Raw genomic sequence first — 114,157 nt, 5'->3', positions numbered from 1 at the left:
CCGGTACTTGCTTTTGTGTGAAGTAAAGACTGTTTGATAAAGAGGAGAAAGTAAAACATGAAAGTCTGCAGATGCTGTATTGAAGTAAAAACACAATGCTGGAGAAACTCAGCAGGTCAGTGTTCTTTATACAGGTGCTCCCCTACTTGCGATGGTCTGACATGATTTTTCAAAGTTACGATGGTTCGAATCCATTCTTTCAATTTCGAATTCCGATCGGTTCCCGCGCTTGTGATATGCTACTCTCTCACAAATGCTGGCCGATAGCAGCATCACGCCTGAGTATCGTACAGCATAGTCTCTGGCGATGCAGTGCGTTCTTTGAGCTGTTCTCGAGCATCACCAGAAGAGAGTGAAATGGATGACCCTGTTGCTTTAGCATCCCCACTGTCCAGCAATTAATTTTCATTCAATGCTTCAAACATTCTTCATGCCCAGGGTGCTTTCACCTGTGTACGTTAATGTTTTTTTCAGTGTGAAGCAAAGACATTCAAAATTTAATTGTAAAAAATGACAGATGCTGTATTCTTTGTAGACTTACAATTGTTTTTTTTAAACTTGCAAAGCGTTTGCAGAACGTAACCCCATAGTGAGTTGAGTATCTGTCTAGCAGAGCCCACCTCACTGACAAAAGGCAAAGGAGGAAAAACCCAACACCCAACCCCAACCCACCAATTTTCCCCTGCAACCGTTGCAACCGTGTCTGCCTGTCCCGCATCGGACTTGTCAGCCACAAACGAGCCTGCAGCTGACGTGGACTTTTTACCCCCTCCATAAATCTTCGTCCGTGAAGCCAAGCCAAAGAAAATCTGTCTAGCAAAGTTGAAGACGCATAACCAATGTTTCGGACTTGAGCCCTTCCTCAAGGTATGAACAAAATGTGGGCAGGCTTAAGCCCGGGTTGGTTATGTATCTTTATATATGAAGTAAACTGTTTACCCTGCTGAGTTTCTCCAGCATGGTGCTTAATAAAGAGAGCTGTTTTCCTTGAAGGAGTGAGACCAATAAGTGCCTGGGGCTTTGAGCACTGAGCTGCCCCTGAGCATCTCTAACACTGAGGTGTCAATCTGAGGCAGATGCACCCTCCAGCCACAGGTCAGAAATACCAGAAGCAGGAAGTCAGAGAGCTTCTGTTCCTCTCCTATGTTGAGATTTACCAACTCCCAATATCCTGTCATCATTCAGTTCAAGATTGGGCAGGGATTTGACAGAGTGTGACCTTGCTGTGCAGAATTCCCCATGGCACAACTCCTGGGGAACTGGGTTCTAATCTCCCTTGAGAGTTCTCAGTGTGGAGTTCGCACGTTTAACCTGTGTCCAAGAAATGAAGAACAGCAGGAGGCCATTTATCCCCTCCCACCCATAAACAAAGGGAGTCCAGAACAAAATCATTGCCAGAATTCAAAAACAAGAATATGGTTAAAATCACGGACTTCTCTAAAAATTCTTCCCATTTAAATTCATTTGATCTTTACACCATAATCTATGCTGGGCGATCCCATCACTCCAGCCAGTGAACATGGAACAGTGTCTGTTGTTGAGATGAACTTAAAGGTAGCAACGTGGCATTGCCATTCCGTGTGTAGTTTTTTTTAGTTGTTCCTGAATGTCCAGTTCTCTGGCAGCTCCCTGGTGCTCCAACGGACATGCCTTCAGCATTGATGAGGATAGTTCACAAGGCAGGTGACTACTATGGTGTCACGTGGAAGGTGGTGAGGCCGCTGAGAGCCACAGAGACATTCCACCCCATGTCAGACCTGTGGCCACTGCCTTCCTTGGCTTTGGACTTTGCCCAATGTCCTTGCCTCAGTGAATAAATTAGAAAACTGAAAACTACACTGGATTGGGGCAAAGCAATGTCCATACAGCAAGATAGAGCGAAAATCGTCCAACACTCAGGTGATCAGAAACCCGACCACACTGATTCTCAGCTGGGGTGACCTAAAAGGAAGCAATCGAGTCGATTACAAGGAGCTGAAACCAAAGGTGAAGTTGGAGTGTTCTGGGAACCCTCCATCCATCAGGAGACAGAGATTGACAGGCAAGATAAGCCCACCTACCACGGAAATCTCAAAGAAAGAGATGAGCAAGACCCATCCGGGTGCAGCATTGACATCAATGTGTGGCTGAGGGACAGATCAAAACTCTATTGTGAGTGGCATTTATAAATATCCATGTTTTTGAGTGAGTGAAGTTGTTTGAATGCCCTATTTGTGTAGAGTAAACTCCCACATGCTAATTTCCAGAGAATCATTCATAAGAAATAGGAGCAGGAATTTGGCCACCTGGCCTATCAAGCCTGCTCCACCATTCAATGAGGTCATGGCTGATCTGATGATCTCCACCTACCTGCCTTTTCACCCTATCCCTTAATTCCCCATATCTGTAAAAATCTATCCAACCTTGTCTTAAATATATTTACTGAGGTGGCCTCCACTGCTTCAATGGGCAACAAATTCCATAGATTCACCACCCTCTAGGAAAAGCAGTTCCTCCTCATCTCCATCCTAAATCTCCCCTGAATGTTGAAGCTATGTTGAATGAGGAATAAATATCCCTGGAATTGTGGCAAAACTTCATCCTCTTCTTGATTGTGGCTGACAATACTTTTCCATCCAGCAGATCTGAGAGAATGTTCCATTCAATTGAACGCCCCTGACTGCAGCACTGGACTGCACAGTGATAAACTGCCTTCCCTCAGGGCTGAAAGTAGAGATCCACAGAGACATGCATAGCCTAGTGTAGGGCTACACACATAGGACAGTCACACGTACACTGTACAGGCCCCATGCATATCATAGGACAGGCCACATGTATGTCATTGAGGGGTAACACGTGATATAGTGCAGGGCCACATGCCAAGTGTCACTATGAGCCACACGCATACCAGTGAAGGCTCACCCACTATATAGTGCGTGAACACACACAATAAAGTGCGGGTTACATGTGTCACAGGGCATGATTAATTGCATGATGTAGGATAGGATTGCGCACATGTCACAGTATGGGCCACACGTGATAAAGTGCAGGTCAGACATGACACAGGGTCACATGTATGATGAGATGCAGGGTCATGTCAACTTTTTTTTCCAACATTCCGAGAGCAGAGGAGGAGAGGGTCCCCATATTCACGGACTAGGAAGTTTGATACCTGGCCTTGTGTCCCACCAGGGAATTCTGAGAGTTAGAATGTTGAGGAAGGTTAAGAGTTGATTCAAGAACCTGATGGAGTATGTCAGATGCAGGTAGCTGGGATCAGGTGGATCCCTTGCAGAGTGTAAGGAGTACACTTGGAGGAAATCAGGAGGCCAAAAAAAAGACATGAGACAGCTCTGACAGATAGAGGAGAATGTCAATAATTCTACAATATATGAATAACAAAAGAGTAAATTGGAGAATAGGTCCCTTTATGGATCATGTCATCTATGTGTGGACCACAGGAGATGGGTGATCAATATTTCTCACCTGTATTGACTATGGAGATTGTGGAAGCCAGGGAGTTCATTTCCTCACCCATGAATGTCCTCCAATGAGACAAAGTCTAACCGCCAGCCTTGACAGTCAATACCATTACCATTGCTGATTTCCCCATCACCGACATCCTGGGTTCACCGTTGACTAGATAGAACCAATAGGAATACTGAGGCTATGAGAGCAAGTCAGAGGCTGGGATTCTGTGAATGACTCACCTCTTGATGCCCCATGAATTCTCCACCATGCACAAGGCAGGTCATAGGCGGGATGAAACATTCTCCAATCGCATGGACAAGTGCATCTTCTTCCAGAGCAAAGCAGTTTCTTGATGTGCTCAGCATCACTCCCCTAAACATTCCTTCCAAACTGGCACACAGTGACTGCATTGGATTGTGTCTACAGACTCTGTCAGCTCCTCTCCCATTATAGACAAGGACAGCAGGTGTTTGGCAACACCACAGCCAGGAGGTTTCCCTCCATATCATCCAACATCCTGACTTGGAAATATATCACCAACCAGCACCCTCATCTTGTCAGGTGGTTACATTCTGGCAATACAGTGTGCACCTTTGTTGTAGAACATGAGATCAGAGGCCAATCCACAGGACCAGAAGAGTGGAGGGGAGGATCACTGGGATCTTCCGCCCCCCCCCCCCCCCATAAACATGATCTACCAGGACAGTATCTGGAGAGGGCTCGCAAAATAGTTAAGGACCCCTAACAGCCCGCACACTGCATCTTCCAGCTGCTCCTGTCGGGAAAGAGATACAGGAGGATCAGGCTCAGCAGGCTGAGAAACAGCTTCTTCCCACAGCTGATGAACCTGCTCCTACAATCTGTCCGAAACTACTATTATTTAATAACATATATTTATTTTTCTATGTGTACAGCATATTGTAAATCGCTTGTAAATATGTGTTATGTCTATATACGTGTTTGCATGGTTTTACACCAAGGACTGGAGAATGCCGTTTGTACTTTACAATTAATTATATGATAATGACAAAAGGCAAAGGAGGAAAAACCCAACACCCAACCCCAACCAACCAATTTTCCCTTGCAACCGCTGCAATCGTGTCTGCCTGTCCCGCATCGGACTTGTCAGCCACAAACGAGCCTGCAGCTGACATGGACTTTTTACCCCCTCCATAAATCTTCGTCCGCGAAGCCAAGCCAAAGAAGAATATGATAATAATAAACTTGAACTTAAATACAGGCCTTTCCAGCAATGGCCAAACCTCAGAAATATGAAATAAAAAGGCAAACTAGTTCTCCAGGAGGGTGACGTGCTGCTTCACTCATGCTCTGTGTGACCAGCCCATAAGAGATCCATGCTGACCTCTCAGGCTCCAGGTAAGTATTCAGCCTCCCTGTCGCTCAATGACAGCTCCCTCCTCCACCTCATGAGACATGAACCAGAGCAGTGAAGTGATAGAGACACCTCACAGTCAGCATAGGAACAGCCTACAAAGTCTGCTGGCAACCATGGCCAAATTTAAATGCACCCCTACACACTTGATTTATATCCCTCCATTCCTTGCTCGTGTGCTGTCCAAATGGTTTTTTAAAAAATGTTGGTATTGGATCAGCTTCCACGCTCCCTGTGGCAGCTCCAGCCACCCATCACTGTCAGTCTCAAAAAACCTGTCTCATAAACCTCTTTTAAACCTTCTCACCTTAAAGTTACATCCTCTAGGATTTGACATTTCCAGCCTAGGAAAAAATTGAAGGTCCACCCTATTTAGAGTTAAATTTTGAACATACAGCACAGTAACAGGGTATTTTGGCCCATGAGTCCTTGCCACCCAATTTACATTCAATTAACCTACACCCTCAGAACATTGCGAACAGTGGGAGGAAACTGGAGCCCCCAGAGGAAACCCACACAAACATGGGGAGAATGTACCAACCCCTTACAGAAAGCGTGAGATTTGAACCCTGGTCCCAATTGCTGGCGCTGTAACAGCATTGCGCTAACCGCTACACTGACTGAGCCACCTTCGTAATTTTATCAACTTCTACCTGCTCACCCCTGAGCCTCCAGCACTCAAGAAAATAATTCAAGTTTGTCCAACCTCTTGGAGGATCTTCCCTGGTCCCAGCACACCAATGGCATCGTGAAGAAAGCATGTCAGCGCCTCGACTTCCTCAGGAATTTGCGGAGGTTTGGAATGACACCAGAAACCCTGGCAAATTTCTACAGAGGTGTGGTGGAAAGTGTGCTGACCGGCTGCATCACGGTCTAGTATGGGGGGCACCAATACCCCTGACCATAAAGTCCTCCAAAAGTTAGTGGACACAGCCTAGAACAACACAGGCAAAACCCTCCCCACCGTCGAGAACATCTACGGGGAATGCTTCTGTTTGAGGATGGCAGCAATCATCAAGGATCCACACACTCTGTTCTCACTGCTAACACCAGGAAAGAGGTAGAGGTGCCACAAGACTCACACCACCAGGTTCAGGAACAGCTGCTACCCCTCCACTACCAGACCCCTCAACAACAAACTCAGTCAGGGACTCATTTAAGGACTCTTGTGCATTTTACTGATTTATTTTCTCTCGGCATCGCACAGTTTATTTACATTTCTTTATTTGTTTACATGTTTACGCTGTATACAATTGATTTGCACTACCAATTAGTGGTAATTCTGCTGCGCCCGCAGGAAAAAGGAATGTCGGGGTTGTATGTGATGTCATGTATGTACTCTGACAATAAATCTGAACTCTGAAAAATCTCTCCTTGTAGTTTATATCCCGAAATCCAGGCAAGGTACCCTCTCCAAACTTTCCTGTAATTGGTGACCAGAACCACACATAATGCTCCAAATGAGGCCCAACCAAAGTTTTGTACAGCTGCAATGTGACTTTCCAGCATTTGTACTCGACAGCCACACCGATCAAAGGAATCACAATGGTTTCTCATGCCACACTCCAATGCCCTGCTTCACATGAATGCATTAGTTTTGTTTCTGTACCTGCTGGAACATCCAGTGCTTCGTGAAGCAAGTTTAAGCCCTTTCTCAACTGGCAGTTTGGATATTGAGCTTATTTTTAATCAGATGTCTCCATGTACTTTGTGTGTATTCATGCAGCTGGAGGCAAGAGTCACTCAGCACAGCCCTCACATGACCCCCCCATGACTTGGTTCTCTGAAGAGAGAAAACAGTCAAACAATCCACAAAGCAGACCAAGAGTGGGGACTACACCGTCTGACGGATCACAAGCCCCTTTGTTGGGACCTGCTCACTTCTGACGAGAGCTGCCACTCCACCTGGCTACCTCTGGGGTGGCGTGACCAAGAGTGAGATGGGGGACAGGACCATGCTCAGTTGGATTTGCTGCTCATACTGTGATAGGGATGAACCTGAAGAGAAAGCTCCAATCATCAGGTACATATTACCGGTATAGTTGGGGGGCTCAGGCACCTGGCTGGAGTTCCAGGACTGAAAGGAGACTAAGATCGAGGGGTGTTTCTCGGAGAGAGGGCAGTGTGCATTGTGGGGGTGACTAGAGATCATGAGGGACAGAGGGATGGAGATGGGGGAGGGGTTGGTTGAATTGGTGGGATTGAGTCAGGGACTGGGAGGTAGTTGGTGGTGGTTGTAAGTGAGTGACCTACAGATGCAAAGGGGGCCTTTGGCAGGGATACAGGGAAGGAGGCATCGATTTCCTTTCTAGGAGCTGGCACTAACCCAGTGCTCAGTACGAGCAGTGATCTCCTGATTGCCCCCTTCCTTCGTCTGATGGAACTTCATCAGGGGCCCACAGTGTTCACTCATACAGGCACAACAGTCAATCCTTCCTATAACTGATCTCACAGTGCTGTCTCAAATTCACGTACGTTTACCCTTTGATTGATTCGATACATTTACAGAAACATGAACGCTCCAAATCAAATCAAGGTTCTGTCCATCAGTTAGCCCCTGGTGTTGTCTAGACTATTTTTTCCCATTTAGCCTATCACTGCCTCACCTTGAACATTTTAAAACCAAAAATAGACTTTATTCACGATAAATTATTTACAAAAGGAAAGCCAAAATCTCCTCGTACCCTTAGTTCCGTATCCATATATTCCCTTCACTCTACATCATTACATTAATTTCTGTTTACCACCACTGTGGCAGCTTGTCATAACTCCCACCCCTATCCACTCTGTTGTCTGAGGAACTTACCCTTAGTCTAAGCTCCTCAATACCTGGTAACAGAAGGTCTCTACACTGTGCTCCTTCCCCAAAGCGCCCTCATGTTGGCGGCACCAAGCCTCAGGGAGTCCCTCAGCATTCTCGGACTGACATTTCCGTGTGCTGAAAGACTAAGAGGTTTTGGGCCGACCAAAGTGCATCTTTCACCGAGTTGATGGTCTTCCTGCAGTTCTGGATGCTGGACTCTTGTATGCGTCCCTGGGAATAGCCCGTAGATCAGAGTTCTTTGACATGCTGCTGAGGATGAGCCATGACAAGGACCCTTGCACCGTTTTCCAAACATTCTTGGCAAATCTGCATTCTGCAAAGAGAAGGGCGACAGTCTTCACTCCACTGCAGTTATCTCGGGGGTCAACGTGCGTTGTGGGTGATTTTCTGGTTGTACACCACCAGCACGCTTGTTTGTGTGCACTGGCGATGAGGCATTCCGCCAGATGACCTGGATGGTCTGCTCAGGGAACCACCCCACTGTGTCGATCGAGTCCTCATCTCTCAGTTTCTGCAGGTGCTGACCACTGATCTCGTGGTCAAAGATGTTTGTCTGGAAAAACATTTCCATGAAGGCTAGCAGGTGTGGAAAATTCCAGCTGACTGGGACGTTCTTCACAAAATCTGGGACAGGTTGAACCTTAGCACATAGTAGCACTTAGTGCTGCCGTACTCTGGTTCCATGCGCAGCCTGATGACTCCACACATGAAGGTGGTCATTAGGATGAGGGCCTTGTTGGCTACCCTCTTACTCCCCCTCCCCCCCCATGACCAATGACGATCATGGTGACCGTTTGGATCTTTTCCATCTTGGATCCCCATATGAACTGGAAGACTGCCAAGGCGGAGGTGCGGGGGATGGACCACACCTGCACCACATACAGAGAGCACCTCACACCTGATCACCAGGTTCTACCCATTATTGAGAGGAAGCGCAGCACCCACAGAACCAATCACTCCAACTAACTTGTTTCATGCCTCAGTTCCTCCAGATCAGATCCACAACTCCTTCAAGTAGTCAGATCTGACTGTGAAGGGGATGGTGGACCAGTCAGACCGGTCACCGAAGAGCATTGCCTTGCTCTTCTTCCAGTTTATACTGGTGCCTGGTTTATCAGTCTGAAGACCAGTATATCTGAACAGAAGACATCCCCGTGGTCCATGTACAGGGAGGCTTGGACCCGAGTCCCTCCGCAGCCCGGCAACATCCCTCCTCTTATGCCCTTGTCCTTCCTGATGAATTCAGCAAAGGGATCTATTCAGTGGACAGATAAGACTGGAGAGTGTGGGCCTGACTCCAGAATTGACAGAGAAGATATCGGTTTCCAACCCACTGATTTGGACTGGACTACGGATGTCCTTTTGGAGCAGTTTAATTCAATGTGGGATTTCTTCTCCAAAGCCCATTTTGGAGAGTATGTTTACATCTGCAATATCTGGACAAAAGCCTTCTCCTGGTCAATACTGACACCAAGACCATTCTGTCCCTCTACACAGAATGTCACCCATCACCTTACACCCACTCTGACCTCGACAATTTCTCCACCCCCCCTCCCTCACTCTCCCTCCCCTCCCATCCAAACCTCTGATACATTGACTAAGCTGAAGTTGTGCTTCCAGTCTCAGAGACTATGTTGACCATTTGAATACCATGCAACAGGGTTTAACTGAGCTCTGGTTACATTGCCCAGCAACTGTAGTCTTTCCCCCCTCCCAGTAAGGTGAACTATCCAGAGAAAAACAAACCTTTGCAGGTGCTGCGGAACGGAAATGAGAACAGAACACAGAGGGTCAGGCAGCACCTGTGGGGGAGAAATGTTTCTGCTCTATCAGTGATGGTACCTTGTCTCGTTGACAGCGAGACCTTGCTGTACTTTTCCCAGGAAGCTCAGCGGAGGCGATCTGAGCAAACGAACCTGTGGAGTGAGCCCCACGACACTTCGCACACAGAGAGGGACGACGACCGGGAACTTTACAACCTGCTGCAGAAACGGTCCAGGGTTCGCAGAGGCTCCCAGGTCTGAACCTTCCAACATTTTGGTGCAATTGGGGAAATGAGGTCTGAAATCTGATCAATTCCAAGGCCTCAAAAATGCCAAGAGTTGTGGAGTCGGTGGCCACTCAGATGGTGATGCATCTTCCAAAGTTCGGCAGGTCCCAGTTCCTGCAGGAGTGAGAGAGAGAGAGAGAGAGAGGGGGGAGGAGGGAGAGAGAAAACAGGGAATTCAGGCTGACATTAGAAAATTTAGAATCAATCTTGCAGGATGTGATATTGATTTCCAATAGATTCTATTGGGAACAAGAGGTTATTAGGGAAAGAGTGGGTCCCTTTAGAGACCAAACAGGTAATGGCTGAGGGGAGCCAGGTGATGTAGCTGAGGTACTGAATGAATATTCACCAAAGAAAATGAAGTGGAAGATAGGATTTCAGGGAGGGATGCGGGAATAATCAGGAGCAGGTCAGAACTTTGTGCTTGGTCATTGGTCAACCATTGGTTTCAGGGGCTGGAATGCACAAGGTAACTTTGAGGCCACATTTGGAGAATTGTGTGCAGTTCTGGTCACCCTGAAATTTAACTGGAAAGGGTGAAAAAAGAGTTTTGCAGACGTTAACAGTTCAGGAGGGCTTGAGTTGTGAGAAGAGGCCGGGAATGTTTTCTCTTGGAGCAAGGGAGGCTGAGGGGTTCTCTAATAGGTGGACTCCAACAGGTCTAGTAAGCAGGACCTTGTGAAATGCTTCGCTAAAGTCCATGTAGACAATGTCTCCTTCCCTACCTCCTTGATACCCTCTACAACCTCAGTGAGCGCACAGAGCCATACTGAGATCATCCTTGATCAAGCATCCACCTCCCCCAGAAATCCTATATTTTGGATGTTCCCTCAGAATTCCCCACTCATTAATTATTTGGCCTTGAACAGCAGATCACACAGACACTAAGAACAGAACAGGCTGAAGGGGCTGAAGGTGACTCCTAGCCCGAATCCTGATGCTACATTCCGAGATTTCCCACCTGCTCTTGGTGTGGAGGAAGGGTTTACCCAGTGCTCATTGAGTTCTTCTGCCACAGGACAAGCAGTCAGTGGGGACAGATGTGGGCAAAGATTCAAGGGTGCAGACCAGACAAGTGGAAGAAGGGTTCAGGTGGTAACCCCATGGATCAGGGTTCAAATGGTGACCTCCACTGGTCAGAGTTTAAGCGGTGACCCCATGGGTCAGAATTCAGGCGATGACCACATGGGTCAGAATTCAGGCTGTGATCCTGCAGGTCAAAGATCAGGTGGTGACCCTGTGGGTTAGAATTCAAACAGTGACTCCGCGTGTTACTTGTAATCATTGTCTCCTCTGCCTAAGGGTTACCGTCGCCTCAGCCTTGACATTCAAGCAGTTCGGCAAGAGCGCCGGGATGTGCTGGGAAAATGGAAGATAATTCTAGAAAGTCTGGGTAGGAAATGAAAAGACCCCATGCATTCCCTCCTCCTCTCCCTCTCTCCTCTCTCTCTCCTGCCCCATTCCCCAACTCAATCACCCCTCTCTACCAACTTCCTGTCCCACACCTTCCATCCCTCTCCTTGCACTTTCTCATCCCCTCTCTCCTGCTCCTCCTCTTCCCATATCTCCTGTCCCCTCTATCTCTTCTCCTCCTTTCCCTATCACTACTTTCCTCACTCACCTCCTCTGCCCCTCTCTCCTCCTCCCTTTCCCTCACTGCCACCTCTCTCCGTTCATCACGACTGATTTCCTGTCATATTTTAAGCCATCTGGTATATTGCCCACAAAGCAAGCTGTTTTGGTCATTCCATGCATGTCTGACCATGCACTCCGTGCAGGTGCTATGCAACTATCTTAGGCCTGGTCATGCTTAGTCAGGATAGATGAAGACAGGTAATAACCTCTCTACGCACCACACTTTCACCCCCTGCTCTTTCCACCCCTCCTCCCCCCCCCAACATTCCTGCCTGCACTGCCCGGGACATTATGCTGAGCCGGTGTGGTTGTGCAGGGTTTGTGTCCGAGGCCGACTCACTGTTGAATGTCACCTCCGCCACCTCCTACAACAGCATGAGCAACGCTCCCCAGGCCAAGGGGCTGCTCCACACCCTGGCCCAGGAGACCAGCATATTCGACAACAAGATGCCTGCCGAGAGGTACATCTATGTCCTGGTGAGTGGGAGGGTCAGAGACAGGGGACAGAGGGAGGGGGCCAGATGGAGGTCGGGGAGAGGACTGAGGGAGAGGACAGGGCCACAGAGCAAGTGAGGAAGCAAGGGGGGAATAGAGGAGGGAATGGAGAGAAGGAGAATGAAAAGAAGGGAAAAGGGGCTTCAGGAAGAGGGAGGAGGGAACAGGAGGGGAGAAGGAGGATGGAGAGAAGGGATAGAGGAGAGATGGAGACCACAGAGAGGATGGAGAGAGGTGACCAAGGAAATAAGGGAGGGGACAGAGGGGGGGGAAGGGAAGGCTTGGAGGTGCTGGACTGGTGTAGAGGTGGGGGTGGGTTGTGCTGGTCGACTGGAGGTCGAGTGATGGATCGGTGGTGTTCGCAGGACCGTCTGATCATGCTGGATGCCGCACAGGATTTTGTGTCAAAGGCCAAGATTTACTTCCCCCGTGAGTGCAGCTCGGAGACAGAGGCTCAGCCGGAAGTAGCAGCTGTGCTCTTGAAGAAAACCACTGAAATCAGCTCGTTTACAGATGAGGAGCTGGAGGAAGTGGATGAGGAGGCTCCACTGTCCCTGTCCCTGGAACTCTGAGTGAAGCCTGATTGGAATTGCTGCAATGACAATGAAGGTTTTGCTTCCTGGACACCTTTGGGTGAATTTTATGGATTTTGGGCAGCTGGTCATGAAAATCACCTTAAAATGTTTCTGTGGCATAACATTTTTAAGATATAACCTATTTTTGTGATTTCCTGTCATATTTTAAGGCATCTGGTATATTGCCCACAAAGCAAGCTGTTTTGGTCATTCCATGCATGTCTGACCATGCACTCCGTGCAGGTGCTATGCAACTATCTTAGGCCTGGTCATGCTTAGTCAGGATAGATGAAGACAGGTAATAAAAGCCTGTGCATTACCCATTGATTATAGATTGAACGCATGTTGATGAACGTGTTCTTCAGGCAATAGCCTGGTGAGTTTACTGAACAATAGCATTTATTGTCATCAGGAAGATTCAATACAGCAGAAATATCTTGTCGATGTAGCAGCAGCTGCGATCCATCCTGTAACATTAGTTGCGAGTAGATGCTTAACACTAAACTCAATAAAAGCTAATTTAATGTTTCTCCAACTTCCTACAGGATATAGAAAATCTGAAATAATCTTTGTGTTCAGCTTGAAGTTGCCTACCATAATCCCCAACCTTGAAAGTAAAATTGTTGTCCAGTGAACATTTGTGAGAGAACCTTTGGAGAGTGTTCACACCATGCAGTGCTGCAGGACAGAGTAAAGAGAGCCCTTCATGGTCCAGATGTGGCATCATCAAAGCCCTGAACAACTGCAACAACGGAACATGACCTTCGATCTGAATAACATTCCTATATTTAAACAGCAAACCATTGCAGTAGCCAACATCACCACTGCCTTCTTACCTACTTGTTGGGCCACCGGTCACCTATCAAAGGTTGATGTTCAGGACAATGTAGGAGATGAGGATTAAATTGCTTCCATCAAAGAGCTAGTGCTGGGCAAACTAGTGGGTCTAAAGGTAGACAAAGCCCCTAGTTCAGATGGAGCACATCCAAGGGTACTGAAGGAAATGGTGGAAGTTTAAGTGGATGCATTTGTAATAATTTACCAAATTCTCTAGACCCGAGTGCCTGGAAAGACAGAAAATGTCACACCATTGTTTAGAAAAGGATAGAACGTTACAGCACAGCATAGGTCCTTCGGCCCTCAATGTTGTGCCAACCCAAATATTCCTACCTCATAACCCTCTAATTTTCTTCCATCCATGTGCCTAAGAGAGTATTAAATGCCCTTAATGTTTCATCTACCATCACCACTCCTGGCAGGCATTCCAGGCACCCACAACTCTCTGATGCCTCCCCTAAACTTCCCTCCCTTCACTTTGTATAGATATGCTCTGCTGTTTGCTATTCCGGCCCGGGAAAAAGGTTCTGACTGTCCACTTTAACTATGCCTCAGAATATTGTGGACTTCACAGCAGTACAGGCCTTTCAGCTCATGATGTTGTGCTGACCTATATACATATACCTACCAAAAAAAATACTAAACCCTCCCTACCACGTAATTTTTCTTACATTCATGTGCCTGGCTAAGAGTTTAGTAAATACGTTCCAAACTCCACCACAGCCCCTGGCAAAGCATTTCAGACACCCACAACTCTCTGTGTAAAATATTTACCCTTGATATCTCCCTTAAACTTTTGTCCCTTCACTCTGATATTTGCAAGTCCTATCCTGGGAGAAAGGAGCTGCCTGTTTTCCTTATCTATGTCTCTCATAATCCTGTAGACCTCAATTAGGTCACCTCTCATCCTTCTTTGCTCCAAAAATAAAAGGCTTAGTTCTGCTAACCTTGCCTCATAAGACACATTTTCCAAACCAGGCCACATCCCGGTGAATCTCCTCTGCACCCTCTCCATAACGGCCACATCCTTCCTATAATGAGGTGACCAGAAATGAACACAATGTTCTAAGTCTGGTCTCACCAGAGATTTTCTGAGCTACAACATGACCTCTCGATTCTTGAACTCAATCCCTGACTAATGGAAACCAACATCCCATAGGTCTTCATAACTATCCTATCAACCTGCATTGCAAATCTAGGAGATGTATAGATGTAAGTCATCTCTCATCCTTCTTCACTCCAGAGTGAAAAGTCCCAGCTGTGCTAACGTTGCCTCGTAAGACTTATTTTCCATTCCAGTCAACATCCTGGTAAATCTCCTCTGCATCCTCTCCATAGCTTCTAGATTCTGTCAATAATGAAGTGACCAGAGCTGAATGCAATACTCTGTGTGGTCTCACCAGAGATTTGTTGATGTAGGCAAAAGACAGGTAATTATAGATGTTATCTTAATGCCTGTAGTCAGGAGAAATGCTCAAAGCTACAAGAATTAAGGAAGAATTAGAGAGACATCTAGATAGAAATTGTTCCAAGGCATTTCTGGGACGTCATGTTTAATTCATTTCCTGGAGTTCTTCGGGGATATAATAGCTGTAGTTGGTAGAGGGGGGCAGGAGGATGTGGTATATTTAGATTTCCAGAAGGCGTCTGAGAAAATGCTGAAGTTGGGGGTTAATTGGCATGGTTAGAGGAGTGGTTAACCAATAGAATGCAGAGATTTGGGATCATTGGGATTTGCACTGGGTGGCGATCAGTGGTGAATGGAGTGCCACAACTGCTTATGGTATAGATAAATAATCAGGAGGAGGGGATCATGTGTAGTGTGGCTAAGTTTGCTGAGGACACAAAAATGAGTGGAAAAGCACAGAGCGACAGCAGGGAGATTGTAGACAGGCTGAGTGAGTGAGCAAGGGTCTAGCAGATGGTTTCTTTGGCTTGGCTTCGCGGACGAAGATTTATGGAGGGGGTAAAGAGTCCACGTCAGCTGCAGGCTCGTTTGTGGCTGACAAGTCCGATGCGGGACAGGCAGACACGGTTGCAGCGGTTGCAGGGGAAAATTGGTGGGTTGGGGTTGGGTGTTGGGTTTTTCCTCCTTTGCCTTTTGTCAGTGAGGTGGGCTCTGCGGTCTTCTTCAAAGGAGGTTGCTGCCCGCCAAACTGTGAGGCGCCAAGATGCACGGTTTGAGGCGTTATCAGCCCACTGGCGGTGGTCAATGTGGCAGGCACCAAGAGATTTCTTTAGGCAGTCCTTGAACCTTTTCTTTGGTGCACCTCTGTCACGGTGGCCAGTGGAGAGCTCGCCATATAACACGATCTTGGGAAGGCGATGGTCCTCCATTCTGGAGACGTGACCCATCCAGCGGAGCTGGATCTTCAGCAGCGTGGACTCGATGGAATAAAATGCTGGTAAATGTGAGGTCATGCGCTTTGGAAAGGAAATCTGCCTATTATTTAAACCATTAAAGACTGCAACATGCAGAGGGACCTTGGGAGTGCTCCTGCATGAATAACAAAAGATTGGTTGCAGGTTGCAACAAGTGATCAAGAAGGCAATTGGGATGTTGGCCTTCATTGCTGGAGGGATTGAACTTAAGAGCAGGGAGGTTCTGCTACAACTGTGCAAGGGAGTAGTGAGACCACTGCTGGAGCACTGTGTGGAGCCCTGGCCTCTAGAGATGAGGGGGGATTAGCCTGAGGAGATTTCTTGGTCTGCATGGATGAGGGGTAGGAGGCTCTGTTCTGTGTGGTTCAATTTGAGATCTCTCTATGATTCTCTAAAATATTTTTATTGAGTTTAATAGAAAAAACCCTTTTAATTAATAACATAAATCAAATCACATTATATACATATCATATGTAAATTGTAAATCAGTGTAACCATTATTTACTTAACATATCCCATTCAAAACATCAAATTCTATGATTATATTGAGTTAACAGTTAATTCATTCCTCATAATATATCCTAAATTAATGTTAAACAGAAAATAAATAAGATATAATTAAGATTCCCTTATAAATAAAAGGAATTGTATACTTCTCAGGTATTTTTGTCTAATCCTGGATCAATATTAATGATCACAGTTAAACCCATCTTTACCTAGTTTATATCGATAGGGATCGAATAACGACTTTCAGATACCAGACAGGGAAGCCTCTGGAGCATCCATACACCTTAAATCTTCAAGTTAGTTATGACAATAATCCGTGAATGGGCCCTACATCTTATCAAATTCAGACTTTATCATCTTTGATGCTATATTGGCTGTCAGTGATGGTTTTTCAACTGCAGGCATGTAATGGCGCAATCAAAGAATTTTGCTTCTACAAGGAATGTGTAGTAATTTTGAGTCAATTCCTGCACCGCGATTTATCCTGCAGGATAAACTTTTTGGAGGAAGCCTGCAGTGTGAATCGTACAGGAAAAATTCATCGTCTGTCATCCACTCTACTGCACGTCCAACCACTGGGACTGTTGCACTCAGGTACTTGCAGTCTACAAAGGCGCCCAGTGTGAACAACCAGACGGGCAGAAATTATGTTAATTTTTTCAGCGATTTCCCTGACATTGCAGTATTAAAAGCCATATATGACTCAAGGAGAGACTGAAGTTTAGAAGTTTATAAATTTAGACATACAACACAGTAACTCCTCATCTCTGTTGCATTCTGGGGTTCACGTGCATCGGCAACAGCTTTCACCTTGGCATCAGCTGGGTTCAGTCCTTCCCGTGTAAACCTGTGTCCCATGAAGTCCATCTCTGAGACACCGAACTGGCACTTGTCTCCATTCACAGTAAGGCCTGCCCCCTGAAGTCTGGATTGCACAAGCCTCAACCTTCTCTCATGCTCTTCCTGTGTAGCCGCATGGACAATGATGTCATCAGAAATGTTGGTGACTCCAGGAATGCCTTGAATCACTCGATGGATTTCATACTGGTAGATCTCAGGAGCTGCATTGATGCCAAACGATAGCCTCTTTTACCGGTACAATCCACAGTGAGTCACAAATGTTGTCACGTCCCTGGATTCTGGGTCCAGCTCTAGTTGATGATAGCCCCATTTTAAATCGATTTTTGAGAACACCTGACTGGTTGTTAACTCCTGGAGTACTACTTCTACTGTTGGTATGGGGTGTCGTTCTCGAATTATAGCTTCATTGGCCATCCTCATATCAACACACAATCTCATGTCACCATTTGGTTTGGGCACGATCACTACTTGGCTGACCCATTGCGTTGAATGTTCTACAGGTTCAATAATGTCTTGCTCAATCAACTCTTTGATTTTGGCCTCAACTTTCCCACGAAGTCCAAAAGGGGTTCTGCGCACTGGTTGCGCCTTGGGTTTAACCGTTTTGTCCACTGCTAGCTTTAGTTGTCGACCTTTCATCTTTCCTACTCCCTGGAAAACGGCGGGGAATTCTTGCTTCATATCCTCGTATGACTGAAATGAATTGACACGAGCTCCAATATGAAGTATTGCCAGATCTTTCTTTCTTTTCCAATCTTTTTATTATTATTATAATTTATAAACTCATACAGTTCAAAGAGATATGAAAAATACATAGTAAATAACGAATTAATACAGAGATATTAAACAATAATATTGCAGAATAAAAATATATCATAAAAAAATTTTTTAGATCAGTTTAGAGTATGAACTATCTCTAAAAAAAATGATATAATTAATAAAAATATATAAAAAAGGAGAGAAAAAAAAACCCCAAAAAGGAAGAAAAAACAAATGTGAATTAAAAACTTAGAAAAAACAAACCTACCGATATAGCTAAATCACGCCGATCACTCCGATCTCATCTAACAGCCCAATTATCATACATAATCATAAAAAGAAAACAGAGCCAGATCAACTCACCACAAATGAAAATATTGAATAAATGGTCACCAGGTTAACTCAAACTTAGAAGGAGATTCATAGACAGAGTTTCTAATTTTCTCTAAATTTAAACATAGTATAGTTTGGGTAAACCATTGGAAAACAGTGGGAGGATTAACCTCTTTCCAATTCAATAGTATAGATCTTCTAGCCATTAGTGTAAGAAAAGCAATCATACGATCCGCAGGAATAGATAAATAAGTCAAATCTATCATAGGTAATCCAAAAATTGCAGTAATGGGATGTGGTTGTAAATCAATATTCAAAATGGTAGATATAATGGAAAAAATTTCCTTCCAATAATTCTGTAAAGAGGGACAGGACCAAAACATATGTGTAAGGGAAGCTATTTCCAATTGACATTTATCACATATAGGATCGATATGAAAATAAAAACGATGGAGTTTATCTTTAGACATATGAGCTCTATGAACAACTTTAAACTGTATCAGTGAATGTTTTGCACATAGAGAAGAGGAGTTTACCAGTCGCAGAATTTTATTCCAATTTTCATTGGAAATATGAAGGTTGAGTTCTCTTTCCCAATCATTTTTAAACTTTCCAAAAATCCCAGAATTTATTTTTGTAATTATATTATATAATTTAGATATCACACCTTTTGGAGGGAATTTTGAATATAGTATATCCTCTAAAACAGTCGTAGTCTCCCGATTGGGAAAAGAGGGTAAAGTCGAAACTAAGAAACTCCTAATCTGCAAATATCGAAAGAAATGAGATCTAGGTAAATCATATTTCATGGATAATTGTTCAAATGACATGAAAGAGTTATCCAAGAATAAATCCGAAAAGCATGTTATACCTTTAACTTTCCAGAGTAAATAAGCTTGATCAATTAGAGAGGGATGAAAAAAGAAATTTAGTACAATAGGGGTTTCCAAGATAAAATGACTTAGGCCAAAAAATCTCCGGAATTGAAACCATATATGTAGTGTATGTTTAGCCATTGGATTATCAATTTGTTTATATAATTTAGTAAGAGTAAAAGGGAGAGCAGCTCCCAAAATAGAGCTAATTGAAAAATTTTGTATCGGTTTAATTTCTAAATTTACCCAATGGGGATTTAGAGATAATTCTGAATAATTCAACCAATACCTTAAGTAACTAATATTAATTGCCCAATAATAAATTCTTAAGTTGGGTAATGCCAACCCTCCCTCTAGTTTAGATTTCTGTAAATATTTTTTTCCCAATCTAGGATTCTTGTTTTGCCAGATATATGAAGACAATTTAGAATCGACCTTATCAAAAAAAGATTTAGGAACAAAAATAGGTATAGCTTGGAATATATATAAAAATTTAGGTAAGATCGTCATCTTAATAGCATTAATTCGGCCTATCATAGATAGGGATAATGGTGACCAATTGGTAAGTAAACTACCGATCAGGTCCAATAGAGGGAAAAAATTAGTCCTAAACAAATCTTTATGTTTTTTAGTAATCTTAATCCCTAAATATATAAAATAGTCTCTAGCTATTTTGAAAGGCAAACTATCATAAAAAGGAAGAAGTATTGCCAGATCTTGCGCCGTGTGTCTACTCAGCAATGGTTCTCCCCTCTCGTCTATGACAACAAACTCTGCTTCGGTGTGCTTGTCACCAGCTCCAACAGTCGCAGTGAAACATCCAATGGTCTGCAATGGCTTAGTTGCTGTGTATGGATACAGTTTATTTGAACACTTCTTTGACGTACAAATGATATATTTTTTTCAATTTCTCCTATAAGTGTCGGTCAATTACATTACTGTCACTGCCTGAGTCTACAATGACCGGAACTGTCACACCACCAATTATCACTGAGACTTTCTCATGATGGTCATCATTCAATGTAAACTGATAGTATTTCTGCCCATCCTGGTTGTCGACATCATTGTCACTTTCTGGGTCACCTTCTATATGGCGAATAGTGCCTTTCTTTCCAGGAGACTTTCCTTTCCCCCAAGCTTTGCCCTTAGAAGCTGTACTCTTCCCATTCTGGTTTGCATTTGACTTGCTTTTGCACTTCTTTGCAAAATGGTCTTTACCTCCACAATTTCTACAAACTTTGCCTTTTGCTGGGCAGCATGGGTCTTTTCCAAAATGACCTTTGTCTCCACATCTGTAACACTCCAAGTCACGTGTCGGCATATTTCTTGGCTGGCTATGGCTATGTGAGAGCCTATTTACTTGTTGACCAACTTTGTCTTTACTGGGCTGGCTTGAGTTGTCTTTCAATTTCATGGTATGAAATTGCCCCTCAACAGCCTCTAATGCAGCAGCAATTGCTAAAGCATTGGTAAGTTTCAACTCACCCCCTTTTTCCAGCAATCGCCTTCTGAGTTTGTCTAATCTGCAGTGCTGCGCGACTTGATCCAATAACTGGTTGTCCAAATCAGCTGCCACGTAATTGCATCCAACAGCCAGTTGTCGCAATCTCGTCATGTACTGGGCGACCGTTTCCCCATCTTCCTGTATTGTTTTGCAAAACAAATGGTGTTGAAACGTGGCATTCGGCGTCACCACATAGTGTGCATTCAATGCATCTACAGCTTTCTGGTATTCCTCCTTCCTTCCAGTATTTGAAAGCGTCTTAAAAGTTTCCCAAACTGCAGGTCCTGCGGTGAAGAGAAGTAACGCCCTCCGCTGCGCTTTCTGCTCCGCCGTGCTCCCATCAAGAAATAGGCCATGACTGTCGGCGTAAGCGTCGAACTCTTCAAGCCATGCCTTCCACTTCACACTCACAGTGCTTGCATCGCCCGTTGGGTCAAAATGAGGAACACTGCGAAGTGCTAGAAATTCAGCTCCAGTGACTGCCATGATGAAACATTACAGCTCAAAGCCACGGATTCAAAATCCAAAATGTTTCTCGTCATCGCCAATGTCACATTTGTGACCCGAATGTGAAATTGATAGCACATCAACACATGATTTACCCGTTGAACATCGGCGTGTATTTATTTCTCTGCTTCCATTATTCCTCCATTCCGTGCCTGCATACATCACGCGCATGCCTTCTGACCTCCGGTCAGGTTAATAGCTCAACCTCTATCTACATACATCTCATGCATATTCATTATCATGACAATACCCAATTAACCTACAACCCCGGTACGCTTTGAAGGGTGGTTGGAAACCAGATCTCCCAGAGGAAAACCACGCAGACACGCAGAGAATGTGCAAACTCCTTACAGACAGCGTGGAATTTGAACCCTGATCACCAGTGCTGTAACTGCGTTGCTTTAACCGCTACGCCAACCATGCCCCCTGGATAATGGGGGGATTTTAGTGAAACGTAAAATGATGGAAGTAGATCAAATCAAGGCAGGAAAGTAGGTGAGACTAGAACTAGGAGATGTAGCCTCAATATTTACTGAGTAGTTTTAGGATGGAGATGAGGAGGAACTGCTGCTCCCAGAGAGTGGTGACTCGTCAAGGAAGTAGAGGAGGCTGTCACATTGAATGTACATAAGATTTTCGAAAAATCAGGAAATTGAGGGTTATAGGGAACAAAGAAGCCCTGATCTCACTGAAGGGCGAGCAGGCTCGATGGGCTGAATGGACTTCTATTCTTGATGTGGTTATTGTTATGCCATCAGCAGCCAGGACAAATCACACCTGCCCCTTCCTGCGGGTCATTAAAGTCTGACCCCCCTAGTTCCACTCTTCAATCCAGCCCTGTGTTCTGTGCCATAACCCCAAGTTGCCACACCTTCCAATAACATAGCCCTGCTAATGCGCGACGCTCTCTCACCGCTGCCCTCCCAGCAATGCGACGCTCCCTCAGTATTGCTTACCTTCGACGATGCCGTTCCCACAGAGGTCCCCTACCCCAATGCGGCGCTCCCTCGCGCTGCCCCTCCAACAGGGCGATGCTCCCCAGAGCTCCTGCACCTTGGCACTGCTTCCCTGTCGGCGCGCCCTCTGCTACCTCGTTGCTCCCTCAGCCAGGCACTCCCCCCTGTGTCACCCCTCCTCTGACTCGGCGTCCCAGCGGCTCTGCCCCTCTGCCAGCGCGGCGCTCCCTCAGCCAGACGCTCCCCCAGTGTCGCCTCTCCCCCAGCCCAGCGCTTCCTCAGAGGCGCTCCCCGAGTGTCGCCCCTCCCCTGGCTCGGCGTTCCAGCGGCCCTGCCCCTCTGCGGTCAGGCGTTCCCTCTGCCGACGCGGCGCTCCCTCGGTGCTCTCGTGGCACCCCTATCTGTGCCCAGCCGGTGCCAAGGATCCGCCGCTGACGGCCGGAATGTGTCGGATTCGTCACCAATTCCAATGGGAGTTGTCAGTGGGTTTTATCGGTGATAACACAGGCCGAAAATAGAGGCTGCGGCGCTACATAAAGGAGCCGCCACCGCCGGCGCTCAGACACACGGTCACCGACCCCGAGCGCACGGCAGTACCGCACACGAAGGATGAAACTGTCACCTGAAGCCACCCTCTCCGCCTCCGTAAGCGAGGAGGACGTGCGGAGGAGAGAGTTTTACTCGGCAGAGTGGGAGGACTTGATCCTGAGGACACAGCAGCAAGATCGGTGAGTTCACCCCAAAACAGTGAGGGGAAAGACAGACGGGGGAGCGACCGAGAGAGAGAGGGAGAGAGAGATGGGGAGGAGGAGAGGGAGAGAAAGGGGGGGAGAGAGAGAGGGGGGAAGGGAGAGAGAGGGGAGAGAGAGAAGGGGAGAGGGGGAGAGAGAGAAGGGGAGAGGGGGAGAGAGAAGGGGGAGAGAGAAGGGGGAGAGAGAAGGGGGGAGAGAGAGAAGGGGGGAGAGAGAGAAGGGGGAGAGAGAGAAGGGGGAGAGAGAGAAGGGGGAGAGAGAGAAGGGGGAGAGAGAGAAGGGGGAGAGAGAGAAGGGGGAGAGAGAGAAGGGGGAGAGAGAGAAGGGGGAGAGAGAGAAGGGGAGAGATGGGGAGGGGAGAGATGGGGAGGGGGAGAGGAGAGCGGGAGAGAGGGAAGGAGATAGAATTAGGAGACAGAAAGAAAGGAAAGGAAAAGAGAGACACGGGAGGGAGAAAGTTGGAGAGAGGGAAGGAGGGAGAAATGAAAAGGAGAGGGTGATGGGGAGGAGAGAAAGGGGAGTGGATGGAGAGTGGGAGAAGGAAAATGGAGAAAGAGGGGGGAAAAAGCGGAGCGGACAGGAAGAGGAGCACAGTAGATGGAGAGGGAGGGAAACATTTCACGTCCGGTAGGTGAACTGTCGCCCCGGCGCTGATCTCCTCTCCTTGCCCCAGGTGCGCGCTGAGCGAGGTGAATGACTCTCGGCGGGAGAGCTACAACAGGAGGCAGAGGATCAGCTTCCTGGTGCAGCGAGGCCCGGACCAGCGGATGAGGATGGGTCTCCTCGGGCGGGAGCTGAACGAATACCACTTGCCCCTCGCCATCTTTAGCCCCAGGAAGGTCAGGGATGCGGCGGAGCGGTCCGAGCCCGAGCTGGAGCGGGCGCCGAGTCCGGCCGGAGTGTGCCCCGACAAGAGAGACATCTCGGCCATCACCAAGGACCTGCCACCCCTCATGCAGCCGCTCAACATGGGCGGAAAGAAGCCGGAGAGGTCCCTGTCCAGATCCATGTCCCAGGAGGCTCAGAGGGGCTGAGCGGCCGGGACGTGCCCCAGGAGAACGTTTGCAAGGACTGGGTTTGTGGTCGAAAGAGCGGCGGGATGTTGGTTGGCGGTGGAGGCGGATTTGTGGGAAGAAACTGCAGGTGTATCTAACTGGCTTTGGGATGTAAGGGGCAATGTGAATTTGAGTTTATTTAAGTAGATTATCCATGATTTATTTTTGTAATCAGTTGTGCGCACGTGTTTCATTTCTAATAAATTTTAGTGAATTTGGATGGTACCTTGTCCCGTGAATATTCGCAGAAAACGCTGGGAACACACAGTGGGTCGGGCAGCAGCGAACGAGGGCGAAGCCGTCAATGTTTCACGTCTTTGTCGACGTGATGACGAGACACAGATAAGGCAGACAACCAGCACCTTTCCCCCTCCCCGCCCCCCAGGCCAGGAGCAGAAAACATCAGGGGACATTTCCGATACACACACATCACATATAACCCTGAGATTCTTGTTCCTGGGGGCCCGACAGAATTACCCCTTATTGGTCGTGCAAAAAAACCAATCTGTACACGGCGTGAACATGTAAACAAATAAAGGAATAGAAACTGTGCAATACAGAGAGGGAAAGAATCAATAAAGTGCAAAAATGCAAAGTGAAGGAAATTTTGGGCAAGGTTGTTTTTAAACAGAGTTTTGTGGGTGCATCGAATGCCTTAATGGGGTGGTGGTGATGGTGCAGGCTGGGACATTGGGGCGTTTAAGAGACCCTCATATAGGGAAATGGATGAAAAAGAGAGGGTTTCGTTTTATATAGAAGTCGGCACATCGAAGGCCTATACTGTGTTGGTAATGTTTGTATTACTGGTGGGAAAGGCAAGCGAGAATATGATGGTGGTCATTCGCTCTGCCAGTTGCATTCCCACCGCCGGCTCTCTCGTGCTACCTTCGGCCCAGATCTAACCTCCTCCCCCTTCCAGGAACCGCGGCCGGGCAGCACAACTCGCGCCTCCTGTCCAAGAAACGGCCCGTGTCCCTGGTTCCTCGGTCAATCGCCTTCGGCCCGAGCATCTACAGTGGAATCACCGCTGCGCCGCAAACTCCTCACCATTCCGCCGGCAGACAACATTTGTGTATAATCCGTCACCCACCCTTCCTGTCTCTCGCCCCCAATTCCCCCGAGCGAGGAGCTGTGTTCGGAGGGCGCTGGCGGCGACCATCACTGACCCTCTGTCTGTAGCAAGTCAGCGAACGCCTACGAATTTGAACGAGTGCTGCCTGTGTGGAGTTTGCACGCTCTCCTCTGCTGTTCTGCCGCTGAGATTTGGCTCCAGAATGACGAGAATAACGGCTGAGGTATAGAAGGTGAGTGGGACATGGTTACGGCCCGAACGCCAGCACGGATTCAATGGGCTGAATAGCCTTTCTATGTCGGGAATACGAATAAACGGTCTCGCCACCTTGAACGTTTGGTTCACAACCAGTTATCGTTCCCACTCTGGCCCTTCCCTGTTCTGGCCGATGCTTCACCCCGGCGCCTGCCTCGGTTCCCCCAGCCTTTCCATGACAATATCTCTGACGGGGGGTGGGAGTCCTTGTCCTGACCTTGGAGCCAGTTAGCGAGGCCGGGGATGGAATCGGAGACCGCTTGGGACGGGACCAGAACACTCATGCCGCTTGCTCCAAGGAATTCACTCCTTTGGGGCGAGCAGGGTCGGGGCAGCGCTGTGGACGCTGCTACCCTCCCAGACCGTCGTCTCGGGCCGAGCCACGCCCCCCCCCCCCCCATATTTTACCCTACCACTCTCTGACCGCGATTCTCCCGGTCTGGAACCTGCAGGAGAAGGGGGTATGGGCATTGGCAGAGAGTGGAGACCTTCCAGCGTTGTCTGGGCACCCATGAGCGCACTCACTCACCTCCGTCATTCCGGCAGGCACCGTGCCTTCAGCAGAGGTGTGGCCAACTCGTTTGCTTGCTGCAGTGCAGAGAGGGTCGACGACTGGCTGAAGGCGTGGGAGGTGAGGGAATGGTAAGCACTGCTGTTCCCTCGAAGAGAGGACCCTGGCGTGTGAGATGGAGCTCTGTGAACCCCACCCCTCCTGCCATTGCAAATGACAGATGGAAAAGCACAGTGTGCGGAGGATATTGAGAGTCTGCAGAGAGATAAACTGAGTGGGCAAGGGTCTGGCAGATGGAGTACAATGTTGGTAAATGTGAGGTTTTCCCATTTGGAAGGGAAACTGGAAGATGAGAGTATTATTTAAATGGCATGCTGCTGTGGAGAAGGTGTTGGGACTGCCAAAGGTTGGTTTGCAGGTGAAAGTGATGGAATTTAGGAGCAGGGAGGTCCTGGTGAGGCCGCAGCTGGAGCACTGCATGTAGTTCTGGTCTCCGCACTGGAGGAAGGATAGACTGGCTTTGGAGGTGGTGCAGAGGAAATTCACCAGGTTGATCCCAGAGATGAGGGGGTTGGCCTATGAGGAGTGATTGAATCACCTGGGACTGAACTGGCTGGAATTTAGGAGAATAAGAGGGGATCTTAAAGAAACATATATAATTATGAAAGGCAAGGATTAGATAGAGGTAGGCATCGGTGAGGGAGACCAGAACTAGGGGATATAGCCTCAAGATCCAGGGTAATAGATTTAGGTCAGAGATGAGGAGGAACTGGTTTTCCCAGAGGATGGTAAATCTGTGGAATTCTCTGCCCCTTGGAACAGTGGAGGCAGCCTCAGTAAATATATTTAAGGTTGGATAGATTTTTACACAGAAGGGAAATTAAGGGATTTGGAGAAAAGGCAGATAGGTGGAGATGAGCCGATCATCAGATCAGCCATGATCTGATTGATTGGTGGAGCAGACTCAATGGGCCTGTTGGCTGACTCCTGCTCTTAGTTTTACAGCACGGTAACAGGCCATTTTGGCCCCTGGAGAAAACCCACATAGACATAGGGAGAACATATAAACTCCCAACAGAGCGCAGGATTTGGACCCCAGTTCGGTCCTGATTGCTGGCACTGTAAAGTCATTACACTAACTGCTACACCCACCATGCAGACTACTTATCTAGTCCTCCTAGGTGTGAGAGATGGAGTTCAGTGACCCCTGCCCCCTACCATTTCAAGGACAGGATCTCTGGTCCCATTCCTCTTCGATGGAGGAGTGATGGTGGAGTATGTTGTCCTCATTTCTCCTCCACTCCATCACTGCACCCTTATGGTGAATAAAAGTTGAAGTACATCATTAATGTTACATCATTAATGTTACATTTCCATCTATCTATTTTTTCCCCAAAATATATTTATCGAGCATCAAAAACTACTTGGTCCACATTATACAGATGTACACTGTGCTCCTGTTTTTTTAATAGAAAAACCGACACACAAATGTCCACATATACTCTGATACAAGCCCGGACTCCCCACTCCCTGACCACTTTGGAGTCTTTGCTATCAGTATTATTGGTGTATAATCGATTATACCGGTACAACCATCCCACAGTTCGTCTTTTACTCCGACAACATTCAATTCAGAGAAATAATGCATAAAGGGTTTCCATTTATAGGCACATTTTCCCTGTGGCCCTTCTTAATGTGTATTTGATTTTCTCCAGTTTAATAAAGATATCCTTAATCCATTGTGTAGTAGAAGGACCCCCGTCAGACTTCCAGTGTAGCATGATTAGGCGCTTGGCTAATAGGGATGTAAATGCTATCGCGTCTTTCTGCAGGGAATTTAGGGAGTTGTTGGAGATTCCAAATATTCCAGTCAACCGACAGGGTTGCAACTTGATTTTAAATATTTTGGATAGTGTGCTAAAAATTCCACTCCAGAACCCTTGTATTTTGGGCACTGATAAAACATGTGACTGGAGTGGAAAGGGGAGTCATTACACCCATTGCATTTGTCCTCTATTTCAGGATATCTGGATTTAGAAACGTGAACCCTGTGCAACACCTTGAACTGAATACGTCCCAGGCGAGCGCAGGAAGTGGTAGAACGAATTCTCTCAATAGCCTCACACGGTGTCTCCTCAATTTCCATTTCCAATTCTTGCTCCCGTTCTGCCTTTATTTTGGAAAGTGAATGACTTTTAAGTGACAGAATAGAGCTATACGTTTCTGAAACTGTCCCTCTCACTTCTGGATTAGCCGATGCTAGACCTTCCCAGGGTTGCTTGGCAGGTAACTGAGGGAAGTTTGGGAGAAGACTTCGAAATAAAATGACGAATCTGAAAGCAGCGAAAAAAGTGTGATGCAGGTGAGCTGTATGTGTGTGACAGAAAGATGAAGCTGCTAAATACATAAAGATCTTGAAGACATTTGATGCCTTTAGTTGGCCATGTATTAAAAAAAGGGATCAGTGACTGAAAGTGAAAATACTTCATTGTTATTTAAGGGACCCTGAACAGATGCCACTGCCCACTTAAAGTACCAAATTTTTACTGTATTGAGCAGCACTGGGTTGTCAAATGTGGTTAGAGGGTTTAGTGGGCAATGAAGAAGATATGGTGGCTAAAGACGACAATTTACAAAAAGACTCTTCCAGTTTACACCAGGAGAATTCAGGGGATGCACCCAGTAATTTAGCGGATGTAAATGTGCTGCCCAGTAGTAGAATCGGAAATTGGGAAGAGCGGGCCCTTCACTAACCTTAGTTTTGCAATAATGCTTTTCGAACCCTTGGAGATTTCCAGATCCAAATAAATTAGAAAATTATTTTATCCAGAGAGGTGAAAAAATATTTTGGAAGAAATAAAGGAATAGTTTTAAACAAGTAAAGAAATCTTGGTGATATATTAATTTTGACTACATTTATTCTGCCCATTAGTGAAATGGGCAAATTACTCCATCTCTGAAAAGCTGATTTCTACTAGTCAATAAGTAAAATTTTTTATTGGGAGATTGGAGAATGGTCATGTGATGTTTACACCTAGGTACTTGACACCTGTCTGACTAAACCGAAAAGGAAGGCCTGATAATCTGATTAAGTTGCAGAGCTGCTCCATTGACGAGGTAACACTCACTCATTTGAAGCTTTAATTCATAATCTGAAGAACTCAACTCCTCCAGAATGAATAGAACAGAGGGAGCGCTTCTCTGCAGGTCTGTTACAAACAGCAGCAAATCATAATGAAACTAATTTCCCAGTTCATTTTGCCATAAATGCCTTTAAAGGTATGGGAAGACTGTAGCATAATTGATAATGAATTGAATGCAATTGCAAAAATACGAGGAGATAGGGGACACCCTTGTCAGCTACGCTAAATAATCAGAGTGAGTGTTGCGTTGAAGGCAAATCCAGGAGATAAACTTGTTACCAAATACAAATTTATTTAATACTGCAAAAAATACTTCCAGTCTATCCTATCAAAAACTTTTTCAACAGCTAATGAAATTACAACTTCCAGACACTTTGTCAAGTGCTTAGAGTAAATAAAGTTGAAGAGAGTACAGATGTTAAATGAAGAGTGACATCGTTTTATGAAACAGTTCTGCTCTTGGATCTGATACTTGGTTATAGTCCTTCCAGTCGCTAATACTTTGACATCAACATTAAGCAGAGATAACGAGCTATAGGAGCCACATGATGTGAGATGCTTGTCCTTCTTCAGAAGGAAAATTATGGATGCTTGGGGAGTAGTTGGTAAAACTCCTCGCTCCAGAGCTTCTTTAAACACTGACAATAATAATGGAGCTAATTTATCGTTAAACTTTTTATAAAACTCCATTGGATTTAATCGATAGTGTAATCGCATGCTTTAATCGATAGTGTAATTGCATCCAAAGTGAGTGAGGCATCCAGTTCCTTAACCAGGGTTGGGGTCAATGACATGAGTTGTAAGATTGTTAAGAAACTGGTTCTTTTTGGTGTTATCCGAAGTGTATTTGGATTTGTAGAGTGATGAGCAGAAAGATTTAAAGGCAGCATTAATTTCTGTAGGATCAGATGTTATGTTTTCGGAGGAGTCTCTAATTTGGGGTATCAACCTCGATGCCGCCTGACGTTTCAGTCGGTGGGCCAATAGGCAGTTTGCCTTTTCCCTGTGTTCATAATAGCTGCTCTCTTTCTATGTAGTTGAGATAAGATCAAATTCCACTTGTAAATCAAGTCACTGCTTGTATAATTCTGGGGATGGACAAACTGTGTAAAGTTGACCCATTTCACTAATAGCTGATCCTGGCAGTGCATTTCTTTATTTAATGAGGTTGAGTATAAATTAGTTGACCCCTAAAATAACACAAATGACTCCCAGAGTAGGGAATAGGAAGTGACTCATTTTGATTATGAGAGAGGAAATCACTGATAGGGTCTGATATATGTTTCCAAAATTTTTCATCTGCCAGAAGAAGAGAAATAAGTCTTCAGTGCAGTGGGTTAACAGGATGATTGGGTAGTTAAGGTCTAATAATAATGATGGTGCGTGATTGGAGATCAAAATACTGGAATAATCCGAGAAGTCTATGCATGGATCGAGAGAGCCATCCAAAAAGAAATAATCTAACCTACAGTATGAATTGTGAACTTTGGAAAAGAAAGAAAATGTTTTAATTGAGGGATTTAAAAATCTCCATGGGTCAATCAACCTTAAAGTCATAAAGTAACATAAAGTCGGAAAAAGACCTGGCCGTGGTAGATTGGGAAGGGCTGCAGGGGTTAGATTGGTCTCGTACCAGATACATAACACAATTTAAACCCTTGCCAAAAAATTACCCATGTGGGTATCTAACGAGGGGAGCCTATTAATAGCGTGTCAGCAAATGGGACGTCAGCGAAGTTGGGTGCAGAAACATTGAGCAGTAGCACCTGTTTCTGCAAACATTTACCTGCCACTGTGATATATCGACCATTTCTGTCTGCTATCACATGGATGGTTTTATTTATTAAGATAGCTATACCCCTCATGATTTAGAGTTGAAACTGGAATTAAAAACCTGACTTACCCATGGACCTCGTAGACTTAAGTTGTCTTTAATGCAAACGTGAGTCTCCTGCAAAAATACTATGTCAGGCTTTAACCGGTTCAGATAGGAGAAAATCTTTGATTTTTTGATAGGGCTTTCCATTCTTCTGATATTCCAACTGAGAAATCTGACAGGCATCTCCCCACCAGGAGTGCTTGGATTCATTGGATTATACATTTAGATTTTAAGAGCCAAGGTGGTCCCCCCAAACCACACCCTCCCCTACACAAACAAAACAGCATACACACTCACACTCGTTCCCATATTAATTCTAAGCCATGGGACAACACTTTATATTCACGTGGTACAAATGTCCTTGCCCCTAAATGTCAAGGACTTGGAGAGTGATCTTAAGTAGAAAAGAAACAACCGAATTCTGAATTAGATTTACAGGCAATCGCAAAGCACTTTGGTCAGCTCTACGTCATTCAACACAATAAGCCCATGTATAAATTTATTATATAATTGTATTATACAAATCCTGGAATTCCACCTTAACAGGTTTGTTAACTGCAGATTATGACAACGATGCCCAAAAAGTGGCACTGCCTTCTCGCACATTAATCAGTTGTTTTCAACGTCTTGACATATATTCTTGCTTCTTCAGCCAAGAGGGTCCTTCATTTCGTTACTGTAAGTGATCTGTAGTTGGGTTGGGTAGATTAACTCATATCAGACCCCCTCTAGGGTATGAAATTCCTGTCGGACGTTGTTGAATGCCACCCAGGCTTGGCCACTTTCACAGTAAGATTGGGGAAAACTGAGATAGTCATCCCCTTCAGTTATAACCTTGCGGCGACTCTGGTACGGTGTAGGACTTCCATGCCATCACTGTAATAGTGAAGTCTGGCCACTATGGCCCCCGGGGAGGCCCTGGTTTTGGCTGTAGGGTGCTGTGTGTCCGGTACTCTGGTGGCTCTTTATTCAGGCCAAATGCCTCTTTTAATAAAGCTGATACTGCGTTTGTACTTGAGCTGTTGGTTCCTTCGGATGTATTTCTCCAGGAGCTCACCTCCAAATCCTCACATCTATTTTCTAGCTTCATCATATGGGCAGTGGTAGTTTTAATTTTCTTTTGCATGGAGTAGATGTCATCGGTACACCCAGATGTTGATCATTCTATCTCCCCAACGGCATCTTAAGTTTCTCTCAGTCCGGTGTCTATGGACAGCCGTGAGTTGAGATTTTACAGTCTGTAGGCCTTACATAAGGCCTTCCAGATTTCCCATGTATGCTCTTATCTCCATTTTAATAATCTCTACAATGTCCTTACGAAGTGCAGTCAGCACCTCTAGCTTTAACTACTCAAAGTCAGTCACCTTTTCTTCCTGGTCTGCCCAGTAAAACAGGATCAGGTGAGACTGAGGCTTCACTCTGTGGGGTAGGTCTCAGGGACTGCTGCATAATGACTTACCCTTCTTTTTAGGCATTTTAACATTTCAAAATCCAGCCCCATTACTTCCACATATTGCCAACTGCAAAAGGATGGCAGAACACTTTCTGGATTGCTGTTAAATAGTACTTTATAAATACAATTTGCAGGAGCTCTGTCGGCGGTGACCGACTTCATTAACCACTCTCTCGATATTACATATTTATGTATTATTAAGTGAGAATAAAAGGAACCCTTGAACTGTGACGGCCGCACAGCTCCGAACTGGCGACCTCAGACCTGACCACAGCTGGCTTGCTCCTGTTGGATTTAAAAGGGCCCATCGTGAGCCATGTATTATACACTGTTAAAATGGAGTGTGGTTGCCGACCTGCCCAGAGTGGTCAACGAAGGAGGTTTCACGGCAATGAAATGGGAGAATTTGCCCTGATAATCTCACTGGCTGATATTCAGCAACTGACACTGATATCAGGTGTCAAGATGTGGGGGGATGTAATGTTCCAGAGACATGTTGGCATAATGTCATCAACACAAAGTCTCCCTGCCAAAGGATCGGTGCTGGGATAATTAAAACATTCCAGACACCGTCCAAGTTTCCAGTGATAATGTAGCCAGACACTTAATCATGTTCTGGAAGCATGTGTTTATTGACAGAGCGAAGTGGCTCAGTGGGGATTGTGATTTACCGCTGGGTTTGTTTCAGCTCCAGGGACTGTGCTTCAGGTCAAGACTAACAGAGATGAGTCCAAGTGGAGCACGATCAGGATGGGGGCTGTGGGGTTGGGGTAAGTGATGGTTCAGGGTTCTAACTGCTGTTGTTAGTCCGAGGCTAAGGTGCAGCACTTAATGATGTCGACATTGATACAGATTCTCATTCAAAAATGAGTCAGTTTGAATTCTATATCTTTACAGAAATGTCACTTATAGCAATTTTTCACCTGCTGTAAAACAACAAATTTTGTGACATGTTCATGATAATAAATTCTGAAAGAGGTCATTCAGTCCATCGAGCTCTCATAGTGATTCCTTTGATCCCCCTTCTCTCACATTTCCCTACAACCTATTCCTTTGGACACATCTACGAAAATCCTCTCCATTCCATTACACTAGAATTAATTTAGCCCACTGACCCGCAAGTCTTTGGGAAGCTGGAGCACCAAGAGGAACCCACATGGCCAGAGGGTGAGCATGCAAACTCCACCCAGACAGCATCAGAAGTTAGAATTGAACTAGGGCCTAATGCACCACTGGGCCTCCCAGTAAATAAGTGGACTGTCATCTTTATCTTAGTTGCAATGCCTCTCTGGCCTCCTCTGCTAAAGTTTCATGGCCTGTCCCCGTTCTAGTTTTTGGTTCTCTCTGCCTGCTTCTCTGCTTGAACCCCTTTCTTTCCATCTGTTCAATGTCTGTCTATCTCACTGATGACATTTACTTGGGCAGTTGGGACAATCAGCAAGATGACCTGGAGCCCTGCTGATGGAAGCAGTAGTGGGAATAGTAGTGAGGAGGGACTGTTTCCACTGACAGAAGGTCAGTATCACGGGATGACGTGTCCAACCAATCATCCATCAAAAATAGGGACTTACATTTCTGTCATTCTGAATCCTAAGCTCAGCACATCTTGAGTGCCTTCGAGTATGAGAGGCGTGTAACGTGGAGAAGGGTTTATAGTGACTCATGACCTTGGAATCTGCTGCAATGATGTTGACAGAGGATAAATATCGGACGTAACCATGGTGAGTTCCCTGCTGCACCGCGTCGTGTGGCTGGAGGAGCTCTCTAGTTGCGGAAGTAAAACTGAATAAAGTGAACAAAGTAAACAAGAACCATGGAGATGTAACATCACACACGGGGAGGACACCTGGGGTGTAAGAGCCAGGCTCTGGGGATGACGACGATAGTTTATTGTCATTAAACAAGGACAGATACGTGCAGACACTCTAAAACTCTTACTTGCCGCAGTCACACAGGTACACATGATACGATGGTATTAAATATAAGATATACAACCGACGGTTCGGGCTTGAGACCTTCATCTAAGCTCATACCTCAAGCCCGAGACACTGGTTTTGTATTTTTATCGTTGCATAAAGTACACTGTTTGGCCTGTTGAGTTTGTCCAACATTGTGTTTTTACTTAGTTGTAGTAAGGATGAGGCCATTGCAGGGAAGTTCAAAAGCCTCATTGCTGTTGGGGGTGGGGGAAAGTTCGTGAACCCAGAGGTGCCGGGGACTTCTGCACAGGGGGCCGGAGCCTGTGACAGACTTGGCTATATTTGCCGCTTTCCGCAGCCTTCTGCTTTCCTGGGCTCTCAAGTTCCCAAACTAGGCTGTGCTGCAGTGCTCCCCCTAAGCTGTGTGCTTGCAGACTTGCACAAAATAGGCTGTGCACACCTCGGTCCCGTTTGTGCATGCATATGTGCGCACAGCTTAGAGGGAACAACTGGCTGCCACCAGTCTGTGTACTTTCCATAATGCAACTGTCGAAGTTCTATTGAACAGCATGACAAATCCCTCAGATTTCTTAAGGGAGTAAAGGCATTAGCATGCCTTCTACATGGTTGCCTTGGTTTGCTAGCGCCTGGAGAGGTCCTCAGATAGGTGGACTCCCAGGAACTGCACGGTACTCATGAGGGTTAGGGTCAGGTGTGTGTTCCCTCAGCCTCCCCTTCCTAAAGTCCACAATGACCTCCTTTGTTTTGGTGACGTTGAAAGCAAGATAGATGTTCTGACACCAACCAATCAGATTCCTGATCTTCATCCTGTCCTCTGACTCATCATTTCCAGTCATTTGGACAACAGTCTTGTCATCAACAAATTTAGATTGTGTTGGAGCCAAACTTAGCTACACAGTTGTGAGTGCAGAAGGAATAGAGCAGGGAACTCAGCCTGTCCCTGTGTTGATGGTCAGAGAGGAGAAAATGGTGTTGCCGATCCGCACGGATTGGGGTCTGCCCATGAGAAAAGTTGAAGATCCAGTTGCAGAGGGACAGAGTGCCAGATCCCTGAGCTTGGTCGTGGGGCTTGCAGGCATGATGGTTTTGAATGCTGAGGTGTAGTCAATGGACAGAGGTGTTCCTTGGTCCAGGTGATCTAGCACAGAATAGTGGGCCAGTGAGAAGTCACCTGCTGTTGACCTGTTGTGATGATTGATGAAGTGAAGTGAGGTGGGTCCAAGTCTTTCCAAAGACAGGAGTTGATTCACTTCATAACCAGCTCTCAAAGTTAGTCTTCACAGTAGATGTCAGTGCCACCGGCCAATAGTTGTTGAGGCAGGTGAACTTGCTCTTCTGGGGCACTGGTACAATAGATGCCTTTTTGAAGCAGGTGGGGATCTCTAATGCAGCGAGAGGTCAAAATGTCCACAAAAACTCCAGCCAGTTGGTGCAGGTTTTAAGCACACGATCAGGAACACCATCAGGACCGGAGGCTCGCTGAGAAATCACCCACCCTTATGGCAGCCTCAGAACCGTTAGCATAGCGGTTTGCGCAACAGTATTACAGCGCCAGCGACCAAGGTTTCAATCCAGTGATGACCGTAAGGAGTTTGTACATTCTCCCCAGGTCATGTTTCCTCCCACCCTCCAAAACATATGGGATTGGCAGGGATCTTTGGGTATAATTGGACGCCATGTGTTTCATGAGCCGGAATCGCCTTCTACCGTGTGGTATTGTTAAAATTAAATTAAACTGGGGGCTGTGGGACTCTCGAGGTTGCATCTTTCAAAGTGAGTATGGATGGCATTGAACCCATCTGAAGAGGTGCAGCTGATGACATCTTCTTGTTTTGTCTACAAGATGCGATGGTGTGCTGGCCCTGCCACAGATGCCGAGCATCCGACTGAGCCTCCAGCATGATCCAGATTTGTCTCTTTGCTCATGGCCTTCCGAAGATTGTACCTGCATTTCCTGGGTGTCTCTGAATCGCCTGGTCTGAATGCCACAGATTGGATCTTCAACAGGTCCTGGTCTCTCGATTCACCCATAGCCTCTGGTTAGGGTTCATTACTCATTTATCAGTGTGACGCTAACTTGCTCAGTCAGATCACGAGAAACACCCCACCACATCAGTAACAGCAGTGGTGCAAGGAGACATGCCGAGCCCTGAATCTCAATAAAGACAAGTCTGTATACAACAGCTGCCATTCTATGTTTAGTCAGGGTGGGAATGTTATCTCTGTCATTTCAGCCTTCCTCCCAGATTTGACTTCACCCCTGTGAGCTTTAAAAACTGTTCATTCATTCACAGCATCTGGCTGTTACAACAAATCAAGAGGTCCATCCCTAACTGCCCTTCTAGAAGGTGAGGTGAATGGTCTTCCTCAGCTGCTGAGTCCTTCTGGTGCTGGTGGGGACGGTGTTGGTGCGGATGGTACTGGTGGGGATGGTGATGGTGGGGGGGGCTTTGCTTGTGGGGACGATGCTAGCAGGGACAGCGCTGGTGGGGACGGTTCCCACGGTGCTGGTGGGGTTGGTGTTGGCGGGGACGGTGCTGGGGGATATGTGTACACTGACTGGTGTCTCTCTCTCAGGGGTATATCAGTACACTGACTGGTGTCTCTCTCTCAGGGGTATATCAGTACACTGACTGGTGTCTCTCTGTCTGTCTGTCTCTTTCTCTCTCAGAGTATATCGGTACACTGACTGGTGTGTTTCCATTCCTCTCTTTCAAGGGGATATCTACACAGAATAATGGCTCCTGTTTTAATATCACAGTGACAAGGCATTATGCCTGGCTAAAGATCATACAAATTACTAAATCCCTGACCTTTCCCATTCCCAGTATCATCGAGTCCACCTGTTTTAGCATTAGATGCATCGTGACATCGCTGCTTAAAATCTTACAATCAATCTTGAGTCTATTCTGAGTCATACTGCAAATGCAACAGGAGTGTTGATGTTGTTCCCTGTACTCAGTGCCCTGACCAACGAAGGCAAAAGAAGCATGAGTCTCCACCCCGTGCACTTCACCACTTCCCTGAAACATTGTACCAGCACTCCTCGGTCCCTGCTCTCTGACACTCTACAGGGCCCTACCATTCATTCTGTAAGCTCTGTTCTGGTTTACACATACCAATGTTCAGCACCTCACACTTGTCCGAGTTAAATTCCATCTGCCCACTCCCCTGGTTTATCTAGATCTTGTTGCTATCTTCAGTGATCACTGGACCATGAATTTGTTATCATCCGCAAACTTATCACCCGTGTCAATTGCCTCTCATCCAAGTCATAACTTTTGTATCATCTGAAGACTTACTGATCAACCAACATTCTTATCAAAATTCCTGTGGTGCACTTCTGGTTACAGACTTCCATTTATATAAACATCCTTTGACTACCATCTTCTGATCCAACCCGACAACTGTGGATCTAGTGTGCCAACAAACTTGATGATGACTCACTTTATTGACCTTGAACTAGTACCAGCCAATGAAATATAACCAGCATTAACTAGAAGTTTAAAAAATAATGCTATATAAATTACAATTCAACGTGTGCAATTAAAACCAACAACACTATTCTACAATGAACTGTTAAAAAGTCCTGATTTTACAATGTGAGTGCAGTATCACTCAGTGCCGTGATTCAGTGTTCAACATAGTCACAGCTTCATTAAAAAAAAGCTCTCCTTGAGCCTACTAAGTGTGTGATTGAAGGCTTCTGAAGTGTCTGCCCGATGGGAGAAGAGTGGATAGTCTGTGATTTGGGTGTGTTGCATTTTTGATAATGTTTCAACAAATTACCTGGCCAGGTACTGCCCAGTACCTGTTGTTGTTTTCGACGGTAGGCAACTGGATTCCAATAATCCATTGGGCAATTTTCACAACCCGCTGGAGTGCCTTGCGATCTTGTGCAAGACAAATCCCGTATCACACCAAAATACCATATGTTAGCATGCTTTCAATTGTGCATCTCTAGAAATCCAACCCCTATCCTGGGGCAGAGGTGGATCTCCCCATGGTCCTCAAAAATAAAGATGCTGTTGTGCCTTTTTAAATCAGAATTGAAGGGCCAAGTGAGGTCTTCAGAAATATGGACGCCAAGGAATTTAAAGCTCCACCATTGATGTAAATCGGGACGTGAGTGTGGTTTCTGACATGCCTGAAGACCACAATGATCTCCTTGATCTTCTGAGTGTTGAGTGTCAAGTTGTGATCAGCACACCACAAGGCCAGGTGCTGAACCCTATAGGCCATTTCATCATCCCCTTTAATCAGGCCTACCACCGTGGTGTCATCTGCAAACTTGATTATTAAATTTGTACTATACATAGGAATACAGTTGGAGGTAAAGAGGGAGTACAAAAGAAGGCTCAACGCACAACCCTGGGGCCTGCCGATACTCAAGCTAAGAACTGTTTGAAGTTTGTTCGTGAGGAAGTCCAAAATCTAATTACAAAGGGATGGGCTGATCCCATGCAGATGAAGTTTGGTTATCAGCTTAGAGGGGACAACAGTGTTGAAAGTTGAGCTATAGTCGATGAATAGCATTCTAACGTAGGAGTTAGAGCTGTCCAAATGAGACAACGCAGAGTGAAGCACTGTTGAAATGGCATCCTCAGCTGACCTGTTAGTGCAGTAGGTGAACTGCTGAGAATCCATAATGGCCGGCAAACAGGATTTCAGATGAGATAAGACCAACCTCTCAAAACACTTTGTGAGTGCAACTGTACGGTCGTCATTTAGACTCATGGTGGTAGAGTCCTTTGACACAGGCACAATGGTAGCAGACTCTATCACTCAGCCCCTGCCTTCTTTACTCTGCCTCCATCGGGAAGGAGGTACAGGAGCACTCAGGGGCACAAGGACAGCTTCTTCCACTCCGCCATCAGATTCTGAATGGATAATGAACCAGATACTACCTCATTTTTCTCTTCTTTTCCACGAACTTATTTATTTTTTAAAATGTAATCTATAGCAATTTTTGCACCGATAATGCTGTCACAAAACAACGAATTTCATGACATGGTCATGACAATAAATTCTGAATCTGATGCCTGTCCAAGTCTGTTACAAGTGGTGATGCTCTGGCCTCTGGATGTGAACTCCATGTTTCCCCATTCCTTTAATATCTGAAGATCTATCGATCTGATTGACAGGGTTCTTTTTATCTTGGTCGTGAAGGCCCACCCCATATGTGGGTCTGTGACTCTTGAGTCAAGACCACCCTGGCGGAGGAACATAAACCCCACACCTACTCTGTCAAGCCTGCAGGAATTTTGCACGTTTCACTGAGATTGCCTCTCATTACGATGACCCAGTTTCTCAATTTCTCATATGCCAAACCGACAGCTCAAGAACCAGTCTTGATGGACTTCTGCTACTGTCCTTTAGGGTAAGTATATCCTTCCTTTGGAGTTGTCCACAACATTCCAGGTGTGCTATACAAATAGCATTAGTCACTGGCAAGTTGTTCTGTATAACACAGGGACCACATCAAATCTATGTGGGTCGCACCTCCACCACAGTCAATATAATTGGAGAGAAACATTAAAGTCTACAGATGCCGTGATTGTAGTAAAAACACAGAAACGCTGTGAGGACTCAGCCGGTCTCACAGCATCCATAGGAGGTAAAGATATATTACTGACGTTTCCGGCCTGAGCCCTTCTTCAAGGTATGGGTAATTTTAGTGCCTGCCTTCTTTTTAAAACACCCTGAGCAAGGGCTCAGGGCCAAAACGTTGGTTGTATATCTTTAACTCCTTCAGATGTTGCGAGACCTGCCGAGTTCCTCTAGCATTTCTGTGTTTTCAGTATAATTGGAGAAAGTCGTCTTCAATCATATCTTTAAATCATCTTTTAATAAAGGCCAACCAATCATCTGTCATTTCCTCCACCTGAACCTGTGATGGTTTATATATATCAGGAGCCTCCAAGCCCCCACAGATGTTGACAAAACACATCAACACATGATAAAGCAATAGTGACATTTTATCAAAAGGAATTGTATCGGTAGACCCGGATTTGGATGAAGATTCACCAAGAGTAGGACATCAGGAATTGGGAGGTAGATCAGGGCTGGAATTAAGAGCTCGATCCTATCGTATCTCACCTGGTGCGGTCACTGAAAAGATAAATACTGCCCTGTCAACTGTTCCAACTGCACCACATTTACAGCACAATTACACCAATTTGCGCTCAGCCTGCAGGGTGCTAGTGATATCCATCACTGATAACACTGTTTACCAAACTCCTTAACCTCCCTAATGAAATCAGTCTAAGGCATTGGTGTATGAAGGGGACACTGCTCGGAGACACACACTTTAGAACACACTGTACTGGGATCATACCTCGAAAGACAGCTTAGGCCTCCCATGGAGGCCGTGAGACCTGCTGAGTTCCTCCAACATTTACTGTGTGTTTACACTGCACTGGGGGGGAGGGGGCACACATTAGAGGACACTGCATTAGGACCACTGCACAGGGGAACACCGCAGTGGGGGACATTGCACCAGGGAATGCAGCTGCGCTGGGTGGGTCACGTCTCCAGAATGGAGGACCATCGCCTTCCCAAGATCGTGTTATATGGCGAGCTCTCCACTGGCCACCGTGACAGAGGTGCACCAAAGAAAAGGTACAAGGACTGCCTAAAGAAATCTCTTGATGCCTGCCAGTGGGCTGATCTCGCCTCAAACCGTGCATCTTGGCGCCTCACAATTTGGCGGGCAGCAACCTCCTTTGAAGAAGACCGCAGAGCCCACCTCACTGACAAAAGGCAAAGGAGGAAAAACCCAAGACCCAACCCCAACCAACCAATTTTCTGCTGCAACCGTGTCTGCCTGTCCCGCATCGGACTTGTCAGCCTCAAATGAGCCTGCAGCTGACGTGGACTTTTACCCCCTCCATAAATCTTCGTCCGCGAAGCCAAGCCAAAGAAACACTGCACTGGGGGGGGGGGGGGGGGGGAAGAGGGGGCACATATTAGAGGATACTGCATTAGGACCACTGCACAGGGGAACACCGCAGTGGGGGACATTGCACCAGGGAATGCTGCATGGAGGAAGGGCCACATTGAGCACATGCACCTCTGGAGGAGTGCTGCACTGTAGATAGTGGTGGCTACTACATTGGTGGAGTGAGATGGCACTGGCAAGAGTTCTGCTTTGATGGTGCACCACCTGATTCATGGAGTGCACTTACTCGAAACACCTGTTTAATCACAAAGCTGTGCTTTATTGGCAATCTAATCATGGAGATATGTGTAGAATATGTTTGACTTGTTATAGACAGTGATAGATTTCAAAGCTTGCCCGTCTGGGCAACATCTCTCAGAAATGGTAGCAGTCCCTCCTCCAAATCAGACAGCACACTTCCACTTTTGACAACGTCCTTATCTATAAAATACTCTAACTGTATTAGTTCCCATCTCTGCTTCCTGGGATGTCCAATCAGATTGAGATGTGTTGGTGTACAAATGGTCGAGGCAAGTGTTGTGTAACCACGTTACCTGCTCCTGAATGGCTCCTTTTACTGCTCTCGACCTCTCTCCTTTATTAAATCTTCCCATTAGAACAGGGCAACCTGTTGAAAACCACGTCTAGTCATTGCTGTATTAAATTGATAAAACGACGTGATAAGATCCTGCCAGAGGTCAGGCTGAACATGAGCCGAGAGAGCTCAGTATCACTGTTTCAACCAACAGCTTGGGGCACTAGGGCTCTGACCCAGGACACATTGACTCAGGACACAAGGGCAGTAACATTTCACTGATGAGACATCCACTCAATCCGATAACAACAGGTAAAATATTGTCCTTGAATATGGTGGTGTGTGTTTTCCAACTCATCCTTTGCCTGACGGGGTGGGAGGGGGGGTAGGGGGAGGAAGGAATGCGACCAGGGTGGGATGTGTCCTTCAATAGTTGCTGATTTCCTGAGGCAGCAGAATGTGTAACTGGGGTCGTGGGAGGGGGGGGGGGGGGGGGGGGGGGGAGCCGGGTGGTGTGATGGCCTGAGCTGCATTCACAACTCAATTCAGTTTCTTGTGGTCTTGGACAGAGCAGCTCCTGCCCTACGCAGAGGTTGGTGAGAGACGCCAGGAAATGTTGTGAAGTGAAGGTCTTGATGTGCCTTCTTGGCCACAGAGTCAACATGGATGTATCAGATTTGTTGGTCAGTAAATTTGTAGATGATACAAAGATTGGGAGAGTTGTGGACAGTGTAGAGGGCTGTCAAAGAATACAAGAGAATATAGATCAGTTACAGATATGGGCAGAGAAATGGCAGATGGAGTTTAAACCGGACCAGCGCGAGGTGTTGCACTTTGTGAGGGCAAATTTAAAGGGAATGTATGCAGTCAATATTGACATGGAGAGAAATCTAAGCATCCAGCTCCTTGGAAACAGCCACGCAAATAGACAAGGTGGTAAAGAAGGCATATGGTGTGCTTGCCTTCAGTGGACAGGGCATCGAGTGGACAGGGCAGCGACAGAAAACTTTGGTTAGGCTGCACTTGGAATATTGCTGTAATTCTAGTTGCCCCATTACAGAAAGAACATGGAAGACATGGAAAGGATACAGAAAAGGTTTACCAGGATGTTGCCTGGATTGGAGATGAGATATAATGAGAGGTTGGGTCATTTTCTTGGAGTGTTGGAGGCTGAGGGGAGATAATAGAAGTTTCTATAATTGTGAGCATTGATAGGGTACACCAGCTATTCTCAATGGGGGCTGTACGCCGTCCCCTCTGGTGGGTGGGGTATTTAAGGGGGCCACAGACTGAAATCATAAATTTTTTAAACCACATATACACATGTAATAATTAATACTGTGTAAAGGTCAGCCCCTCTCAATTTTTGGTCCTGGCTGCCCGCCCTTCTGAGCTCACGATACCTCGACCATTGAATCTCACCTAGGCCCCGGCTACCCACCCACCTGTGCTCCTGACCCCCTGAATGAATCTTGCCTAGGCCCCGGCTGCCTACCTATCTGAGCTCCAGATGCCCCAAATGCAGACTTGCCTCCCAGCCCCAGTTGCTCGCCTGCCCATCTGAGTTCCCAATGCCTCGAATGACGCAGGTACTTACTGAAGTCAAAAGGAATATGCGTGTAATAGATGACCCCCTAAATTTAACCATAAAAATTGGTCCACAAAATTCAACTAATTCATGTGTATATACGATGTTTTTTTATGTAGCCAGTAGGAAAGAAGTACAGAAGAAACTGACTAAACTTGACTCCTTCACAGAGAAGGGGGCCCATAAACTTTGAGCAGAATCCTAAGGGGTCCATAGGCATTAAAGGTTGAGAATGGCTGGGGTAGACAGTCAGAATCTTTTCCCTAGGGTAATGTCACAGACTAGAGGACATGCATTTAATGTGGGTGTTGGGGGCAAGTTTTTATACACAGAAAGGGAGGGTAGATTCCTGGATCGTGGTGGAAAGTAGATACAATTCTAGTGTTTAAAAGGCATCTAAAGACATTGGAACATGCAGGGAATAGAGGGATATGGATCGTGTACAATTAGCAGAGTTTTGGCTCAGACATGTGGGCCTGTTCCTATGCTGTACTGTTCTCTGGATCGGGAGAAGGTCCAGGAATGAGGTAGTTTCCTGTTCAAATGGTAATTTTCTGCAGTTTATCTTTCCTGACATTTTCCAAAGAGGCAGGATTGGGTCAGTAAAGACAGGGTGGAGAGCCAGCACCTTTTCCCCAGGGCAGCAATCACTAATACCAGAGGACATCTGTTTAAGGTGAGGAGAGGTGTCAGGGTCCATTTTTTGCACAGAGTAGTGGGGGCCTGAAATGCAGTGCAGGAGGCTGGTACAATTTAGACCTACAGCACAGTAACAGGCCCTTTCGCCCCACGAGCCCATGCCACCCAATTACATCTAATTAACCTACAACCCCGGTACGTTTTGAATGGTGAGAGGAAACTGGAGCCCCTGGGTTAAACCCTCGCAGACACGGGGAGAACGTACAAACTTCTTAGAGAGAGAGCTGGATTCAAACCCCGGACCTGATCGCTGGTGTGTTAATTGTGCTGCCCTTTTAAAAAAAGACTTGGGCATATGGATGAAAAAAATAGAGGGTTATGTGTGTGAAGGAGGGAAGGTTCAGATTGTTGAGTATGTTTATAAAGGTTGGCATAACATTGTGGGCTGAAGGGCCTCTACTGTTCTATGTTCTCCATCATTGCTTCTCCAATGCTTTTTCTTGCAGTGTCTGCTTCACAAAATCCTAATCACTGAACAGATAAATACTGCCCTGTCAACTGCTCCAACTGCACCACATTTACAGCACAATTACACCAATTTGTGCTCAGCCTGCAGGGTGCTAGTGATCTCTATCACTGATAACACTGTTTACCAAACTCCTTAATCTCGCTAATGAAATCATTCTGAAGCCTGCCCTGAGCTGTGATTCTCAGAGGTATAAATGCCCCAACATCAGCTACAGACATCACTCTGCAGAGCCCTGTGGAGAATCCAGCAGCTACCAGTGTGGCTCTGGGCAGAGTGATCAGTCCCTGCAGACTCACTTGACAGTGACTGGTCACTGCAGACTTGCTGGGCAGTGCCTGGTCACTGTGGATTTGCTGGGCAGTGATTGGTCACTGCACTCACCAGACAGTGTGATTGGCCGTTCCATCACCAGATAGTGGAGACTGTGTGTAGCACTAACATGACCAACAGCGGTACCACAGGAAGGATGTCACATTGTGCAGATAGGTACCAGCTCTTCAACCCTCGCGCTTATCTGCAGAACAACTACACCAGTCCCAGAGCCAACTTCGACAGAGAGGACAGCGTGGTCCCATGGAAGCTCCGCTGCTTCGCAGCCTCCTTCTCCACAGGTCAGAGGCAGATTGGGGGTGACCAGATGGTGGGGAGAGGGGATGATTGTCCAGAGTCCACGAGGGGTCAGGCACCTCGATGTGGGTGGGTGGGGCAACGACCTCTTGGCATGGGTGGGTGGGATCAGCAACCCCTCACTATGGGTGGGTGGGGATCAGTGTGGGTGGATGTACAGGGACAGATATAGGGGATGGGGGAATACGGACAGATGTAGCAGGAGTGGGGGATACGGACAGGTGTAAGGGGTGTGGGACACAGACAGGTGTGGGAGGTGTGGGGGATACAGACGTGTAGGGGGTGTGGGGTTACAGACCTGTAAGAGCAGACATTAGGGGTACCTGTTCCCCTCTCCATCCAGCCTCTCACCCACAGAGGTGGCTGTATCCAGGCTGGTGTTTTGTCTGCAGGTGAGATCAGAGGCCAAACCCTCCTGGACATCGGCTCTGGGCCCACCCTCTACCAGGTGATTAGTGCCTGTGACTACTTCACCACCATCATCATGTCAGACTATCTGGAGGCCAATCGGCAGGAGCTGGGCAAGTGGCTGCGGGCAGAGCCTGGTGCTTTCGACTGGAGCCCCTTCATCAAGTATGTGTGCAGCCTGGAGGGCAAGAGGTGAGTTCTCTTGGAGGGGGGGTGGGGGTGGTGAGGTGGTGGTGGTGCTCAATGTGAAGGGGTTATGTGAATGGCCAATGGGTTTATGATGGATTTGTGCAGTCAGATTAAGTGTCTACGTTGATCAGTGTAGGGGAGAGGGGTGGTCAGGGTTAGTGGTTGAAGACAGTTGAAGGGAGATTCAGTGTGGGGTCAAGTTCAGAATTATACCGGGTATCTGGACACAGGCTGCAGTGGTGAGACCACAGGGAGGGTACTATGTACAGTGTTAATCTCCTCATTTAAGGAAGGACATTAAATTTAGACATACAACATGGTAACAGGCCCTTCCAGCTCAAATATTCCAATGTACCCCTGTAAATTTTGTAAGTAGTTCAAAGAAAGTGGAATGGGTGGATGGGCTGGGATTACATCCACTGAAGTTTAGAAAATTGAGAGGAGGGATTATAAAAACACCAAGAGCCCAAGGGGTCTGGTTAGAGTGGAGATATGGAAGATGCTTCCTCTTCTGGGAGAACCTAGAACCCAACGATATTTTAAAAATTACTGTCATCTACTTATTAACTCAGGGGTAAGGTGAAAATGTCCTCTCAGAGGGTGGCGAGTCTTTGTGAAAGAGGGTGGGGAGGATGGAAGCACAATGTTTTAAGTATTTTTAAGGCTAAGGTTTTATTGTAGAATTTTGAAAAGTAAGCAGATAGAAGGTTACGCGAGGTACAGGGTTGAGGTCATCAGTCATCCAACACAGAGCAGAGATGTGGAGGAATTTTTTTCCAGCCAGATAGGTAGTAAATCTGTGGAATTTGTTGCCACGGGTGGTCGTGGAGCCCAGGCCATTGGATGTATTTAAGGGAAAGATTGATAGATTCTTAATTAGCCAGGGCATCAAAAGTTATGGGAAGAAGGCCAGGCAATGGGGCTGAGTGGGAAAATAATCAGTTCATGATTGGAGGGAGGGAAAGATTTGATGGGCATTTAAACTGCTGGCATCTGGGCCCGTTCCATGTGTCTCCATTTGATTCATATCCTTTGAAACATCTCCTGTCAATGCATCTGTCCAAAGGTCTTTTGAATGATGTCATTGTACAATTTCTGTAGGTTCCGCTGGTAGCTCATTCCAGATACGGTCCGCCCTCTGTGTGATGAAGTTGCTCCTTGGGTCTGTCTTAAATCTCTCCCCTCTCACCTTAAACCAGTGGTTCTCAGTGTTTTGTTCCCCCCCCCCCCCCCCCCCCACTCACATACCAGTTTAAATAATCCCTTGCTAACCACAGAGTGCCTATGTGCTTAAGTTCGAAACATTGGGTTATGTAACTTTATCTTTGCTATATAAAGTACATTGTTTGACCTGCTGAGTTACTCCAGCATTGTATTTTTACTTCTTCACGTGGGTTGTCATTTTCAGGGAACAATACACCTGTTTGCCAAGTCTCTGTTCTCAAGCCCCACTATGTACAAGGCCTGCCCTGGTTGACTGACCAAAGTGCAACACCTCACACTTCTCAGAGATACATTCCATTTGTATCTCCTTCCCAACTGATCTAGATCCTGTTGTAAATTTAGATATCTTTCCTCACTGAGCATTACACCACCACCACAATCATGTTAAACACACTGCCATCCAAATCCTTAATGTGGATAACAGTGGATCCAGTAATGGATCCCAACAGCTCACCAATCTGAAATTCAATGGGACAGCTTCCTTTACATCCCATGTGATTTAACCTGCCAGGCCAAACCTTGTCAGAAGCCTTGCTCAAATCCACATATACACCGCCCACCACCCTACCTTCATTAATCCTCTTGGTCACCTCTTCAAAACTCTGTCACCAGTTTCATGGGATACGCTCACTCACACAAAGAACCATGCCGACAACTTCCAATCAGTCCATTCCTATCCAAATGCTGATAGGCCCTGTCCCTCACAATCCCCTCCAGCAACCTTCCACATCTGACGTCAGCCTCAGTGGCCTGTAGTTCCCTGGCTTGTCCATGTTGTCTGATTTAAACACCGGCTCATTAGCCACTTCCATTCTGGGGCAGCATGGTTAGTGCAACACTGTTACAGCGCCAGTGAACCAGGTTCAAATCTGCCACAGTCTGTAAGGAGTTTCTTTCATGGTTGGAGAAGTAGTTAGCACAACGCCTTTACAGCGTCAGCAATCAGGATCGGACCAGGGTTTGAACCCCTTGTGGAGTTTGTACGTTCTCCCCATTTCCTCTGGGCATTCTCTTTTCCATCTTCAAAAATGTACGGGGTTTGTAGGTAAATTGGGTGGCATGGGCTCGTGGGCCAGAAGGGCCTGTTACCATGGTCTATGTCTAAATCTAAAAAATTCTGCCGACACTTCATGAGAGGCCATAGATAATGTCAATATGGTAGAGCAGCTTTTGCCTGCTGGTGAGAGGTGGGAAGTGATTGATGGGGGAACCATCAGTAATGTCATGAGCTTCTGTGCAGTGACCAGTGGCAGGCAAAGGAGCAGAGAATGCGGGAGACCATCAAGGACGTCTGTCACTGTGACATCATGAAGCCAGACCCTGTGCACCCACGGGTGCTGGAGCTGGTTGACGCCATCAGCACTACCTTCTGCCTGGAGTCGGTGTGCCCTGATAAGCAATCGCTGGAACGTGCTCTGAGCAACATCACTTCACTGCTGAGACCTGGTGGTTTCCTCCTGATGATTGGTGCCTTGGGCGAGTCCTATTACCTGGCTGGAGAGGTGAAACTCGCTGTCGTTCCCATCGATGAAGATTACGTGAAGGAGGCAGTCAGCAAGTCTGGCTACAGAATTTGTGTCTTTAAAACATACACCATGCCACCAGAGTTAAAAATTGGGGTCGATGATGTGAGTGGAGTATTTTATCTCCAAGCCCAAAAGATCTGATCTGGGTGTGCTTAGTTTTTTGCAAGTGATCTCACATTTTACACCACAAATGCAGTAAAACTGACTATTTGCTTATCTTATAAACATAGGAGGCCATTCTATCCATCTCGTCTCGAACAGTTTTTCCTCTCCTAATTCCCCATAAAACTTCAACTTACTCTCTCCAATTCCACATTGATTAGGTCAGTCCTAGAAGGGCCTGGGGTCAGTTCATTGTCCCAGTCACTCTACATCAAGAACAAGTTATTTTAGTCACTCCTTCAATTACTCTGTGAGACGTTGGTCAGAGAACCACTCAACGCAAACTCAGTGCAACTCGTGTCAGAGACCTGTCCCTTTCCGGGATAGAGATTCACATCCCGTCTTAGACCCGTTGCTTCCCAGGATCAAAGACTCACATCCCATGTCAAACCCGTTCCTTCCCAGGACAGAAACATGAATCCCGTGTCAGAGCTTGGGGCTCTTATGGCTCGTTTCTGGGACCACAGACTCGCATTCCTTGTCAGACTTGTTCCTTCCCGGGACAGAGATCACATGCTGTGTAAGACCCATTCCTTCCCAGGACTGTGACTTACATCCAGTGTGAGACCTGTTCCTTCTCAGGACCACAGACTCACATTCCATTTCAGACCCATTCCTTCCTGGGACAGAAACTCATATCCTGTGTCAGACCTGTTCCTTCCCGAGACCAAAGACTCACAGCCTGTGTTAGACACCTACCTGTTCCATCTCAGGACCTCCTATCACATGTAAATTCAGAGGCAGGAAAAATCTTAGTATTCCCTTTATTACCGATAGAAGTGAGTTCTAACTCCACATCACAGCTTCAATAGTGCAAGGGTACCTTTTTCCACCCTCCACTTTCCCACCTGGAAAGGAGTAAATGCTCAAACCACTGCTGATCGATTATTCCACCCACTGGGTCCAATTCCCATGCCATTGAGGATGGAACACTACAGCGTAGCGCAAACTAAAGATTTGCAACAGCACAGGTCCAAACCAACAGTGCACAACTATTCTGCGTGGCTGTCACCAGCATCTAAACAAGCAACATACTGGCCCAGCAGCATCTAAACAGGCAACATACTGGCCCAGCTCAGAGGCCTGCTTGACCACTCCTTTCCACACACCAACTCTGGGCACCAAAAAATACAGCCCTCCAACCAGTGTCAGCCTTGAGATGCCCGGTAGTGACCCTTCCTGGATACACCAAACACATGTAGGAAATTTGTTTCTTTCATTAATTTGTTCAATTCCCTTTGAAAAGTTACCACTGAGTCCACAGAATAGGAAACCTATTATATATCCTGAATGTGCTAACACACTTCAGGTAAAGAATTAGCCTCTGAATGGTCTAATCCTCTGCTATTCCTTAACTGTGCATTATATACCGAGTCTGTCGGCACTGGGGCAGTGGTTCTCAACCTATTTATTCCACTCACATACTACCTTAAGTAATCCCTTTTCAATCACAGAGCAACTATGGTTCCCTTTGGTTCTGCTGTCATATTCCCAGAGGATGTGATCATCTGCTCACCCTGACAGTCCAAGTAATGATCCCAGGCTTTTCCAAGATCTCCTTATAGCTCTAAAACTTCTGTAGTCCACCGCTCCATCTAACTACTAGATATTTGCTGCAGACGTGTGGAATTAAAACATGCTCCAGCTTCGTGCAATGACTGACTGAATCCAGAGGTAGGCAGACTAATTCAATAGTTATGTAATGTATTATTTTACACAGCACACTTGCAAAGCTTTGGCCATGTCCCTTTTGTGTGTGAACAACATTACTGTGAAATGGTCTAGAATAAATCCAAAGTCAAACACCAGATTGTTTTGGAAACTACTTCCAGGAGTTGGGCACTTTGAAAATCAAATTACAAAAGGCTGAAAAACGGGATTGTCTCAGTTACACGGGTTTAGAATTGGGAATCACAGCTGGGATTAATGTCCTCCCCTCACCTGCACGTAGAGGGAGCAGCTATTCCCAGCAACTGCAGAGATCTGGCGGGGAGAAGATGCTCACAGCTTGGGTTGGAAGGCAAAAATTCTGACTCAGCAACAATTATACAATTAAAAATTACCAGAATTTATTCAATGGGTTATTCAAAATATTTTTCTTACATTCAATGAGTGCAGTTTACCATTCAGGACTTAGACAGTTCAGGGTCACTGGAAACTCCAAGAGGGAAGGTGGATGACAATGGCAGGTGGGAGAAACAGAGCTGGAGGTGGGGGAAAATGAGGATTTACGGGAGGCAAACATAATGCAGGGGATGTGCTGCTGGCATTCAGAAGCAGATGGCCCAGAGGGTGAAAAAAAGGTTAAGACAGATGAGAGCCATTTCCTGGGCTGACCCTGAAGCATTGAATGTGACACTACAGAATATAAAGAATCCAGTCTGGCACAGATGAACACTGGGGCGCAGAAGGCAGCTTAGGGCTTCAGTGAATTTTTTGGGATTGAGAAGGTGCCACACAATGGGATAGGCCACGGGGAGAGGGGACAAGCGGCGGCCCTTGGGGTTCCTCATGTCTGCTCGTAAACTAATGGTGGCAGCAAAGTCAAGACATCTGGTGCCACTCAGTGGCAGAGATCGGGACTGCACACACTTTAACCCCAAGTTAAATTTCATCGCGGATCTTCACACCTTGAATCAAACTCTTCACCAAAAATTACCTTCATTTTTGATGCCGGATTACTCCTTCGGTTCCAACCTTACCCGAAGGCTCACACACCAGGAAGGATTCGATATAAGCAGTGTCACATTTAGTCTCATTCCCTTCAATGGTCGTGACCACCACCAGATCACTCCTCCTTCCGATAATCGGCCATCGCAGTGATAAGATGGAGACTGTCATCAACCAGAAAGCTGAGAGGGGACAAGGGAGGGGAAGGTGCAGTGAGAAAGAGAGCTCCTGTTAATATATTATCCAATTGGTGTAGCTGCTACAGAAAAACAATGTGATATTAAATAAAGCCTTTCCCCCTGAAGAACAGCCACCCAACATAACTGTGGCTGAAGTGAGGATCCTATTCAGGGTGAACCCACACAAAGCAGCAGGTCCAGACAACACACGTGGTCAGGTGCTGAAAGACCATGCAGCCCAGCTGACAGAGGTCGAAATGGACATCTGCAACATCTCATTGCAGCAGTTCACTGTTCCCACAGGATTCAAGACAGCCACAGTGCCCAAAGGAAAAATGTTATGTGGCCTAAATGAGTGGCACTGACCTCTACGAACACGAAGTGCTTTGAGCAACTGGTAATGGAATGCACCAAATTGTACCTTCCAGTGATGTTGGTGGGCCCATTCCAGAAAGCCTACCATCCAAACCAGTCTACAGATGTTATAGCCTTGACTCCCCCGCCCCTTTCTGTCCTGACCCACCTAGAGAACGATGCCTCATATGCCATGTTTTTGTTCATTGACTTCAGCTCGACATTCAACAAGATCATACCTGAGAAACTGATGGATAAACTGTCACCCCTCTTTGCAACTGGATTCTGGACTTCTTGACAGAAAGACCACAATCTGTCCAGGTTGCAGCAAAACCTTTAGACTCATCATGTTAAGCACCTCAGGGCTGCATGCTCAGCCCGCTACTGTTCATATTGCTGCCTTGATGTTCTAACAGAATCATCAACTTTATGGATGATCCAACGCTAGTTGGGCTCATTGGTAATAATGATGTACAGGTTTAAAATTCATTGGTGTGAATATAAAGGATGACCTATCCTGGACCCATATCGCCTCTTCATTAGTCAGGAAGGCGCAGCACTTCCTAAGGAGGCTGAGGAGGGTAAAGCTACCAGCCCTCATCTTGATAATCTTTTATAGGAACACAATTGAGAGTGTACTGTTTGGCTGCATCATTGTGTGAAATGGTAAGCTGCAAAGCATTGGACTGGAAGTTAATAAAGAGGAACATCAAAACAGCTGAGAGATCACTGGGGTCTCTCTTTCCTCTATTGACATTTTCTGGGAGTGTTGGTTAAATAGGGCTCATAATTATAGAGGACCTTTTCCATTGAGCACACAGCATCTTTGACCCACCACCATCAAGAAGGAAGTACAGAAGCATCAAAATCAGGACTGCAGGCTCTTAGGCTGATATGATAAAGTATATTATGTACAGTGTATTGTGTATGCACTATGGTCTTGAGAAATGCTGTTTCATCGGATTGTAATGTACAGTCACGTCTCCAGAATGGAGGACCATGGCCTTCCCAAGATCGTGTTATATGGTGAGCTCTCCACTAGCCACTGAGACAGAGGTGCACCAAAGAAGAGGTACAAGGACTGCTTAAAGAAATCTCTTGGTGCCTGCCACATTGACCACCGCCAGTGGGCTGATATCGCCTCCAACCGTGCATCTTGGCGCCTCACAGTTCGGCGGGCAGCAACCTCCTTTGAAGAAGACCGCAGAGCCCACCTCACTGACAAAAGACAAAGGAGGAAAAACCCAACACCCAACCCCAACCAACCAATTTTCCCCTGCAACCGCGCCTGCCTGTCCCGCATCGGACTTGTCAGTCACCAATGAGCCTGCAGCAGACCTGGACATACCCCTCCATAAATCTTCGTCCACGAAGCCAAGCCAAAGAAAGAAAGAAAAGAAAGAAGAAGAAGAATGTACAGTCAGATAATCATCGAACTTGCTGCTCACTATTACAACCCAAATCATCCTCCCCTTAAGATTCCATCATTTGTTGCTGTAACATCAGAACCTCCAGAGATGCAGGAGTTAGTGTTAAGACTCCAGACATGGATCTGGAGCCTCAGCAGGTAGCGTGTTTGGACATGTGACGACTGACTACACTGTCAGGAACTGGAATCAAATTCCCAGACGCTGTGATTTGATGTGGACTGGTTTCAAGGGGTCAGAATGAAGGAATCGGGATGCTATGTTTACATCTCCTTTATTCAAACAGCAGCTCAGACATTGGACTGTTTCTATCTGAACACAACTGGAGGGCACTGGGGAACCTCAGTTACCAGAGGAAGCAAAGGCTAGGGTTGTTCTTCAGAAGATTGAGGAGCTTGGATTCAGCTGTTCAAAAATTGCAGTGACTTTAAAGCTAGAGGGCAGAGGCCTATGGTGAGATGGAAGAAATGTAAAGATTTGAAAGGTGAGTTTTTCCACACAAGGGTGGTGGGTGAATAAAATGAGCTGCCAGAGAAGACAGATACAATAAGAATGATTAAAAGGCATTTACACAGATACTTGGAGCATATAATGCATCTGTGTGGACAAACTGGGATGAGCGTAGTTAACCAGTGAAGGTGACATTGTTGAGGTAGACCTGGAAGCCCTGCTTTACTATTTCATGAAAGAAATATATGAAAGATTGTTCTGAGAGGCAGTACTGTGACAAGAGGAGACAGCTCAGGAACAATTGGAAGTATCAGAGGCCAGGGGAAGAAGGTTTATTTTATGCAGGCCCCTTCCTACCTTCAAAGGAAGTTAGCAAGAATGAGGGTGGAAGGGGGGGAAGGGAGGGAGAAATACAAGAGAAAATATGCAGGGAACATAATCACTGGCTGTAAAGGCTGCTATAGACGTGAAAAGAAAAAAAAAGGTAGATGTTTTCAGAGTCAGGGATGCATAAATTACCATAGGAAACCAAGAAATAGTGAATGAACATGTCCTTTAGTTCTGTCTGTGCAGACGACACAAATAACCATCTCGATATGCTGGTGTACCAAGGGTCTGAAGAAAGGGGGAAACTAGTAAAGTATAGGAACATCGAGGTACTCGAGATGGCAGAGGTCGACAGCATCGAGTCCACGCTGCTGAAGATCCAGCTGCGCTGGATGGGTCACGTCTCCAGAATGGAGGACCATCGCCTTCCCAAGATCGTATTATATGGCGAGCTCTCCACTGGCCACCGTGACAGAGGTGCACCAAAGAAAAGGTACAAGGACTGCCTAAAGAAATCTCTTGGTGCCTGCCACATTGACCACCGCCAGTGGGCTGATAACGCCTCAAACCGTGCATCTTGGCGCCTCACAGTTTGGCGGGCAGCAGCCTCCTTTGAAGAAGACCGCAGAGCCCACCTCACTGACAAAAGGCAAAGGAGGAAAAACCCAACACCCAACCCCAACCAACCAATTTTCCCCTGCAGCCGCTGCAACCGTGTCTGCCTGTCCCGCATCGGACTGGTCAGCCACAAACGAGCCTGCAGCTGACGTGGACTTTTTACCCCCTCCATAAATCTTCGTCCGCGAAGCCAAGCCAAAGAAAAGAATAGGAACATGTCGAACAGCCCACTTGTCTGTACAGAACACTATGCCCACATAAAACTAAACAACCCTGAACAAAAGACAGTTATTAGTAAACAAACTGCTCAGGAATTAATGAAGCTGAAGGACAACAACTTCGAGAGGAACCATGACATGCATTCCAGAGTGGTAAAGGAAGTGCCCTGGGGCACTCCCAGAATTCTTCACTCTCCAAATTCTCTATTCTTTTTATGTAATCACACTAATTTAAAACAAAGAGGAGAGGAAAAGCTGGGCCTCTTAGACAAGAGGCTAACATCATCAGTGGAGAAAAAGCAGGCAGCTGGAATTTGGATTATACCCTCAGGACACCTTGAGGCACCAATGAGATTAGACAGTCACCATGGATGTATGAAGGAAAGGTTTAACAAATCAGGGCGCAGGGGCAGAGGGAGTTGGGGGGGGGGGGGGAGACAACTGGCTAATACTGAAAGGTGGAAGCCCACACCTGTGTATATTTTCCACATCTCTTTGAGCAGTGCGTGAGGTCTTGGATGTTTTGTGTGGGACCACTGCTGCTGAGGCAGAATACAGCAGCTCATATGCTTTGCACACACACAAGATGGGTAAGGACCATAGTACTGGGAGAACAGGATGAGTGCGAGACAGCGAAGGGGTCAGGAAAGAGTAATACAAGTAGCAGCTTATCAGATGGGGACTGTTGGAAGGATGGATTTGGTTGAACCTGGAGTCGACCATCGAACCTGCTCCACCTGCTTCAAATGAGATCATGGCTGATCATGGATGATAAGATCATCTCCACCTACCTGCTTTCCCCATGTCCCTTAATTTCCCTACTATGTAAAAATCGATCCAACCTTGTCTTAGATTTACTGAGTTGGCTGCCACTGCTTCAATGGACAGCCAGTTCATCAGATTCACCACCCTCTGGGAAAAGCAGTTCCTCCTCATCATTCTAAATCTACTACTCTGAATCTTGAGGCTATGTCCCTTAGTTTTGGTCTTCCCTACCAATAGAAACAACTTACCTGCCTCTATCTTATCTATATCCTTAATTTCTTTAAAAAATTCCATCTCATTATTCTAAATTCCAGTAAGTACAGCCCCAGACGACTCAATCTCTCCTCATAGGCTAACACCCTAATCTCTAGAATCAACCTGGTGAACCTCCTCTGCACCACCTCCAAAGCCAGTACATCCTTCCTTGAGTAAGGAGACCAGAACTGTACACGATTCTCCAGATGCAGCCTCACCAGTACCATGTACAATTGCAGAATAACCTCCCTGCTCCTAAATTCAATCCTTCCAGCAACGAAGGCCAACATTCCATTTGCCTTCTTGACAGCCGGCTGCACCTGAAATCCAACCTTTTGCGATTCATGCACAAGCACTCCTAAGTCCTTCTGCAGAGCAGCATGGTGCAATCACTTGCCATTTAAATAATAATCTGATCTTCCATTTCTCCTTTCAAAGTGGATACATTTACCAACATTATATTCCATCTGCCAGACATTTGTCCATTCACTTAACCTAACTACTGTATATCTCTCTACAGATTCTCTGTATCCTTTGCAAATTTGCTTTTGCACTCAATTTAGTGTCATCAGTGAACGTAGATACACAACACTGTGTCCCCTCTCCAGATCATTACTGTAGATCGTGAACAGTGGTGGGCCCAGCACCAACCCCTGTGGCTCCTTGCTCACCACTGACTGCCAACCAGAAAAACACACCTGTATTCCAACTCTCTGCTTTCTATTAGTTAACCTATCCTCCATCATGTTAATACATCACCCCCAACTCTATGCACCCTTATTGTTTGTACAAGTCTTTTTACCTTATTGAAAGCTTTCTGGAAATCCAGGTACACGGCGCCCATCTGCTCCCCTCTATCTATTGCCCTCATCCTATCCTCAAACAAATCCAGTTTGTCAAATATGACCTACCTTTGCTGACTCCATGCTGCGTCTGCCTGATGGATCCATTTCATTCCAGATGCCTCGCTATTTCTTCTTTAATGACAGCTTCAAGCATTTTCCCAACTCAGATGTTAAACCAGTGGTTTTCAAACTACCCCCTAAACTCACATTCCACCTTAAGTAATCCCTATGCCATAGGTGCTCTATAATTAGTAAGGGATTACTTAAGGTAGTATATGAGTGGAAAGAAAGTTTGAAAACCACTCTTAATAGTACTTAATTGACTCATTATGTTCAGGATCATAACTCCAAAGGAAATAGGCCAATGACAATTTTTCTCAAGCAAAATATTTCAGTAACAATTGGGTCTAGAGCAGTGGTTCTCAACCTTCCCTTCCCACTCACATACCACCTTAAGCAATCCCTTACCAATCACATAATGTTTAAGGCATCGGGTTTGCTTTAGGTGAAATGTGAGTTTAGTGGGGCAGTTTAAAAACCTGTGTTAAACTAACTGGACTATATAGTTCCCTGCTTTTTGTCTACATCCCTTTTTGAATATTGATTTGACATTCGCTGTCTTCCAATCCACTGGGACCTGTCCAGAGAATTTTGGCAAATTATCACCAAAGCCTCGACTAGAACATCTGCTATTTCTTTTAGTATCCTGGGATGCATTCCATCAGGACTAGGGGATTTATCTATCTTTAGATCCACAGTTTTGCTCAGTATGACCTCTTTAGTAATAGCTATTGCATCCAGGGCCCCACCTCCCATCACATCCAAAACATCTGTCTTTGGCATGATAGATGTGTCCTCCACCGTGAAGACCGACATTCAAAGCCTCAGCCATTTTCTCATTATTCAACATTATCTCCCTTCTCATCCTCCAAGGGCCCAACCTTCATTTTAACTACTCTTCTGTTTAATATAATTATAAAAACCTTTACTCTCCATTTTTATATTTTGTGCTAATCTTTTTTTCATAATCTACCTTCCCTCTCCTCATTGCTCGCTTCATGGTTCTTTGTTGCATTTAAAAGTTTTCCCAATCTTCTAGTTTCCCACTGCTCTTGGCAACTTTGTATGCACGAGCTTTTAGTTTGATGCCCTCCTTTATTTCCTTCATTATCCAAGGCTGTCTTTGTTTATAACAGGAATACACTTTTATTGAGCCCTGAGAAAAATCTCTTTGAAAGTCCTCTACTGTTTCTCAACTGTCTGACCATATTGCCTGTGTTCCCAGTCTACTCTAGCCAACTCCTCTCTCATCTCCTTGTAGTTTCCCTTGTTTAGGTATAACACACTGGCTGTACCCTCCATTTGTATCATACTGTGATCGTTCTTTCCAAGAGGATCCCTAACTACAATCGCTAATTTTACCTGACTCATTGCACAGGATCAGATCCAACATGTTGCCTTGTCGGTTCAGTAACATTCTATTCAAGAAAGCTATCACAGATGCATTCTGTGAAGTCCTCCTCAAGGTTGCCTCGACCAACCTGATTCACCCCGTCTATGTGCATGTTAAAGTTCCCCCTGATAATTGCTGTTCTATCTTTATCTCAGATATTTCTTGATTTATTGCCTGTGCCACTGTAATATTATTATTGAGTGGCCCATAGACAACTCCAGCCAGTGATTTTTTTCCCCCCCCTTTGCTATTCCTAATCTCTATCCAAACATTTTGCTCCTTAGATCTTACATCATCTCTCATTGACCAAGAGTGCTATCCCACCTCACTTTCCTGGCTGTACTTCCATAATACCTGATATCATTGAATATTTAATTCTCAATCCTCTCCACCCTCCAAGCATGTTTCTGTAATGGCCACTAAATCATACTCCTTTCTACTAATTTGTGCCACTTTGTTTCGAATACTAAACTGTCCTTATTCTCATTGTGCTTTTAAAATTTGGCCATCCTCGCCTCTTTCGCATTTGACTTTTATCCTCTCTACTCTTACATCTTTCTTTTTTAACTTTTGCTTTTACTTTATCCATCCCTCTCCAATCTGTTGAACCCACTGCCCTACTATTTAGTAAAGCATTCCACAAGCTGCCTCGGGGCTAGCGAGCCCAGTACTTGTTCGTGCTGAGAGTTAGGAGAGGCTGTTTGATCACTGACCTATAGAACAGGAACGGCACGGGGATGGTGCTGAAATGCCAGATGGCATGGGCATCAAACACCCACAGCAGTGGGGGGAAGTCCAGCAGCTCGAGGAGAGTCAGTCCATGCAGCATCACCATAACCACCGCACACTTCCATACGTAGGGCAGTCGGGTGCGGTTTCGCAGGCACCAGCCCAGCCACCACAGTACATTCATCAGTCCTGAAAACACACAGCAAGTAGCAGCAGAACATCAGGACCCAAACATTTCATCAAGGAACCGGAGGCTCAGCATTCTGCAGAAACTCCACTTGCCCGCCTGTGCCTCGTACCCAAGGGACCTCAGAACCAATCTCGTGCTTGTCCCTACGTAATCATTTGAATCCACATTGAAAACATCACAGATTTATTACCCCTCAAGTCAATGAATGTACCACCTTGGTTTTGAAAGCAACTTCATACAAGTGTGGATGGGTCTCAACAGCTTCATGTCCAGGGGCAACTAGGAAGAAATAAATGATGGCATCACCAGCAATGTTCTCGTGACTTGAGCAAGTAAATACTTCTCCTCAGTCTGAATCCTGCAGATGAGGGGGTGAACACAAAGTATCGTGCCACACACAGTCCCAGAGTACGGACAGTTTAGAGGAGATGGCCAGCACCTGGTGCAGAGGGAGGTTAATGTTGTTGCTGCTTTAAATAAAATCATTTTAAAAATAAAAAACAAATAAACAACAAAAAAAATATGCACAGGCTGACACAGAGTAAACTTTAGCCACATGCAACTAAGTTTCTTCTGCACTACCTGATCATACTCCCTGGACAGGAACAGCACAGGTTATAAAAACACAACGCTGTGCTTCATGTAGCAAAGATAAAGATACATAACCGACGTTTCAGGTGTGAGCCCTTCATCAAGGGCGCCTACTTACATTTTGCTCAAACCTTGATGAAGGGCTCACACCTGAAACGTCGGTTATGTATCTTTATCTTTGCTACATGAAGTACACGGTTTAACCAGCTGAGTTTCTCCAGCATTGAGTTTTAACTTCAACCATGGTGTGTGCAGACTTTCATATTTTACTACAACACTGGTTGTGATTGAGTAATGCTCCTATTCACTGCAGAGTTTGTAAACACAGGAAAGAAGCATTTATAGTTAATGAACAGGTTGGATTCTATGTCGTCTCTCTCACCTATTAAAACATTGGCAGCCATGTTGTAGCCATAATCAAACTGCACGTAGGTAAGGTACCAGATATGACAGGTGAATAACACAATTAGCAGTGTCCCAAAGAGATTGGCCATCCTGGGATGGAGCAGACCCACAGTCCTAGAGAGGAAACACATGGAGATGACCAGCAAGATTCCAGTAGCGTGTGCCAGGCAAATCCTATGAGACTGTTCCAGTCTCCTGCTCTTCAGAAGAGGGGCCCTCGAGAAGAGCTTCTATAGGTGGGGTACTAAGGGCATGAGGCTCATTATGCTCTGTTAGTCAGAGAGTTGGATCAACCTGGAGTATAAAGATAGATTATGAGGCAAGGTTAACTGAGCGAGGGCTTTTCTCTTTGGAGTGAAGAAGGGTGCATGGTGCCTTAATAGAGGTCACAAGTCACAAGATATAGAACAGAAGTAGGCCCATTGAGTCTGCCCCACCATTCTAACCATGAGCTGATCCATCCTCCCACTCAGCTCCACTCCCCAGCTTTCTCCCTGTAACCCTTGATGCCCTGACTAATCAAACACCTGTCAATCTCTGCCTTAATTACACCCAACAGCCTCACTTCTACAGCAGACTGTGGCTATGTGCCACAGAATCATGACCCTCTGACTAAAGTATTGTTTCTGCACCTGTTTTAAATTGATGCCCTTTTATCCTGAAGTTATGCTCTCTTGTCCTAGACTCCCCTCCCATGGGAAACAACCTTGCCACATCTACTCTATCCAGGCCTTTCAGCATTCAAAATGCCTCTATGAAGTCCCCACTCATCCTCTGTACTACTACAAGTTCAGTCCAAGAACCAACAATTGTTTACTCATATACTAACCCTTTCATTCCTGGTACAATTCTAGTAAATCTTCTCTGAACCCTCTCTAATGCCAGTATGTCTTTTCTCAAATAAGGTACCCAAACTGTACAGAGTACTCCCAGTGAGGTCTCACCAGTGCTTTGTAGAGTCTCAACATTATATCACTTCTCTTGTATGCTCTTCCTCCAGAAATGAATTCTAACATTGTATTTTCCTTCTTCACCACCGACTCAACCTAGAGGTTAACCTTTAGGGTATCCTGCTCGAGGACTCCCAAGTCCCTTTGCACCTCGGAATTTGAATCCCCCCCCATCTAAATAATACTCTGCCCATCTATTTCTTCTAGCATTTATGACTGTACACTTCCTAACATAGTATTTCATTGCCCATTCTCCCTATCTATCCAAGTCTCTCTGCAGCCTTTCAGTATCCTCAGCAGCACCCACTCGATCTCCTATTTCCCTATCCTTCGCAAATTTAGCCATGAAGTCATCTATAATTTCTATACAAGGTAAAAAGAAGCGGCCCCAACACCGACCTCTGTGGAACAAAATTGGTAACCAGTAGCAACCAGAATAGGATCCCTTTATTCCTACTGCCAACCAGCCAATGCTCTACCCCTGCGAGTATCTTTCTTATAATTCCATGGGATCTCATCATGTTTAGCAGCCTATGTATGGCAACTTGTCAAAGGGTCTTTTAAAAGTCCAAATACCCAACATCCATTGCATCTCCCCTGTCTATCCTACTTGTGATAATATTTGCCAACTTTTATTTAACAACGGATCCTCAGGACTACAAGATTATGAGATGCATAGATAGGTGGACAGCCAGCACCTTTTCCTGGTGAGACAGTAGTAAATACTGTTTAAGATGAGGGAAGTAAAGTTTAGGGAGATGTCAGGGGTATGTTTCTTTTTACCCACTGGGAGTGGTGGGTTCCTGAAATGCATTGACATGGGTGGAGGTGGAGGAAGGTACAATCAGGACATTTAAAAGACTCTTAGATAGGCACATGATGCAAGAAAAATAGAGGGTGTGAGGCAGGGAAGGTTTAGATTGTTGAGTAGGTTTATATCGGTCGGCACAACATCGTGGATCGAATGACCTGTACGGTAATGTTCTATGTTCTGAACATTTGGGCCCTGGTTACAGTAACAATTGAACAGTATGGGTCAGCAAACACCATAAGGAAATTATCCACAGCTTTTAGCCCTGGCTGACCTATCAAACATCCTAATGCCTCTGTATGGCTCAGAGCTATTCCTTCAAATCACCTTCAAGCAGATTCCAAAACAGCTCACCCACCTTGCATCTCTCCCCTGCCCTCTCCTCTTTCATTTCTCGCTCCATGTTGATGATGGTGGAGTGTGTTGTGGAAATGTAGTACAAGGTTCTGGTAGCATAATACATGGGATCCTGATGTTAGATACTCACCGCACACAGCACAGGTAAATGGAATAAAGCACCACGGCTGAGGCACAGAAGTAATCCAGTTTCTGCAAGATTAAAATGAAGATAAATCACAAACATTTTGAAAGGTCAGAACAAGGTCAAAGTACCTGGGACATGACTACTCACTTCTGTTAGAGCAGTGTCGCGTATGTGGAACACGGTGGACCAAATCCAGGCATTGAGGGTGACCTGCAAGAACAGAGAGGATACCCCTTCACTTCAAACAGTAATTGGAACAAGGTCCCAGCTACACTCAGTGAAGCACAAAAGTCTGCAGATGCTATGATTGTAGTAAAAAGTCAAAGATGCTGGCGCAACTCAGATCTCGCTATATAAGCGATTATGGGCATGAACCCTTCTTCAAGGAACACAGTTATTGGGGAATGTTGCTGATGTGACTGAAGTCCCTTCTCATGATCTTTTTTTTGTATAATTTTTTTATTTTGCACACTTTGAACCAGATCAACCAAAGTATATACAAACATTTGTCATTAAATATATACAAAGGCATTTTCTCCCTTTTCCCCCCCTCAAAAACCAATAAATATTCAACATATACAATACAATAAAACCATAAAACAATGTCTTCACACAATGAAAAATAAACAAGAAAAATGTGTCATCTACTTTTATACACTAAATCAAGTCGTTTTGTCTTCTTATCATTTTAGGGGATGGAGGTCCGAGGCAAGCCCTCTCTGTTATGTTCCATGTATGGTTCCCAAATTTGTTCAAATAATGTGACTTTATTTTTTAAATTATATGTTATTTTTTCCAATGGAATACATTTATTCATTTCCATGTACCAATGTTGCATTCTCAGGCTCTCTTCTGACTTCCAAGTTGACATTATACATTTTTTTGCTACTGCTAAGGCTATCATAATAAATCTTTTTTGCGCTTTATCCAATTTGAGGCTTAATTCCTTACCTCTTATATTACTTAGAAGAAAGATTTTTTGGTATGTTATTTTTTGTGATTTTATTTAATATCTGATTTAGATCTTCCCAAAACATATTCACTTTCGTACATGCCCAAATTGCATGTACTGTTGTTCCCATTACCTTCTTACAGCGAAAACATCTATCTGATAATGTTGGATCTCATTCTTTTAACTTTTGAGGCGTGATATATAACCTGTGTAACCAATTATACTGTATTATGCGTAACCTCGTATTTATTATATTCTTCATAGTTCCAGAGCTTTTCCCATGCTTCACTTTTTATCTTTATGTTTAAATCCTTTTCCCACTTTTGTTTAGGTTTATAGCTTATTTCATCATTTTCCTTATCTTGCAGCTTGATGTACATGTTCGTTATAAATCTTTTAATTATCATTGTGTTTGTAATCACATATTCAAAGCTGCTTCCTTCTGGTAATCTCAATCTGTATCCCAATTTATCCTTTAAATAGTTTTCAGTTGATGATATGCAAACATTGTACCATGAGTTATTCCATATTTGTACTTCAACTGTTCAAATGTTAATAAATTATTTCCCAAAAAACAATTTTCTGTTCTTTTGATTCCTTTTCTCTCCCATTCTCTAAAGGAAAGGTTATCTATTGTAAAAGGGATTAGTGGGTTTTGTGTCAATAACAATTTTGGTATTTGGTAATTCATTTTTTTTCCTTTCTAAGTGGATCTTCTTCCATATATTAAGTAAATGATGCAATACTGGTGAGCATTTATATTGCACCAGCTTTTCATCCCACTTATAAAGTATATGTTCTGGTACCTTCTTTCCTATTTTATCTAGTTCTATCTTAGTCCAGTCTTGTTTTTCCCTTACCTGGTAAAAATCTGATAAGTACCTTAATTGTGCGGCTCTATAATAATTTTTAAAATTTGGTAACTGCAAACCACCTTGGTTATACCTCTCTGTTAATTTATCTAAAGCTATCCTCGGTTTCCCCCCTTTCCATAAGAATTTCCTTATTATTCTCTTTAGTTCATTAAAGAATTTTTCTGTCAAGGGAATTGGTAACGATTGAAATAAGTATTGTATCCTTGGGAAAACATTCATTTTAATGCAATTTACCATCCCTATCAACGTTAGCGGTAATTCTTTCCAATGTTCTAAGTCTTCCTGCAATTTCTTTATGAGTGGCTGATAATTTAGTTTGACATATGGCTTAAGTTATTATCTAACCTGATACCTAGGTATCGCATTGCTTGTGTTTGCCATTTAAATGGTGATTATTTTTAAAAATTCTGTATAATCCACATTACTCATTGGCATTGCTTCATTTTTATTTGCGTTGATCTTGTACCCTGATATTTCTCCATATTCCTTCAATTTCTTTTGTAATTCTGGCTCCGTTAAGTATACTATGATGTCATCGACAAATAAGCTGATTTTATGTTCCTTCTCCTTTATTTTTATCCCTTTTATTTTATTTTCTGTTCTTATCAGTTCTGCCAATGGTTCTATTGCTAAGGTGAACAATGAGAGGGATAATGGACATCCCTGTCTAGTTGACCTACTTAATTTAAATTGGCTTGATACATATCCATTTACTGTTACCTTCGCCAACGGACCATTATATAATGCTTTAATCCGATTTATATATTTTTCTGGTAGATTGAACCTCAGTATTACTTTAAATAAATAGTTCCACTCTACTGTTAATGGGTTTTTCTGCATCTAAAGCAACAGCCTCTGTTGGCTTATTTCCTCGAACTGCATGAATTAGATTAATAAGTTTACAGACATTATCCGCTGTTCGTTTTTTCTTAATAAGACCAGTTTGATCTTGTTTTACTATTTTTGGTACACATTTGGCCAATCTGTTTGCTAATAATTTCGCTATTACCTTATAATCTGAGTTAAGTAGAGATATTGGTCTATATGATGCTGGTGTTAGTGGATCCTTCCCTGTCTTTGGTTATTACTGTAATTATTGCTGTCTTACATGAATCTGGCAAGTTTTGTGTTTCTTCTATCTGATTCATTACTTCCAGGAGAGGAGGAATTAATAACTCTTTAAATGTTTTATAAAATTCTATTGGTAATCCATCCTCTCCTGGTGCTTTATTGTTTGGCAACTTTTTTAATATATCCTGTACTTCCTCTATTTCAAATGGTTTTATCAGTTTGTTTTGTTCCTCTTCTTGTAATTTCGGCATTCAATTTTAGCTAAAAACTTTTCTATTTTATCATCTTTCCCCTCGTTCTCAGTTTGGTATAATTATTCATAAAATTCCTTAAAGTTTTCACTAATCTCTATTGGGTTATATGTAATTTGTTTGTCCTATTTCCTTGATGCCAATACAGTTCTTTTAGCCTGTTCTGTTTTAAGTTGACAGGCTAATATTTTGTGTTTTTTCTCCAAGTTCGTAATACTTTTGCTTTATTTTCATTATGTTCTTCTCCACCTTGTATGTTTGTAATGTTTCGTATTTTATTTTTTTTGTCTGCCAATTCTCTTTTTTGTTATATCATCCCTTTTTACTAGTTCCTTTTCTGTACTATCTCCCTTTCCAACTGCTCTATTACCCGATTGTAGTCCTTTTTCATCTTAGTTACATAACTTATTATCTGTCCTCTAATGAAGGCTTTCATTGTGTCCCATAATATAAATTTGTCTTTCACTGATTCCGTGTTTATTTCAAAATAAGTTTTAATTCGGCATTCAATAAACTCTCTAAATTTCTGCCTTTTAAGTTGCATGGAGTTTACCCTCCATCTATATGTTCTTGGTGGGATGTCCTCCAGTTCTATTGCTAATAACAGGAGTGAATGATCAGATAGTAGTCTAGGTTTACACTCAGTTTTCCTAATTCTCCCTTGAATATGGGGTGACAACAACAACATATCAATCCTTGAGTATGTTTTATGCCTACTCGAATAATATGAATATTCCTTCTCTCTTGGGTGTTGCCTCCTCCATATATCCATAAGTTTCATTTTCTGCATTGATTTAACCATAAATTTGGCTACTTTATTCTTTTTGCTTGTCTTTTGTCCAGTTTTATCCAACATTAGATCCAAATTAAGGTTAAAATTCCCTCCTATAAATATATTTCCTTGTGTATCTACAATCTTCAAAAAAAAAAATCCTGCATTAGATTCTCCTCATTAGGTGCATATATATTGAGCAAATTCCAAAATTCAGAGTATATCTGACAGTTTATCATTGCATACCTCTCTGCTGGATCCATTATTTCCTCCTCTATTTTGATTGGTACATTTTTATTAATTAATTATGGCTACATCTCTAGCTTTTGAATTATATGATGCTGCCGCTACGTGTCCTACCCAGTCTCTCTTTAATTTGTTATGTTCCACTTCAGTTAGGTGCGTTTCCTGCAGAAATGTTATATCTATTTTTTCAGTAAATAGCCTCTTCCTTTTAATTTGGTTATGTATTCCATTAATGTTTATAGTCATATAGTTCAACGTGGCCATCTTATATCTTGTTTACACCTCATTTCCGCTTCCTCACCATCTCTATCCCCCTTTTCATCTCTCAGTTTTCCCTTTTTAAACTCAATGTATGACAACACATTTAAGACATAAAATACTCCAAGAATTCCCACACCCAATATTACCTTAACCCCAAATGCCCTCCCCCATCTGAGTTGGCCCTTTTTCCTTGCCGGGCAACCACAACTCCCCTTTCCATTTGGATTGCAATCTTGCACACAAGTGTCAACTGATTTCACAGTGACGGTTATTCTCTTCCCCCCCCCAATCCCCCTCCCCCAGAAAACACCTTCTTTTACACATATAACAAAGCTCTCCCTTCTCTTTTCCCTCTTTAGTTCTTTACATATACATTGTTTTTACATCTTTATATATACTTTATCACCATTCTTCATTTTTATTACATCTCTTCATCTCTCCTTCTGTCCTGCAAACGCTCTGCGAATTCTTGGGCTTCCTCTGGATCTGAGAACAATCTGTTTTGCTCCCTGGGTATAAATATTTTAAGCACGGCTGAATGACTTAACATGAATTTAAAACGTTTTTTCCATAGGATCGATTTTGCTATATTAAACTCCTTCCTCTACCTTTAAGAGTTCAAAACTTATGTCTGGGTAAAAAAATATTTTTTGACCCTTGTATTCCAATGGTTTATTATCTTCTCTAATTTTATTCCTTGCCCGCTCCAGTATATTTTCTCTTGTCATATATCTCAAAAATTTTACTAAGATGGATCTTGGTTTTTGATGTATCTGCGGTTTTGGAGCTAGTGTTCTGTGTGCCCTTTCTATTTCCATTTCTTCCTGCATTTCTGTAATTCCCAGGACCTTCGGGATCCATCCTTTTATAAATTCCTTCATGTCTGTGCCTTCTTCACCCTCCTTCAGGCCCACTATTTTTATGTTGTATCGCCTACTATAATTTTCAAACATCAATTTTCTGAGGTAACAACTCTTGTGTCTCTTTAATTTTTTTTGTTACTTTCTTCCAATTTTCCTCTTAAGTCATTTACTTCCATTTCTACAGCCATTTCTCGTTCTTCCACATTTTCTACTCTTTTCCCTAATTCTGTCATGACTAGTTCTAATCTTTGCATTTTATCTTCTGTTTTCATTTTTCTTTTAATTGCACTAAATTCTAATGATAACCATTCTTTTAATGCTCTCATTTGTTCTTCAAAAAAGACTTTATCTATATTCTGTTCATTGGTTTTACCTTCTATTTCTCTGTGAAGATCTTGGTCTTTTTCTTCTTCTGTGTCTGAAACCATTGTTTGTGTCTTCTTCTCTTCTTTGTATCTGTATCTCTTCTGATTTTCCTGATGAGTTGCTTGTATCATTTTGTCGGGCCTCTTCTTGCTGGGTCTCTTGCTGTTGGTCCTCCCCTTCTGGGCTGCTCATCTGTCAGGCCTCCTGCTGCTGCTCCTCTTGCCGTTTACCCCGTCAACTTTCTTCCTCATCTGGTACCTCACTCCCTCTCCTGCTGCCTTCCTCATCTTCCAGCTGAGAGCCCTAATGTCGGGCGTCCCTCAGCTGGTCGCGCCGTGGTTGCTGAGCCCCCTCCCGACAGTGTTTTCTTTTACCTTTAATTGCGCAGTTGCGCACTTTTGTTTGGCTCAGAGATTCATTTTTGCAGTCCACTGGTCGGGGGGGTCGCGACTCTGCAGGGCCGGCACCAACCTTGGAGAACGGACGTTCTTCGCCACCACGGCTCCCTGTTCCTTTGTGCAGGTAAGGCCTTCTCCTTTCTTTTCCGGTAACTTTTCTTCTTTATTCCCCGTTGTTTTTAGTTTTTCTTTCTTGGGCGCCATCTTCTTTCTCTTCTTTGCAACTTTATCTTCTATTTCTTATATTTTATATTTGTTGAACCCTTAGTTTTTTCTTGACTTTTTTTCTGGAGAGGGCTGGTTTTACCCTACTCCATCACGTGACTTCTCCCCTTCCCCTTGATCTTGACAACCTCCTTAGTGTGAATTTTGATTTGGCCAGAACCTTTCTCAGTCTGTCACAGCTGATGGAAAACTCTGTGCAGTCGCTGACTGAGGAATTAATTGACAATAGGGCAAGATTCAGTGGCTGAATTAACATCTTCTCAGACCAACACTGAAACCAGCAAGGAGGTAAACAACTAGGGCCCCAGAGATGAAGGGGTTAGTCCTATGAGGAGATATTGAGTCATCTGGGATGGTACTCACTGGAATTTAGAACAATGAGAGGGGATCTTATAGAAACACACAAATCTTTGAAAGTCATAGATAAGATAGAGCCAGGCAAGTTGTTCCCATTGGTGGGGTAGACCAGAACATGGGGTTGTCAAGATCATGGGGAAGGGGAGAAGTCACGTGATGGAGTAGGGTAAAACCAGCCCTCTCCAGAAAAAAAGTCAAGAAAAAACTAAGGGTTCAACAAATATAAAATATAAGAAATAGAAGATAAAGTTGCAAAGAAGAGAAAGAAGATGGCACCCAAGAAGGAAAAAGTAAAAGCAACGGGAAAAAAAGCATAATTTTTAATCCAATGGAGCTCTCATGTATTGTACAATGGCAAAAAGAAAAATTTCTAGTGTTTGTTACTGCATTTATCTTATTTTGTAAATAGAGATCACGTTGTTTTTAGGTAAGAATTAAACATTATTTCGTGCTTGAAAAGTCTTCTGTTGTTATTTAATGGCTGATGCTACTGGGGCTGCTTAAGTCATTATTTGGTTATCCGAAAAATCCAGTTAACCAAAAACGTCCAGTCCCAAGCTTTTCAGATATGGGGAAACCTACTGTATTTAAGACAAGGTTGGAATAGGTTTTTACATAGTAGGGGAATTAAGGGATATCGGGAAAAGGGATAGGTGTAGATGAGCCATTATCACGATGAATGGCGGAGCAGGTGCGACAGGCCAGATGGTCTACTCCTGCTCCTATTTCTTACGTCCCAGCTCCAAGTTCACCTCACAAACCATCTCTAGACAGGTGAGGAGCAGGCTTAAGGACAGTTTCTTCCCCATTGTCATCAGGCTTTTGAGTGAACCCCACCACAGTACTGTCGCGTTGCCCTCGCTATGCTCTGCTTCTTACTCTTCTCCTCGGTACAGCTGACAGAGTTGACCTGTTAGATTGCTCATAAAAGAACCCTTCTCACTATATAAGATATGTACAGTAGATTTGAACAATGCTCCAAATCTACAGACTCATTCTGCGGGTCGCCAAAAAGGAAGAGTTGAATGGTATGTAGGAAGGTGTCATGCAAAGAGGCAGCCCTTGGTGTTTACCCTCCCACAGTATGAAAGCAGCTGCCCTGAAACAAACCCAGAGAGAGAAGTTCACAAATAACAGGAATGATGCGCTTAGCAGAAGAGCAGATATTAGGGATTTGCTTACAATGGCGAAAGAGACACAGGTCTGATACATGGGACATTCTGGAGGTACCATGGCCCGGTACTTGACCAACATCATCAGGTTGGCCAGTCCATTCAGTATGGAGGCAACGGCTGAGGCAGGTTCCTGTACGAAGAGGAATCGGTAGAAGGGCCACTGGAGGAGGAAACATAGGCAGAGGAAACTATCAAAGGGAGAAACAGCCCTGTACCCCGAACCAATGCCACTCCCCCTCAAACACAACCTGACCCACATTCACTCCACCTGTCTACCCCTCCAGGACCCCTGATCCCTCTGACAGAAGCTGTTTTCTTTCCCCATCCAGTCCTCATCTCAGTGCAATCTGTCTTCCACTCCCCTTCGCTGCTGCTCATCAGGTATCCCCTCGCCCACTTCACCCTTCTCCCAGCAACATCATGGCTGAGCTGATGCAATTTCTGTTTGCAGTAGTGGCCCAGTTAAAGATGCTTTAAGGACTGGGTCAGGTGGGGGAAGAAAAGGAATACCCCTTAGAACCTTGGGTGAAAAAGGTGTGGTGGCAATAAGTGGGGTGCACAGCAACACAGGTAGGCACAGCTTTACTCAACCAGCACAGACAGGAGAGGTTGCAAGTGGAGGGTGAACTTTCTGGGTCCCAGAAAGTATGAGTGAATGGGGTAGCCCCTCACCAAGGGGTGCGGTGAGTAGGTCCCTATGATGAGGGAGGGTAGTCTTTGAACTGTGGGCAGCGGTGTGGATGGGCTGAAGAACGAGGGGGTGGCAACAAGGAGCTGAGAGTGGCTGACCCTATGGGGAGCAAGGAGGTCATCCCCAACGAGGGAGGAGGAAGAGCTGTCCCCCAAAGATGGGAAGGAGCCATGGCAGGCCAGCCGACTCACATGAGGAACATGATGGTTGGTGAGTCTGCACTTCTCAGCAAACCACTGATCTAAGCCAGCCATTCTTAAGCTTTTCTTGGGCTATGCACACCACCACTGAGCACCACCTGCCCCCCCCTCCCCCCTACCATACACAGGTCTCTGGCTCAAAGTTTATGGGTTCCCTTCCTGGTAAAGCAGTCAAATTTTGTTTCCTTCCATACTTCTCTCCAACCAACTACATAAAAAAAACATAAAAGAACATTTATGTTAAGAGAGGTGAAAAGAAACAAGGCTTTACTTAAATGGGCTGTGCTCCCCACCTTGTTGAGATAAGCTGAAAGCTGCCATATATGCAGGTACTTTGTACAGGTAGTCCCCAACTTATGACTGTGTTCCGTTTTGACCGACTGGTTGTATCTCGAAATGGTCGCAAGTCAGATCCGTTTTATCATTTGTCAAATAAACATGGTGGACACCAAGGTCAGCTCTACCCCTGCCACAGGCACTATTTTCCATAGATAGGCCCCTACTTTTACCCCAAAAGGTATAATTTTTATATTTACATGATTTTTCTTCATTTAAAAAAATTTATACAGTACTTTTTTTTCAGTCATACATACGGATGGTCATAAGTCGCATAGGTCATAAGTTGGAGACTACCTGTATAAGATGACCCATGGATTTCCTCTTAAAATGTAGGTTTTGAGCCAATCTTGCTGTTCAAGATTACCCCAAGTCTGGCACTTACTGCTGACCAGTGGAGTGATGCTGCTGGGCACATTTAATATACGAATTCACAATATTTAAAAAGCAAATTACCCAATAAAGGTTTAAATTTTATTAGCATAGTTTAAAATAATCCACTACCAGCTCCTTTAACAGGTTGTTTAAAGCCTGCAGAGTCAACGCCAGTCGGACTGGGTGGATGGACCCTGTGGGGGAGCGTTGAGACTTCACTGTTAAGGTCCGGATTTTATACTTGGAGTAAAAGATGACCCTTGGTTTTGGGGTGAAATTTTTAACGTTCAAGGACCTTCTTATACACTGGTAATTGTGAAATATATGGTAATTGTGAAATATATGGTAATTGTGAAAGTCAGACATTTGTAAACTTTCAGCAACAAGTATACGCACATATATATATTTAAAAAAATCACAACTCAAAGAAAAAAAATGTGATATATTGAAAAGAAATGAAATTAATAACTCTCCTTCCCTGGAGCAGGAATTGCTGTGTGAACCTGGTGCAGTCCAGGGAAACCAGGAGAAGGCTACCCTGCACTGTTGCACTCCATGTTGAGAAGCAAAGGCTGCGCAAAAGGTACTTCTACCAACTCCAGCCTGTGCTGAGAACATGGATTTCCCTCGGTAAACTCAAATTAACCAGGTACAAGTTCTATGTCTGTACAAGTAAAGAATGTTTGCAACAGAAAACCAAAAGTACCAAGTTACAGCTGTCAGGACAAACTAAGCCAGATGGGTTATTTTCATTAGCCAAGACAGAGAATTCCTAAATGACCCATTTCTGTAAGACGTCATCTTTCTCTTTACCTTGCCATGAAACTGAGGCACCTTGTGTCCTTCCCTGATGTACAAACCCACTGTTGCCCACATGCAATGATATTGGCAATCATCAGTGCAGGTCCAGCCTGCCAGAAGAAAGAAACACACATTAACTCCCAGGACAGTGATGATTACACACAATGCACCTCCACTTATTGGATACAAAGTGGCCATCAACCTGTCAATAACCAGCTTATTAATGCTTAGTTTGGGACACTTGCTGCAACATCCTGCCACAGCACTGGTCCAGACAGGGGTGGAGCAAGTGTGACTGTACTTGTCAGCATTTGACATCATGAATCTTTGGGAAGGTTCAATGGGAACAGCACAATTGGTCATGGAAAGAGATACAGGAACATCGGACTGAGAAACAGCTTCATCCCACAGACAGTGAGAATCCTGAACGTCCAAAGGAACTGCTCACACTAACCATCCAAGACTCTCACATTCACAAAACAATATTCATTTATTTGTAGACTAGCAGGATACCCGGCATTGCCTGGGAAATGAAACACTTAGTTGTTGACTACATGATTGAAACATGGAATGCCTGGCGGCATCCGCACTGAGGTGGGCTTGGCATGGTTCCTCTGTTTCCTGCTGCCTGCCCCTTGTATGTCTGGAAACATCAAGTGAGGCGAAATTGATGTTCCTCTGCTGTCTCTTGTGTTCTCCTTTGTCTAATTCTATGGGCTTGTAAAGACCTTCTGCCGATGTTGCTTCGCTTTTTTTGGGCTTATATTGAACAGGGTTTGGCCACCTGTTTTTATTCTGAATGTATATTAATGCACAGCACCGTAACTAACTGAAGTGTCCCTGGTGCAAGTTCAACATCTATTTTTGAACTGAACTTCATATGACCTTAAAGGTTAAATTCAACGTGGTCATGATATTCACCATCAATGTTACCCCTACGGAACCTCCTTGGACATTTCTAGAGTGCTCCATATTGATTTGCATGGAGAACAGACAAACAAACAAACAGACGTAGATGCACAAATATATATTAGATATGAATACTTGTCCTACAAATGTATTGTTTGTCTATATGTGCGTTATGCTTGGTGGTGTGTTGGCGTGTTTTGCACTGAGGACCGGAGAACGCTGTTTCATCTAGTTGTACTTGTGCAATCAAATGACAATAACCTTGATTTGACACAAACTCTCCATCGACCTGACCACAGAGGATAAGATTAGTCACTGAAAGTCAATCAATGGAGCTGTAGGTCTTGGGGAGTGCAGGGCACAGGTCCTGGGGTAGGGGCTGAAGGCACAGAGGAGAGGGTGAATGCTTCTGGAGGTGGATGAAGCATCCTGCGAGGGGAAGGCAGGTAGCGTACAAGTCCTTCGTGGTAATTCCCCTTTCAAACATCTACACTGGAGCATTGCTTGGATACTGTTGGAGAGATGGGGGTAAGCCCTTTCAGGAGAAAATGGACCACCAGGTCTGTGGCACCATGACTGGCTCTGAGTCACCGGAGGAAAGGGTGGAGTCAAGGCCAGCCATAGCAATAGGAGACTCCATATTAGGAGATCAGACAGAAACTTCCATGGCTTCAAACAAGACCAGAATGGATCATTCCTCCTGGATTATCTCGGAGCAATCATCAATATTCTCAAGGGTGTGAGTAAACACCAGAGGTTGTGACAAACATTGATTTCACCGACTACAGAAGAAAAAGAGATGAGTTCCTTGAAGTGAATATGGTGAGTTAGGCAGAAGGTTAATAAGTAAGACCAAGAGTTGTAAACACTTCATCACTCCTGGTGCCATGTAACTAATGAGGTCAGGAACAAGATGATGCAGATGAATGCATGGCTAAGGAGATAGTGATGGGGCAGGACTTCAGGTTCTTGAGCAATTGGGGTTTCTTCTGTGGCACAGGTGGGCTGATTAAGAGGGACAGGTTGCATTTGAACAGTAGAAAATATCCTGGTGGGGAGATTTGCTAGTTCTACTTGGAAGAATTTAAACAGATTTAGCAGTATTATGGCAAATGGGAAAGTTGAGGCAACATAGATGTTAAAGCAAGTTCAGTCAATTCAGATTTCAGATTATTGTCAGAGTCCATACATGACATTACTGGTTGATTGGAAGAGGCTGTTTTCATGTAAGGGAGCACCTTTTTTGTTTTTTTTTGACATACAGCATGGTAACAGGCCATTTTGGCCCATGAACCCATGCTGCCCAATTTACACCCCATTAACCTACATCCCTAGTACGTTTTGAATGGTGGGAGGAAACCAGAGCACCTGGGGAAAACCCACAGATACGGGGAGAACATACAAACTCCTTACAGACAGCGCGGGATTCTAAACCCAGTCCGTCCCGATCGCTGGCGCTGCAGCATTAAGCACCACTCCAACCATGCAGCCTTAAATGGGAGGTTTTCAAAAGTGAGATAAAGAGAGTTTAGGGATCCCATGTTCCTGCTGGAGAAATTGGCAAAGCTGCAATGTTTAGGGAACCCTGGATAAGAAGGTATATTGAGGCTCTGGTCAGGAAAGGATGAGGAATACATGGATGTAGGAGTACATGGAAAGCAGGAGGAATGAAAGAGAACCATGAGATGGATCAAGTAGATAAAATAAAGGAGAATCTTGAGAGGTTTTACATACTGAGGTCCTGGGGTTGGGAGAAGTAGAGTGGTGGGGTTCTTGTGTGGCTGGGTCCTGGGCTAGAGGAGAAGGATCAGGATGGTGAAGGATCAGGTTGGGGGGTAGGTGTGAAGGATTAGGGTGGGGTGATCAAGATGGGGATGGGGTGAAGGATCAGGGTGGGGGATGAGAGTCAGGGTAGGGGTGTAGAATAGGGTGGGGGTGTGAGGGTCAGGGTTGGGGAGGATCAGGGTGGGGGGCTGAGGATCAGGGTGGTGATGGGGTGAGGGATCAGGGTGGGGGTGGATGAAGGATCAGGGTGGGGGGGATGAAGGATCAGGGTGGGGGGCTGAGGATCAGGGTGGGGGGCTGAGGATCAGGGTGGGGGGCTGAGGATCAGGGTGGTGATGGGGTGAGGGATCAGGGTGGGGGGCTGAGGATCAGGGTGGGGGGCTGAGGATCACGGTGGTGATGGGGTGAGGGATCAGGGTGGGGGGAGATGAAGGATCAGGGTGGTGATGGGGTGATTAGTGTGGGGGCTGAGGATCAGGGTGGGATGGGGTGATCAGGGTGGGGGGGGTGAGGATCAGGGTGGGGATGGGGTGATCAGTGTGGGGGGTGAGGATCAGGGTGGGGATGGGGTAAGGATCAGGGTGGTAATGGGGTGAGCGATCAGGGTGGGGGGGGCTGAGGATCAGGGTGGGGATGGGGTGATCAGTGTGGGGGCTGAGGATCAGGGTGGGGATGGGGTAAGGATCAGGGTGGTAATGGGGTGAGCGATCAGGGTGGGGGGGGCTGAGGATCAGGGTGGGGATGGGGTGATCAGTGTGGGGGCTGAGGATCAGGGTGGGGGGAGGAGCATCAAGGTGAGGGGAGGATGGGGTCCACGGTGCGGCGCCTCACCTGCCAGCCGCATGTGGACGGGCTGTGCGGTGCGGAAGGCCCCGAGCGCGGCTCCCGCGCAGTTCTGCCCCTCACAGAGCCGCACGCATTGGCGGTAAGAAGGCTCGCGGTCCCCGCGCGAGCAGCCGGCGGTGGGCAGGCCCCAGGCCGCCACGGTCAAGGAGCAGACCAGGGAACCGGGCCCCATCCTCCTTCCCGCCCGGCCACCTACCACAGTCCCGGTGCAGCGGACAAACCTCTCCCCCCCGCCCCGGAACCAAGGTTCCGCCGCCACGCCCCAGGCCGGACGCGCCCACTCGCCGCGCACCGCCTCATCCCCTGCTGTCCAAGCCGGAAGCGAGGGCCGGGCGGGTGGGACGATGTGGTGGAAGGCACCGTCTTACGGAGCCTGGCGATCAGGTAAAGGGGGTCACGATTGTGGTGGGCGAACCGGCGGCCGGAGCTTACTTAGATCGGGGTCCCCGTGAGGGGGCAGCCGGGGGGAGGGGTGTGGAAGGAGGAGGAGGGCCGGGAGAGGGGGCAGCGACGGGGGGCAGCGACGGGGGGCAGCGACGGGGGGCAGCGACGGGGGGCAGCGACGGGGGGCAGCGACGGGGGGCAGCGACGGGGGGCAGCGACGGGGGGCAGCGACGGGGGGCAGCGACGGGGGGGAGAGGGGGGGAGAAGGGGCAGCGGGGGGGAGGAGAGGGGGCAGCGGGGGGGGGGAGGGGGCAGCGGGGGGGGGAGGGGGCAGCGGGGGGGGGAGGGGGCAGCGGGGGGGGGGAGGGGGCAGCGGGGGGGGAGGGGGCAGCGGGGGGGGGAGGGGGCAGCGGGGGGGGGAGGGGGCAGCGGGGGGGGGGAGGGGGCAGCGGGGGGGGGAGGGGGCAGCGGGGGGGGGAGGGGGCAGCGGGGGGGGGAGGGGGCAGCGGGGGGGGGAGGGGGCAGCGGGGGGGGGAGGGGGCAGCGGGGGGCAGCGGGGGGGGGAGGAGGGCCGGGAGAGGGGGCAGCGGGGGGCCGGGAGAGGGAGCAGCGGGGGGGGAGGAGGGCCGTGAGAGGGGGCAGTTGGGGGGGGGAGGAGGGCCGTGAGAGGGGGCAGCTGGGGGGGGGGAGGAGGGCCGTGAGAGGGGGCAGCGGGGGGGGGGAGGAGGGCCGTGAGAGGGGGCAGCGGGGGGGGGGGGGAGGAGGGCCGTGAGAGGGGGCAGCGGGGGAGGAGGGCCGGGAGAGGGGGCAGCGGGGGGCCGGGAGACGGAGAGGGGGTAGCGAGGTGGGGGGGCCGGGAGAGGGAGAGCGGTAGCGGGGGGAGGGGAGTTGAGGGGGTAGCGGGGGATCGAGTAGGGAGAGGGGAAGTGGGAGGAGGGAGAGGGGTTAGCGGAGGGTCGGGTAGGGACAAGGGTGGCGGGGGGTTCAGGTGGGGAGAGGGGTGGGGGTGTCGGGTGGTGAGAGGGGGTAGAGGGGAGAAGAGGTAGGGTTTAGAGGGGAGAAGAGGTTGAGGTAGGGTTTAGAGGGGAGAAGAGGTTGAGGTAGGGTTTAGAGGGGAGAAGAGGTTGAGGTAGGGGGGAGGAGGTAGGGGGTAGAGGGGAGAAGAGGTAGGGGGTAGAGGGGAGAAGAGGTAGGGGGGTAGAGGGGAGAAGAGGTAGGGGGGTAGAGGGGAGAAGAGGTAGGGGGGTAGAGGGGGAGAAGAGGTAGGGGGTAGAGGGGAGAAGAGGTAGGGGTAGAGGGGAGAAGAGGTAGGGGGTAGAGGGGAGAAGAGGTAGGGGGTAGAGGGGGAGAAGAGGTAGGGGGTAGAGGGGAGAAGAGGTAGGGGGTAGAGGGGAGAAGAGGTAGGGGGTAGAGGGGAGAAGAGGTAGGGGGTAGAGGGGAGAAGAGGTAGGGGGTAGAGGGGAGAAGAGGTAGGGGGTAGAGGGGAGAAGAGGTAGAGGGGAGAAGAGGTAGGGGGTAGAGGGGAGAAGAGGTAGGGGGGTTCTGGGGGAGAAGAGGTAGGGGGGTTCTGGGGAGAAGAGGTAGGGGGTAGAGGGGAGAAGAGGTAGGGGGTAGAGGGGAGAAGAGGTAGGGGGGTTCTGGGGAGGGAGAGGTAGGGGGGTTCTGGGGAGGGAGAGGTAGGGGGGTTCTGGGGAGGGAGAGGTAGGGGGGTTCTGGGGAGGGAGAGGTAGGGGGGTTCTGGGGAGGGAGAGGTAGGGGGGTTCTGGGGAGGGAGAGGTAGGGGGGTTCTGGGGAGGGAGAGGTAGGGGGGTTCTGGGGAGGGAGAGGTAGGGGGGGTTCTGGGGGAGGGAGAGGTAGGGGGGTTTCTGGGGAGGGAGAGGTAGGGGGGTTCTGGGGAGGGAGAGGTAGGGGGGGTTCTGGGGAGGGAGAGGTAGGGGGGTTCTGGGGAGGGAGAGGTAGGGGGGTTCTGGGGAGGGAGAGGTAGGGGGGTTCTGGGGTGGGAGAGGTAGGGGGGTTCTGGGGAGGGAGAGGTAGGGGGGTTCTGGGAGGGAGAGGTAGGGGGGTTCTGGGGAGGGAGAGGTAGGGGGGGTTCTGGGGAGGGAGAGGTAGGGGGGGATCTGGGGAGGGAGAGGTAGGGGGGGTTCTGGGGAGGGAGAGGTAGGGGGGTTCTGGGGAGGGAGAGGTAGGGGGGGGTTCTGGGGAGGGAGAGGTAGGGGGGTTCTGGGGAGGGAGAGGTAGGGGGGTTCTGGGGAGGGAGAGGTAGGGGGGGTTCTGGGGAGGGAGAGGTAGGGGGGTTCTGGGGAGGGAGAGGTAGGGGGATTCTGGGGAGGGAGAGGTAGGGGGGTTCTGGGGAGGGAGAGGTAGGGGGTTCTGGGGAGGGAGAGGTAGGGGGGTTCTGGGGAGGGAGAGGTAGGTGGGGTTCTGGGGAGGGAGAGGAGAGGGGGGGTAATGGGGGGTCCGGGGAGGGAGAGGGGGTAGTGGGGAGAGGGAGTGGAGAGGGGGGTAATGGGAGGCCGGGAAGGGAGAGGGGGTAGGCGGTGGTGTTTGGGGGAGGGAGAGGGGGGTAGTAGAGAAGGGAGAGGGGGGTCAACATTCCAGCCATGAGCTTTCACCAGGAATACTCAACCCTGAGTTTCGGGCTCAGTGGCTCAGATTTCTGACCTCTCCATCGAAGTGGACAGGAATTTCAGCCAGTAATGCGTTGTGTACTTGGTCACGACAGATTTGGAGATTGGAGCAGACATTCCCATCACTGGGTGTGATGTAAAGAACAGTACCACAAAATACTCTACTTTCCTTGAGCCTGCTCCAGGAGTTCTTGAGAACTTGGCCTCAGCTCTGTTATAATAATTTTACATCCCTGTGTGCTGATCTTAAATCTGGCTGAGCCCTGATTATATTCAGACTCTATAATTCCAATCAATTGGAGAGGGAAGCAATTCTGCATCATCTGTGGATTAAACGTGAGAACATTTATTCTAAAATATGATGTGATTGCTGATGGTGGAATCAAAAGCATGGCCTGATTAATGTGATAGTGCACGTCTTATTATGTTGCGCTGGTTAGTGATGTGTTTGAAAGATTGGTCATGGTCTTGCAATTGGACTGGAGGGATGTCTGAATAGTTGAAAGTCAAACTACCTAAGTAAGAACCTGTGTAGGTTAGAGAACTGGCACAGGACACAAGAAAATGGGGAGAACAACTCCTGTTTGAGAAGGAGAAGCAGGAAAGACCCATGGGATGGTGACCAGTGAGGGGATATACATTTAAGGAAACACACAGGCGACTTGAGGCGAGAAACCCACACAATCTGTGACCCTACTGGCAAGTGCAGTCAAGGGATTCGCACTGGTCTACGGACTACTGGAGACTGACTCAAGACTAGCTGAAGGGGTACTTGGTATCGGAACTGGGATGCGAGAGGGTGCTGAGGTTCTTGATTCTGTTGGATGGTCGGAGCTGGGGCGCGACCTGCTGATGGTTTGGGGCTGCAGAGTGCTGGAGGCGAATCCATTGACACTCAGTGACTCTGAGGGGAACTCTCTTTTGCTTCTCTTTCCCTGACTGTAAGGGGCGCTTCAGGCAATTTCTGCCGATGGCGAATCTGTCTGCCTTGTGGAAGACGAAAACCAATTACGTCTTTATTAGCTGGCCATAAATTGAATCTTGAATAACAGGTGAGTAATGAGAAGTAGAAGGTCAGATGAGCTTGAGTTTAAGAATGTTAGTTCGTCCTGGTGTGCATTTAGGAATATCAGATTCACGGGTTTTGACAGCTACCGTGGGGCTGGAATCAAACAGTTATGGAATGGGAACAGGTGGTCTTTGTAATGGAGAGGCAATAGATTGGAAAGAAGGGAGAAAGAGGAAGCAGTTGGAATACTTTGTGGATCATTGATTCCTGTGATGCATTTGTTTCTGTGTGATCCTTTAAGGCAAATATTGTAATGGGCAGATGGGTCTTGATAACAAGTGATCTGTAGAAATATGTATTACATTGTACTCATGTAAGTGTATATTAATCATGTAAGGCCCATGTGTTTCACCAATGATCAACGATGATTGATGGTAACACTCTATGCTTGCCCAATTGGCAGCTGGGATTTACTATTGGTGCACCTCCTGTCAGCTGCTCACGAACAATGGTTTGTGTCAGACCCCTGACTCTATGCACCATGAAGGAAAGTCTCAGTGTTGATGTCCTTGGAAAGTTAATTTTTAAATCCTGGAAGAATTTCTGCCGTTTGTGCTCTGTGCCCTGTAATTAGATGCTGTGTAATCAACGAGGGATTATTGTTTGTTGCTTTTAAAAGTGGCTCTTGCCACAAAAACCTAGACCATCTCTTTGCAGTACTGAGGAACTGTAGCAATGTTCACTCAGTTAAAAATCCTCTGCCACTCAGAGAAGAGGAGAGCAGCTTTCCCCAGGCTCAACAGCAATGCAAAGGACACTTAACTGGTCGTTATGTCCCCTTGTGAGGTCTTGCTATGCTCTGCACAAATTGGCTGGGTGTGAATTGAGGTGTTTTCCCTGACAAAAGGCAAAGGAGGAAAAACCCAACACCCAACCCCAACCAACCAATTTTCCCTTGCAACCGCTGCAATCGTGTCTGCCTGTCCCGCATCGGACTTGTCAGCCACAAACGAGCCTGCAGCTGACGTGGACTTTTTACCCCCTCCATAAATCTTCGTCCGCGAAGCCAAGCCAAAGAAGAAAAAAGTGGGAAGTAGTGGATGGTTTCAGGTGGCTGCAGTGAATCAGTGGGTTCTGATTGTCCAATAACACTGGACCACAAAGATTTTACTTCCTGGTCACTTTTGGGTGTATTTTATGGATTTTGGGCTGTTGATCACAAAAATCACCTTAAAATTTTCCTGTCACGTTTTAAAGATATAATCTATTTTTGTGATTTTGTTTTGGGTCATAATTTAAATCTTCTTCAATCGCACAAAACCATGAAGGGCAACATGCCATTGAAAATTCATTTTCTGCAATTGTATTTGGACGTCTTCCCTGCCGATCTTGGTGCAGTCAGTGATGAACATGGTGAAAGGTTTCACCAGGACATTGTGACCATGGAAAAGTGGGATCAGGGCAACTGGAATTTATCCCTGCTGGCCAACTATTGTTGGACACTGACATGAGAGGCATCAGATGCTGAGTACAAATAAAAATCAGCAGCAAAACATTTTTAGGTCGATTGAACTAACCCAATGTGTCGGCGTCGTTATGCGATTAAACGGGGTAAATTCAATAAAAGTTAATTTAATGTTTCTCCAATTTCCTATGTGATACAGCAAATCTGAAATTATCTTTGTGTTCAGCTTGAAGTTGATTATGACTGTTTATTTTTCGCGAAGCAAACCTTTTGAAAATACTTGTCCAGTGTCACCTGTGGACCCCCCCCCCCCCCAATCACCTTTCATATCTACCAGCTAATGTATGTTGGTTAAACGACTGCATAAAGACCATTGTGTCAAGCAAGTACTGGGAAGCACAGGAGATGGCAGAGATATCAGCTGACTAGGCATCCCAAGGGAGAGAAAGGGTTAATGTTTCAGATGGGTGTTCTGATTTAAAAAGTCATTGACCTTAGCCATGAAATCTATTTCTTCCTCTGTAGATCCTCGCTGACCTGAATTTAAAAAAAAAATCTGCTTTTATTTCGAATTTTGAATGTTTGTTGTAAAAATACAATGCTGGAGAAACTGAGCAGATCAAGTAGCATATTTATATAATAAAGATACATAACCAACAGTTTGAGCTTGAGCCCTTTTTTGTCATATCTTGATGGAACTGTGCTCCTCGCCCTCTCTTTTCCCCCCCCCCCCCCCCAAATCATTCTGTTGGGGCACATTTTGATGAAGGGCTCAAGGCCAAAATTTTGGCTATGTATCATCATCTCTCCTCTATAAAGTGCTCTGTTTGACCAGCTGAGTTTCTCCAGCATTGTGTTTTTACTTCAACTGTGATGTCTGTAGACCTTTGTATTTTACTTTTGAATGTTTGTTGGATGCTATATAACGAGGTACTTAATTACTCAAGAGGTAACTACTTCATCCCCCATACTCACTCACTGTGCCTTCCCTATGCCACTTCCAATGTGAGTACATTGTCCCTCAAATAAGGAGACCAAACTGATGAATGCAGTGCTCCTGGTATTCGAGTGGAGAACACCAAAACGTCAAGTAGCTACCTCTGCCCTAATGTGTGTTTGTTTATTGCCCTTGGACTTTCAGTCATATACACCAAATACAACATTCAGAGCCCTATCCTTGGAGGTGAATCTAGACCACAGGCCATGGTTCCTGAATAAGGGATCATTGATTTAAGATGAAGAGGAACTTCTCTCAAAGTTATGAATCAGTACATCAGAGAGCTTTCAATGAGTTGTTAAATATATTAAAGTCTGAGAACCAAGAGTTTGGTGACATGCCCAAATTCTCAGGCACAAATAAATGAGCAAGACACAGTCAGCATTCCCTGAACTTCAAGCTTCCTTTATTGTCATGTAATAAAAGCAGTGCAATATTACACAGAATTTGCTTTCATCTGCTGGAAAGAACTCACTTCAGGGTTGAGTCCCTGTGATTGGGCTGGAAAGATCACATTGTCTTTGGATGGTAGAGCAAGTTCAAGGGAACGCTGGCTGCGCCTTGCTTGTTTCTCTCGTGCTTGAGAATGTGGACGTGTTATAAAACTCTCTGAAGATCCTTGGGCCATGGCCTTTTGCTCTAGTTTCACTCTAATGTGATGCAAACGGTACCATCTTCTGTGGTTGCATTGTGCCAGCAACAAAAGGAACCTCTGCCAGCCCGCCCAGTGGAGGTTCATAAGCAGTACTCTCGTTCCGCCAGTTTTTAATGAGGTTATTTGTTCATGAAACTCTGTGCCTTGTTGATGCAGTGATTGGTCTGGTCAGTTGAACTGGTTTATCCTGTTTTACCACTTCCCTGGAATACCCTGAGTGTTATCCTGTTGGTGATCTTAGTGAAGCAACATGATCAACATCACCTTGGCATTGTGTTCCTGTGGCCAGGCATCTGTTTACAACTCACTGTTGTAGTAAAGGGCGGTTCTCTCTATTAATTATTCACAGTTAAGTAAGTTGTGGGAACTTTGCACTTTGAACTTGCCAAAAACTTTATCTGGACTAGGTTTTTCTGTCCCAGAAACAGTGCAATCATTCTGTAATAAAACAAACTGCTGGACTCCATGTTTAGGTTGGTCACGAGCTGAAACATCGACCACCTCTTTGCTTTTCATGGATGCTGTTGGATCCCCTAGGTTCTTCCTCCAATCTGTTTTTATTTTGTTGTTTGCAGCCTTTTGTGTTCAATTAATCAGCCCATTGGTTTATTTTGCCTGGCTTCTCTGAAAATATTCTTATCTGATCACCTTGCAGTTTCATTCATGATGTGACCATAGGAGCCTGTTGCTCAAGATTCCTTTATTATCATGCAATTAAAAACAATGCGATATCATAAATAATTTGCCATCAGTAGAAATTGCCTGAAGTGCCTCTTACAATCAGAGAAAGAGAAGCAAAAGAGAAACCCCCCCCCCCCCCCCCCCACAAAAGCTACCGCGTGTCCATGGATTCGCCTCCAGCGTTCCTAAAATCTAGTCCAAACCATCGGCCATCCCAAGCTCCAGATCCAAACTTCCAGTGTGGTCAGGAAACCTTCAGCGCTCTCAGCACCCCCTCGCATTCTGGTTCAAATACCCTTCAGCAGGTCTCCAGCACTCTGAGGCCTGGTGCGAATCCCTCAATTGCAGTCGCCAGCAGTTCACAGCCTGCGTGGTTTCCTTGCCTCGAGTCACCAACAGCCTGTTCTTCAGCAGCAGAACCCCCTCACTGGTCCGCCGCCATGGTCACTGCCCCATGGGTTGTCTCCTCTGCTTCTCATGTGGGGTATTCTCATTTTCTGGTGCCCTGCACCAGATCTTTGCTCCCCTGGAGCCTGCAACCTGCAACCCCTTATAGGTGCTACTAATAATAGGCGCAGCCATCTTGGGTGCAGACCCCATGGTCACAGGATTTTTAAATAAAACCACCTTCAGCTCCTTCACGGAACTGACTGCAGTTGGACCCCGGGTGAGCGCTCTGTGTCTACTCCCTGCTCTCCTCAGGTCTGCAGCAGCACTGCTGCTTTCCTCATGGCCCTCTTACCTGTACAGATACATAACTCATTGTATCTAAGCTGCATAGATCTGGAGGGTGCCAGATCAACACAAAGTCTGCTCACTGATGAATGGAGCAAAACTGCCAGCAGAACAGGACTGCACTCGCCCATGCCTCCACCACAGTGCACACTGGGGAAAAGTCCTCACTGGCTTCGTGTTCTGAGTAACGTGCATTGATATGTCACAGTTCTTATGTCACAGGTCTTGCGTAGGAACAGCTATGTGAAAATAAGATCCTGGTTAATCTGACCCTGCTCCATTTACCTTCCCATTCCCTCTAACCCTTAATTCCCCATGTATCCATCTCAGTCTTAAATACATTCAGTGGGACTAGGCAGAATAATTGTTTGGTGCAGACTAGAAGGGCCAAAGGGCCTGTTTTCTGTGCTGTGATGTTCCATGGAATTGTCTGTTCTGTTTCATTGGGCAATGAATTCCATAGATTCACTGTTCTCTGGCAGAAGCTTTTCTTTCTTATCTCTCAAATGTACTTCCCTTAATGTTGAGGCTATCTCTCTCAGTTCTAGTCTTACCTGGTAGTGAAACAACCTCCTTTGCTTCAACCTTGTCTACTCTTTTTGGAATTTTGTATGCTGTTATAAGATCCTCTCAATATTCTAAGCTCCAGTGAGTGGTAGTCCCAGGCTCTTCCATCTCTCTTCATGAGTTCTGCTGCGGACTACTAGCTTGAGATTGGCTGAAGGGGTACCAGATATCGGAACCAGGATGGAAGAAGGCGCTGAGTAGGGGGGGGGCTCCTGAGGAGTCTCGTGTGCTGAAGGCGGTGTCACAGGTGTGCATCTGGAGCTCGGGTTGCTGGATGACTCTGTCTTCCTTATGGTAGACAAAGTTAAAGAATTTCATGTGTGTTACATTCCAAATGTATTATATTTAATAATGGAACCTTTTCCTTTTTTAATGGTTTGGAGTAAAGGCTGTGTGGCTGCGGGAGTGCTGGAGGGGAATCCACGGACACTCAGTGACTCTGAAGGGTTTCTCTTTCTCTGACTAGAGGGGTGCCGGGCATTTTCTGTTGATGGTGAATCTTTGTCTATAAGATTGGGAGAGACATAGATAAGGTGGACAGCCAGTGCCTTTATCCCAGGGCAGAAATAGCAAATGCCAGGGGACATCTCTACAAAGTGAAGGGAGGAAAGTTTAGGGGAGACATCCGGGGTAAGTTTATTTACACCGGGAGTTGTGGGTGCCTGCAATGCCTTTCCAGGGATGGTGGTGGTGGCTGAAACATTAGGGGTATTGAAGAGACTCTTAGACAGGCACATGATTGAAAGAAAAATAGAGGGATTTGAGGTAGGAAGAGCTTAGATATATTTTTTGGTAGGAATATATAGGTTGGCAAAACATCCAGGGCAGAAGGGCCTGTACTTTGCTGTTCTATGTTCATTTCTGGGATCACCCTGGTGCACTGCCTCTGAGGCCACTATATCTTTTCTCAAGTAAGGAGAACAGACCTGGATGCAGTACTTCAGGTGTGGCCTCGCCAGTACCCTATACCGCTTCAACAGAACCTCCCTGCTTTTAAATTCAATCCTTCGAGAAAACTCAGTCATACCTTGCAGCTCGTGGTTCACAGATTGCTCATCCTTGTACTGTTTATGTTTGGGGTCAGTTTCTGCGCTCACTATCCTTCCAGACAGTGAATTCTAGCCTCTCAGCGTCCTTTGGCTGACCATATGTTTCCTTCAATCACGTCCTTCTGCCAACTAACCTGAATCTAGGTCCTTTAGTTAGTGTCTTCTCTGCCAAGGAAAATAGGGTATTGGTCTTCACCGCTGCTATAATGGCAATGCTGCTGCTGGTACAGACTTGGGGAGAACAAGGAAACCGGGAGTGGGGATGCAGAGCTCCTCTGTGGGAACCTACCACAAATCCTACTGCCAATGGCTCTGTATAGGCTTAAAATGGCCTGTTGAAGGAACCGATCATGTTTTATTTAAAATGCTGCAACTGTGAGGTCTGGGCCCAAGATGGAGAGGCCTGTGTTTGGCAGCAGCCTTGAGGGGTTGCAGATTCCAGGGAAGCAGAAGACTGGTGCAGGGATACCACCCCCCCCCCCCCCCCAACCTTTGAGAAGGAGAAGCAGAGGAGATCACTCTACAGGACAGTGACCATGACGACAGGACAGTGACCATGGCGGCAGACCAGCAAGGGGCTTGGCGACTAAAGAACACACAGGTAGCAGGCTGTTGGCAACTCACAGCAAGGAACCTAGGCAGGCCTGCTGGCGATTTGTGATCAAAGGATTTAGCCTGGCTGCAGACTGCAAGAGACTGGCTTAAAGAGGACCAGGTATCGGAACCAGGATGTGAGTTGGTGCCAAGTGCAGGAGAGGCTCCTGAAGGGCCTTGAGCATTGAAAGCTTCCTGATCTTGACAGAGGGTTGGATTTGGAGCTTGGGTTGCTGATGGGGTTTGGACAGAAGTCCGTGTGGGAATGCTGGTGGTGACTTGCTTTTCTGAATGTAAAGTGCACTGGGTAATTTCTGCTGATGGCAGATCTTTGTCTTCATTACAGTAGGCTAGATGCAATTTTGTGTAATATTACATCTGCTTTATTACAAGAATATAAAAGAATCTTGACTCATGAACAAGCCCCTCAGTTGTAGACCTTTGCGAGGTTAAAAATCAACCATATGCATGGTTGATGCTGTTCCTATAGCTCTCTTGAATTTGTTACACATTTGATGTTGTCTCTGGAAGGAGGCAGCTGAGGAGCATCTTTGTAATGACTTAGGGTAGGTAGGCAGCAGGATCACCGCAACCAAATTTGTCCCATGATCATCCTTGCAGTGACTCAGATCTCCAGGTCTGATTCTCTCTTTCCAGGTAAGGGAGCATGGCAGAAATACTTCACCATTGCAGTACTTCAGGATTTGGTTTGCTTGGAAGCCTCTCCTCCTTCAGCCATAGCCTTTCCAGTCTCTTGCTGGGTTGAAGGTGTGGCTGCAGCACTAAGTGAAATGGAATCCACTCAGGTCAAGGATAGAGTCTTGGTTGAACAGTTCCTTGAAATACATGTCCCAGTGGGTGCTCGCTGACTGCTGCTCTGTTCTTGGCTGCTGGTAATGAGGGACAAAGCACAGTACATCTAGGATCAGGCCTTTCCACCCACAATGTCTGCACTGACTCTGCCACCAAGTTAAACTAACGCCACCTGCCTGCCCCAGTGCATTCCAGAAAAATCTCAAATCTCCTTTAAACTCTTGCCTGCAAGCTCTGCCCTCTAATGTGTGACATTACTATCCCGTGGAAAAAAAGACCATCTCATATATATTCCTATCAGGTCTCCCCTCAGCCTCCGATGATCCAGAAAAAATAATCCAAGTTAGTCCAGTCTCTCTAATACCCTCTAATTAATACAGGCAACATCCTGGTGAACCTCTTCTGCACGCTCTCCAAAGCTTCCACATCCTTCCTGCAATGTGATGACTGGAACTCTAAATATGGCCCAACTAATGTTTTATATAGCTGCAACCTGACTTCCTGACTCAATGACGGAGGAAGACAGGTATGCTGTATGCAGCCTTTACTACCCTACCTACTGGTGTTGCTACTGTCAGAGACGTACGAATGTGCTCTGAATATCAATTCTCCTGAGGATCCTGCCATTTTCTGCATACTTATTTCTCACAACAACGCACACTTAGCTGATTAAAGTCCATCTGTTATTTCTCTGCTCACATTTCTGAGTAGTCTCTTTCCTGCTGAATCCTTTTTTAAAAAGAAAATCTTCTTCACTCTCCTCCACTCTGCTAATGCTCTTGTCATCTGCAAACCTAGTAACCAGCCCACCTAAATTTTTGTATCTGGCACAGACAAAGCTGGGTTGTTTGGATCCGGTGCCCCTTCCAGTTCAGGAGAAAAGTAGAGTCCTTTCAGAGTTACTGAGTGTCCGTGGATTCGCCACCAGCAATCTCGCAGCCACACAGACTTGTTTGATCCATCGGCAAGCAACCTGAACTCCCGATCCAAACCTCTTGACACAATCAGGAAGCCTTCATGCCCGAGACCCTTCAGGATCCGTCCTTGCCCTCACCACCCTCTCGAATCCCGGATATGATAGCTGGTTCCATGATCCAGTCTCCCGCAGCCTGAGGGTCCCCTGACCATGTTGCCTGCAGCCTGTGTGGTTCCTTCAGCTTCTGAGCCCCTTGCTGGTCTGCTGCCTTGGTCACCATCCTATAGAGTCATCCCCTCTGCTTCTCCTTCTCAATGGGCGGCGTTCTCCCTGTTACTGTTGTCCTGCGCTGATCTACTACTTGCCTGAATCTGCAACCCCTCTTGCCTACATTTTGCTCATACCTTGATGAACGGCTCAAGCCTGTAACGTTGGTGATGTGTCTTTATCTTTGCTATCTAAAGTGCACTGTTTGACTTGCTGAGTTTCTCCAGCATTATGTTTTTACCTAAACTACAGTTTCTGCGGAGTTTTGTGTTTTACTCAGAGATTAGTTTTTTTTTGATAGGCATGTGAGGGTCAGCACGACATCATGGGCCGAAGGGCCTGTACTGTGTTGTAATATTCTATGTACCTGTGTATGTGTGAAAATGAACTTGATTCCAGCACTGACACAGAATGACAACAGCAAAGACTCCTCGAAGAGTAAGATCTCCCTGTCCAGGATTGTCAATGTGGCCCTCTCTTAAAAACCTCATGCACTTTGTCCAAATCATTAATACTCGTATCATAAAAGCTGAGGGATGTTCCAGTGAACCTTCTGGAAAGTGCTGCACACTGGCCTTCCAGTCACTGAAACTGCTCAATGACGAGTACCTTTAAACTCTCCCACTGATCCAACTTTTAATCTGCCTTGCCAATTTCCTTGTTTTGTGAACTTTTACTTCACTAATCAGGCGGATGTGTGGAATTTTGTTTAAAAAGCTGTGTATCAAATGTGCTCTGCTCATCAATCCTTAAAAATGCCTGTAGAGCGGCAGCAGTACCAGGGTGTGAGGGGATACTTGGATCTTTGTGCCTTTTTTTGTAAGGTCTTCCTTTCAGCATCTGGAATCTGTTTTGATCGAATTGATGTTGGTGAAAGTCTCTGGGCAGTTTGGAGAAATTCTGTACATGAATCCCAAGTGCTGTCTAAATGCCTTTAGAACTTTTCAATTATATTTACCTTCACCCCCTCCTCCAGCAGATTGTTCAGGATATTTACCGCCCTCTATATGGGAAAAACTTACCTCTCAGGTCTCCAATAAATTTCTCCCCCTCACCTTAAGCCTGTACCCTCTAGTTGTACACTCCCCTTCCCTGATGAAAAGCCCCTGACTATATACCTTATCTGTGTCCCTCATAATCTTACAAACCTTTGGAAGGTTGCCCCTCAGCCTGCCCCGCCTCAATCACACAGATCCTGTCAAATAAAATGACCGAAAGGAGATCACAGTGTGTATTAGGGTTATTTTGTTCCATTTCCTTCCCAATGTTAATGTCTCAGCCAGACTCTGCCTAGTCATTGCTTGCTGATGTTTTTTTTAAACCTACTGTGTTTGGAGGGGAGGAGCATAATCTCTCCTAACATCTAAAATTTCTTTGCCACACCATCTGAGAGTGCCAGAACTTCCAGGAGCCACTCCCAGAGCAATCTGTCCCCACCTCACAAAAAGCTTGCACCTTGTACATGGCTCAATGTGACACAGTCTCATAGTTTTGTTATTGTGTCTGGCAATGACTGACTTAACACCTTCCACCTGGCTCAGAACACAGCACTGAAAGGTAAACTCAAGCAGTAAGCTCCTGTACTTTTGGTTTACTGGAATGGTTTAACGAGTCTTCAAGATGCAGCAACTTGTGAAACAGGAAGATCTAGTGTTTCACCTGCAGAGTTCAACCCAATTCCAATGTCCCCCAGTTGCTCCAGCATAAGGAATGTTTTCTTCTGTCTTGGATTTGCTGTGACTCAAGCAGCAATCATGAGCAGAAATGGCTGGCCAACGCTTTAAGCTTGCTACCTTTATCGAGACATTTATAAATGCCTGTCCTTCTAGCTTTTATTGTTGGCTCAAGATTCCAGCATTCCTGTTTCTGATTTGAGATGCTCTCATTCCCTGGCCTATGTCATTCACAGTTGTTTGGTTTGGAGACCAATGAGCAGAGGAAAGGTGTTGTATACCTGTTGATTACCCAACTCACCACAGATATCTCTGGAGGGCGATGAAGGATCAGGGCCAGGAGACTAGCCACAAAACTGCCTTTATAAAACATTGCTTTGGCCACAACTGGAATCTTGTGCCCAGTACAAGTGCCCATTTTTAGGAATAATGTAAAGGCTTTACAAGGGTTGCAGAAAAGGTTTTCTGAAATGAATCCAGAGATGATGTTTAGTTGTACAAAGGATCAAGAGATCCTGGGACAGAGAAAGTAGAGAGGAGATCCAGATAAGGTATTTATGAAAAGGTATTTATGAAAAGCTTGAGATAAACTATTTCCATTGATGAAGGGTTAAGCAGTAGGTTATATCGAATGAGATGAAGATGACACAAATTCTTTTTACCCAATGAGTGGGTTGGGAATGCAGGCAAGGGGGTAATGGTAGGGCATTTGATTGTTGCATTCATAGGGATCTGACCAAGTGCAAAAAAGGATCTGCAAAGCAGGGGAGATAGCTGGCTGGATTGTTTTTGTACAGAGCACACACATACATGCATGTACACATGCAAACTGAATTATTGAAGCCTATTCTTTATTATGTGGGGGGGGGGGGGGCTGCTTCAAATCATTGATGATATAAACTTTACAATGCAGGGAGAGGCCATGTGGCGTTGTCTGGTCTCCATCAGTTGCAAGAAACCAATCCCAGCTGCTGGCATTGGGACTTTTGCTCTGCTTCTCAACCATACACCATATCCCCATCAGGGCCAAATATACTCCACATTATTCCCCTTGGCTTCCTGCCACTGAGCCAGTTTTGATTCAGCTTTGACACTTCCCCTTAGATCCCAAGGGCTTTTTCTTTGGCTAGTCTTCCATATGAGTCTTGTTAAAATACAGCTAGACCACATCAAAGGTATCTAATCAGCCTACATTGGCCTTTGAATTAATGTTCCTGATTAATCTGTACTTTTTGAGGTGAAGACTTTATATTCCATTGGAATCGATACCTATAATTCACCTGTCCCAAGAGCTGCTCTCCCAGAATTATACCCTTATTACTAAGTTCATCCATTTTTCCCTTAAACAAATAGAAAACATTGATAATTTTGATTTCAACATTAATCATGGGCCCAGAATTCACTCTAGAGAAGATTGATCTCTTGAATCATTCTGGAGATCTTGAATATTGCATCTGTCTGCTCCCATCCCATGTCAATCCTATCCCAGTTTCAAAGCCTTTCTCTGTGTTTATATTTCCTCAAACCTGCTGAATTATTGGTGAATTTACACTGAGTGCCACCTGATGCCTTGTTCCTTTTAGCACGGAGCTAGTATTGTATAGATTTTGGTTAAGAACTTGATCTGAGTTTCGGTTGAATCGGTTTTTATATTCTATTTCATTGCTTTGTTCTCTTCAATATCTAGTAAACTTGAGCTCTTGGTAATTTCCCTGCATTCTTCCTTTCACTGCTTTATAGCTGCAATGTATCACCTCTCACTGGCACTACATGCCAATTTTAGCCCTTTCCTGTTATTAATAACTCCAGCAGCTTTCTTTGGTCCTGTAAAGAATTAACTATGCCATCTATTTTTGTATTATCTTCACAATTTGAGACCTTTCCCTTCATTCAAATCATTGGGCACAGTGACCGTGGTCCAGGCACAGAGTCCCAGGAGATATTGCTGTCCCAACCCTGCTGAGACCCAGCTTTCTCTGGGGCAACGGCAGGAGAGGAGGAGGAAGCAGGTCAGTGCCTCCTATGTTCTCAGTACTTGCTCGTTCTATTGTCCCTCGCTGAACAACTGTTGAGCCTATCTAGATTCCAAGTTCGAATATACTGAGGCTGCCAGAGTAAGGTCTGGGGAAAATCTGCATGAGAAAAATTGTTATGGACGCAAATGACACAGAGCAGCGTTGCTGCCCATAATAAGGGGTTAATAGATGTTGAATTCATAGATGATACAGTTCAGATACATGGGATTTGGCCCTTTGTACCTGGGTCAACTCTGGTGTGTTCCCGCCCTCTCCCCATGACTGCAATCCCTCAAATATTTGTACAGCTCTGCTTTGAAAGTCATTAAAGCTGTCTCCATAGTTTGATCGGTCAGAAGGCAGAATGCTTCTGAGGCTGAAAATGTGAAAAGTAAGAAATTAGTTGTACCATCTGAACGGGATGGGGTATCGAAAAGATATTACCAAGAGTTTGAGTGAGTCGGGGATTTGTGGGGTTGGTGGTTCAGGAGGAGTGCTTGCAAGGAACGCATTTTTTGAGCTGAGTGTGTTTCCTGTAGCTGTGTCAATGCTCTGTAAAATTGCCGTGGAGTTGGACTCTGTTGCTGGGGTCACCAGGCCCACGTTTCGTGGAGGAGGTGGGTCAACAATGATTCACCTGTTTGAATGCCAGCATTTGAACGCTGCCAGGCTGGTGGTGTGAATGATCGCCTCATCCCACCCAACTTGGCAGAAACTTTCCCTTCTCAGCACATTCCTGAAATTCCCAACGAGCTGCATGCAGAGCCAAGCTTTGCCTAAGCTGAATCCACGGACACGCACATAGTCCAGAGAAATGAATGGGCTGAGAGCAGGAAAGATCTTCCTGCTGGATCGTGGGATAGATCTGTGGCTCATCCCTCCTTTAGGCCTTATCTGTCCTGGAATCAAGATTGCCTGAGATTCTGTCCCTGCCTGGATCTCCTCAATCAGGTTTCCCATTCCCGGGGCTCTATTTTCCTCCTCTTCCCCCCTCTCCCACCACCCCCCCCCCCCACCGGCACAGGTTCGCTGGGGGCTCTTTGTGACCTAGATGGAGTTCCCTGACGGATCCCCCATGTAGAATGTCGGTACTGTCTCTAAGGCTGGCCCCCATTCGGATGATTGCTCCCCTGATCCCCTGCCTGAAAGGGCAGTGTTACAGCATCTGCTTGCACAGGGGAGGGAGGGTCACGTGAAGGCAGCTGCTCGGTTTATCCCAGCTGTCAGTCCACAGGGGAGGGGTTTCCCATGCACCTGGGGTGTGGGTGAGCAAGCTTCAGGGGTGTGAGGACACAGTGGTGGCTTGTGTACAATCTCAGTAAAGTGTTAAACATGAGTGGGAGATACTTAATATGACATAATTAACTCTGAGAGCAGGAACAGTGTCTGGAGTAATCTGGATTGATGCTGACTCTATATATAAACGGTGACCCCGTATAGCTGCACACAGAATGATCCCTACTCCAGGGCCATTGGGAGTGTAGTCAGGGTGCAATGCGCTAACAGGGAGCCAGAGGGTTGCCGATGGGGTTAATTCTGAGGTTGTGCTGTTGGTTTATAATATAACCGACCAGTTTCGTGGGTTTATAATGTAACCGACCAGTTTCATGGGAAGAGTGGCAGAGTGGACATTCACTGTCAGCAAAGCGTTCATCAGAATATCAATCAGTTCGCTGTGTCCGGGAATACAGCACAGGCAATGCTCTTTGGACATACTCTGCTCTTCTGCAGCGCCCCATTCCTTTCCCTGCATCTTGATGGATTGCTTGTATTTGGGTATAAATACACTGCAGCTGCCCTGGAATCTCAACATAATTCCTCCCCACCCCCCCCCACAAATCCCTTTAAATACCCAGTCTCCCCTCCCCCTCTCTCCCTCCTGCATCCTTTATTGCCACCCTGAACACCATTCAAACAGCTCATGCATTACCACACTTTGTCAGATCCTGCTCTCAAGCTCTGCCACTAACCCCCACCAACTCCCCACTCCATCTGGATGGGCCAGGGCTGACAGCATGGAGTTGGGACTGGATCAGACTCGCTCTTTAAACAGACAGGTTGTAATTAATAGCAGGGCCAGGTATCGATGACAGTTCAGCGGAAGGAAATTCAATGACACTTCTTTCTCTTATTTTACCCATGCCCAGGAAATGCTTGTCCAGTGAGCCCATCTGTGACCAGTGAGCCATTTGTCACCTCCTGCCCTGGACTATCCTGCCGATCGAGAGGGACTTGAGCATTGCAGTAAGATCTGGAGCCAAGGAGTGTTCCTCCTTGAGCTCCACTTTCACCCTGACTCCTCAGGCACTGTGATGGTTGCTCAGACTGTGGCTCCATGGGCAGATGTGGCCCCTCTGTTGGTACTGGTGTTGTGTGGAACTATCAGCCCAGCTCAGCTCTCCTTCCCTCAAGGTAAGTTTTGCATGCATTCAGCTGAAAATAAAGCCATTACAGAGATGGGCCGTAAGTTGTGCATAGCAAAGCAGGATCCAAATTGTGTTAGTACCATTTAACTACTGCAGGTCAGGCAGCATTCGTAAAGACAGTGACAGATTAAATGGCTCAGGTGGAAGACCTGTCCTCCGGATGAGGAAAAGTTAGAACATGGGATGGATGCTTTTCAGGTCCTTGAGGAATATCAGGGCTAGAGTGAGAAAGGGGTGTATCAAGCTGTTCCAGTGGGAAGGGGAAGTGAATCAAGGTGTAACAGTGGGAAGGGGAGGTGAATCAAGGTGTAACAGTGGGAAGGGGAGGTGAATCAAGGTATAACAGTGGGAGGGGGAGGTGAATCAAGGTGTTACAGTGGGAGGGGGAGGTGAATCAAGGTGTTACAGTGGGAGGGGGAGGTTTATCAAGGTGATCCTCTGAGGATGTGGCTGATATTTGGGACTTGTGAATTCTGTGGCTGTATCAGGAAGTAAGAATTAAGTGCACCTGGTGGAGTAAACACTGAATACCTCATCCATGTCACTTGATGTTTTGTTCAGTATGTCCAGGGACAGATATGAAGCTCAAGCTGACTTTCAGTTTGGAAAACCATTACCACACTCTGCGCAAATTGTACCAGAATTGCCGAGAGGTTCAGGGCAACCTGGAAATCACCCACCTGAAGGGAAACCTTGACCTTTCCTTCCTCCAGGTAACCATAAAACTCCCCCTCTCCCCCCGTCCTCCAGCTCCCCGTCCTCCAGCTCCCCGTCCTCCAGCTCCCCGTCCTCCAGCTCCCCGTCCTCCAGCTCCCCGTCCTCCAGCTCCCCGTCCTCCAGCTCCCCGTCCTCCAGCTCCCCGTCCTCCAGCTCCCCGTCCTCCAGCTCCCCGTCCTCCAGCTCCCCGTCCTCCAGCTCCCCGTCCTCCAGCTCCCCGTCCTCCAGCTCCCCGTCCTCCAGCTCCCCGTCCTCCAGCTCCCCGTCCTCCAGCTCCCCGTCCTCCAGCTCCCCGTCCTCCAGCTCCCCGTCCTCCAGCTCCCCGTCCTCCAGCTCCCCGTCCTCCAGCTCCCCGTCCTCCAGCTCCCCGTCCTCCAGCTCCCCGTCCTCCAGCTCCCCGTCCTCCAGCTCCCCGTCCTCCAGCTCCCCGTCCTCCAGCTCCCCGTCCTCCAGCTCCCCGTCCTCCAGCTCCCCGTCCTCCAGCTCCCCGTCCTCCAGCTCCCCGTCCTCCAGCTCCCCGTCCTCCAGCTCCCCGTCCTCCAGCTCCCCGTCCTCCAGCTCCCCGTCCTCCAGCTCCCCGTCCTCCAGCTCCCCGTCCTCCAGCTCCCCGTCCTCCAGCTCCCCGTCCTCCAGCTCCCCGTCCTCCAGCTCCCCGTCCTCCAGCTCCCCGTCCTCCAGCTCCCCGTCCTCCAGCTCCCCGTCCTCCAGCTCCCCGTCCTCCAGCTCCCCGTCCTCCAGCTCCCCGTCCTCCAGCTCCCGCTCTCCCCCCATCTTCTGATTTCCCCCCCCCAACTCCCCCTTCCTCCAGCTCCCGCTCTCCCCCCATCTTCCGATTTTCCCCCCCCCAACTCCCCCTTCCTCCAGCTCCCCCCCCCCGCCCTATCCTCCGACTCAACCCCCCCCCCCGCCCCGGCCTCCGACTCGACTCCCCCTCTTGCCCTCCTCCCTCTGTCTATCCCTACCCACTGTCCTCCATTACCCAGCCCTCTTTGACTTCCCAGCCCTCTCTGCCTATCCACTATTACTTTATTTGTAAGCTTGTGCTCTCTGTTTAACAGCAGCAGCATATTGTTAGACTTGCTCCCAAACAGAAATGAGTAGATCATGTTGTGTTTGTGGCCCAGAATATTCAGGAGGTTCAAGGCTACGTTCTTATTGCTCATAACGAAGTTAACTACATTCCACTGGAGAATCTGCGCATCATCCGGGGAAGCCAGTTATATAACGGGCGCTTTGCACTGGCTGTGCTTTCAAACTTTAACTCGACAGGCACTGGTCTCCGTGAGCTTCGCTTGAGGAATCTGACAGGTCAGAATGTGTTCATTGGAACATCTTTGAGGATGTATTTCAGCAACATTTGGGCTTCATGATGCCCCATTGTTTGTTAATCAGTGCTTTTGTCCTCTCCCACCTCTTATGCAATTTTGTACAACATCTATTTTACTATCATGCCCTGCCCAGCTCCCTCTGTTCTTGATGACCCTTTAGTACTTTGCTCTTTATTCTCTCTGCTATTTCTCTTTTCTCCGTATTAAATTTCATCTCCACACACCTCTCCATTTTGCAAGTTTCTCTGACTTGCATTTTTTACAATCCTCCTCACTGTATTTTTTATATAATTTTTTAATTTTTCACACTGTGAACCATATCAACCAAAATACATACAAACATTTCCCTCTTAAATATACACAGTGGCCTTTTTTCCCCCCTTCCCACCTCTCTCCAAAACCAATAAACATTCAACATATACAATACAATAAACCCATTAAACAATGTCATCACACAATGAAAAATAAACAAGAAAAATGTGTCATCTACTTTTACACACTGGGTCAGTTCATTTCGTCTTCTCCTTCTGTCATTTGAGGTGGTGGAGGTCCGCGGTAGGACTTCTCTGTGGCGTTCCATGTACGGTTCCCAAATTTGTTTGAATACTGTGATGTTATTTCTTAAATTATATGTTATTTTTTCCAATGGAATACATTTATTCATTTCCATGTACCATTGCTGTATTCTCAGGCTCTCTTCCGATTTCCAAGTTGACATTATACATTTTTTTGCTAATGCTAAGGCTATCATAATAAATCTTTTTTGTGCTTCATCCACTTTGAGTCCTACTTCCTTACTTCTTATATTACTTAGAAGAAAGATCTCTGGATTTTTTGGTATGTTGCTTTTTGTGATTTTATTTAATACCTGATTTAGATCTTCCCAAAACTTTTTCACATGCCCAAATTGCATGTACTGTTGTTCCCATTTCCTTCTTACAGCGAAAACATCTATCTGATAATGTTGGATCCCATTTCTTTAACTTTTGGGGCAATCCTCCTCACTATTGACAGCACTTGTGCTCTGTAATTGTTGAAATTGTACGCTGTACAAAATGAATAATGTATAAATGACTATTTATTTGGAACCTTGTATAATATTTACATGGGTTGGCACAGATTGTCAGCCAAAGGGCATGTCCTGCTCTCCAAACTATCTCCTGGTGACCCAATGTTCCTTGCTCCCCAACAATTTTCTTTTGGCCATTGTCTCCCTGACTCTCGTAATTCCACTGAACCAGATCCAGAGATGTCTCCTTTCTCCACAGCAGGAGACTCTGACCAAGGACATTTTGTTGACACGTTTCAGGAAGCCCTGTCCCCTTTCCCCCTTGATTCCAACCATGTCCTATCAATGTTGGGGGAATTGAAACCTCCCAGTAGCTCCTGACTACAGTTTATAGTCATTCAGATCTTGTCTCCTACCTCCCTCTCACAATTTGTGGGCTTACAGAATACCCAAGTGGAGTGAATCAAGAAAATCTGTCGAGATGGTGATTGTTGGTAATAACTCAGAAATGCTGGAGGAACTCAGCATAGGAGGTAAAAAGATATAACCAATGTTTCAGGCCTGAACCCATCCTCAAGGTATCAATATTACTGACATTTTGAACCTGCCCTACCTCCTATTTCTCTGTTTTTACCCCAAGGGGTGTGATGGTAAACTCAACGATCAGTTGCTGTCTCTTTGCTGCCCTCACTCTCTTTCTTTATACCGCCTCCTCGTTTCTTTTTCTTTCAGAGTATCCAGGAATAGCAAGTAGTAGCAGTAGTGCTGCCACCACACCCCCACTGGATATTTATGTCAGCAATTTACAATGTGTTTACACACAGGTATCGAACCTGTCTTTGCCACATTCTTACTACCCCTGTCTTTAGAGCTCGGGAACACTTGCACCCTTTTGTGCATTTCCTTTCTGCAAGCTGGCGCATCAAGTTCAAATATTCTCAACTGCACTCTTTCACCTGTTACTCAAAGTAAATAAAGAGTCTTTCCTCGAGCCAAGAATGAGTTTAGGAACTCCAGCTAGATCTTTATCTGGTTCAGTAAAATCTGATGTTATTTGTGAAAGTCAGGAGAAACATCGTGTTGATCCAGTATCTAACGGGGTGAAGGGGAAGTAGCTATACAGGGCTGTGTAACTATTTTGTTAAGTTTAGAGATTGGTACAGTAAAATCCCCATTATTTGGAATTCAATCAGAAACTCAAACAACTGGCAAAAAAAACCCCAGAGGAAATAAATAGATCGGACGAACGCAACGGATGGATGCACAGAGACTTAGTTGGACACATGCAGATTTGCCCCTCAATGCACGAGCATTCTTATCGCTGTTGCCATTTGTGTGGAGGTGAGTCGGATTGTCAGCGCGAGGTGTGCACGCTGAGGGCCTGATTGGGACACTTGCATGGAGGTGAGTTGAGTTGCCTTGGTGAAAATGGGAGCAAACATTCAGCTAGTGGAGCGCCCCGGTCATGCACCCCCTGCAGCAGATGTTAGAACAAAGTTGCGTTCAAATGAAATGGTAGCGCCCAGGATGAAGAGGCAGCTAATGTTGCTCGCCGCTGGGGCAACTCCCAAAGTGTCTCCTTATCCCTGCCTAGTAAGAGTCCTTATTTTTATTAGTATTAAGTACAGTACATAAGTAAGGCTTTTTCTGTAAACTTGGGGGAGGGGGTTCATTATGAAGGCGGCATGGTTAGTGTAGCAGCTGGCACAACTGTTACAGCACCAGCGACTGGGGTTTGAATTTAAATTTTGAAAATTACGGGTATTATCTGATTTATGTGAACTTTACACAAGTAAAGAGTATGGCATGGTTGGCGTAGCTGTTAGTGCAACGACTTTACAGCGCCAGTGATCGGGACGGGGTTTCAAATCCTGTGCTAACTGTAAGGAGTTTGTATGTTCTGCCCGTGACTGCGTGGGTTTTCCCTGGGGACTCCAGTTTCTTCCCACCATTCAAAATGTACTGGGGGTGGGGGGGTGTAGGTTAATTTGTTGTAATTGGGTGGCACGGGCTTATGGTCCAAAATGGCCTGTTACCCTGCTGTATGTCTATAAAAAAAATTTTCAAATTACTTCACATTTTGCACTGTCTTTTGTCTTTTTAATGTGTATTAGGCATTGATAGAGTGTGTCTCAGTCAACCGGAACATTTGCATTTCTGCTATCTGCAATCCCCGTAGGAGCCAAATAATGGGGATTTTACTGTATTTATGTTTCTTTGTAAATAAAAATTCTTCACTGTAATTTACCTCCAAACTGTTAACAATGTTAATGTGTATTTGACAGAAATCCTGACAGGGAGTATTTGGATTAGCAATAATCCCTGGCTTTGTTACCAAGAGACAATCCAGTGGGATGACATTCAAGATAAGAGCAACAAGTTTCCTTTTGTGGGACCGGTCGACACAAATAGGACAGTTCAGTGTGAGTAGCTCGCCCATAAGTGGCTGCTGAAGTTAACCAACCACCTGCGCAGCGTGTGCCATGAAAATGTTACAGGGTTCTGGTGGCATGGATCACACTGCTTTAACCTTGACTCTCTATCTCTCTTTCTTCTGTCAGGTGGAAACTGCAGTCGGGCCTGTGAGTCACCATCATGCTGGGGCTCGGGTCCCGAGTATTGCCAGAGATGTGAGTGATCAGTGGTTAATTTCTGTGGGCGGCATGGTTTGCATAGCGGTTAGCACAACGCTGTTACAACGCCAGCAATCAGGACCGGAGATTGAATCTTGTGCTGTCTGTGAAGAGTTTTACATTCTCCATGAGTCTGTTTGGGATTTCCACAGGGGCTCCGGTTTCCTCCCACCCTTCAAAATGTACTGGAGTTTGTAGGTCAATTGGGTGTAATTGGGCAGCACTGATTTGTGGGCCTGTTACCATGCTGGATGTCTAAATTAAAAAAAAATTAAAATTACTGCTCGTGGTCTGGGTATAAACCAGTTACCTGCTCTCCTCTTTTCTTAAATTTGCCTTTGATTCTCTTTATTCTTTCCACTCATATACCACCTTAAGTAATTCCTTACTAACCACAGAGGTTGGTAAGGTGGAGGAGGGGGGGAGGTGGAGAATCACTGTTTTAGATGGGAATATTGATGGCCTGAGTTTGTGTGCTTTGCGTTGGGTTGCTTCTGACCATCAGTGCAGTGGCTGCAGTCTGCCTGTTCCCAACTCCCAGTGACAGTGAGAGAGCAGTGAGGCTGTTGAGCTGGAGCTCCATGGCAGAATCCCAGGATCCTGTCTGTACTTTGCTGAGTTCACTGGGAATTGTCTGGGCTACAGATCCTGGAGTTCTGGTTTACTCATTTTATTTTGCTCTTTCAGTGACTCGGAAGATCTGCGCCTCCCAATGTCTGACCCGCTGTAAAGGCCCACACCCGACTGATTGCTGCCACAGCGAATGTGCCGCCGGCTGCACTGGACCCAAGGACACCGACTGCCTTGTACGTGCTCACCAAGGGTCACCCACTGACAGCACATTGCATCGCAAGAAATCAATACTTAATCAGGGGAGATTATATCTGAGCTCTCTGAAGGCATAGCCACTGATGGTAGATCAATTAAACTGGAGGCAGAACAAAACAGCAGAATTTGAAAGGTGCTGCGATTATCTGGGGTTGGAGAGCTGAAAAAGGTACAAAAGTGGGGTGGTGGTGGGAAGAAGGCCATGGAGAGGTGAGGTTAAAAATGAGAATTAAACATTTAGGAGCACATGTTGCAGAGGTTCGCAATTTTGAATGCACACTGGTTGTGCAAAGCATTGGAGGAAGTTGCTGAGACACCATTCAGGAGGTTAGGGAGAGATGTGGAGAAAGATGAAAGAAACTGTGAGGGAGAGACTTTGGAGGAAGATGGTGGGTCTCCCTGAATGAGGACTGAGAGAGATGTTGGAGGAACTTGGTGTGTTGCCCTGCAGGAGGAGGTCAGGGACAGAGATATGTTCCTTTCAGCTGGAGGGTGCACCAGGGGAGCTGGGTCTGAACTTTTGGAATTGACAGCACTTTCCTGGAATTTTCTCAGTAGTTCCTGTGTCTTTGACTGCTGTGCTGGGTATCGAGGACTCAGCTTCCATTCCATCCGTCACATGGCTCATATCTGTTTGCAGGCCTGTCATCATTTCAACAATGGGGGGATGTGCAGGTGGGACTGTCCCCCTCTCAGCATTTACAACGCACAAATCTATCAGATGGAGCCCAACCCGGAAGGAACATATATTTTCGGGGCCAGCTGCGTCAAAGAGTGTCCATGTAAGAGCCTTCCACTCCTCTGGCAATACATTGGTCTGGATTCCTAATTTACTCTATAAACTTACCTCTGATATCGTAATGCTGTAAAACCCTTAGTATCTGGCATCTACAGTGATTGGTAGATGGCAGATAAACGAGTTTTCCAGTTGCTCTTACAATACCTAACTTATATACCCACATTAAGAATGAACAGTTTAAAAGACAAAAAATACTGTACTTACACTGGATAAACGCATTAATATATGAACTTTAATGCATTTTTCGTTATTATCAGTCACATTCTTTGAAAACATTCAACCGTCGCTGCATCTGCAGGTTCCTCCCCCTCCACGGAGCCATCGGAATGATGAACAATAACATTAAAATTAACCCCTGCCCAATGCGTTAATATACTAATAGGGATACTAAGCAGGGATAAGGAGACAATGGTGAGCAGCATCAACCAGCTCTTCAACCTGGGTGACACCATTTTATTTAAACACAACTTTATTCAAACAGCTGCCTCGAGCAAATTGCGACCAAGGCTCTCAGCTGGCTGAATATTTACTCCCATCTTCACCAAAGGTTTATGTGTTACTTCAGAGAACATTTAGTTTTACAATTTTAAACTTTAATTTTAAATTCTATTTATCTATTTATTTATTTATTTAATTTTTAAAAATTGATTTATTTTTCTCTTTTTATTGCTGGTTGCTTGAAGTTGCCAGTTGCCTGAATTTCAGATAACAGGGATTTTACTGTATGTCTCCTCCATCTTTCCTCACTGCTCCTTTCCTTGGTCCTCTTGTGCATTTTCTCTCTGTCCCTCCACCAATGCTTCCCCGCATTGCCCCCTCCCCCTCTCCTTGCCCCTCCTCTCGCGCTCCATCGCCCCTCCTCTCGCGCTCCATCGCCCCTCCTCTCGCGCTCCATCGCCCCTCCTCTCGCGCTCCATCGCCCCTCCTCTCGCGCTCCATCGCCCCTCCTCTCGCGCTCCATCGCCCCTCCTCTCGCGCTCCATCGCCCCTCCTCTCGCGCTCCATCGCCCCTCCTCTCGCGCTCCATCGCCCCTCCTCTCGCGCTCCATCGCCCCTCCTCTCGCGCTCCATCGCCCCTCCTCTCGCGCTCCATCGCCCCTCCTCTCGCGCTCCATCGCCCCTCCTCTCGCGCTCCATCGCCCCTCCTCTCGCGCTCCATCGCCCCTCCTCTCGCGCTCCATCGCCCCTCCTCTCGCGCTCCATCGCCCCTCCTCTCGCGCTCCATCGCCCCTCCTCTCGCGCTCCATCGCCCCTCCTCTCGCGCTCCATCGCCCCTTCCTTTTTCCCCTCTTCTTCCCTGTTAATCCTCACAGACAATTACTTAGCAACCAATGTGGGGTCATGCACACTGGACTGTCCAAATGACACCAAGGAAGTGATTGATGGCGAACACCAGAGATGTGAGAAGTGCAGTGAGCCTTGTCCCAGAGGTCAGTACCAACTAGGAGGAGTGATTGGATGGGGGGGTGTTGGGGGGTTGTGTGTTTGCGGTGTGGATTCCTTGCTCACTAACCTTTGTGAATCATGGACTGGACTCCCTGGCTCCTTTCTGTCATCATTCAGATTTTTGAATTTTTTTCCTGCCACTTGTGAGATCACTACCATTGACCGAACTGATCGATATTCCTTTGGTATAAAACGTGACGGTCTGAAAACACTGTAATTGAAGTAAAACCACAATGCTGGAGAAACTCAGCAGGTCAAATAGTGTACTTTATAGAGCAAAGATAAAGATACATAACCAAGGTTTTGGGCTGGAGCCCTTCATTCAGTAACCTGCCTGCCTACAATTTGTCATACCTCAATGAAGGGCTCTAGCCCAAAACATTGGTTTGCATCTTTATTTTTGTTGCATAAAGTACACTGTTTGACCTGAATTTATCCAGCAATGTGTTTTTACAATATTCCTTTGATAACTGATCTCATCCGACCAATGTTCTTCGACTGGTGGAATTCTCTCAGCCTTTGTCTCAGGTTCCAGGATCCATACTTTTATTTGTTTTCTATTAATGTTGTATTCGCTGCAGCTTCACTTCCTCTCTCCAATGGGATTTCTGTCTTAGTCATCTTGTCCCAGTATAACTCCCCTTATGTCCTCTGCACATATACTTACCCCCTTATCAGCAAACTTAGCTACTCTCCCTGTAGCAAGATTCTAATATACTCATTTCCAAGGTAATTGTTTCAAGTTGAGGCACAAGGTTGATCCTTGTTACAACTTGTTGCTTCTTTTATGCCACTTCTCTTGTCATCCAGACCAATACATTGTTGAATAAACCCCACACTTTTATTTCATTGGTACCTTATCAAATGCCATCTAGAAATATGTCTAGTACTGGCTGTTTAGTTTACATTTTTTAGTGTTCCAATAAACATGATTTTCCACTATAGATTTTGTATGGTTATATTGACTCTGTTTTCTCGGTGCCCTGCCAAAATAATAGCTTCTAATGTATTCCTCAGAACAGATGTTGTTAACTGGCCTGTACTTTCCTGCTTTTTCACTCCTTTTTGTATAAAATGGTTGCATTTACGGTTTAAAAAAAAAATCTAGTGGAACCTTCCCCGAGTCCTGGGAAGTTTGGAAAATTCAAACCAAACACCATTTCTCCAGCCCCTTTTCTTTGGATCTCAAAATGAAGTCCATCAGGTCTTGGCACTTGTGAGGTCACTGATCCAACAATTTGCTGCGTTTCACTGCCCTGGTGAATGTAATTTTCCAGAGCTCCTGCTTCCTTCCCAATTTCAGAATAATGTGATTTCTGGGTTGTTAATGCATTGTGCATGGTGGTGTGCAATACCTGCAGACTTCATCTGCCATGTTCTTACTTCCCACTACCAGTTCCTCTTCCTCACTTCTATAGAATCAGTACTCACTTTGTTAATTCTATGCATATGTAACAAAGATAGCTCATTACTTTTGTTTTACATTTCTTTTACTGCATCTTTTTTCCTTTTGACATGCAGAATGTGGACAGTACAGCACAAGAACAAGCTCATCAGCCCATGATGTCTGCACATGCGCCATCTCCCTCCATTCCCCATATATACATGTATCTTGAACCCTCCTGTTAAAAATGCTTCCACCACAACCCCTGGCATCTACCACTGTCTGTGTAACAAAAAAAAACATGCCCACACATCTCCTTTAAACTATCCTCCTCTCATCTTAAATGCATTCCCTCTAGTTTTTGACATTTTTACCCTGGAAGGAAAGATTTTGACCATTATTATGAGGCATTTCATTTTAATGGGACGGTCACTTTAAGGGTTAACAAATTGAGGGCTAGCATAAGCTGTGACCATTCACAGCTGTGGAGAGAACTGAGTTTGGCAGCAACTAGTACAGCGTGCACCCACTTTTCTACTTTTGAAGAGAAGAGAGGAAATGTGTTGCTTTTATCCAGGAACAGGTGTGGGGAGTTATGTGAAAGATAGACTTAAAGGAAAAGCACCTTTTGTGATCAGTGGGCCATTTTAAAGGAGGCAACACTTGAAGCAGCAGCTCTTTGAAGGAACACTTTGTGTGATAATGGGCAATTTGTTTCTCCCTGTCGGGTGAAATTTTGAACCCCACTGTGACCAAAAGAAAGGTAATTTTTGAAGGGGAATTGGTGTTCCACACCGTGGCCAAAAGGAAGGTCATTTTGAAAGCGAGTTATTGAATCCCATCATGACTAAAGGAAAGGTCACTTTGATTGACATGTATTTTGGGGTTTTGGAAGCAGAGGAAATACTGCATTTGGATCGTGACCATTGATGTTGGTCATTTTGGACTGACACGTCTGGAAGTTTTGAGAAATTCACTCATTTTGCCTCCCCTAGAAAAGGAAAAGGGGAGTTGTAACTACCACTTGTCTGAAACGACATTCGTCCTGGAAGTAACTCATCAAGGTTTCATGAGTTTGTGTCAGTCTGTCTCTCACTCATTCGTAATCAGTTCAAGGGTCTTTGTGTTCACATTGGAATTTCTAAGACTGACTTTGGAATAACTTTCCAGAATTGTGCCTAAGCTGTAATGAGTTCACGCTCTCGCTCTCGCTCTCTCTCTCTCTCTTAAGGTGTTATATTTTTGGTAATTAATAACATCTGACTTTGCACAGTTAAATACTTGTAATTTTTGGGGTTAATGATGACTAACACACTCTATTTAGACAATGGAGTTTATTTTATGATCATGGTAGATGTTGGTTGGATGTCCTCACGTACTAATCTGTCCTGCAGTGTGTAGCGGTGTGGGGGTAAACCAGCTGAAGAGTGCCCGGGCAGTGATGTCCAACAACATCGATTCCTTTAAAGGCTGCACCAAGATCTTTGGTAGTTTGGTTTTCCTACCCGAGACTTTCTCTGGGTGAGTACAGCAGCTGTGGACTCCATTATCTGCTCACATTTCACTCTTCATTATATTGCCTTCCCATCCTCACTGCTGAAACTCTTAGTGACGGAGTAGATTTAATTCCGGTACAATTACCAGTGTGTCAGAAGGTGTTGGCTTATGGGCCTTTGAGAAGCCCATCTTTTGAGCTCCTCACAGCATGTTGTTTGCAGCCCATGTATCTGTGTATTTATATATGTGCACTTGGGTGGGTCTTGTTTTCTCTTTCCTATCTCTGAGCTGAGGATCAAAGTTCAGATTTATTGTCAGAGTACAAGAAGACCGCAGAGCCCACCTCACTGTCAAAAGACAAAGGAGGAAAAACCCAACACCCAACCCCAACCAATCAATTTTCCCTTGCAACCGTGTCTGCCTGTCCCGCATCGGACTTGTCAGCCACAAACGAGCCTGCATCTGACGTGGAGTGGACATTACCCCTCCATAAATCTTCATCCGCGAAGCCAAGCCAAAGAAAAAAGACATACATGACATCACATACCACCCTGAGATTCTTTTACCTGCAGGGAAGTCAGAATTTCTACTTATTGGTAGTGCCAAAAACTGTACTCAAGATAGGTATGTGAAAGAGAGAAATATAAACCAAGATATAAATGTAAACAAACTGCAAAGAAAAACAATAATGTACAAAGTATGAATCCTTAAATAAGTCCCTGACTGAGTTTGTTGTTGTGGAGTATGGAGGAGGGGTGGTAGCTGTTCCTGAACCTGGTGGTGTGAGTCTTATGGCACCTAGACCTCTTTCCTGATGGGAGCAGTGAGAACAGAGCAAGTGCTGGGTGGTGTGGATCCTTAATGATTGCCGCTGCTCTCTGACGGCAGCGTTCCCTGCAGATGTTTTTGATGGTAGGGAGGGTTTTGCCTGTGATGTCCTGGGCTGTGTCCACTACCTTTCATAGGGTTTTCTGCTCAGGGGTATTGGTGCCCCCAAACCAGGCTGTGATGCAGCCTGTCAACAGATTTCCACTACACATCTGGAGAATTCAGCTCCTTCAGTGAGTTGGGAGGTATAATATTCGCGTTTGGCTCCAAGCTTGAATTCCCAGAGGTGGTTGGGATCTCTCTCAGTTGTATTTGTTATTTTATGATAAATAATTGTAAAACAATTTGTACTCTGCAGTCCTTTCCTGAGCTGGATGCAATGCTGCCTGGCCCTGTATTTTTATCAATTTGCCTATCAGAAGGCATGCTATTTTAAGCCTGTGACAGGGTGAGTGATGGAGCTTGACCTCTGACCTCTAGTCCAAGGCTGAGTTATGCTAATTCTATCATCTGTGCTCCTCTCCTTCACATTGGGTTGCCACACATGCCCCCAGCTTGTCCCAGTCCTGTATCAGCGTGAGATAAAACTAGAGTTGATGGAAGAGGTTTAGAGGATATCTTAAGCATTTAACCAGGGTCGAGATAAGCCCAGGCAGGGAAGGCTACAGGCCAAGTGCTGGGTTGGGAGGAATGAAGATGGGAGCTGACTGGTCAGAATGGATGTGATGGAATGAGTGGCCTATGATATGACTGTGCTCTGAACACAGACAGTGGTTGAAGGAAGGATGAATTGTGAGGTTCCATCACTCCCGATTTCGTGGCAGAATTGAATTTCAAGTGGGCAGGGTGGCTTTCTCTGGATGGGCTATGGAGAGAGAAGGAGAGGCCTGTTGTGGCCAAAGATGGGACAAGATGTAGCAGGTTAAATGTGGTTGTGGTCTGATGGGTGCTGTTGTCCTTCCAGTAACCCAGCTGCAAAGATTCAAGCCCTGGATCCGAGGAAGCTGCAGGTCTTCAGCACGCTGACAGAGATCACGGGTACGGACAATCCATCACGAGTTCCAGATTGTTGTCAGCAGCCTCACCTTTAACCATCAGTCCCTTTTCTCTTGTCCAAATTAAATGAGAGTTAGAATATACTGGAGGCAGGTAGGCCATTTAGTCCCCTGATGCTGCTTCACCATTCTGTGAGGTAATGACAAATCCAATGCCTCATCTCCACCTTTCTGTCTGTTCCACCTACGCTTGGCTCTTCCTGATGTCGAAATCTTCATTAACTGTCGCCTCAAATCTGTTCAATAACTGAGGATCTGGTGTCTCTGGGGGGAATGTTCTAGTGATGTGTAATCCTCGTCCGCTCCATCCTCAAAGGCCAAGTCCTCTTTCTGAGTCTGTGCTGCAGTTCCAGACTCCTCGTCCTGGGGAAACCGCTCCTCAGTGTACACCCTGTCGGCCCCTCAATCCTTTCTCCCTCTGTACAATCACCTCACTTTCTTCTAAACTCCAGTGATAAAACACCAGCTTTTTTCAGTCACTCCTCATTGGACAAGTTCCTCGTCTTTGCTGTGACTTTGTCATGTTCTGTGTCTGAGTACTTGAACCTTTTGCAATTTGATTGAGAGCTTCTCTGATTTTTCTCTGACATGTATGAAGAAATTCCATTCCCTTTCGTGGAAATGTAGAGCACAGAGGGGACCACCTGATCTATGTGCTGTGCAGTCACTTTTGAAGAACCATCAATCCGTTCAGACAAACAGCACCGTAACAGACCCTTTCGGCACAAGACCCCATGCCTCCCAATTACACCCAATTGACTGACACCCCCAGTACATTTCGAATGGTGGGAGGAAACTGGAGCCCCTGGGGAAGACCCATGCAGACGCAGGGAGAATGTACAAACTCCTTACAGACGGCGCGGTATTCAAACCCTGGTCCCAGTCATTGGTGCTGTAACAACATTGTGCTAACCGCTAGGCTAACCATGCTGCTGCCGTTCCTGTTTTTCTCCTTGATCTTCTTCCTCTATCTGCTGCCCTTTTGTATAGCTCATTCCAGACCACGCTTGCTGTGTTAAAAGTTAAGTTCCTCTCTGGTTGTTTTGACAATCACCTTAAATCCATTCATTCTCCTCATGCTGGAAGTAATCTACTGATTTGATCGCAAGCTTGTGATTTTTGAAGCCTTCTGTTAAATCTCCTATCTGTTCCCAGGTAAACCTCAACTTCTCCAATCTCTCATTGTAAATGTAGCCTGAGTAGTCCTCCTTGGCACCTGCCCTAAGGGCTTGGCATCCATCCTGGACTGAGCTGGCCAGAAATGGACAGATTCTGACTGGGACCCAAGAACATAAGAAATAGGAGTAGGCCTTCTTGTCCATGAAACCTGCTCCACCAGTCAATGAGATCATGGCTGACCCGATGATAGGCTCGTCTTCACCTTCCTGTCTTTTCTCCACATCCCTTAATTCCTCTCCAGAGTTGATCTCTTTTTTGCCAGTGTACTAACTAGTGAAAATAATATTTCATGTTTACACAATAACTAAATCACCATTAAGTAGGTCCACACTGTTGAGCATATCCCTGCACTACAAATGCTGCAACCAATGCCTGAAACCATCCAATCCACAGCCACATCAGTGTACCGTACGTGTAATGTCATCACTCTACAATAATATTGTTCTTGTTTTGCAGGGTATTTATACATTGAGGCCTGGCCACAGAATTTTACTAACCTGAAGGCCTTTGAGAATCTTGCTATCATCCGAGGGCGGTTATTGTACAGGTGAGACTTGCTTCTGCAGCTCGAACCCTGCTTGCACTGCTTCACCTGTTAGTGTGTGGCACTGACCTCGCTCACTGAAAACAACTTCAGGACACAGGCAGGACACTGTTTGAAAAGTAGCTTGGATTTTAATTTTGATTTTTGGCTTTAATTTTAGATTTTTGAGTTTGATTTTTGTCTTTGATTTTTGCTTTTGATACACTCCCTCTCTGGTTACAGTGGTGCTTATGCATTGTTAGTGCAGAATCTCCAGATACAATCCCTAGGACTTCGGTCTCTAAAAGAAATTAGTAATGGGCTGGTGCTTATTCACCAGAACCCAAACCTCTGCTATGTGAACACCATTCCCTGGAGGCAGCTGTTTAAGAAGGATCATCAGGAGGAGCTGATAACGGCCAACAGGCCACAGGACGTCTGCGGTAAGTAGGAATAGCTATTAGAATAAGCAGTCCAATCCGATTGTGTTGGTGACTGGATTCTTCCTAACAACAGTGTCTGGAAAACATGGTCAAACAAAGCAGGGCTTGTGAGATGCTAAAATCTTCCTCTTCATTTCAAATACACCAGTGGCTGAAGGAATGGCATCCCCAGCATTGTGCACTAATGCACTTGTTATCAACACTGATTAAAATGGCCTGGTATCTAGTAACCATAGAAATGCAGGTCTGGCTAGCTCCCTTTATGTTTGGTGTGATCTGAAAAACATTCACAATGATAAAATCTCATAGAAACCATTCACTCCTGCTTTGTATTGTGCAGTTTGTGTGTAAACTAAACACTGAACCATTCCTGCCCGTGATTACCGTATATGCTAGTGTAATAATCAATCCTGTGTAATAGTTAACACACCCCCCCCTTCTTTTTTAGGGCCAAAAATTGGGTATTTTCTGTATATCCTGTGTAAAAGTTGACCCCCCCATCCATCTAAGCTCCTAACTCCTTGTTTGTAAGCCCACTCCTTAGCCGCTCATCCATCTGAGCACCCGATGGCTCGACCACAGATCCTCCCACCCGACTGCCTGCCCATCCAAGTTCCCGATGCCCCGCACTCCCACGGAGCTACTTACGCACTGACCATGGACCTTCGCCCCGGCTGCATACCTACCCGACCACAGATCCTTGCCTCAGCCTCCCGCCCATCTGAGCTCCTGATGTACCAAGTACTCACCACCCGGTTCCGGCCATTTGAACTCCCAACACCTTGAACGACGCAGATACTTACCATGGTCAAATGTAGTATCCATGTAAAAGCCAACCTCTTTCCCCCTCCTGCCCCATCCCAACTAAATGTGACTCCAAAAATTGGTCCCCAAAACTTCAATGTTTCACAAGTATATACGGTACGTGCTGCCTTTGTTGCTGTGCATCAACTTTCTGCTAAGTGACTGGGTCAGAATCCAACATCTGATTTTTTTTTTTAACCCCTTGGCATGTTTCACTTCTCTTGCAGACTTCTCTTGTGACAGTCTGTGTGCCAATGGCAGCTGCTGGGGCCCAGGGCCAACACAGTGCCTCTCCTGCATGAACTACTTCCGAGGTCAGGAATGTGTGGAATCGTGCAACTTGTATGATGGGTAGGTGTGCATTGATAAAAGGAGGGCATAATGGAACAGTGACGATGCATGACTAGGGCTGGATCTAACTTTTCTTTGTGTCTCCTTTTCCAGAGAAGTGAGGGAATATCTGAGTGAGTTGTCCTGCATTGCTTGCCATCCAGAGTGTCTCCCACAGAACGCAACCCTGAGCTGCAGTGGGAAGGTAACGAATGACTCCTGTGCACTTCACAGGAGGGGAGACTGAGGGGTGTGAGAGAGCAGGGTCGGGCATTACAGTACAGGGAATGGCAGGGCCAGTGAGGCAAAAGAACAGAACAAAACAAGGCTGTGTTCACTCGCTGATCATGGGCGACACGTATAGATATGAGTTCCTCGAGCATTTGCTTTAGAATCTGTGGGGCGATGTTCTATTTCGCGCGCTGACATGTGGAGTGAGGTGGGTGTTGTGAATGCTTGGTCTGCGAGGCAACATTCCCATAGAAATCCACTAGAAGGTGTTGGCTTGCTGGACTGCCTTGCCCTGGCTGGCGACTGCATCCAGCAGCTTGTCAAGGGACCCCTCACTGCAGGGATCACTCACCTTCCCTGTTCGACGTGCAGTAAAGAGTGGCAACTTAACAAATATTTAACCCACATTTGTGGCTTCCCTTACATATCACTTTCCCTCCCCTGTGCAGTCTTCAGGTAAACGTGTCCATTCTCCACTAACAAGCTACCTGGGTTTGAGTGGCCACCTCTAATTTTCATATTCATTTTGATTTTGTGCACTAGATTTCAGATTTATTGTCGGGAGTACATACATGACATCACATACAACCTGAGAATCTTTTTCCTGCGGGCACGGCAGAATGACCACTTACTGAAAGTGCAAAAATAAATGTAAACAAGCTGCAATACAGAGAGAGACCAAAAAAAATCAGTAAAGTGCAGAAGTAAGAGTCTGATGGTGGAGTGGTAGCAGCTGTTTGAATCCCTTGTCTGTAAGGAGTTTGTATGTTCTCACGATTTCTACGTGGATTTCCTCGTGGCTCTGGTTTCTTCCCATCATTCGAAATGCACCGAGGCTTGAAGGTCATTTGGGTGTAATTGGGTGGCACGGGATCGTGGGCCGTTAGGGCCTGTTCTTGTGCTGTATGTCTAAATTTAAAAAAAAAATAGATTAAATCTCCCTGTCAATTTGTGTCTGACCTCATTCCTGTGAATACCTTGACATGTGATGTTAAAGGTTCTCCTATGTTGGGACCTCCACCTCTTAATCAGAGACTAATTACAGGGGAGAGCAGGTTCAGTCGCAGAAGTACCTTTGGGATGAGACATTTAGGCCCCTCAGGTGAACATATAAAGATCCCATGGCACAACTTCAAGGCAGGACCTTCTCCCCGGTATCTTGGGCAACTGGATTAGCCCAAGCATTGGATGTCCTTTGCTGCTTCTGCTTTTGTTTAAGTATTGTTGGTGCTGAGTTGGTAGGACAGGAGTGGGGGTTGTTGCTACATGTGGGCAGCTGACCTTCCCTTCTCGCCATCAGGGGGCTGATGCCTGTGTGGCTTGCAAGCATTACAAGGATGGTTCGCAGTGTGTGGAGAAATGCCCGAGTGGTCTACATGGGCACATCTGGAAATACGCTGATGAACACGGCCTTTGTCAACTGTGTCCAACAAACTGCAGCCACTCGTGAGTGAAGATCAACTAGTGAGTCTTTGCCACATTTGATATAAACCTCTTTGCTTTCTCTGTGTCAACAGTCCTGTTTTATTCTTCAGGTGTACAACAGGAGATGATGGCTGTCCTGAGGAGCCTGTTCACAGGTAACTGCTTTGCTTTTATCACCTCACTGGTGGCATGAGAGTTGTCACCCACCACCTCCGATGGTCTCCAATTGGGGCAGTCTGTCAGTTAACTGAGCAAGCAGTAGGGGAGAGGAAAGGCCCACTTCAGTATTCAATTGGAAGCCTCATTCCCTTACCCTGGAAGGGCAGCCAGGGAGAATCAATCTCCTTAGTGTGATAACTTGTCTACAGCCATGGGAAGTGGGCGTGGTCTTGTCTGTATTAACTGTGAAGAAGGATGATGAAGCTATTCAGTTCAGGAGGGACAGTGATGTAACAAAGGAGGTGGTTTGGGGGGGTTAATCCATGGGGCCTGCCTATGTATATCCTGGAATATTATGGGAAGCAAGGAGAGCAGTAGCTGAGGCCTTGACAGAGATTTTGTATCTTCATTAGCCACAGGTGAAGGACAGGATGTTAGGTAATGTTGGGCCTTGAGTAGGACAGCAGGGTGAAGACAGCAAACTATAGGCCAGTGAGCCTTGCATCAGTGGTGGCCATGGGATTGGAAGGGACTCTGTGGTATGGGATATATTTGCATTTGGAAGGGCAAAGATTGATTAGGGATAATCAGCATGGATTTGTGCATAGGAAACTGTCTCAAGAATTTGATTGGTTTTTTGAAGAGGTGACCAAGAGGCAAGGCAGAGGATATTGTCTACACGGACTTTTGCAAGAACTTGTTAAGGACCAGCTCAGTAGGCTGTTGCAGAGCTGGGAACATGGGGGTTGCACAATTAGCAAACAAATTGGATCCAAGGTTGATGGTGGAAGGAGAGAGTAGGTGGAAGTGGAGGGGTGTT

The 114,157-nt window shown here is 46.1% G+C and overlaps 5 protein-coding genes across 9 annotated transcripts; 4 read left to right on the top strand and 1 right to left on the bottom strand.

Annotated features, from left to right (window-relative positions):
- The first annotated feature begins 6,621 nt into the window (after nt 1-6,621).
- On the top strand, nt 6,622-12,957 carry mreg (melanoregulin). Its single transcript, XM_069907207.1, has 5 exons — nt 6,622-6,866; nt 9,526-9,685; nt 11,020-11,110; nt 11,669-11,829; nt 12,213-12,957. The coding sequence occupies exons 1-5, from the start codon at nt 6,784-6,786 to the stop codon at nt 12,417-12,419; spliced, it is 702 nt and encodes a 233-aa protein (XP_069763308.1). The 5' UTR covers nt 6,622-6,783; the 3' UTR covers nt 12,420-12,957.
- Nucleotides 12,958-22,449: 9,492 nt separating this feature from the next.
- LOC138747712 (telethonin-like) lies at nt 22,450-23,970 on the top strand. Its single transcript, XM_069907208.1, has 2 exons — nt 22,450-22,671; nt 23,369-23,970. The coding sequence occupies exons 1-2, from the start codon at nt 22,553-22,555 to the stop codon at nt 23,727-23,729; spliced, it is 480 nt and encodes a 159-aa protein (XP_069763309.1). The 5' UTR covers nt 22,450-22,552; the 3' UTR covers nt 23,730-23,970.
- A 15,877-nt stretch (nt 23,971-39,847) lies between these two features.
- On the bottom strand, nt 39,848-76,146 carry pgap3 (post-GPI attachment to proteins phospholipase 3). Of its 5 annotated transcripts, XR_011347635.1 has the most exons (9): nt 75,832-76,146; nt 72,319-72,416; nt 69,911-70,063; nt 62,239-62,301; nt 62,095-62,156; nt 59,824-59,960; nt 58,645-58,849; nt 51,030-51,222; nt 39,848-40,114 (listed from the first exon to the last, which is right to left on the bottom strand). XR_011347635.1 is itself a non-coding variant. In XM_069907203.1 (8 exons), the coding sequence occupies exons 1-8, from the start codon at nt 76,016-76,018 to the stop codon at nt 51,159-51,161; spliced, it is 969 nt and encodes a 322-aa protein (XP_069763304.1). In that variant the 5' UTR covers nt 76,019-76,146; the 3' UTR covers nt 50,415-51,158. The 5 variants fall into 5 exon arrangements, 3 of the variants coding, with proteins under 3 accessions (XP_069763304.1, XP_069763305.1, XP_069763306.1); XM_069907203.1 differs by lacking the exon at nt 39,848-40,114 and having other exon boundaries at nt 50,415-51,222; XM_069907204.1 differs by lacking the exons at nt 39,848-40,114; nt 69,911-70,063 and having other exon boundaries at nt 50,415-51,222.
- LOC138747710 (phenylethanolamine N-methyltransferase) lies at nt 44,332-50,249 on the top strand. Its single transcript, XM_069907206.1, has 3 exons — nt 44,332-44,845; nt 45,254-45,461; nt 47,923-50,249. Exons 1-3 carry the CDS (start codon nt 44,674-44,676, stop codon nt 48,347-48,349), a joined length of 807 nt encoding a protein of 268 aa, XP_069763307.1. The 5' UTR covers nt 44,332-44,673; the 3' UTR covers nt 48,350-50,249.
- LOC138747706 (receptor tyrosine-protein kinase erbB-2-like) lies at nt 75,983-113,203 on the top strand. Its single transcript, XM_069907199.1, has 16 exons — nt 75,983-76,230; nt 94,441-94,705; nt 95,281-95,432; nt 96,561-96,744; nt 100,059-100,196; nt 100,335-100,403; nt 101,094-101,212; nt 101,875-102,016; nt 103,347-103,463; nt 106,258-106,384; nt 108,153-108,226; nt 109,879-109,969; nt 110,189-110,388; nt 111,420-111,543; nt 111,637-111,727; nt 113,054-113,203. The coding sequence occupies exons 2-16, from the start codon at nt 94,606-94,608 to the stop codon at nt 113,201-113,203; spliced, it is 1,878 nt and encodes a 625-aa protein (XP_069763300.1). The 5' UTR covers nt 75,983-76,230; nt 94,441-94,605.
- The last annotated feature ends 954 nt before the right edge of the window (nt 113,204-114,157 follow it).

The sequence above is a fragment of the Narcine bancroftii genome, chromosome 12 (assembly GCF_036971445.1).
Source record: "Narcine bancroftii isolate sNarBan1 chromosome 12, sNarBan1.hap1, whole genome shotgun sequence".
NCBI classification, from domain to species: domain Eukaryota; kingdom Metazoa; phylum Chordata; class Chondrichthyes; order Torpediniformes; family Narcinidae; genus Narcine; species Narcine bancroftii.
Note: the sequence above shows the minus strand (reverse complement) of the source record. Positions and strands in the feature narration are given on the sequence as shown.

Bases quoted from the DNA above. Each gene is read 5' to 3' on its own strand.
- LOC138747710 (XM_069907206.1), top strand. From the start codon at position 44,674: ATGACCAACAGCGGTACCACAGGAAGGATGTCACATTGTGCAGATAGG. The intron at 44,846-45,253 runs GTCAGAGGCAGA...TTTTGTCTGCAG, and splicing joins CGCAGCCTCCTTCTCCACAG to GTGAGATCAGAGGCCAAACC. The intron at 45,462-47,922 runs GTGAGTTCTCTT...GCTTCTGTGCAG, and splicing joins TGCAGCCTGGAGGGCAAGAG to TGACCAGTGGCAGGCAAAGG.
- pgap3 (XM_069907203.1), bottom strand. From the start codon at position 76,018: ATGGGGCCCGGTTCCCTGGTCTGCTCCTTGACCGTGGCGGCCTGGGGC. The intron at 62,157-62,238 runs GTGAGTAGTCAT...TTAATCTTGCAG, and splicing joins GCGACACTGCTCTAACAGAA to AAACTGGATTACTTCTGTGC. The intron at 58,850-59,823 runs GTGAGAGAGACG...GTGTGTTTTCAG, and splicing joins GGCTGCCAATGTTTTAATAG to GACTGATGAATGTACTGTGG.
- mreg (XM_069907207.1), top strand. From the start codon at position 6,784: ATGGGGGACAGGACCATGCTCAGTTGGATTTGCTGCTCATACTGTGAT. The intron at 9,686-11,019 runs GTCTGAACCTTC...CCTCTGCCTAAG, and splicing joins GGGTTCGCAGAGGCTCCCAG to GGTTACCGTCGCCTCAGCCT. The intron at 11,830-12,212 runs GTGAGTGGGAGG...TGGTGTTCGCAG, and splicing joins AGAGGTACATCTATGTCCTG to GACCGTCTGATCATGCTGGA.
- LOC138747706 (XM_069907199.1), top strand. From the start codon at position 94,606: ATGGTTGCTCAGACTGTGGCTCCATGGGCAGATGTGGCCCCTCTGTTG. The intron at 103,464-106,257 runs GTCAGTACCAAC...TCTGTCCTGCAG, and splicing joins CAGTGAGCCTTGTCCCAGAG to TGTGTAGCGGTGTGGGGGTA. The intron at 110,389-111,419 runs GTAAGTAGGAAT...CTTCTCTTGCAG, and splicing joins CAGGCCACAGGACGTCTGCG to ACTTCTCTTGTGACAGTCTG.
- LOC138747712 (XM_069907208.1), top strand. From the start codon at position 22,553: ATGAAACTGTCACCTGAAGCCACCCTCTCCGCCTCCGTAAGCGAGGAG. The intron at 22,672-23,368 runs GTGAGTTCACCC...TCCTTGCCCCAG, and splicing joins AGGACACAGCAGCAAGATCG to GTGCGCGCTGAGCGAGGTGA.